Consider the following 119967-nt stretch of genomic DNA (forward strand, 5'->3'; position numbering starts at 1 on the left):
GTTTCGTATTTTTGTGAGGTAGCCAGAGCACCGATATTTGTCTGGACAAGATATATGTGGTCGCTCCGCGCTTTCACGCGTAAGATCTGTCCCGTACCATCTGCGCAGGCGCATAATCGCGCGGGAGCGAACTTCCGCGCGCCGGCAAGCGTGCGTGGAGATTGGCCTTAAGTTCAGCTGCGGTTGGCCGTCATCCAAGCAAGGCATTTTTGAGGTTTGCAGTATACGGAAGCAACAAATGCAACGGGGCAAAATGAATACGGAATCCGAACGCAAATGCGTCGCCGCGTGCCACATCTCGCACCCCCGCGCGACGGTAGCAAAAACGCGGTTCGCGCGGCCCGTCTCACCGGAGCGGCCACTGCTCGTTTGCTATCTGCCCTGCCGCAAAGAGAACAAGACAAGGGAACAAAAAGGAAAGGCGTAAGGACGAAATCGTATAAGAAATAAAAAAAAAAGGGCGCCCGACGTCGACGCGTTTCATTTCGCGCGAGAAAAAGAGACGCGCCCACTCCCGCGCGAGCGATGCCTCGGCGAGCTAGCGAAGCGCACACACGCACGACGCGGGAGCGCGCTCGGAGGAACGCGAGAGTGGGGGGGAGCGGGGCAAACAGGCGAGCGCCGTGTGCGTGCGTTGCGTGCCATCCGCCCGAAGCGGCAGCAGCCCCGCCGCCGCGCTCATTACCATCGCGGCGCCGCCGAAACGGGCGAGCCGCTCCGGCGAGTGCCGTCGAAAGCGCGCGCGGTCCGCTGAGCAGAAAAAGAAGGGAAAAGAGGAGGGCGGGTGGGAAAAACAAGAAAAGCGAGCGGGCGAAGAGCCGACGAGCGCCGCGGCGCACGCAGCACCCGGCGCGCCGCCGCGGCTCCCGCGAGCAGAGCCGAGCCGGCCTGCCACCCGAAATGAAAAGAAGCACAGCAAAACGAGCGAAGAGGCGCTGAGCGGAGCGAGAGCGGCGGCCGCACCGGGTGCCCGCGAAGCCCGACAACCCCGAGGAGCGCGCGTCGTCCGCCGGCGCGCGCGCCCCAGCCTACGAGCAGCCTAGCCTGCGACCCCCCACAACCTCCCCCCCCCCCTCGCGTCCTCCACCGCCACGGCTCCGTTCAGCGCACCACCCCTCGCTGCCGCCCGACCGACCGAGCCGCCGAAGGAGCGAGCGGCTCCGAGGCGACCAAAGATAAAAACGGTGCGCAACTCCCCCCACTCTGCCCCCCCTCCCTTACCGCGCCACAGCCACTCGCTCCTGCTCAATCCGCGAACGCGAAGTAAAAAAGGAAAAAGAGAAGGGAGCGACAGCAGAGCCGGAGGGGAGCGCAAAAACAAGTACTACGCGGCGCGACGCGCGAGCAGAGAAGCGCGCAGGCCGGCAAGCGAATGGTGGGATGTTGGGGGGTTCGGTAGAGGGGGGGGGGGGGGGGCAAAAAAGAGCGGCGCGCTCCGCGTTCTTGGCAAGCAAGAAACGCGAAGAAGCAAAAGCAAAAAGCGAGAAAGAACGGGAGGCCCCGAGCGAGCAGCAAGCAAGCAAGCGGGCGCGCACGGCGGCTCGTCGGCGGCTGAAAGAGCGGCGGCGGGGCGCGCGCGCGCGCGCGCGCGGACACTCCTCGCACAGCGCGAGCGGCACTTCTCTCTCCCTCTGCTCCCCACAGCGCTGCTCTCCGGGGCGGCAGCGTGCGTGCGTGCCCTCCTCCTCTCCAGGCTCGTATCACTTTTACCGCCGCCCGTTCCCAGCTCGCCCCGCGCCTCGGCGGCGCACACACAAACCACCAGCTCTGCTCCTCCGGTCATTCGACAGGGGAGACCCCGGCGTGTGCGGACGTCGCGACGAGAGCGCCTTCTCTCTCCTGTGCCGCGCCGTGCGCGCTTGCTCGCCGCTCTCACTACGCTCCGTTCGCGTTGGCCGCGTTGCGCGCGCGAGCTTGTGTTGTGCGCGACTTCGGCGACTGGCTTGTGCTTTGGTTTTACCTTCCCCTTGTCGTCGGTGTGTGATTTCGTTTTTTTTTTCCTATGTATATTTTTTCTTTGTACAACGCCCCATACCTGGATTAATGAGAGCAACGAGACCGGACGAAGCGGACCTCCGCCCTCTGCTGCTTCCGTGTCTTCTATGAGAGTCGCCTGGGACAACTGAAACCCTGTAAGTAATTCGCTGATTTCCTATTACTTTTTTATTCGCTCACACGGCCTTAATTCTAAACTTTAACCGGAACTACGGTGACGGAAGAGATGCTCAACTTCACTATGACACTGCCTCTACAGCGTGTTTTATTTTTCTCAGCAACTCTTCTCAGCACAGCGACGTAATAAAAAGTTTCTCAAGTAGTTCTCGATACTTGCTGAAGTTCAAACTTCTATAAGTAGCTACGCGCGTTCGTGAGAGTCGCACGCGTCGACACTTCCAGCTGTGAAAACTACTTAGCAGATCCAGTTATTCCCAGTGCCATAGCGTTCCTTTTGTTTCGCTATTCGAACTTTGGCGAAATCGGTGGGCAGAGTAAGTCACGGTGTTTGCGAGAAACTTTGTTCGAGCTCTCCCGTGTAGAGCGTGAATTATCGCGGCTCGGGAAGTTTCGCGCACTATGGAGAACCTGCTATGTGGCGAAGCTATACAACTAAAACGAACACAAAGCAAATTAGCGTTAATGAGAATTACTACTTCAGATGCGTTTGTCGACCGTGGAAGCCGCTGTCGCGCTTTTCTGACTCCGTGCGCTGCCGTTGTGATCGTGACGAAGTTCGTAAACGGCTGGAAAAGTTCTTGCTTCGTGCACCCGCGTGTGCGACAAATGGTATTCAAGGAACAACGCTGACATACCACTTGTTTTATTTGTCAAAGGGAATGTTTAGGCGCCTTCAAAGGATGCATTCACTGCTTTTTTTTTTTTCATTCCACGACGCGCTCAAGCTTCTGTCGCCGCGAGCGGCATCGCGCGCCTAGTTACATGTCGCGAAATGTAAATCTAGTGCGTATACAAAGGCCTGCCGCATCACAATTCCTTGCTGTTTGTAATTTACGGCATGACGTTAGCGCGTGGACATCTTCTTTCTTTTTGCTTCCCGCACACAGCATGCGAGTAATGGGTATCCCTGCTTCACACGTGACCGATGCTTCTTAGCACTCATTCATTTCTACTTCACTAAGTGGCCCTTACTCTCAAGTGTAAACCAAAGCGCGAAGAGTTCTCGGGAAGCACAGGCTTCTCTTCTGCGTTTCACACCGCACCGAGAGCCGCGCCCATGAAGCGCGGTGCGTAAGTGGCGCAGGTTGAGTGCGTAAAGTTGGTTCCCCGCGATTTCACTTCTCATCAGCAGTCATAAGTAAATGGTATTTTTATCTAAGGAGTCTGCCGTAGTCGATCGTAAATTTTCTTTGCTTAACTACTGCGCGTTTTGGATATTTTAGCGTTTTTACGGAACCTTCAAGTTCCCGGAAAGCCGGCTTTCCCGCGGCGCTTGCGTAGCTTGTTGCTTGGCGCTTCTCGGGTGGGATCCTCCCACCGAGAACTTTCATGTCAGTGTAGCTCAGGCGGTAAACGGTAGTTTTTAGCAGCAGTGGAAGTTATGCCTAAATGCTGGTGGTTTCTCTAAACTTCGCGGGGTGCACGTCCCTTAGATATAATCTCCGCTGTTGTAGGTTTCAGCTTAGGCTTAAGTATAGACCTTAGCTACGGTAAGCTTCTGTGGCTTTTCCAGTAAAAAATATCCCCCCCACTGAGTTTTCGGGAACTGAACCATAACCTCGCGGTTTGGACAGTGCCTCTATAAAAGAAGTTGTGTCCGCAGACTTGCTGCTAGTTCCGTCTTTTTGAGGTAATGGTCACTGACTTGGCAAAATACGTTTCATTGTTTTCGAGATCACCACTTCTAAGATATGACGAAGTGAGTTTTTCAACGTTGCGCAGGGCGGCGCGACGAGGACAAGTTGAGCGATATACCTGCGTGGCGAGGTGTTCGTCGCCTCTTCCCAAAATCCGTGTGCGATGCGTGATTTCTTAAAGCCATTTGTGCTGCGCCAGTCGCAAAAGGTTGCTCGTTATGAGCCGAGACAGTTCATAGCAGTTTCTCACTTTTATAGTGCTTCAAAGGGAGCGTGAGTTTCCATGCTGGAGAAGTGTCACCGGCTGCTTGGTATAGTGCGTGGCATTTTGAGGCGACCATGCTTATTGTTTGTGTTACGGATCGCCCTTATCTTCACACAACACTGAGTACAGCTGAGCGCCGGTTTCATTACACAACTCTCGAGTTCAACGCCGTCGTGTCGTCTGACCCAGTGCTATGTCACTCAATCGCACTGCGCGAGCGCTTCGTGCACATATGCTACATTTTTGTTTGAGCGAAAAATTAAAGCGCATCTGCAATGACTCCCGCTGTGAGAGTACATTTGCAAATAGTTAACGTACGTTTGGTCTGTAACAGCCGAGTATAGCGGTATCCAATTGTTGCAGTGTTCCTATAGACGACTAGTACAAATCACAGTGCTTCGGTAAGCGCAAGCATGGCGGTATAACACATTTCACCCGTAAGGGTAAAATCAAGTGTTCCACGAGCGAACGGTAAGAATAGGAACCTGCGCAAGATAAGCAACAGGCGAGCTGTAGAAGTCGCATCTAAATGTGACCTTCGTTCCGCATGATGCGTCACTGCCAGAACACGTCCGCAGATAGCTAATCATTTGTAACATAAAGCATGTTTGTAGCAGTATTTCAAGCTGTCTTCTGACGAGACCGCGTGGCCGCGATATGTCCGTTGTATAAGCGCAGCAACCGTGGCGTTTAGCTGTACGGACCGGACAGGTCTTAACAGCATCCAGCCGCCGTTGACCACCGGAAGACGAAATGTGTATCGGAGGGAGTTCCTGCCTACGCGAGGATAGGCATATTTGTTCGAACCCGGAGCTCCCTTGTCAATGGCGGCGCCGCGGCTTGTATTCGCAAAACTTGCAAAAGCCAGCGCAGCCCACCAAGCCTGAACGCTGGCATATAAGGAAAGTCTCTTATACGTACGTGAAGCGTTCAGACTTCGTCGTCGTATGTTCGTATGGGGACAATGTATATCACAGAATAATTGAGCGCATAAGTGAAGACGGGCGCTACGTGTACCTACCCATTCATCTTCTGTTGACTGAGCAGATAGATGAGTTTCTCGAAAGAAGCGCAGCCGTCGCAGCGCTGTAATCCGCCTACACAAAATCGAACAGTCACGCAATATATATATATATATATATATATATATATATATATATATATATATATATATATATATACACGATATTCAGGCGCCAGTAGACGCACAGCTTGGCCCGAGCAATCAGAAACAATGCACCGCCTACGTGGAAATGGTGCTGTTGGCGGTAGTCACTGCGCTTCCTTCGCTAGGAGCCTCAGTGAAATCGACTGTCGGAGACGAGTGTTGATTGCGGTGCCTATACGAAGTTCATATATATGCATTCCTAGAGGCAACGATAAAAAGGGCGTAAGGGGGCGCCGTCATTCTGTCGCTTTGTAACAGGGAGCTAGAGTCTATAGTTGAACGAATAGGCAGACGGCGAGTTCCCGTGGTGATCTCGACCCGGAAGATATCGCGACTAAATCGTTTTCACCCAGCGCATCCGCGATCTGTCAGCGATTGGAGCAGGCCAAAACGCGGAATTCTTCCTCCCGTTTCGTTTGCAAGAATGCAGGAGGAAAGGGCGGGTGGGGGGGGGGGGGTGCACGTGCGTTGTCTGTGCTAGATATTTCAGCGAGACCTTATCCTCTCCCTCGAAATCCCGTGCGAACCGATGGCGCTGTCCGAACGTGGCGACGTCGTCGTACGAGTCTGCGACGCGCAGAAGAAAGCGAGCCGCCGCCAGGCGGGAACAAAATAAAAACTGAAAGGAAGAGAAGCCACTGTCGCGGGGCCATCATCTGCGCCCGCGATAGTTGTGCCGCCGTCGTCGACAGTCCCCGGGATGGTGCGCTGATAAGGGGCGGTCGCCGCTTCGTTTTCCGGGGCGACCCGCATCGCTTCTCCCGGGGCTCGGCGTGTACGATCCCAGCCCGCGCACAGCCAGATTGTCCTTATCGCGCGCGGCCTGCCGCTTCTTTCTTCCTCGCGTGAGCTCCTCTGCCCGCCTCTCTCTCTCTCTATTTCGAAATTCCTGCGGCCGGGCGTCGACGGGCGCATCGCGCGGTTGTTTATCTTCGCGCCGGCATTCGAGGACGCGCCGCCCTATAATGTTCCCACAGGCGCTGTATAGTCGTGGCCCGGCCGTCCTCCTATACAGGGGGATGTTAGTATACGGTGCGTAGTACGTGTAATTGCGTATTATACTGTCCACGTAAAAGCAGAGAAACCTCGAATGCTTACGAATGAATGTGGACGAGTCTTGCGTTGGCGCCGTTAGCCCAAGAACTCGGCGCCCGAGTTTGCGTTGTGCCTGTGTCAAGCGCGCAGTGTTAGAACGTGGAAACTGCCGAAATAGCGCTCTCGCTTTGGTTCATTCGCTCGTGTTTCAACTTGCGCTTAAAGTGCGATCCAGTCATTCGCAGAGATCCACGGCAACGGCGAGGTTCACCGAAACTCAACTTTCGTGAGCACGTTTGTGGAACTCTGGCTAAAAGATTGTTTAACATAATAATTTCTTAACCTGGACTAAGAATTAGACTTTCTGTTGCGCAGACCACGTGTGAAGTTCTGCATCGGGACCGCAGATACCGAAGCTATACAGCTCGGTTATCCGGTGCCGGCGCTTCTGCTCTCTTGGGCCAACATACGAAAGCTATCAAAACACCCAACTTGACCGAACCGAAAGGCGTGTTTTGCGAAAACGCGAGAAATTAGTAAGATAAGTTGCTGTTGCATGGATGTGATCGAGCTTTAGTTCTTCAAAGTGGTCCTTAAGGTTTGTGAGACGCCGGCCGCTAGCGGGCGTGATTGGTGTGATGGCTCGTGCAGGGGCGGGGCATATTCAATCGTGTGGCGGTCAGAAAACCAAGGTATGCCGCCTGTTATCTCAACAACAACAACAAAGCCTTTCGAAGCGCAATTCTTTTTCACTGGTCATATGCGTCGTGGATGAAGCAATAACCTGGCACCGTTTATATCTGTGCAAGCTGGGAATGTTGTAAATTGTGAAGGCAAAACTATTTGAGCAGATCGTGCGCACGAGTTTACTATATGGCGCTACAGCAAGGTCCCGCGGCTTTTGTTCACGCCACGGCGTTTAATAGTTGTTTGTTATGAGGGCAGAACGAGAAAAGTAAATAAAGAAATACACGGGGGTTGGACTGCGTTCAGGAACATTGCCTCTCGAGTATTTGACCGCAAATGTCGGCCGCTACGGCCATCTACGAGAGCGAACCTTTTTTTGTTATCGGAGGTCACAAGCCGCGATCTCGGACTACGTGGTGAGAAGGGCGGTGTATCCGCGTGTTACGCTGTCCCCACTTCCCGCAGATGCAGACGTTGTACCAAGTGGTGAACCTTTGGATTTACTTCCTATAGCCTTAGCTTAAGGGCCGAGAAGTACGAGTGATCCTAATGTGGTTGGTTGTGGTACTGCTGCGTCACTATACGCACGCGATCGCCGCTGCGAGACACTAGAGGACGGAGGTCTTTCCGCAGATTTCACAGAATTTCCTCGACCTCTCTGCCATTTTGTACAAAAGAATAAAAATAAATAAACGCTCTTTAACCGCATCTCCTGCGATTGGCCTACACTAGCTGCCACTTAAGGCCTCCTGCTCCGTGCGGATACCGTCTAATATTTCGAGGAACATTCGAGTTGTCCACTAATGCGAAAGTATAGAAAAGATTCGGCTCGGTGCAACGGATAAGCAGAGAATAGGATCTAGTGGAAAGAGCCGTTAAAGAAACGTTAACAAAGAAGTGCGGCCCCTGCCTTTTGGAGAGAGCGTCACCGGTCGCGGACCGAGGACCACCGTGCGCTCCGATAAAAAGCGCCGCGGCCTCTCTCCGGCTCACGCGCCAGCGACGCGGCGCCACGGAGATAGCGAGCCCGCGATAAAGGCGGCTCCCCGAGGGCTGGCGGTGTCGTGCTAGCGCGTGCGTGCGTCGCGTTCTCTCTGTTTCGCCCGCCGTATCAGCAGCGTCGAGGGTGGAGGCTGCGGGGGTGTCCTCCCAACGCCCGCACCGCCGCGAGCGACTGTTTACCGAGCTTCCGGCCTCGCGGCCGCGTTGCTGTCGTCTCGCGCCGATGGAAGCCGGCTGTCCAAAGGTCGCAGCCGCCAGCGCGGAAATTGCACCTCCTCGCACCCTCCCCCCCTCTCTCCCCCCCCCCTCCCGCTCCGGGACTGTGTTCGTCTCGACAGAACCGTACAGCGTTGTTGTGCAAACCGATTGGTAACCGAGTTTGCGGGTGTGATCGGGAGACCGCAACCCTTGGTTATTTGGAAGACGACACGTTACCGCCCAATCGCGATGGCCGTTGACACGCCGACGAAGCACCAGCCGATCGTAAACGGTTCGCAGTCCTCCTTTGGATCAAGCAAGCTCGCGCTCCCGCTCCGCTGCACGCAACTGACGTAACGTCGAGTGTCGCTCGCGCGCAGTGCGCTAGCCCTCGTTCCCCGCAGCCTCTTCCCGGGACGGCGCCCGGGTTGACTGTGGCTCGGCTGCGCGAGTACAGCTTCGTGCCCTCTGTTGCTCGCTCCCCTGCTTGTCAGCGGTCTCTCTCTTTCTCTCTTTGGGTGTTTTGGCTCTGCTGTGCGGTCGCCGTTTGATTGTCCCCTCGCCGTGCCTGCGGTAACGCTGCGGCGTCACGCGGCCCCCCGCGCGAGCGCCGGTAATTACTCTGACGCTGCCCGTCCGGCTGGCTCCGTGGCCCGATATATCCCGCCTGCCGGTCACCCGAGTGCGCGCTTGCTTCGCTATAGCGTTTGTTCTGGATCCGTGGTGCTGTAGATAGCGAAGCAATGAACTGAAAACAGGGGAAATAATAGAAGTACGGACGCGGTGTGCATAGTTGTGTTGTGATGGTGTGTGCCGCGTGTCTTCCCACGGCCCGATTTAGTGCGCAGTGTGCGAGTGCCCTTGGTTGGTTGCTCAACTGTGTCGCCGTTGCCTTGGCGACCGAGCGCGAACGTTGCGATGCATCAGCATATGGAGACATTCGTCACAGTGGCTAACCACGCAGATTACGCGTGATTCTCAATTATTCCGCTGAAAGCAGCACGAAATATGGCGTACCTCGTCGGCCCGACCATTGCATAGCTTATTTCAAGGGGACACCGCGCGCGAACGTATTCTCGACAGCCAATCCTGCCAAGAACGCAATACAAAGAATAGAGTGAACGACACGCAAAGAGAGTTTTCTTGGTTGTGTGTGTTACAGGCCGTGTTTTCTTAAGCACGTTAGGAACAAAAAAGACGTTTACGTGTTTCTATTCATAGTTGCGAAAGTTGGCTCCGAAACGCGCGTGACGTTGTACAAAGATTTTTTTTTGTCCTAGTCAAGCGCGCTGAACTTCAGTAACTTCCAGAGGAAAGCTACGTTCGCGTCGGCGTGTCTTGCCGACCGAAGGCCGCGGTCCGTCGTCGGCGACGGGGGAAAGCGACGCGTCACGGAGCAGCGGAGCCAGCGACGCGTACACAAGCGAGCGAGCGACCGACCGACCCGCGCCGGGAAAAGCCTCCCGCGGCGCCTCCGTTCGGTCGGGGGGGACGGCGCGTGGCTCGCGTTGCTTTGCATCTTTTTTGCATGCGGCGGCAACGGGGCGCGCACGAGCAGCGCGGGCGTGCGTGCGCGTTGCCCTCCTCGCGGCGCAAAGCAGCAGACAGCGTGTGGGAATCGCTGGAGCGGTGCCAGTGACCTTTCGCGCCGCTGCTTGCGCGCGTGCAAACGAAGACGGCGCGGCACTGCGGCATCGAAAGACGAGAAAACGCGCAGCCGACCGACCCGCGGCGCCGCGCGTTTGCCAGGCCTCCTTGCGCGGGAGACGTAGGAAAGTCGAAAGCTCTGTAGCCTACGCTAGATGGTCGTGCAGAGCGACGGACGGCAAGCGAACCGTCCTGGCAGCGAAGGAAGGCGCGAACTGGAGATTGTCTTTCCACATGTTAGAATGGCAGCGCGCAGACGGAAGTGACGTACTTACTTAGCAAATTAACCCCTTCGGGCGGTGGACGCACGGAAAGTTTAATTTTTTGTCGTGTCATTCGTCTTCGGGGTCCGCATCGTGCCTTGCAGCGACAAATAAATTGCTGGTCGGAAAGGTTTCATTTCTGTTGGCTTTTGTACTAAAGCGAGGAATATCGGCCGTCGCATGTCATACGTGCAGCTGAGTACTGGTGCATGACAGGACGGGTGCCCTAATGCATTCTATTTTTCTCGTACACACTAGCCGAGTGACACGAAGTCGATGCGCCTTATTGATTTGGTTACCTCTACAGAAATGATTTCGCTCTGTAGACACTGGGAGGAGAAATCTAACCCTATCCGCCAGGAAATATCCAAAGGCAAGAAGAAGTACTTTAACGACTGGAAAATGTACAGAGGTCGGCCGGATAATGGAGCACCTGGCCTGCTACTCTACGTAAGGGAAGGAGAAAAGGTCAAGAAAAGGGTCACACTCTTCCACAGAGTCGACGCCGTGGAGCTAAGACACGGTTCAGCACTTTCACAGCTTTTGTACCTCGATCCAGAAAAGCCCTGCACGTCCCATCGATGCGCTGCGTTTTGTGCACGACACGCCGAATCTTCGAGCTCGAAACACGCTTGGGATTACGGCGCTCGCGGAAAACTGACGGTTTAGGTGTGGTTTAACTAGGTACGGAAAAGCGCGTAGGCGTACGGTAAACACGTCCTCCGATGAAACGGAGTGGCTGTAAGGCGGTGGATCGCACTACCTTTAATAAGGAAATGTGGAGCGCAGCTAGAACTTGCTACTGCCCCTTTCTCCGTATGCGGCTGTGCTAAACTGAGAGGTTACATCGATTCCCTGTCGAGAACGTGCAGTGTCACAGTGCAAGATGTATATCGAATATCTTTCGGGATGAAAGCCGCGCGCGCGCTCAGTGCCTCGTGTCCCTGTTTCTGTGGGCGCGCTGCCGTCGTCCTCTCGTTTCCGTTTGTCGTCTGCACCAAACATCGCGACGAGCAGCAGCACTTTGCCCCGCTGCTGCTGCGCGCTTCTTCGGCGACGACTCCTTTTCCCGGCGGCGGCGGAGAATGGGCTTTGTTTTTTCGGCCGGACGAGCTGCGCCGCGCCCGTACTTGGGCGCTCTGCGTCGACGGCGGGCCCCATTGTTTTATTGTTCGGCTCTAGCGACCGGAGAGACACGACGCCGCTCTCTGTGCGCGTGTGTGTGTGCACCGACGCACGACGCCGCTGGGAAGCGCGCAGGCGGCGGCTGGCTTCTTGGGCATCATCCCTCCCCTCCCCCCCCCCTCGCCGCCTGGCTTGGCGCGGCAAGCGGGCGAGCCTTGTGTGTCAGCGCAGGCGACCGGCGACTACCCGCCCCGCAGCTATCTCCGGCGCCGTGTAGCTGGGGCCGTAACGATTGCGTGCGCACCCTCCCCCTCGCCTGTCCCTTGGGTTCCCCCCCCCTCCCCTCATTCTGCGCCGCAGCTTGTGTGTGCTTTTTTTTTTTTTTCTTCCGTCAGAGCCGCTTCACGCACTCGTGCGAGCTTGAGCTTTGTGCGGTACACCCCGCGCCGGATGCGGAGGATAAGGTTCGCGGCAGCCCCGTTTGGTCGAAACAAAGGCGTCGTGAGAGTAGACGCTGCATATATCAAGCAGCTCCAGGGCTGGTCCTGCTCTTTCCCCGACCTCTTAGCGGGCGCGTTGGCTTTTCCTACGCAGGAAGGCCTTTCGCCTTGAATGGCCCCGGGCTTAAACAGAGGCAAGTACCGGTGGGCGCGCAAATCCGACAGTCTCTTGTTGTGTTATTATATTGGAGTAGTCCCGACGATCTATGGGGCACGATCTCACGTAGCGCCCGCAATCCGTTTCTGAGTAAAAACGCCTACTATTGCGTGAATGATTAAACGCGCTGCTTGCAGCTTTAATAAGGAAAGCCATGTGGGGGGGGGGGGGGGGGGGGGGGGGGGGCGATGCACCGTAAAGCCAAGCTGTAACGCGCGTGTGAACCGACCCTAAGCACTTCTGCCCAGACTTCGCGATTGCGGTCGGCGTCCAACTTCGTATTTCCTGGCAGCTCTATGTGGGCCGCGCGAAAGCTGGACGTCGACGCCAGGCAAAAGAAACGGCCCGCCTGTCCCGAAGCGTCACGGGAGCAATAAGGTTTCCGGCCGCGGTGCCGCCTGTCTGTCCACTTCAGCCCCCTCTTTCGCGGTGATGATTCAAAGCCGCCCGGCACTGAAGAAACCGCCGTGGCGCGTAGTAAAAAAAAAAAAAAATAGACCGCCGCTCGCCTCTCCTCCCCGCACAACAGGACGTTACGAGGCGCCGTCATTGAGAATGGCGAAGCGGCGAGTTCCGCGGCCCGAGGAGCCCCGACCGGTCGCTCGGTCGGTCGCCCCCCCCCCCCCCCCCCCCCCCCCCCCTTCCTAAGCGCCTTCTTTGCTTCCGGGCATTTTTCTTCGTTCTAGCGAAGGCCGGCGGAAAAAAAAAAAAAAAAAATTCTCTTCGCGTCTCGCGCACCGCCCCGCCACGGTGAGGCCTGTCTGGGTCCGCTGAGCGGAGCTACCCAAAAAAGAAGAGAGTAGAGGCGGCGGGTGGTTCTCGCGCGGTCCCCGTTTGAGGAAAAGCGCGCCTTGCTTCGACGCGAGAAAGGCCGCCGGCGATGACATGGGCGGCAGGCAGCGGTCCCGCGCTGTGTGCCGGACGGTCCCGCGAGGCTGTGCACTGCCGTCTGTAATAGCGTGCATGACACACTCTTGCCGTGTGAGCGCGCTCCAGTCGGAGAACGGGTTTTTTTACAACGCGTAAGAAAAGCATAGGGGATAAAAAAAAAAACAGACAACCAAGGGACAGGACGAAGTGCTCTCTGGACAGGACACTCCGTTGTGCGCGGACAGAGGACAGCGCGCGGTGCTTTCCGTCTTTGTTTTCCCCCTACGCTTTGTACGCGCTGTAAGAATGCAACGAAAAATGCGTCGCCAATTAACTAACATCCCCAGCAGGCATTATTGAACTAACATTATCGGCAAGTGCCAAACGGCAACTTTTTTTTTTTTGGCCGGCGCGTTGCTTGCGATGGTAAGCGGCGACTTGAGCACGCGAGGAGGAGTGCGGCGTGCGGATTGGCACACCATTCTGCGACTTTCTTTTAACGACGCTGCTGCGGGCGGCACTTGTGCAACTACGCGGTTCGGGAACGGCGTGACGCAGCGCGGCTCCTTCCCTTTCGAAAAGCCTGTGCGTCGTCGTCGCCGCTGTGGGCTGGCTGCACCGCGCGGCAGCTTCACGCGGACGAGGCCAACGGGGAAGACGCGGCCGGCCGCCCCCGTCTTCGTTGGTCTTTTTTTTCCTTCCTGGAGGCGAGGTAAACGAAGAATGAGGAACGGAAGACAAAGCACACGCACGCAACGCAAGCAACCTGCCGTAGCCGGCCAGCCGCAGCCGACGCTCGCTTCTCCGGCGTGGCCTTGAATCCTGGCAAAAGAAAAAAAAAAAAAGGAAGAAAAGAATGGTAAAGTAAAAAGAACACGCGAATCGCGGCGGTCCGGTCCCTTTCGCTTCAGTGTGAGAGTACGTGAAGGGAAAGACAGATGAGCTGACCGCCGCCCGAACGTCTCACCCGCGCCGGTGGCGGTTGTGGTGCTGTTCTTCGCCGTTGTTCCCAGTGGAGCCCCCCCCCCACCCCCACCCAACTGTTGCGAGCGCGAGCTGAATGCGAGGAAGGTTGCGATGACGGAGAAGCAAAGCTTATGATTGCAGCTGCGTGATTAGGCTCTCTCTTGGTAGCGCCGTCTAAGGAGCGGGAGGGCTTTCACGTTGGAAAACGGCGTCGTAATCTTTTTTGGCACAAATCTGGGTGCCGTGCCTTCCCCATCGCCGCGCTGTTGAGAAGAGTCATAGACACGGTCGCTGCCAAACGCGGCGTTTGTTGCACATTTCAAAATTGTGACTGCCAGTGCTTCCGCGAACGAGATATTCACTCGGTAGCACTGCGGAGAAGCCAGCTGTCGAACCTTGCCGCTTTTTGTATCTCGCGCGTCACGGGTGGCTTTGCGAATAATCGAAACAGAGAGGCCGAAAAGCACGCAACACTGGAGCGTCTATATATCGCTACACTTTCTGTATCTGACGTCATCCATCAGCTGACCCGTACGCGGCGTAATGGCAGACGCGCAGTTGCGGCCGCTTTCCCCGCGCCGACCCGCCCGCGCAGCCCACGCCGTGCATAAGCAGCGGCGCCCTCGGCATTCACGGACGGCAGGGAATGAATGAAATCGTTCCTCGGCTGCCGAAGAACAGAAGGCGTCCGTTGAAAGGGAAGCGGGCCGACGCGCAGTCAGCCTGCGCTTTCACAAATCCTTTAACACCTCCGCCGGATGTTTCGCGCCTCCGATTGCGCTGAATGCCGTTGAATGGAGCCGTCGAGTTCCTCTCGCTTCGACCGAACGCCTTCACTCCCTTTTCTCTCTTCTCTCTGGCGATTTTCTTTTCAGCGCAAGCGGCTTCCGCGCCGGCCGCTGGCTGTGGCGGCGGCGGCTGAATTTTCTTTAGCGTTTCGCAATCATCTGCCGCGTCGCCCGCGCGAAAGTGCCGTCTGGCACGCAACTCGCGGCGCCTGGCGAAATGTGCGCAAGAGAGAGAGAGAAAAAAAAAAAAAGGAAGTTTGTCGGCGGTTCCTCGAAGCTGCAGGAAAGGCGAAGCACGGCGGAGTCAGCAGTCGCGACGTGCAATCGCGCCTTGCCAGTCCCGAACCGACTCCCCCAACCTTGTTTTCTTTTTTTGTTAAGCCTGACATAGCGCGAGCAGGCTTCGCGTTCAGCGACCTTCGTCAGCACGGACCTACCTTTACAGCACGTCAAAACACTTGACTGTGCGCAGGGCTCGCCTGCGCCGGGGACGCGCCTTCGTCGCGCCAGCTGTCACGCGATCACAGAACCTTTGATCGGTCTCGATGCGCTCTCTGCGATCGCGAGAGGTCGGTGTCGTCGTGAGCGGTCGGTTGTGGCTTTGCCAGTGGCGATCGCGCACATGTGGGAAACCAGAGTATTTAGCATTTCGGCAAACACCAGCGCGCGAGCTACCCCTCCGATTAGAAAGGTGTCGTTCAGAAACCGTCGATGTAATTCGTGCTTTGGAAATGTAGATATACTTGCTCGTAGCGTAGTAAGTGCTGCGTGCTGCAGGCGGACCTTGCTATAGCCTCGCAAAATTAGCGCTCCTGGAATTTTGAAGAATCGCGAGGCCGAAGCCTACAGAATGAATGGTGTTCTATAGCCACATCACAAGGTCCGTTACCGATTAAGTTAGATGGAAATTTAGGAGGGGGCGGGGGTGGGGGGGCGATTCACAAAGTTTCTTCTTTGTAAGTGTTGTGTGTCATTGACGCCGCTTCGCTAATTGTATGGCCAGTGGCACGAACGGCTGGCATATATATTCTTACCAATAGTTCTAGCGCAAGACCATCTCAACAGTCTAGCCGTTGAAGGGGCACTAGAGAGAAAAAAAAGGTTTCTTCTGTATCAGTAAATTACCATTCTACAATATCAAAAACACCACTCTTACCATGGGAAACGGCTTGGCAAGCCAGAAAAAGCGATATGACAAAAGACGGGTGTCGACGCCTGCTTGAAGTTCGCGCACCATCTCGCTGTGGCGTCATGTATCTTGACAGGGCATCTTCTAGGGCATGTATTTTCTTTGGCATAGGTAATAAGTATAGATTATATTGTGTTCTAAAGGAGCCAATGAACGAACATGGCGAGCTTCCGGAAATTTTTGCTGAACCAAGGCGTCCTAAACGAGGACAAAAAAATATATATACACACTTTGAAATTCGTGACGTCACAGTGGCGTCCCGGCGTTGTGGTTTCGGCACGACATTTAAAAATTGAAGTCTCCACCTTCATCTTGTAATAATCAACCTACTATTGCGGAAGTAACGACAACGGGGTTCTCGGAAAAAAACACACACGCACACTTTATCCGTCTGAACTGATTTAGTGTTTTGCTTCAGCGTCCCTTTAAAGTCGTGTTCTGCCCAGTCGGCGTGATCTCAGTTACGTGTGGAAGACACGCGCTAAGGACAGCGGATGCGCTACCTGGAGGTGGACGAGCGAAAAGAGCGTCGAGGAAAAATTCGCGGAAGGCTCTCTTTGAGCGAACGGGAAAGTAAGCGCGCGCGCTTTCGGGCCCGCGTTTGGCGTTACGGCACTCGCTGGGCGCCTCGCTTCTTGTTTTTTTTTTTCTTTTTTCAGTTTGCTTTCGCGCTTGCGCACGTTTGTTTTTCATCGTTTTTCTGCTTCGCGCCCCGCACGTTTTCTTGCCTAGTCGTGCTCGCCCCCCAGTCCAGCTCGCGTCGGAGAGGAATGCTGCGGCGGTGCGAAGCGCGTTGATTTGGGCTCCGCTGTCATCTCCCGCTGCGATTTTCGTACTTGCTTGTTCTCACTCTTTCTCGCTCTCGCTTCCTTTGGCCGCTTGCTCATAGGTAACCTGGCCAAACGCAGGAGAAAGTTCCCGGCCTGCTCGCGCTTACAACGAGTATACGCGGCGACGGTAACCGCGATTATAATTTATAAATCCTGCATTGTATAAGGTAATTAGCGCTGTGCATTTAATAGCGAAGTCTTTGCATATCAATGGCTGGCTCAAACAGGAAATGTTCGCAAGAGCAAACGGAACACGGCCGCTCGTATACGGAGAGATCTTAAGCGCATGCAAGTTCGTCTCTGTGGTCGGTTTGGCTTCGCACGTAACCGCTACGCGTTGCTGTCTCCGCTCACTAACTTATCTCAATAGCCGAGAAAAAAAAAAAATGGTGTAATCATAAACGGCGGAAAGAAGCGCGCAACGGAACTCCGCAAATCAGCTACTTTCTGCCTTGCCGAAAGCGACAATGCCTATCGTCACTTCACGCTGCGCGTCCCTGCAGCTCCCCGCGTATAGGTCATCCGCAGTGTGCGAAGTTCCTCACCGGACACCGCTGAATCGCAGGGTCTCCTCTGCAGGTCCCCGCACCACCGATTTCGGGACAGTGAGACAGTGCGTGCTTTCACAACGGACTCCCGAGACGGAGCACGAATACGTGTACAATCGCCCCGATGGGGGGGGGGGGGGGGGGGTCGCCTCATTCCGCCGAGGGCGGTAGCTGGGCTCGGCCTTCGCATGGCGTACGGCTTTTCTGTTCAGAACTCTCGACTTGCGCCGTTTTCTTTCTCAACTCCGCGCTCCCGTTTTCGCCGGGGCTCGCGTAGGGTCGTAGATTCCGGGAGGGGCGCGCCCAGCCGGCTGGCCTGCGGCGGCGGCAGCTCAGCGCGTCGCTGTGACGAGGCGGCGGCCAAGATTAGAACCAGCACCGGGTGCCGGGTGGGGTAGTTCAACCGCGGCACGCTAATAGCGGCGCGACTGAGCCTTGCCCTCCCCCCACAGTGTCGGTGCCAGCAGCGCTGGGTGCGCGCCGAGCAGAGCAGTTGGCCGCAGTGGTCGTCGACTGGAACGAGGGGAGCCGCCGGCCGACCGCCCCCTGCACCCACCCCCTCGTTTCCGTTCCTGCCGACCGAGGCAGGCAGCGCGTTACACGCGCTGCTACCGCTGGTCCTCTTCATTCCCACCGCCACGAGTTGCAGGCGTGGACGAGCAGGCTCACTCGTAGCTACTTGGCGCGCGGTTGACCCTAATCTCGCACATGCTGCAGCCTCGCGCCCTCGGGCTACTCAAACAGCCAGGCCTTCGTCAGCAAGCTCTATCTCCATTTGCCGTCAAGGCTCTGGGGTCAGGCATATGCTTATATACATATCTTCTTTTTTCTCGCGGGCGGTTGTCGCGTTATATGGCGCCCTGCTGGCGCCTAAACTCCCCAGTAAACAGCAGCAACAGATGACGCTCCGCACAAAGCCGGGAAGACGAACAAGTGTTAACAAAGAAACGCCTACGCGGTGTGACGTCAGCGAGCGTATCGTCGCAGAGGCGTTGTTGTCTGACTGAAGGGGGAGGCGGGGAGTGGGGGCGCTTGCCTCCCTCCTCGCGAGCCGCCGCGCGAACGCTAACGAGCCGCCGGCGGCGCTCCCGTCCTCAGCGTGTGATCGTGCCGACTTTGTTCCCGCGCAGCTAGCCGTTCCATCGTTTGCCTCCGAACGGTGCACGCCTCCCCCTCCCCAACCTTCGGCGCGCCGCACCCGTCCATTTCTAGCAGAGCTCGTGGCGGCCCGCCGGAATGATCTGCTGCTGCTGATGCTGGTGCCCCGTTTCCGCCTCCCTTGGCGAGCCGGTTGAGAATCCCGCGGTGACGCCGGTGACTCGCCACCGCGCACGTCGTTAGGACGTCCTCCGCTGACGGCTTCTCGTCTGCCTAGCCCTTTTTTCTTTGCTTCCATTTCCTCTCCGAGCCTTCGTTTTCTCTTTCTCGTCTTCCTCGCCTCCAGCGGCACGGAAGCGAGCGCTAACGCGCGGAGGCGGGTAACCCGAGCGCACCTCGGCGTATCCTATTTCGCGGAGGAGATAGCGCAGTCCGGACGCTGCAGTCGGGGGTGCGCGCGCGTCGGCCGCGTAGGAAAGGAGCCAGCGCGGCCCTGGCTTCGAGCGGCAGGCGGGGAGCGGAACGTCGTTGCCAGCGGGGCCACTTTTCCTGCTGTCGCGATAGGAAGGAGGATTCCTCAGTTCGAAACGGCGCGTCCCGTACAGTGGCCGCAACGGCGCGTGGCTTCGTAAATAAATGAACCGCTCAAGCAGTGACTGCGTTCGACGTACATCGCGGCAGTCTTACAATCGCCAATTGCCCAGCTGCGCACTAAGTCACGCAGAGTTCTAATGCAGCCATTATGCTCGGGAAAAAACAAAGAAAAGGCGTGCCGAAAGTTTGTTGCAAGTTTCGTTCCATGTCGGTTATTTGTGAATGCGCTTAGAAGTTGATATTATCAGAAATAGAGCGCCTCCGAGTCCTGCAGCGCGCGTATACCAGTGCTTCTTCCGTTAGGCTGCTCTCGAGAGGAGATGGGCACGAGCCGTGCGGCGCCCGCGTTGGCTCTACGCCGTTCTTCGCTCTCTTGCTTGGCCGTGGCCAGCCGCAGCAACCGCGAGTACTGCACGCTTTTAGAGGGACTCGGTGCAGTCCGGGTTCGGCGCGAGCACGCCCTCACGTCCGCCTATTGATCCGAAGATTACTATGCCGGCGTCGCGCGCCCCGCTCGACGACTGTGCGTGCGTGCGTGCCGCCGGAAAAACAGCTGTGCGCGGCCCGCCAGCGAGGCGACGCCGAGCGCAAACGAAGCAGCGCTCTCCTCGGGAGCGAGGGGAGAGGAGGGGGGCCGAAACAGGCGCGGCGGGCTCACGCGCGCGCGACGGGCTTTGAAAAGCGAGGCAGGCGAGGCAAGCCGCGTTGGGCCGTGAGCGCTGTCCGCGCGGCGCGGCACGGTCGATTGGCTTTGCGAGCGCTGTGCCTGCGTGTACCGTGTTTGCGCGCGCCTAATCGAAAGCGCGCTCGCTGGCTCGCGCTTGTGGCAACGCCCTGCTTCTTCGGTCGCCTTGCGCTCGTTTGTTTTGTTGCTGCTGATGCTGCATTTGTGCGCAGTTGTCGGGTGTGATAGTGCCGCCCGGAAACAGGTGCAGCCCCCCTCCGCCCCCGAGTGTGGCTCATCGCTGCGGCGCTCCATGTCGTGCCATGTGTGGAGATCGCGCCACACTCATGCGCCCAGCGGTTTGACTGTTTGGGTCTCGGTTGACGTCATTCCATTTGTATTTAGTCTCATTTTTTCCCCCGATGTTTGGCGGTTGGCGCACTATTGCGCGATACCAGTTGATAGTTTCGAGTATGCGTCATTTCACGTTTCGTTGAAGCATGGCGTCAGAGGCGTGTATACGACAAGACGCTCGCACATGGACGAGTAAGTTGCAGTGTCGAGCAAATAACTTGGGCTTTAGCGAGAGAGAGAGCATATGATAAATGAAAGGTAGGGAGGTTAACCAGGACTGGGCCCGGTTGGCTACCCTACACTGGGGAAAGGGAAAAGGGGATAGAACGATTAAAAGAAGAGAAAATCCAGTGGGGATATCGTTCGGTCACTCATTCCGGATCACAGACGCTGACTCAATCCAGTATCTTTCCAATATCGCAGCAGCGCTTTTGTGGCCTTTTGTAGCTGCGATATGCGAGGCCATGGTACCCAAGATCTTGTTCAAGGTGAACGGTTTTCTATCTAACTGGTTGAGAGCTCTGCAGAGGTCATGTCTTTCATTTTCAAAAGGTGGGCTTTAGCGAAGTTTCGGATTTGCTGGGCGCGCAGCAATGCAGCGATTCGCCTAAGCGCTGCGTTTGTTCGGACTCGGTCCGCTGCTAGCCGCTCAAAATGGGAGGAAAGCTTCCCACGTGCACGCATGCACGCGCGTTAATGCTGCCGAGTTACTGTTTCGGCGACTGTGTCGCGCTTAGCCAAGTGGGACTTGGCTATAACTTACGTGATAATCAATCGTCTTCTTTGTGCTTTCCGCGGCAATTAGATCGCTTCTGCAAGACGTTGGTTGTAGCGCGCGACAGGCCTTCGCTTTGATGTTGCACGTTTATTTCATAGTTCCTCTGACGAGGACACACTTGGCTGAAGTAGCTATTCATTATTCATCATCGGCAGCGTAAAAAAAAAAAGTTTAGAAGATGCGGTGTGTGAACTCTTGTCTTCTCCGCATATGAATTTTGCCTTTCACAGGATTGCGCACTAAGCAACAAGTTGGCAGTAGATGGAAAGTTTTTTTGGAATGTTTAGCAACGAATGACTCTTAAGCTCTGTGCGCATAAGCACTAGCTTGATGGTTGTATATATATATATATATATATATATAGACGGCGTGCGCCTTTCGGTGATTCCCTGAATGCAGTCGCAATATTCGCGACGGGTGACGTGTCGTGAGCATGCGCCGGCCGGCTGTTTACTGGCACGGAAACGATTGGCAAGAGGCCTTAATTCATGTCTGCTTTGCTGCCAAGAGGTTGAGGCTCTGTTGAGACTCCTGATCAGTCTCGTAGCTTGGACTCTCGCGGCAATGTTACCGCTACTGGCTATTCGACCGCTGACAACATATACGCATGCATGCGCCATGTCGCGCGGCCCAATACGCATGCAACTGTACTTTCTTGCATCGCCCCTCGAATTTGTGACTAAGCTGGAGAACTCCAAAAGCACGTTAGAATCGTCAGTTGCTCCGTGCGAAATAGCACGTTTGGTGAGTGCTTTCTGTTCCCTTCGAGTGTGGATGCCATGCATACAGATCTCCATTGATTGCTTTGCTGCGTTCCTTCCCGCCGATTGCTGCGGTAAATATATCGCGGGACTTTGGGCCAGTCGAGTTGCCTGCGAGGAACGCGTTCGTAAAACGCCACCATAAATTCGTGCGAAGCTTTACGGCGAAAATAAAGTCATTCATTCAGAGATGCGGACGTCTAACCATCCGGTCCTCGTCACCTGTTGCGAGGCCGTTAAAGCGACCCGGGCTCAACCGGTTTCTCCTGAAGCACGCCTCGTTATGCGAGGGAAAACTATGCGGGTCGCTGCTTTGACGCCACACCGCGCAGAAGGCGTTTGGTGTGAAGGGAGTGGGTAGGGAGCGATGGCGCGGTATCGCCAGCGTTATTAACCGCTAGCGCCGCCGCGCGCGCGCTTAACGCTGCAGCATTCCCCGTTAATTGCGTTCGCTGCTGTTTTGCGCACCGCGTGTCTTCTGGCCTTCTTCGAGCGCGGGTACTGCTTTCCAGCGCCTCCCTCGTGACGGCTAAATTGTCGGCCGGGGACTGCGCGTTGTTGCAGCTTGAGCGCACCGGCGAGCGGGCGGCTCTAAAACCAATCAGCGCCCGCTCCGCGTTTTGCTCGCGCTTTCGGCGGGGCGCGCGCGAGCGAGCGAGCCGTGGCCCCCTTTACGCTGTGCCCGCCGCAATTACTGCTCTAAACGACGACGTGCGCCGCCGCCGGTGATGCCGCTGCCTTCGCTGCGAGTTGGGCGCAACGCCATTTGAGGCTGGGGCGCGCGCGCGCGTGGGGCGCAATTTGCATGCGAGATAAGAACGCACGTCCGGCCACGGCGCGTAATACGCTGCGCGGTCGCTCTTCGCACGCCTCCCTTGTTTCGCGGCTTCTGGTTTCGAGCCGGATGTGTTGCTTGTTTATGTGTAACTACAAGCGTTTCCTTATTTTTATTTTTTTCGCTTTATGCGAAATTCGATACGTTTGCTAGAAACGGGAAGACGGCGCCTTGGAGAGTCACGCACAAAGGTATAAAAAACGCTGTCCAGAAGCTACACCGTGTGCAGAATATTCGTAATCGCTGGCTGGGCTTATATGGAACGTGAGACCCGCCGTGTCATGTGTCTAACTGCAGTTCTACGTACCCTGCAAACGAGGATAAGGAATAAAGAAAGGCTTTACACTCGGGAATGAGAATCTCGTGCTAAGTATGTCCGCGACACCTCATTGGGCGCACTCACCGTTGTCCTGATCTCGCGTTTGTACGGTGTCGATTCCTGTGTGTGGATTCCTGTCATTCCGAGTGTTTGGTTCTGTTTTGCAGACTTGGGTGAGTCGCGCAATTAATTCTCACTAAGTTAGCGTACAAGTTCGACGAACCTCGACCCATAGTATCTCTCACCGCGCGACTGCTCGGTCGATGTTGCAAATCCACAAACTTCGGTCTTGCGCGGTGAGCCTCTGAGGATTGTAGGAGCACAGAGGAAATCATCGGTGCCATACTTATTTCGTGGCACATACGTTGGGACCCCGCGGTTCGCGCTGCGGAGTGCATCACGCGGACGAGGGGCCCTGCCTCGGGCCAAAGGGGGGGACACGCGGGTCAACCCTCGCTGGTGTGTATATATATATATATTGCCGCAGCGAATCCAGTCTCTGGCGCGGATGGGCTAGCGACGCACAGCTTCGCCCGAGGCGTCGTCTCTGCTCGCTGGCTTTCGACACTGGAGGCCGGGGTCCTTACTGGGAGCGGCGCGGCGGCTCAAAGGCCCCTCAGGAGAGAGTCGCGCGCAGTGCGGCGCATCGAACGTGTCGCAACGCGCTGTGCCCGCTCGAGCGGCGTCGGTCTTGCGCCCACGGCCCCCTTCGCGTGTGCACTGGGGTGGGGGTGGGCTCCTCTGTATCGTCTTTCGGGCGGCGGCCACTGACGTCTCCTCCCCCCCTGCTGTCTGGGCTGGCGGGCGAGACGATCGCCATCTGCGCCGTCCTATTACAAGACGCGCGCACTCGTTGGCGGTGCGCGGCTGTTGCGAAGGCTGTCGTGTAGCTGCAGCACTGGGCTGTGCACGGCCGCCCTCCTTTCTGAATCTCCTCACGTTTCTTCGCGTCCCTGCGCATCTCGATCGCAGTCTCTTCTTCGTCTAGGCGCCCGCCTATATCGCTGCCGCCGTCACGGCGCGAAGGGTTCCGCTGGAATGCGACGCTAGTGAGGATAATGAGAACGACTGATGGAAGAGCGTGTGCGTGGTGCAATGGGCTGGGCGTACTTGAACAGAGAAAAAAGAAATAAAAAAAGGAAAAGGTTTCAACGCGGTCCACAACAAGACGGAAAAAAAGGAAACCGTCGGAGAACGCGTATCGGTTGCGAAGAGAACGATCTCGACACAGCAGTATAAACGGGTCTTGGATTTATCTTTCTTTTTTATTTGGCGGCCTTCTCTGATATGGCGGGGCTTTCAGCGAAGCGCATTGCGCCAAGGCTCGGAAAACGCGCGAGATATTCGCCATTTTTTCTGGTCGCCTCCCGGGACTGCAGTACAAGCTCGAACGCACGGCCTGTCTCGCGAATAGTTGAAAGCGTGAGGGAAACGCGTGTATAGTAATGGTTCGGTGGGGACGTTGCTCTCAGCTTGGCGTTCTCACGGCTGAATGGAAAGCAGTCTGCCGCGACGATCCGTTGGTTTCGGGCCATTGTCCTTTCCGTCGTATAATGTGGTCTTGTTTGCGCAACAGGCGCGGGAAGAACGACGGCTGCGAAGTACCGCTTTGGGCGCGCTCCGGATATCGGCGCGAGGCGGTTTTGGTCGTGTGCAGCTCTCAACCTATCAAGTTATATATATATATATATATATATATATATATATATATATATATATATATATATATATATATATATATATATATATATATATGCTTGTGTGTGCGAAAAGTGGTGTTCACAGGACTTGTCTCAACTGTTGCAGCGTTTAGCCGTTTCGGGTTGATGTACACTGCGCTGGGCATTGATGGAAGTCACTGTGCTGCGCGTGAACACACTCGTGTACGTCGGTTAACGGCATGAGTTAGTGGTGGTCCATTCGAATGCAGGTGTTCGGCTATATTTGTCCATTCCTTGTTCGAAACAGGCGCGGAGAGCAGACAGCTACGTCACTGTGGTGTGCGGACCATACCCGTATGGCGTGTATTTGTCCACGAGTTTCCGACTGTCGTTTTTCCCGTCACCGTTCATCACTGTGCTGCGCGCCATCCGAAATATGAAACGAAACAATTACCGGATCGACGTCTTCAAGTTACTGTCGTACAAGCAGAGACTGTCTTTTAGGCATACATTTTCGCACTGGAATTATTAGAGGAAACTAATAAGGGGAGGTAATCTTTCTTTCTTAATTTTTTTTTTTCGCCGCACCCCGTCGATAAAGATCGCATTTTCATGGTGGTTTCGATCGCTTGGAGACATCTATACATCTTGAAGGTGCTTGCTTGGAAATAGACCACCTGTGCCGTAACATTTTGCAAAAGAAATCGGCGTGAGTTTGGACAGTGTCTTGGTTGGTTGCATTTGGCGATATTGTAGTACATATTACTCGGCGGACTGACGCTCTCTTCGTCGTGCGTTTTGTAATAGGTTTTCGAAAAATGACTCTTGCTCTGTATTTACTACAACTACTACTGCTGCTACGACTATGCTCCTACGTCGTCACTGCCGCGATGCAATTCTGTTGTGTTGATTTTGATGAACGCCGGCCATCGGCGCGAATGCGAAGCTGGTGTAGCCATGTGTGGAACAAGCTGCAGCGGCCTAACCGCGCACTACTCGGGCACCTGCAAAGTCGAAGGCTGCATTCAGTATTCTGCGTGAAACTGGCGTCATCCACGAATTGTTACCATTGGGGACCGTAAGAAATAAATAAAGTCGAACGAAACGAAAAATAAATGAACGATATGTGTGTGCCGTCAGAGACCAGTTGCACACGTTCCCATATAGCGAAGTTCGAACCAACTCCGTGTTCGATAAAGCGCCGCTTCCACACACATATATATCGTACCTTCTTCGTTCGTGGTGTCGCAGGACGGCGGCGACCGCGATGTACTACGCGAGCTTCTTCCCTCCGGCGGTCCGGCCGTTCGACGGCCGCGGCCCGCTGGACGGCGTGACCGCCGCCGCGGCAGCGGCTGCGCTCGCCGGCTCCGCGGGCGTCCGCGGGGAGCGCGGCGAGATTCCGCTGGACCTGTCGCTCAAGCACGTGCGGCCCGACGGGCCCGAGGCCGCGGCAGCCGAGGAGCTCCTGCTCCTCGAGCACCGCAAGCTGGCTGCTGCCTACGGCCGGCACCTGCTCGATCCGGCAGCATTCCTGCGGCTGCAGCACTACCAGCAGCGAGTCGCCGCCGACGCCTTCCTGCAGCAGGTGCGTGCGTCTTCCTTCCTCCGGGAGCTCTGTGGGTACGCGCGTGGTTTATTTCACAACCCGTCCGGGCGTCGCTCCGGGGGAACTTGTTTTGGCCAGAAGTGCTACTTACGGGTGATAAAATTCTGCACGCAGTCATGAAAGGGCAGAGAATCTTTAAGTGAGAAGTTAACTCCCCGCTCAGCTGTCATTGCTTTAAGTCAATCAGTGGATCTTTGTTTTCAAGTAAACAAGAGAAACAGTGTATTTTTATACAGGTGAACCCTCATAACTGAGAACGGGGAGCTTTATTTGCGAACGCCAAGCCGGCCTCCTTTGACTTCACTCTGCTACTTACATATCGAACCTCAGTACTAATTAAAGCAGCCGCTTACAGTTTGGTACTCTGCGTTGGAAGCTCGGTAAAGTGACCGCGACACCGCAATTGATCCCCCCGCTGCAGGCTTTCGGGAGCGCCGCAGCGGCGCAGCACCACGCCATGGCCGCCGCCCGGCTGGGCTGCCTGGACCAGCAGGTGGCCTTCCACTCGACCGCCCGGGCGGCGGCGCCTTCCACGGCCGCCTTCCTGGAGCCGGCCGCCGCGCTGGCGCTCAGCATGCGAGGCGCGGGCGCGCCAGCGCTGGCGCCGGGAGACCTGGCCCGGTCGCTGTACCCTCCGACGGCGGCCACCGCGCTTCCCGCCGGCTACTCCTCCGTCTTCGCCGACATGATGCCCAAGCCGGACCCGTGCCGCCTGGCCGACGACGCCAAGGCCGGCTCGTACCCTCGCGCGAACGGCGTGTCCGCCGCGGACAAGGCCTCCTCGTCGTCGTCCTCCTACATCGCGGACCCAGTGCGTTACGCGGCCGAGCACATGCAGAGGCTGCAGGAGAGCCAGACGTCGGCCAAGTTCGCCTCCACTTCGGGCTCGGCGCAGACCACGAGCACTTCCTCCACCTCGTCTTCGTCGTCATCTAGGGAGCATAAAAAGTCGTCCTCTAACCGCCACACGACGGACACGTCCACGTCGTCCAGCTCGTCGTCGTCGACGGCTGCGGCAAATGCGGCGGCGGCCGCGGCCGCAGCCGCGGCTCTAAACCTCCTGGGCCCGAGGCCCTCGCTGGGCGGTGGCCTCAGCTCGGCGTTCGGCGAGACCGTCAAGCGGGAAGACTACCTGAACGCCGCCGCCCACCTGCCCTACTACCCGGGTTGGGGCCTGCCTCCGATCATTCCCCCACCCACCACGACGCCGCTGCTGACTACGCCGAGCCCGCAGAAGAAGAAGGACTCGTCGTCGCGCTCCTCGGACCGATCGTCGTCCGAGTCGCGAAACAACAGCCGCAGCAGCAGCAGCCACCACGGCAAGTCGAGCAAGCGCTCGTCCTTTTCCTCCAACAACGTCGACCACCACCAGCACCACCAGCACATAAGCGACGTGGTAGTCATCGACGAAGAGCAGCGGTCCCGGCTCACCTCCTCTCTCAGGCTCGGCTCGTCCAGCGGCGGCCGGCCCCCGCCGCCCCCCGAGCCGGAGCGCGCCAAGATGCCGCGGCTCGAAGCGATGCAGCCGCCGGACGAGGCCAAGACCTCGCACGCCGGCAGCAGTGACGGCGGCAAGCGGCCAGCCACCAAGAGCCCACTGAGCCCGCCGCCGCTCATCGCGGCCGTGCCGCCGGCGACAAGTCCCAAGACGGCCGAGCCATCGGCCGCGCCCGGGGCCCTGCTCCTGGGCAAGCCGACTCTGCCCCTGGCTTCGACGGCGAGCGCGACGGCCTCGAGCCTGCACGCAAAGCACAGCAACCACCACCACAGCAAGCTGACCACGCCGCACGACGAGAAGCCGACGCTGAACTTCTTCTTCAGGGACCACAAGGCAGCGACAACGGCGGCGCCCTCGAGCGTCGCTTCGGTGCCACGCAACACGGCCGCGGAGGTCATCGCGCACGCGCACCAAGCGCACCTGCAGTACCTGCAGCAGCTGCACAGCAGCAACGGCGGTCACGTGCTGCCCCCGTCGTCGGCGCTGCCCGCCATGGAGGCCACCTCCGCGTTTGGCGTCACGTCGCCCATCAAGGAGGAAAGCCCCCGCCCGGCGCATCACCACCACCACCACCACCTCCCAGCGACGACATGCACGACAACTTCGACGCTGACGCCGGGCAAGGACGCCACGCCGGCGCACGCCAAGTCTTCGCCGTCGCCGTCTCAGGACCGGGTCAAGGAGCCGAGAACAGTCGAGGTCAGTTGGCCACAACCTTATTCTAGTTATCGCGAGCAGTCCCAGATGGCTTTCTGTGAGCGCTGAGATTTCTTTTTTATCATTTATCATCTCCTCCCTAACAAGGTGCGCGCACCGCCTAGCGCTGGCACGGACCACGCTAGATTCGACCGCAATTAATCGGGTCGGCAGGAGGTGATTTCGAAAGCGAACGTGCGCGCCGCGCGGACGTGGCGTGCGTGAGTGCGCACGCGTTTGACCCTGGTGGTCGGCGCCGCAAGGGCGCTCGCTAAACGGCCGCATTAGCGGAGCCTGGTGCCGCTGATGCGTCGCGGTGTTTCTCGGGGAGTCGTCGCTTTCCTCTTGGAGTTGTTGCGAAACGATCGTTATCGTCGCAGAGCATGCTGGGGTCGCAGGTACTGCGCCGTCAAAACTACACTATACGGCTTCAACATTATTCCTTATATTCAGCCTACTTATCCTTTCTCTTCGTTTTCGTGCCTTCACAGAGTTTTTACTGTTCCGCCGCGGTATTCACGCCGCCCTGTAGTTGCGTTTGATGCTTTCACCGCCATGCAGAACTGTTATTCGAAACGTCATGTCTTTAAAGACGCGGTGCCATCACGTTCGTGAAATGGAAATCATCCGTGTGAGCAAGTCTTTCTTTATGTGGCAGCAAGAGGGTTATCGCGGTGAAAACAAGACTTTCGCATCCGCGTTTGGGGAGTGTCATCGCTTTAAACTTCGTGTGTGCACCGTTTAATTGATATTTTCGAACTTAAACTTACTGGATGTCCTGCGATACCAGGCGCGCTCCAAAACTCATGCGTGTATTCTGGCCTCCTGAACGCTATACGTTTCAGTGGCTCCCGAGATCTCCATCGTTGCTGAGCAGAAACACACGACTCCTTTGGGTCAGAGTACGTCTGCTTCTCGCCGTCGTGACCGCATACGCTCCTCGTGTTGGCGACTGTATCTCACGGAAAGCACGGGCGGCGCACTGGATTGGCGCTGCCGAGTAGACCCGGATGCCGCAGAACGAAACAAAAACCGTAACGCCGGCGGATGCCCGTGGTCCCATCTACCCGTCCCAGATGCGCTGCGGTCTCCTTTAGGTTGCGGAGGATCTGCCGCCGCAGCCTGCCCGCTGAGCAGCAGTTGCCTGCCCGCCTTAGCGCTTCTCGGAACCGCGGCTTTCAAAACGGTCACCGCCGAGCGTAGCGGCATCTGCCCTGCCGCGGGGGGATTGCCAACGAGCGGCGGGAGAAGGTCTCTCTCCATGCGAAGCACCCTAATGACCGGGGGGCGTGTGCAGGGAAGGGCGCACGCAAGCGGTACCGGCTGCTTGTGATGGATACATTCCGAAAGCTCGCCGCGGTCTCTGCCGTCGTCGTATATAGTGAATGTGCCGGCCTTCCTATATTAGTAGCGCTAATATATCCATTTTGCGCGTGTAGCCGTATTAACGGTTGAGGAACGAAAAAAAAAAAAAACCAACTGCATCAAACACTTTATTTCGGCGCGTGACGTGAATACAGCACGGCCCTCAACTTTTAAGCTACGCAAGACCAGACAGCACGAGTGGATTGTGTGCGTATTTTGCATTTGTGTTCCCCACTACACAACGCAAAGAGCTAACCTGTAATTCGGCTTTCGATTCATCTGTAGGAATGCGGTGTTCGCGGGTATCAGGCATGGCGGTCTCTGGGGTATTTTTCGTTTGTAAGCGAAGAAAAGGTACGCATAGCTGTACGTCAACCGAAGTGTCGCTATTGGTTTCGCCACTTGCGTCGTCAAAAGACCTTCCCCCCCCAAAAAAGAAAAGAAAAGCGCGAAAGTTTACATGAAAGAGAAACACGATTCACATGAAAGAGTCTCCGGCCCAGAAAGCTGACGCTACGCGTCGACGGTGCGTGTGCGCGCGTGTCGGTCTCGCGCCACTCGAGAGAAGAACGCTTTTCTTTCGCCCGAGAGCGCGCGCACTTTCGCGTCGTCGTCGAAGAACTCGGAGGGGGGGGGGGGGGGGGAATAATAAAAAGAAAGCTAGGAAGAAACCCGTGCGGAGCCGCTTTTCCCCGAACGTCGGATTGAGGCAGTGGAGGGGAAGGGGGGGGTGCGACGTTGGAAATGAGACGCACGTCGTCGTCCGCACGAGGCTCCCGCCGACGGCCTCGACGCTCGCCTCCCTCATTTACTCTGCTTGTAGTTTGCGCGCTTCTTTTCATTCTTTATTCCCCCTTTTTTCTTTTCTGCCCACTCTTAGCGTGTGGCGCGCAAACGAGCGCTGCTCCTGCCGCGCCGCTGCAACGAGCCAACGCCGTTCCCGTCTCGCCTCGCCGTGAAAAGGAGCGGTGCGACGCGGCGCGCTCCCGATTTTTACGTCGCTTGCTCTTGCGGGACATGGGGGGCGGGGGGGGGGGGGGAGGCAGCGCCGCTTTTGTTTCGCCGTTGTCCCCGCGCGGGACGTGTCCTCCTTTTACTTTGCTCTCCACTCTGCCTCTCCCGCTCCTAGGAAGACCTCTCTTTCTTTTCTTTCTTCTCTGCCTCGCTCCATTCGTGGAGGGAGAGGTATAAGGACATCGTAGAGGGGCAAGCGAGAAAGGCGTGTGTGCGCGCGCAGTTGCCGCTGCCGGCGGTCCGTGCGTGTGTGACACGTCGCTGTGCGCACGCGGGCGCACGCTTTGCGCTGCCGCGTACAAGTGGTTGCGCACCGCGACCGCGCTCCGGATTTCTCTCGTTATTTTTTCCTTTTTATATAGCGCCGCTCTTTGCACTGTTTCTGTTCTTTTTTTTTTATCTCTCTCTCTCCTTTGTGTTCGCCGGGGACGCAGCGCGCGCTGGGACGGAACGGGCCCGCGGCGGCAGAAAAGCTCTCCGGCCGGCGTCTGATTAGGCCCGGCTCGCTCTGAGCGAGCCAAGCCGCCCCCGGGGGTGTGATAAAGGACAGGACGTGGCGGGGGGCACCCGGAAGCGGATTCGCCTCCGTGTGTTGGCGACGCTCCGTGAGCTGAGCCTGTCGCACAGCCTGACCGCTCGCTCGCTCTCCGGGGCGACCGGGATACCGCGCGCGCGCACTCCTTTTTCTTATGCTGCCGTGCCGGTGACGCAGTTAGCGGAAAGGTGGACGCGCGGGTCGGCGGCGTTTGACAGTCGTTTCCTTCTTTTCTCTCTCTTTCGTTTAGTTCGCAATTACGGGCGCGTGGACTTTAATTTGTCGCCAGCGGCGAAGTTTTGGAAGCAGCCAACCGACCGGGGAACGTACCCATTGTAACGCGCCTTGTTGCTGGGGCGGGCTCGAAGGGATATCGCGAGTCCGGATGCTGCTGACGGCTGGAGTTAAAAAGAAAAACATTTAAACTATGAGCATCATTTGGAATCCCGTACGCGGTCTCTGTATAGCTACTTTAGCATAAAAGACCACGGCGGCACGAGATGTTATCGCTTTCTTATCAGCATAGCGTAAATTTGGTTCTTAATAGCCTGACTGCTGTATTCAAGTCTACAGAAATCTAGAAGCGTGGACAGTGCACTCACCTGTGTGAAGAAGCGTGCACTGCTATGGTGACGACCATAAAAGGTCGCGCCCTCATGCACTATATATATACGTACGTGTGTGTGTGTGTGTGTGTGTGTGTGTGTAAGAGAATCAGTCAACGCGGCTGTGGGAGTTTCGTACTCTGAAGAAATGATGCGCCGTAATATTTGTTTGCCAAATCACGGCGCAGAACTGTTCATGAAGCTTACCGCGGTGAGAGAGTTGAAGCGGACGCTTTATGGATAGCTGCTTCGTCGTGTTCATTTACAGCGCGCACTGCCGTCTCCGCAACATTGGTGGCCGAACGCGCTCGGTGTCATTACAAGGAAGGGCGGAGACCGCGCGATCTCTTGAAGCGGTGGTCGACGCTGTTTACTGTTCCTCGCCCAGCGCGTCCAAGTTGCGTGCGGCCGCGCACCCGTGGGTTGTGGCTGCCTTCGCTCGCAGTTATTTCTCGCCAACAGCCCGCTGTTTTCTTTTTTCCCTCGCTTCTGCCGGCAGATGGCTTGCGGCGGGTTCTTGCGAAGCCGCGCAAAACGCGGAGGACGGCATGCACGCTGCATTGCTGGGGAAGCGACGCTGCGTTTTGGCGGAGGGCGCCTCTTTGAAAAAAAAAAAAAAAAAAGACATAGGATAGGAAAGAAAATGCGAAGTGCCCTAGGGGTCTCTGAGATCCAACCACTGTCTGCGCAGGCGACGGGTGCTCTTTGGTGTTCCGTTCCTTCCCTCTTCCTTTTCTTCTCTCTTTATACTACCTTTGTCGTTCCTGTCCACGCACGCGCTTGGCCGAACAGGGGCTCCCTTTATTTATTTTTCGTTTCTCCACTTTGGCTTTATCTGCCCGCCCTCGCGCCCTGACCTTGGTCGCACGGCTTCGCTGAACAAAGGGACTGTCTCGGGCGGTGGTGATTCCGCGTTGTGAACGGAGCTGCTGCTTCTCTCTAACCACCCCCCTTCTCCTCCCGACGCTCGGCCATCGCTCCCTCGTGGGTGTTCGTGAAGAGGGAGAGGCTCGCTCGCCGCGGTGTCGAGGACGGAGACCCTGTTATCATCAGCGGGGAGGCGACGGCCAGAGGCCGAGTGGTGGTGGGGTGTCCTATGCCCAGTTCGTGCTCGTTCTTCCAGTACCGCGCTCATTTTGCTTGGAGTTTCCAAAAAGACAGCCGTTCTCACTAGATTGTTTCGCCGGGCTCTTAGGAAAAAGCTGGCAAAAGACCGCTTGACCGAAAACCAAACCGCCGCTGGACATATGTTTTCTTTTTGGCGGCAAGTTGGGAAAGGGAAGCTTGTTTTCGAATGTTGAAGGAGGATGAATTTGGTGCCGTGGAGGCGTTAAAAGTTAATTGTATCTAGATAAATATTCGAATGTCATTATAGTCTAAGCTATTCTCCTAAAAAAAATTAAGTTATGGGGTTTTACGTGCCAAAACCACTTTCTGATTATGAGGCACGCCGTAGTGGAGGACTCCGGAAATTTCGACCACCTGGGGTTCTTCAACGTGCACCTAAATCTAAGTACACGGGTGTTTTCGCATTTCGCCCCCATCTAAATGCGGCCGCCGTGGCCGGGATTCGATCCCGCGACCTCCTGCTCAGCAGCCCAACACCATAGCCACTGAGCAACCACGGCGGGTAAGCTCTTCTCTTAAGTCACGCTTTCACGCGCGAAAATAAATTCTTTTTTCACGCCCGTTCCAGCTGAGAAACTGAAAGATCACGATGTACAAGCCGTTGTCCGAGCTGTCGGTCTAACGTGTAGTTCGACAACTCGGGCAACGGCTTGTACATCGTGATGTTTCTCTTGCTGAGCCGGAATTGGCGTGAAAATTGTTTTCACGCGTGAAGGCGTGCATTAAGAGAATGGGCGTGTCTGTCGAAAGCATCTCAGTTAATGCTGTGCAGCGAAGATGCGGTTCATACGCACCATGGAGGATAGGCCAGGAAATGGATCTATTGTTCAAGTTGCAGCGCTGCAACATCGCGCGCGTACGAAAGAACGTCGCTGCCGGCAACTTAGTTGTTGGGAAGCTCGTGGCATATTGCATCTTCTACGCGCGCCCGTGGTTCTTCCAATCCCCACTCCGAGTCCTTCCGCGTAGGATCGTATCTGTTTGTCTTCCGCCCAACTGTTGCCTCGACGTTTCTCTTTTGCTTTCTTCCCATCGTCTGGCTTTCGCGGTGACAAACCGCGATTGAGACGCCGTGTTTCCTTCGACTGTCGGTGTGCCCCGAGGGACGTTGCTGAGCCCCGGTGTAGCGACGGCGGCTCGATTCGCCGCGCGGCGTCGGGGCATAAATAAAGGCGGGTGGTGCGGCAGAATCGACGGCGTGCCGAAGGAAGAATCATGTCTCCATAGGACCGGGTACACGAACGAAACAGCGCCGGTGAATTCGCTGTACTCTGTGTGAGCTTCTCGAATCCAGGACATTGGGGGGGGGGGGATTTCGGTCCCGGCTTTGGCGCTTGTTCTGGCGTGTTTACTGCCGCCGCCGCTTCTCGGTCGAAGACCGCCCGGGAGGCTCTCGTAACGTCGACGAGGGGGCGACGGTTTTGCAGAGCCGGGGTGCGTGTTGTGCAGGAGCGCGTGCGGCGCTCCTTCTTTCCTGCTGGCCGGCGGAGCGCTGATCCCGCACAATCGGTCATGCCTGCCGCGCTTCCGACGGCCGCGTCGCTGCTATCGGGGCCGCGCACCGGCGGCGGGGAAATATTGCGCCGCGGGATGCGGGCGGCCATCTCGTCGCGCCTGGCGAGGAAGATGCGTGCAGTGCTGCGAGCGGGGAAACCGGAGTGCGCGTTAGCCAGTCGGGAGCCGCAGTTGCGACGAGGATGTACTCGGGCGGGAAAGCGCGTGAGGATTGCACGGTCAGTAAGGCTTGCAATGGGTGCGAGGAAATTGCGCTGCGCATGTTACCGATAAGCGGAAAGAAACTGAGGCGGTAGCGAGGCGGAAAACTACCAACTGAACGTTTGCCCTGAAGAGCGCTCGCTTCGATTATGCTGTACAAGAAGGGTCACGTGATCGCGGTGCTTAACAGGAATCTGTGCGGCGCAGCTTAGTCCGATTGAACGTAACAACAAGTATTCGTCTCAGCTGTAGTCATTGACTGACGCTTCACCGCCGCTGGTCATTCATTCTTTGGTGAAGCGTTCTTGCTTTTTGGGGAGCTCTCTCCTTCGCAGCCGCGCTGCAGCTTTTCGCAACGCTGCACTGTTCTGTGGGAAAACCGCGCGCGCGTGTCAGTCTCTCTCTCTCGAGTGTTCCACGAGGACGGCGTCCAGTCGCGCGCGTGAGTGGAGGGGTAGGCCGCGCGGCGTGTGGTGTTTCCTGCTTTGCTTTTTTCATTTCCCCCCTCCCTCCCGTTTTCTTTCGAACACGACCGCGTGTAGGCGTGCGTGATGATGGTCTGCTGGCTCGGTCACAGTGCGCGTGGTTAACACAAGGCGCTGGCATTTGTTTGTCCGGGGCTTGCTATACAACCTGCACAGAGACCACACAGCTCGAGACTGCGAGAAAAAAAAAAAAAAAAAAAATGAGAGGAAGAAAACTCCCTATATAAGAGTTTTGTTTTTCTTGCTTCTCCAAAACTTTACGCGATGTATTTCTAAATCAGATAATTAGCAAGCGCGAAGTTACCAGCATCGTGAGATACTTCCATATTTTATATATTTGGTTGAGCGCCCTCGCAAACACAGCACGTTATGATATGTGATTAAGCCCAATCTTTGTGTGCATATCGTACCTGTAGTTCATTTGTATCTCTCGTGAATCCTCTCAACCATGCCTCTTCCCCCTGCCTCTTTCCCTTTGCGCACCGGGACGAAATAAATTCGAATCAAATGAGGCGCTTCTAGAAGGGCGAGGGAGTAACATTGATTTAAAGTATCGCCGGCTGAGATCTTGATAAGGACGAGGCGAGATGTTCGGCGAGTGCCCCAAGGCTTACGTGCGCGCGCACCGTGACGTACCGGCGCGCAACCGTGCACCGCTCCGTGCTGGCGCGCACTTCCGCGGCGGCAACGAAACGGGAGCAAACGCGCGTTCACGTCGTCGTGGCCCGCGTCGTCTTGCCTTTCAATCTGGTCACGCGGCGCGGCGCCAAGAAACAAAGCTGCCGGAACGGCAGAGCGAACAGGAAACGGGCTCCGGGACGGTGGAGGGGGGAGTCGGCTCCGCCGTTCCTTGCTACGGAAGTAGAGATCGCGAAGAGAGGCAACTTCGCGCGGGAAAGAAGGAAGGCGAGAAGAGCGTGGAGAGGGCGGCGCGCGCGTGCGAACCGCAGGATGGGAGAGAGACGAGCGACCGCAATCGAAACCGAAAGAGAACGGAAAGAAGAAAAGAGAAAAAAAAAGTTCAGCGAGTGTTTTTTTTTTTTTTCTATTCCCTTGCTTGCGATCCGCTCGACCTACGAAGCGAGCGGCCCGCGCGCTGCCGTTCGGCGCGGCAGCGTCTAAAAGCGGTGGGCGCGGCCGGCTATTTTTTTCTCTTCTTTCTTTCATCATTTTGCATCTGAAAAGACAGAATCGTTGCAGATCGGCGCCGCTTATGGCGGTAGCCCTGCCAACGGGGATGGCACGAGCGGTTGCGAATCAGTTCCGAAGCGAGTGCAGCGCAGGTTCAAGCTTGAGAAGAAACGCACGTAGGAATTCACTCGCGAGAATACCATCGGTAATAACGACTACAATCGGTAACATTTCGGCAACAGACGGAAAAACGGGCAAGCGAATGACAACGCACAAAATCAAGGGGAGATGTGAAGGGACGTCTTTTGCGTAGAAAGCAGGAACAAACGGGTACTCGTCGACTGTACTGGCGGCACGCGAACCCCACGTGGCACGAGTGAGGAATTGAATTTGCGAGAGCTGTACACCGCGTTGTGCGTGCCAAGGTTTCACGGCCATTTCGTCATCTCTCTTCCCCGCGAACCTAGAGCAGTGACGCAAAGTTTAGACGACAAGCTTTGCGCTTCTCGGGCGGCGCTCACTCGGTTCCCTCCGTCCACTTGGCGCACCAAGCGCAAACGACCTCCACGTCCTTGGCGGCGCGTCGAAGTGGGGCCCGCCGCGCGGACACCACCGTCCTGTGGCGCGTGGCCCCACCTCTCCCTTGATTTCGGGCCCGATCCAGGAGCAATAGCGCGCAGTGGGGTTCTCACTGGCTGGCCCGCGCCCGCATCTCGCTGCGCGCAAGCCGGGGCGTTCCGGGGAACGCGGCGGGCTATCCTGATTTATCGGCCGCCCTTCGCGCCGGTGCCGCGGATTGAGCGCGCGCCCGCCGAGGTCGCCGCTCGCGGGACCCGATCCCGCGTGGTTTTTTTTTTTCGTGCCGAGCGATCGGCGACGACTTTGTAGCGGCGTCGTTCGGAGAGACGCGACGACGGCCTGGTTTGCGGGCGAGCTGCGAAGCGTCGGTCTGCGCGGGGGATCGTGTACGCTTGTTCGGTGGTGATGAACTCGCTGCCAGACTACGTTCAGGGTCGAGTGAAACGACCGATCACAAAAAAAATCTATAAGTATGACGAATCAAAGAACTGTGTGTTCGACGATTGGTGCCGTGTCTTTTTTTTTTTCGATTTCTGTTAATTTCGATTTAGCGGGATTTCCCTCGCAGTACTTGTTCCTTTTTCTGATCTCCAGGCTTGCAACGAATGGCTCTGTGGCGTAAATGGAGAGCACATGTCTGGTCCATGTAGTCGCCAGGTTTCAACACGGAACCGACGGCTGGGGACGTTCGCTCCTTCCGTAGTGTTTTAGTCTGTGTTGTGTGCAGAGGACGCTGGTAGATAGCTGTCCATGGGGTTTGTCGGGCACGACGCCCTACTTCGTCATATCAAAACAGCTGTTACACGTGCGAATGCAAGGAAAACGTTTCCTGGGCGATAGGCGCAGCCGTTGACTTTTCTCGTCAACCTTCAAACCATTTCACGGACGCCGGGACAAGTAATCTGAGACAGTAGCCGTATAGGCCCGTCGCTTCGTGTTAAAACATGCAACCCGTTTCCCGAGTCTGATGTTCAGTATACCGGCAGTCGCAGCCGAAGCGAGCCTAATTATTATTTAACGCCTGGCGAGTTTTAATTATACGCGATCGGAACCAGCACCCTGTTACCTACTGCTCGTCTGTCGAGCCTGTGGCCCCTATTGTACGCCCGTAAACAAGTTTCGATAGTCATTAATAACCTGCGCGTGAACACGCTGGCACGCCGGCAGACGGCCACGCGCTCTCGGGAATTCGGTGGCGCTCAAAGCCATGACAGGCCCGACCCCCTACGCAAGAGTGCATAGACGGAGGCGCGAGCGAAGCCCCTTCATTACAGGCCCGGTCCGCCAGCCAACTCCTCCGGTTGCTCGCACCAGCGCGCTCTCGCGGAAACTGAGGCGTGCTGTGGCCGCAACAGGCTTCGTTCGCGGCGAGAAGAAAAAAAAAAGAAAGAAAAAGAAATCGGCGGTGTCTGCGACGGGCCACGTCCGGCGCAAGTGCCGAACAGCGGGAGGCCCTGTGACGGGCACGTGCGGTCCTCCCGCGTTGCTCGCGTCTGTGTGCGGCACTCGCTGCAACGCCGCCGTGTATTGAGCGGGGCCGGCGGGTGGGCAGACAGCGGCGCGGCGACGGGCCAGACCAGATACGGCGGCCCTGATGGATGGTCCGTTTCACGCCCGGCCGCTGGCGGCGGCGCGCACAACACGCAATTTGGCCCGGCCGCGACCGCCCGCAGGGTTTTTCTTTTTCTTTCTCGGGACCGCCGGCTCTGCCACCCGATGGCCTATACAACTGCCTTCCCCGCGACTCTGTCCCCTCTTCTCTGTCTGTTCCTACAGCGCGTGCGTCGGCGAGCTCCGTCCGGCCCCTGCATGGAGGATTTTTAGCGCAAGGCTTAGCTCTGCGCCGACATCGGCGCCCATCTTCTTTCGGCTATTTTCTTTATTTGATCGAGATGTGCTCGGCGTCGGCTGCTTTTGCTGTTAGCAAAAATCAGCGATTCTATGTGCTATGCGCGAGGCCCCGCTCTGTGATGTCATTGCTAGACGTTTTACTCGCTTGTTTTGTCACCCATGTATTCCGACGTGATTGCATCGAAATAGTATGCGTTCCGTATTTACCCGCGACAAGCAAGCCCCTCCGCCCGTATACGTCGAAAGAAGATGTGCTCGGTTTAAGCGAGACCCGACTCCGAGGACTGCCTGGTAATTTGTTGGGGCTTGCGATTCGAGCATAGCGGCGGGCTCGATCGTGGAATCGGCGCAGTTTACGACGACGAATTTGCGCACGGATTTAGAAATTACAAATTTCCGCCTTATTTACAAATGATGCGAGCTGTCGAGGGGGAAACGAGGCTCATCTCACCAGCGTTACACTCGCGCTCTGGGTGGCGTAACGCCCGACACCCGGCGTTAGTTCCTCCCGCGAGGAGCTAACTCTTTCCGCTGTTTCTGCACGCGGTGCCGCCGCTTTCCTGCAGCTGCGAAATCGCAGCTAGCCCCACACTCGCGCTCTTATGCAAAGAGCGCCGAGCTTCGTTTCACCAGCTCGGCGCCGGCTCGCCGCGCCTACTCCGCACAGGCGCGCACATACCCTGCGCGCCGCGGCGGCAGATAGCAGCTCGCGTTAATTAAGCGCGGCGTGCGGCGACTAATGAGGCTTCGAAGCGGGGGCACCCGAACGGATGCGGCAGGGCTTCCCCGCGGATCGCGTCTTTGTTTTTGCCCGTGTCGCGCTCGGCTCTGCTTTGACGCGCGCGCGCGTGATGAGTACGCGCGGCGAGTGAATCCGCGGCGACTCGGTTGTCGCGAACCTGAGGGACCACGTGCCGTGCTCGCAGAGAATCGTGCTTCGAGTGGTCAGTCGAGACCGTCGGTTCGTTGTCCATGGCCCCGAGCACCGCTATGCAGTATGTATATGCTTCGTCCAGTGCAATTTCGGGGCCTCCTGGCGTGTGTTGCGTTGTCGCGCCACGTGGTACCGTGTCCGGCCTGTGCAAGCAGAGCCTGTCGGGTCGGGAAAGCCAGTGGCTTCGAAGCTGGAACTTGCGCTGTATATTCAGTTTTTCGAGTTACTTGGTCGTGTGGCTAATTCTGGCGCACAGAAGTGCATGGACGAGAAAACTAGTGGCATTAGAATGGTCTTTTAGATGGGTGCTTTTTTTATCTTTTTCTATCGGTTATTGAGTCAACAGTGAAGTTGGATGGCTCAAGAAGCAGGGTGGCAGCGGATACCGCCTATGCGAGAAAGATTGGACTGTTCCCTGACTTTCTATCCGTTTCGTCCCTATACGCACTTAAGCGTGTATTTGTGACATGTGCAACTGTACCTAAGCAGTTTCTGCGCTTGCGTTGGACGCCTGCAGGGGGGGGGGGGGGGGTGATATGTATTAGTAGGAGTGTCGGCGTCATCACCTGTTTCTTTTATCGGATCTATAACGTTATGCACCACATGCTGGTGAACGGCACCGACCGTCGCACCTCGTGTAGCTATAGTCTATAAACCACGACAAAGTTTTGTTGGGCACTTATGCCGTCGAGCTTGACTGTCCCTCATACCTGCTGCCTCAGAGATTCTCGATGTTGAACCGTGCCCCTTTATCTCTTCGTGCAAGCGTCGTGACCCCATTGTCTCTTTTCTCCCGCAGGCAACGACGGTGCGGATCCAGAAAGAAAACGGCGGTGAGTGTTTCCGAATATCATCATTGTTTCTTTTCTTTTTTTCGGCATGCGTGCTGTGACTGTTTGCTCGTTCTTGGAGTGACCGTATGTGCCGGTTCGTTCTGGGCAGCTCCACGAGTGAATTCGAGCGGAATTGAATGGATTAACGAGAAAACGGAAGCGGCGAAAGTGAAGTAGGGGCACCTCCATACTTGTTGGCCTTTCGGCGTCGTGCGCACGGTAGCAGCTGCGTGTTCTTCAGAGAGAGAGAGAGAGAGAGAGGAATAGATCGTGCAACAGCTTTGCACCTTAACATTTATGTGTTTGCATTACGTGTTGCGTTATAGTGCGACACTCTGGCTTGAGTAAATCTGTTTCAAGCAATTAAGTATGGCAATGGGGGCACTCGTCCGGGTCCCTGCAGCGCTGTATAGCATAGCTGGAAGCTCCAGGACGCTCCAGATTTTACGATAGTTTTGTCAGACCTATACCTCACAGCTTTGAGCCTCAAGTACATGAACGAAGAAACAAAACAGCTGTTATCCCGTACATTCATGGAATATCCCACAAACTTAAAAAAAATAGGACAAAGAGCATGTAGCGGCGTTGTTTTCTCTGCTCCAAAAAAACTTGCCCAGCTTTGTGTCAGAACCAATCCTGCTGTAAAGAAACGTAGTATTTGCAGCATTAATAATAGAAAAAGGTATACAGTTTGTTCGAAAGGTGTTGTGTATAAGATACCCCTCAAATGCGGTAGGTCTTATATAGGACAGACAGGTAGATAGATAGATGTCTTAACGCTAGGGTACAAGAACACAATAAAGTGCGCAAAGGGCGGGAAGGCTTTCTAGGTGTTCATTGCGCACAATGCGGCTGCGTCCCGATTTTTTGAAGGAACCACTATCTTAGCTAGGCATTCTAATGAATGTACCAGACTTATCATTGAAGCAGCAGCGATTGCCAATGGTGACTCAGTAAGCCATCAATTGCATTCACAGACAAAGAACTGGTTTTTCTGAGGTCGCACATGCGCTCTCGTTCATCTTAGGTCATGCATTGTGAATGCATACTCATGTCGGGTTGACGCTTTGTAGGTGACGCTTTTGTCTTGGTGTCTCAGGATATATACGTTTGTTTCTGAAAATAAAAATAAGTTGGAAGTCAGCGCTTGACTTCGTCGTCCTTTTTGTCCCTCGTCTATGTATGCGCTGTAAGTGACCGATTGATACTATACCTCGCACCGAACTATGGCATGACTGTCAACAACCGCACGCGGGAGTGGCTATGCTTTTGTAGATGGCCTGTTTATTTCGCGGTTCCACACGATTCGGATTCGGTCGCTTGTTCGCTCGGACTATAACATAACAAGCGCGTGGACAAGCGAGGCAAAGTCGTATTTCGAGCTCGCCTGGTTTCTCGCGACGACACGACGCCTCCTCTATCCTCGGCGTCGCCAACCTTCTTTCCTATCTATCTGGGGGTGCCGCGTTGCCCCCCCCCCCCTCATTGTTCGTCGCTGCGTCGGTAGAATGAGCCGTGCTGTCGCCCGGCGCGCTCCCAATATATTCCGGACGCGGCTGCCCCCTCCTCCCATTGTTGCGGTGCGTGCAGTCGCAGCGCCGAGCCTTTCTCCTCTCCACCGGCAACGCGCTGGCCCCGGACTCCTCCATACGCACGAGTGGTCTCGCCTCTGACGTCGACGGCTAGAGCGTTCACCGCGAGGCCTGCGCCGAAGCGAATATGTTACTCTTCCGAGAGCCACGACTGAAAGGCACATGCGCATCACACACACCCGACCGCGTTTGGCGCTCGCTGTGTTGCGGCATTGCCGGATGCAGCGCGCGGTGGGAAAAAGTAAACCACTTAAATTTCTTATTTTGTATCCGACTTGCAATTCCGCGTTCTGCTTATTCAAAAGGTTTACTAAGTCGGTGTCAAATCGGTTATCCGCCCTATGGAGTTATTGGTCGCTCCTGTACCCGTACCGCATGAAACTAAGTGACCGCGCTCTCGCGGTCCTGATAGTCGCCCGTCATAACGCGACCGCTTTCCGAGTCACGTGGTTCCCGCCGCGCGATCTTTATCCCGTCACGGCGCAGAGAGCAGCAAGGTAGAAAGAAATAACAAACGGGACTTAAGCACCGCTACGAGGGCGCCTTAGCACGAAGACAAAAGCGCGAAAAAAAAGCGCTCCCGCTCGGGGCTTCCTCGCGCGCAGGCCTTCGCCATTCGGCTGCCCGAGACGAACGTGGCCGGGGCACCGCCAATTAAGGATGCCGGCGGCGAGCGTCGTCTCTGGTGTTCCCAGAGCAACCCCCCCGCGTCCGCTGCTGCTGGCTCGCTCACGCGCGCTGCTCATTTGGTGCCCCTGCAACAACCGCCCTGCCCGCGAGCCGCCGTGCCTGAGTCACTGCCGCGCCTGCGTTCCCTTCCGCCGCGTCCCGCGGGTGATGAACGGCCCCGGCGGCCCCGCGCGACGAAATATAATTAGGGGACGGCGGCGGCGAGTGAGCGCGGCCCGCCGAGAGATCGCTCCTCTCGGAGCGTCCCCCCGCTGCCTCTCGCCGAAGGCCGCGGACGAGGCCTCATTAAATGCGACGGGGCCCGCTTTGGCGGCAACGCATCTCGCAGGGCCGCCGCCGGTGCGCACGGGCCGAAGGGCGGTCGGCGGTGCGTTTTTACGGCCAGGGGTGCCTTTTTCTTTCGCTCAGGGTGGGCATTAGTCGAATTGGAGGCGCTCCGGCGGCTCGCTCTGCGCGCACCCCCGAAAGGAGGCGGGAGGGCCGCTTCTGAGCAGCTGCGCGCGGGACGTATACGTCCGTCGGCCTCGGTTTACCCCAAGCCGCTGCTGCGGCGCACGAGAAATGTAGCGTGAACGCACCTGAATGTGCTGGCCCACTGTGACGAGGGCAACGCGAAGTGGAAAAAAGATCGAGGCAACTGTTGGTTTCTCCTTTCCCGAAAATTGCCTCGCTCCCGTCCCCTTACCCTGCGTGTGTTTACGATGGACCTGGCTGTATCCTTTTCTACGTTGCTGTGGTAGCCGCGTTATCTGTCCGACCGGCAGCCCTCGGTGCCTCCTTGGTTGCCGCGCTTACAGTGGCCTCGTGAGAGAGAACGCGCGCTTTGTCTGCCTTATTTCTGCCTAGCATTGAAATCCTGTCGTGAAATCTCTAGGCGTCGTTCGACCCCATTTCTGGTAAATCGGCGCTCTTAGGCTGCTGCCAGACCGACTCGCACCGAGTGGTCGCTCGTCTGCCCGTCGACGTATCTGTAGACGTGGGCGCAGTAATGTGCGCTGCGCGGCCTTTCTCTCTCGTTTCTTGTTCTGCCGGGCACTTAACAGGCTGCCAAGGCTCCGTGTTTCAGCCCACTGTCGCTCGATTGCGCGCGGATGAGACAGTCGACGAGTCTTTCCTGCTTTCGCAAGCCCCGTCTCCTCGTTTCCGCGTAAACGGCGCGGACTCTTCGCTCTCCCGCCGCACTCGACACAACGCCGGCAGCGCCCCGAGGGACACGAGGAGCGAGGCTGCTGCTGCTGTTCTTTTGCTTCCTCTTTTTCAAAACGCGCTCGCGCGTGGTCGCCCGCGTCTCTCGCACCGGCGGCACAGAGCCAGGAAACGATCGCGCGCTGGCTCGGCGCGGCTTCAAAGAACGCGCAGTGGCAGCGCGGCGGATGCGACGCTTCGTTGGCTTTGGCTCGGCGCGCCAGCGGGCACGCATCGCGCGAACGGCGGGGGCTAAGCACCAGCGGAGGAGACGGCGGCTCCGCGAGCGTGGCGGAGGAGAGGAAGGCGAGCGAGGTCGCTTTTTGTCGGCGCCCGCGATGCGTGTGTGCGGGCGCGCACGTTTTCTCTGAACCCGCGGCCGCCGCGGCCTGCTCGCGACGCGCTTTTTTCTTTTTTTTTTTCCAGCGCCGGCGTTCGCGGGACGCTCGTTTCGGGCCGTGCTTGCAGGCGAGCAGGAGGAAGAACGGTGGGGCAAGAGGGAGAGGGTGGGCAGCGAGATAACGCTCCTGCGGGAGTGGATGGATGCCTAGGTAGATGCGAAAAATAAAAGAAAGGCAAGCGCGTTATCAGTGCAGCTAACCGCGGCGTTTCCTTATCTCTTTCTTTTCTTTTTCGTTTTCTGCTCGCGGTTTGTCGCGACTTGCGATGCCCCGGGCTGACGCTCTCTCGCTCGGTTGCCGTAATGCGGGCGTCGCCGGGGCGTCGTGATCACCGAGCCGAGCGCGGCGGCGCCATTAAGTTCGGGGCTCGAGCCGCGTCGTTGCGTCGAAAGCGCGCGCTCGTACGTGCGAGCATTTCTTTCTCGCCTCTCCGGAACAGTGGCTCGTTTTTCTGACGCCTTGCTTTGCGTTTTTCGTGCATTTCTCGAGCTTGTTCGCGTGTATTCGGCCAGACGTCATTCGAGAATTCCCCCTTGGACAGGGCGCCAAAGAAAGCAACGCGTCGCGTCGTTGTCGTGCGAGTCAATACGTTCGAGCGACTGTTCATTCCGTTGGAGGCAGGCAGTCTCTGGAATCGAGACGGTTGGAGGCGTATTGCACTTTTAAGCGTGCCGTATGCGACAAACGAGTGTGAGAGAGTGTTGTCTGTCAGAAACCGGTACGCTTCGAGCTGCATTTGCATATAATCTACATACTATGAAAACAGTCTTGAACTTGAGGGAGAACACTTGTATGCGTCTAAAATGACAAATTGTGGCATTGAAGTTTAGTTGTTTGTTCATTGTCTCGTGCGGACAGAAAGGAACAAATGCCGGTCTTTCTAAATTATTCAGTGGATGTTTCCATGCACGCGTTGTGCAATACGAATGTGCCAGTCTTACAAAGCTGTTTTCCTCGTAACTGTCGCGCTTTCGTCAATGTTGTTGCACTTTCATTCGCCAGCCGTGGCTGCGGATGTTGTCACGTAAAATTGTCATCGGGGTCGTGAGAGGAATCTGCTTCCGGCAAAACACGGTACAAAAACTGACGTCACTGTTTTTTTCTTTTTTTGGGAGAGCCGTTTGGCTTCATTGAGCATGCAAGGAAGAATTATCGCAGGTGCTTTGATGAAAGATTGACTAACAGCGTCTTCGTTCTAACTTCTTTGATTGTGAAATGAGCAAAAGAACGACACACGAGTGACAGTATTTAGTGGATGATAGCCTCGCGTATTTTTGCCGATGTGCGCAGACTATACAGGGTGTTTCAGCAAACATTTGCAAAACTTTTTTTTTTTTTGATAATTGCTTGTGGCAGGTAGCACAATAATTCTAGGCCATGAGCTGGTCTACTCGAAGAGGCGGACATTACTCGCACAGAAATTTGAAATGCATAATTGACTAATTAGCAAAGTCTAAATAATTTTAACTGATTGCCTTATGGCACATATTGCAATGTAAAAATTCTAGCTGGTGAGACTGCAAGGCATATCCGCTTGAAAACAATTATGTTGATTGTCACCATTTACGAGATATGCGCCGTCATGTTTGCGGTAAAGATGCATTGTCGTTCCGCTTACTTTCTTAACAAAACGTCGCTTTATGCATTGCAGCACAGAAGTGACTGGAACGCCGATGCATATCTCCGCAAAGTTCGTGAATTAATATCTCGAAACTGGTGTCATCCTGAGGATTTGTTCCAAGTGGATCCGCCTTGCGAGCTCCCTGGCTGCAATTTCTAAATTGCAATATGCCTTACCGTATGGTAATGAGCTAAAAATTGATGCATTTTGTTAATTAGTCAATTTAGCATTTCAGTATTGTGTGCAATATCCGCATGCAATATCCGGCACAGGTAGTATCAGAGTGGTCGCATCGCCATCGCGGGCTATTCGCACGAGCGTTTACTAATTCGGACAGTAAATGCAATCCACTCGGTCAATTCGTATTCATAAAATTTGCCGTAGATACACTTTCGGTATTTTGCGACCGTGCTAACGTGACGCCAGTCTCAACAGAATTGAGAAATTATTGGTATAGCAGTCCGAGATGGCTTCGCACATGAGCTGAAAATAACGTCGTCTATGTGCGGTTTTGTATAGCGTTGATGTAGTTGCGACCTCTTCTGCATCGGAGAGATGATACGAACCCACAGGATATTTGTATACACGTTGGTGATTCGGTTTAATGGGCGTCAAGCTACACACGAGTAAGTACTTGTGCATTACCGAGTCGCTAACGTAAGAGCGGCACTTGCTGCGACGTTGCCACCTGGTGCGTCCTGTGCGAACTCCTTCGGTGAGACGCGGATGAGGTATATCTCGCCAGGTTGCAACCGCTGAGACCACCAGTCTTGTTGACCAGACTGCCAAGGCAGCTGTCAGGCTTTTCACGAACTATGGTGATTACTTATGGTTCGCAAGAAAGCGAGCGCGCAGCGAGAGAATCGCGACTGAAGCAGGAGACGGGTTTCGGAAGTTTTCAGAAAAAGAAAGAAAACAAAAACGAGTGCGCAAACCCCCGCCCAGATTCCCCTAACCCGCCTCTGCGCTCGCGCGATATAACACTTCTAGAAAAAGAACTACAGAGAGAGAGAGAGAGAGAGAGGATGGAACGCAGACAGATGCGCGACAGTATATGGTAAGCTTACACTCACTCCTATACCCGGCCCCTCTTCTTTTCTTCCCGTGCCCCTCTACAGGTGTCCGGTACTCGATTCACCCCAAGAAGCGCAAGCTCGACTCGGACGAGCAGTCACCCCCGGCTACCCCGTCGTCGGCGCTTGCGGCTTCCTCGGCGCCCGCGTCCTCTGAAGAGAACGACTCGTCCAGTCGTCGGCGCGCCTCGCGTAGCCCCGAGCGCAGCGTCGAGTCGGCCTCGCGGCGCCGACCCCAGAGTCACTCGGCCGACTCCGTGCTCTCGTCGCTGAGGCCCGAGCTGCGCCAGCGCAGGATGCAGTACCACGCGGTGCGCAGGCGCAAGCTGCGCTCGGGACTCGACATGATCCGGCGCCGCAAGAGGACGAGCACCACCGCCGCCAAGCTGGCGGGAAGGAGCGACCGCAAGGTGACTACACATACGTCCTTCCGGGTCTTGTGCGCGCGCTTTAGCTTTAGTTTGGCTTTAGTTCTAGCTTTGGGGGGTGTTTAGGCTTAACTTGTTGGCTGACGGGAGAGCTTGGAAGCAACGTTCCCCTGGCCACTTCCGCGCTAACCAATCGAAGTTATCTCCAACGTGGATATCGATATCAGCTCGGTGCGTTGGCAGTGTTGCAGAAGTTTACGTGGCTCCGCGCCTACTCGATCGGCATCATAGTCTGTAATATTCGCATGGCAAATGTTTCATTCAGGTAGATAAAAAAGAAAATGTCGCTTAATGCGGTCATTTCCAGACTTGAGCTTTAACCGACGGCGGAGATGTGAAATGCTTCGCTGGACTGATCGATAAAGCGGGTAGGTTTCAGCTTCTTGCAGCTCAATATTAATGCGCGCAACTCTACAAAGGACTCTACATTGTTCCGGTGTTCTAACTTGTCGCTCGACGCATTTGCTTCTCGTCGCGATACTTCATTCACGTGGTGTCTACAACTGCGCCTCCGTATCCACGCAGCCCTTCGGCGAGCTGAACTACAGCGCGCCCGCGGATCTCAGCAAAATTCCACTGAACAAGTCCACGGGCGAGACGGTTCTCCACCGGGCAGCCCGCCTTGGTCACGTGGTAAGTGCTGGAACACCGCATTGTTATTCTTTTTGTTACATTCAGTAGGAATAGTGCGTTGCCTGCTTCCGCAGTGGTTGCTCTGCCGCAACGCACTCTTGTTGTAAGGGCAAGCTTTCTGCTCGGAGGAACCGAATAATTTTGTTGCCGCCACTCTCCGCCTTTTAAACGCGTGATGTCCAAAACAAATTAAAGCTCAGTTAAAAAAAAAAAAACCCGGATCGATGATTGTGGCCATGTTCCAAAGTTTCGGCGATGTTCTGTTACATACAATTAGATGCAGCGCTGCGCCTAGGCTGTATCTTAGCGGCTCCCCACGGCGACCTCGCCAAAGGGGCAAGACAGGCAGAAAACGAGTCAGGGCGATCCCATAGGAAATGACGCCGGCGAATAGGTCATTCGGCTGACCCACGCAAAAAAGTAAATAAAGAGAAAACATGTGCGGACGCTGCAGACGCGCACCAAGTTAGGCGTAAAAACTCGGTGGGAGATGCGGCGCCATCGTCTCTGAGGAAACAGCGCCGGGAAGACGAGCGGCTGCTTGTTTTCGGTGGCGCGCAGGGCGGTGCCGCCCTCCCCCGAGCGTCCTCCTCGAGCGTCGTCGCCGACTGCAACAGCCGGCAGCCAAGCCAGCTAGCTCTCCAGGTCGCGCTTTGACGCACGGTCGCCTCCGCCGCCGCCGGCCGAAAATAGCTGGCGCGCCCGCCCTCCCCGGACGCGCCCTGTGGGGGCCAAAGATCGAAGCGTGCCGCCGCTCTGGCTTCGGCCTCGTTTCCCAGTGATACGGGGGCGCCTTCGCATGTGGCCCTCCGACGCCTGGAGCACATTTCGGGACATCGCGTGATGCAGGCGCCGGAAGGCTTGGAGCTACGGCTAGCTTCCGCATCGTCGCACGTCCTACCCCGTGCGCGCAAGATTGCGAGACGCGATCGCGGCGGTGTGCAGCCTAGGTCGACGTCGCTGAAACACAGCCAACGCGCCACGGCGGCTCTCTGAACGCGCAGAGCGCCGGCCGCTCGCTTGGAATGTCGCATCCAAGAAACGTCGCGTTCTCTCGATGGCGATTTTCGTTTGGTAAGATTGCTCGTAGGTACGTGACTTGACTACGTCTCAGGCTAACGCTAGCGAGCATCAACTAGTTTGCGCGTTACGACGTTTAGACGGACATGTCTGATCTACAGTTGGTCGCTGTCGGGCGTCCCCCACTTCCGCGACTCCGGCGAGCTGGACATTAGGCGGATATTGTTCTTCCCGTCGCTGACATTACCGCCCGCATTCGCTTCAGCCTGAGCGAGAGAGAGAGAGGAGATGGGAACAGTTCGGTGGTTAACGGTGACAAGGGCTTGCGCCATGTCCTGGCAGGACACGGCTCCTGCCCTCCAACTTCTGGAAGCGTGTTGTTCCTGCTGGACTCGTGTGCGCGGCGTCTGTGTTACTTCCTAGGCTACCGCGTGAAAGCTTCGTGCGGGCTTTTGTTGCGCTTTCTCCGATCACGCTCGCTGATTTCCACCTGGCGCGCGCTTTTCGTGTCCCCGCCCTGCTCGACCGCCTGTTCGATTGCTTCTTGGGCGGGCGGCGTGCGCAAGGGCGCGGCCTCGATCGGGTGCTGCAGCCCCGAGCGCCAGAGCGATCGAGGAATGCCGGCGCGCGAAGAGAACGCGGCAGCGCAGCAGTGGACGCCCCCGATCCCGAAGGCCGGCGCCACCGTAGCGTGCAAGAAACAAAGGACCCACGGGCAGACACAAAAGCTGTCGGCGAGGCGGGTTCTCGCTGGCGCTACAAAACAGGGGCCGCGCGCGGAAGGGAATTCTTGGCCCGCCGTTTCGTCCTAGCGGACGGAGAGCGCGGAGGCCGAACGACGCGCGGCTTTCTTCGGTGCTCGGTGGTTTTACTGCTTTGCCGTTGCTTCTGGTCGTAATATTCGCGGTGGCGCGATCGTTTAGATACGATGGCGAGCGACGGTCGTTTTTTTTTTTGTTATCGAGCACGCGTGTTTTCGCTGGATCGAAACGAGGCGCTCGCGTTTGCCGTTCGGGTGCTTATTAAAGCGGGCGAGAGCGAATGGGGGAACGTGTAATACAAGAGCGACGAAAAGGGTGCGTGGAAGCCGCCGTTGGCAACAGCGATTAGGCGCCAGTGTTGCAGAAATGCGTCACGTTTGGAAGAGTACAGTTCCGTGGTCCGCTTCGGGGCAGCCAGTGGTGCTGCGCTTGCTTCGGTTCAGGGAAACGCACGCGAAGGGACTTTCCAACAACGCCCTTCAGCAATCACTCGGTTTGGTGCGCGGCGAAGTCCCTGGCTCCCATCTTGGTGGCACGTCCTCGAGCGTGCACCGACTCTTCTTTTTGTGCACTCTGTGCGGCGCTGCGACTGCACAAAACAGGAAAGAGAACGAGGAGGACGAGACGCGAACTTCTGCCAACAGACGAACGGTTTTGCTCAAGTCTTTCTTTCTCGTCTTACGTGTTCGGCGGCTTGACAATGGCCGGCCGGGAAAGTGACCCGTCCCGAGCCACTGACCGCAGGCGAGCCTTTGGCGGGAGGATGTAGGCCCCTCGTGGTTGGACCTTGACGTCGCACGCGACAGGCGCACACTCACCGCTTGTCTGCCGTATGTATTCCGCCCGAATAAAAGCGTGCATCGCTCCGGAGGCTACAGAGCTTGCTTCAGCCGATCGCAGAGCCGAATGCACCAAAAAAGTGCGCCCGAGTCTGGCCAAAGTACTCGCTGTATACCTTTGAAAACGCTGTGCGGTTCTGCCTGTGAGGGACGGAAGAATGGGGCGAAGTGGGTGACCGGGAGCGTTTTGTCCCGGAGGCGGGGGTGGCGGTTTTGTTGAGAAGACGGACGAGGGGAGTCTAGTCGCGGGGGCCCGTCTACACGGGCTGCCACCCGCACAAGGTGAATCGGCACTGGGTTAAGCCAGCCCCTCGAGCGCTCCTTCTCAGCCGGGTGAACCGCAGGGTGCGCAGTGCCTCGCGCTCGCTCAGTAAACCGAAACCGGTCTTGGGGTTCCCTCCCGGTGCGTTGCGTCGCTAATTGGAGGAAATTGCCGCCGGTTGGTGCTTGCTTTTGCCGCGGCCACCGCTCGTGCTGGGCGCGCGCCCCAGCCAGCCAACCTCCCGTTCTCCTTGGCTTGGGGCGCGTAATGCCGCGGAAAGAAGAGCTCCTCTCGCCCCCGCCACTACGTGTCTTCCCGCTTGCTGTCCGCTGCAGCTTGCGAGCAGCAGAAAAAGAAGGCGGCGGGGGTGCAGGCAAGCCGGGTGCCCTAATAAGCAGAGCGATGCGGGCTCCGGTGTCGCGTTCGAAACCGGACACGGCGGCGGGCAAGCTGGAATAAATTGCGGAGCGGGGTCCGCGTTAAGGGAAGAGCCTGGCCGATCGCCCCTCGGTCGCGGAGTCTGCGAGATGGCCAATTAGCGCTCGCTGCCCGCGTTGGCCCGATGCTGTAGCGACCGGTTATATAGTATGCGTACGTCCCCCCTTGCCCCCGTCTCTTGTGGTAAGCTGTGCCGCGATATTCTCGTAACGGTTAACGCACTCTCCGCACTACGCTTTGCTGTTGGTTACTTTGTATCAAATTTATCGCGCTGACTCTGAAGGCCGTGAATATGCGATCTAGGTAGCTGCCGTTAGACGGTTTTTTCGATGCGACAGCACCGTAGATATCGCTTCACCCCTCAGACGATTTCGTTTTGCCACTGAGACCTCGCCTAGCTTGACACGCGTAGCATGCGTAACGTAATTTTGACGGTCACTCGTCAGATTCCTAGTTTTGCTTCGTTGAACTCGTAACACAATACCCCAATGTGCTGAACGCAGTGGAATTAGTTTGGCCGGGTCGAAGCACATTTTCAGGCATTTAGCTGCTGTTCGGCGCCCGTTACTGAGGCGAGCGTCGACGTTGTTCCTCGTAACCGAGCGCACGAGCTCAGCGAAAGATGAAAGCGAACGCGCAGCGCAGCGGGAGATGAAAGAGAGCGCGTGGAGCAAAGCCGAGGAGGAGGCTACAGTGAGAGCTTGAGGCGGAAAGCGAGGGAGGAGAGTATGGTGAAAGAGTGGGGAGGAACGCAGAGTTGCGCGCGAGGCTACGAGATGGCACCAAAGTATTTGTATTCTGATTGTGTGTGCGGCGCGGATTGTGTGTAGTACTTTCTGGAAGCCACGCGGGCACCAGCGATTACTCTGGAACTTTCGACGATTCATGTATTAAAACCTATGCGCTTGACCTGCAGATCAGATGTTTGGCTATCGGCGACTCTGGTCGCCGCTATCGTTGTGCTTGAGTATTACTTGTTTTTCAACGCTCCACTCAATTTCAAACGTGCCGCACGAGACAGATTGTCCGCGCGAGCTAATATCGCGCGAAATGAGATCACGTGCAGATCTGCGCTCAAATTTCGCAATAGCGAGTGTCGTAATTGTCGGTGCATTTTTTGCCACTCTTAACCCCACAATTTCCATGTGTAAAATCCATGTCGTGTGAATAAACGGAGGTTACCCCGTATCGTTAATAGCTTTTCTTTTTTTTTTCATTCACCGCTTTTGCATGTATCGTCGTGGTCGCTCCTGCTTCCATCTATCTAAGCGCTGTGGTTTTCATTATGGTGAAAGTGCCATTGGGTGAAGTAACGGGTGAGACACGGTAGGATAATCTATGTAAAGTGCTCGCGAACACGAGGTGCAAAAGAGAAAGCGGTGAATCCGGGATACAGCGAAGGGGAGCGGGCAGTTGCCGTCTCGTTTCCACGGCTCGCGTGAGGGTTGACTCAGCCCCCTTCGTCCGCGTTTTCCATAACAGCGTACCGCCACGTACTTTGCTCGCCGTTCGGAACGGGGCGCCTCGTGTTTCGCCCGTCCGTGACAACCGACCCCGCGCTCGCGATCTGCGCCGTTCTCCCCAGGTGACGTGGCTGAGCCGGCTCGACGCACAGCGTCCCCACCACCACCACTTGTCTAGTCACGTATACACAGTAGCGCTCACAATGGCGGCAGCGGACGAGCCTTCGGAGGGGGGAGTCTCTGCGGCAACGAGCTCGACAGGAAGGAGCGTCACACGCGGGAGACCGGCCATCTGCCGCCGAGGTGCGCGAGCTCGGGTGGCTTCCCGGCCCATGGCTCTACCACGGGTTGAGGGGGTGGGGCGAGACTCGCCGTTCGCTGCGAGGCATCGTTCTGTGAGCGCCCCCGTGTTCCGAATTCCGGTCGATTGCCGCTGACTGAAAGTGGAAAAGACGCCTGGTGGAGTTTGGCGCTCAAGGCGGCGTACACTTCAGTGTCTTGGAACTTGAATTGCGGCGACGTGGTTAATACCGCGGGGGGGGGGGGGGGGGGGTCGAAGGAAACGACAGCTACAGAGGCAAGGCAACCGCCAAGGAGTGTCGTTAGCAGGCGCTTTTGATCCAGTGCTTGGTTAATACGGGCGTGCTCCTTGCTGTGGAAAGCCCGTCCTCAGTATTCTTCAAATTCGCGTGGCGCACGAAGCAGCGTGTTTACAGGAGGTATTCAGAGACCTGGATTGGGAAGAATTGGGGATAAGAGTAAATGGAGAATACCTTAGTAACTTGCGCTTCGCTGATGATATTGCCTTGCTTAGTAACTCAGGGGACCAACTGCAATGCATGCTCACTGATCTGGAGAGGCAGAGCAGAAGGGTGGGACTAAAAATGAATCTGCAGAAAACTAAAGTAATGTTTAACAGTCTCGGAAGGGAACAGCAGTTTACGATAGGTAGCGAGGCACTGGAAGTGGTAAGAGAATACATCTACTTAGGACAGGTAGTGACTGCTGATCCAGATCATGAGAGTGAAATAATCAGAAGAATAAGAATGGGCTGGGGTGCGTTTGGCAGGCATTCGCAGATCATGAACAGCAGGTTGCCATTATCCCTCAAGAGAAAAGTGTATAACAGCTGTGTCTTACCAGTACTCACGTACGGGGCAGAAACCTGGAGGCTTACGAAAAGGGTTCTACTTAAATTGAGGACGACGCAACGAGCTATGGAAAGAAAAATGATAGGTGTAACGTTAAGGGATAAGAAAAGAGCAGATTGGGTGAGGGAACAAACGCGCGTTAATGACATCTTAGTTGAAATCAAGAAAAAGAAATGGGCATGGGCAGGACATGTAATGAGGAGGGAAGATAACCGATGGTCATTAAGGGTTACGGACTGGATTCCGAGGGAAGGGAAGCGTAGCAGGGGGCGACAGAAAGTTAGGTGGGCAGATGAGATTAGGAAGTTTGGAGGGTCAACATGGCCACAATTAGTACATGACCGGGGTAGTTGGAGAAGTATGGGAGAGGCCTTTGCCCTGCAGTGGGCGTAATCAGGCTGATGATGATGATGATGATGATGACGAAGCAGCGGACCGCGGGCTGCGCATCCGCGCAGTCGTCATTAGAGGTTACGTTCGTCCCGGCTTTACGTGCACCCCAAAAGGGAAAGGGACCACAGCCAGGCTGCTGACACAGACGACGCAATCGCCGTTAGCTCGGAGCTAAACATAGTTCTCGGAAGAGGCGCACGTAGATTGGTGCCCCTTGGTGTGCCAGCTATAGCACGTTTCGCGGCCATCGCAGGCAGTGACGGCGCTCTTCGTCCGAAACGCATTCACTGGTCCGGCGGCCACTTTATCACTGCTCTCTCCACAAACGGCACCGCCGCCTCGTTCCCCCCGCTCGACCGACTTGACATCGAGGCCGCCTTCGTCCGTCTCGGCATACAGGGCCTGACCGGGGGCGAGGCGCACACGCTGTCGGAAGTGATGTCCCGAACGCGGCAGGTACGAGCCCGCCGCGCTGCCGGCCGCTATGCTAATAGAAGCCGTGACGAACGACCCCCTAGCGCCTCTCCTCCAGCCTTGGCGGAGAGGCAGCGGACCGCGGGGACGACGGCGCTGAGAGCTGCTGCATCGGCGCGCAGCGGGCGGACGCGGAGAAACGAGAGGAGGACGAGGGCGAGGTGGCAGCAACACTCCGTGCCCCTTAAAACCGTGCAGTTCTCTAGGAACCGTTGAGCTCGCGTAGAACCGATCGGGAAGGGGATATCAAAAAGTCTGCCGTTCGGAGCTTAGGATAGATTGTGATTGGCCGTTGCGCAGGCGCACGGTCTTTTGCGAGGCGGTTACGATAACAAGTGACGGAGGTAATCGCGCGGCCTCGCGATATTAAGAAACGTTGCCTTCTGCACCAGTTTCACGAGTTCGCGGGCGGCCATTTGTCGACGCTTGTCGTTGCTTCTGCAGACTTGCACACTTATAGTGCAGACAGAAAAAATAAAATAAAGTGTAAGCGGGAGCAAGAAATACTGAGCCCTCCCGTCTTGTCTCGTCGTCGTATACTGTGCGCGGCACACGTATATATTCAGCCAGCGGGCGTGCATCCCATCGACAGGTGCGCGCCGCGTGAACACGTTCCTCTCTCTCTCTTTTTCTCCTCGAGCGCGTTGGGCGGACGACGAGCACGGCTGCGGCCTCTGTATTATTCAGCTGTCCGCCTCCTCGTCGCATCTCGGCCGCGGCGCCGCCTGAGCGACGGCGGTCTTCGCAGCGACTGCAGGCAGCCTTATTCAAGTGCGTGCTTGCGAGAATGGTGTTGGCTCGAGGAGAGCGCTCGCGCCGCGGCTATTTTCTGCGCGCGCGAGCGAGCGAGGTCTGTTTTTTGCTTCTTTTTCCTCTGACGCCACCGTGAGCCGAGCGAACGAGTTGGAGCCTGCCGCCACCGTTGATGGCTTTGGCGAGAACGTGTGCCGTGCGTGTGTTCGGTATATGAACTCGCCTTGGCTCGCGCGCGGTGGAGAGACAGCCGTGATTGCGGGCCGATCGAACGGCGGGGCTCTGCGCTCGCCATTATTTTCTTCTGCTTTGTTTTCCGCGCCGTTAGGAGCTCTGCAGCCTCGGCGCTCGTGTCTGTAGACGGGGAACTGTTTCCGCACAAGCCCCAGAGCACGTTTATTGTATTCCTTTCCTTTTTTTTTTGTTTCTGCTTTGCGGGTCACGCCAGACTTTATCCATTCTCTTTGCGTGGTTATGACGTGGCGGTTCAAATCAAACGCGCAAAGCGAGGGCAGGGCGGGTGTACCTCGAAACACAACGCACGAGTGAAGTAACGTAGCGCAACGAGGCTGCTCACTTGTGTCGGCAACCACTGGGAGCAGTGGTTGCGAGAATGACTGATCGGAGGTATCGCGCTCGACGCTTCAAAAATACGCCGCATCGATAAACCCTCGGCTGCGACTCGGATGCGTGCAAAAATGTGTTCCACAATAGGCACTCTTTCCTGAAGCGCCACAATTTTGCCCGTTTGCTTCTACAATTTGTATAATTAGCTCAAAACCACAATTGCTTATATAGAATCTGAGTGCGAGTGGATCGTAGAATAAGTTTTTAACGTAGGACCTTCGTAGGCCTTCGGCGCCGACCACTCGCTACCCGCTATTTCATCACGTGTGTCGAGCGTGTACTCTCGGCGGCGGCTCGTTTGACCGAGGGCCTCGCTTGGCACGCCAACGCAATCGATGCGCGGACGTGCGGCGGGTGTTGCAAAGCCTAGCGTCAGCCAAGCCTCGCGCTGTGCGCGAAAGCACGCAACGCGCTTCGGTGTGTGGGGGGCGGGGGGGGGGGGGAGGCGCCTTGCCCGCCGCGCCGGTCTCGTAGTCTGCGCGGACGCGGCAGCAGCTGGCGGCGGCCGCGGATGGGGCCGCGTGTGTCTTCTTGCAGGAAGCTTTTCCTCCACTCCCGAGCGGAGGCCAACCGAGCGGAGAAAAGCGGTGGGGGGAGCTCCCCTCAATCTCTCGTCGTCGTCGGCAGGGGCCCTTACGCACCCGCGAAGGGGAAAAAAAATAAAAATATATATACTTGAGAGACGCGCCCGAAATAAAGTCGACGCCACCCGGCCTCCGACGCTCACGCGTTCGCGCAACGCCTTGCGAAAGAGCCCCTCGACTGTGCAGAAGCGGCTGCAGTCGGCTTGGATGGTCCCGCAAGCGCGACGGACCGAAGAGAAAGACGAGCCGAGTGGCTGAAGGAGGGGAAAAAAAAAAGAATGAAAGGAAGCGGTTCTCGCTGGCGCCGAGCTCGCTCGTAGCGACGTCTCGCTCGCGCGTTTGCGCTTCGTGTCCTCGATGCACACCTCTGCACGAGCAGCAGGCTCTTGCCACGCTTTTCAGACCGGACCGTCGCCGGTCGCTCGTGAGTCGACGCTAGAGACGGCGGCAGTGGACAAAACTTTGCATTGGCTCTGCCTGCGTCGCCGGCGCGTGTGTTTACGCGCCGACATCCGTCGCGGAGGTCGCGTGTTCCGCCGACCGACCAAGGAGCGAGCCTTGACACGGAAACGCGAGGCGCTTTAGCGGCTCTTTAGTAGCCGCCGGCTTCTTCGACAACCGCCGCACCTTCTTGGAGGCCTTCCCCGAAACGAAAGGGAGGAGGAAGAAGAAATACTCCAGGCTCCTTCTTCTCCAGGTGCCGCGGGTGGAAAATAGCGAGGGTTTGATGCTGTCCCCGCTGCAGCCGACCACAGCTAGCAGGCGCAGTCTGAGCGGTCCTTCGAAGTGCGCGCGCGAGGGACATCATTTATCGCCCCCCACTCCCCCCTCTCTGTCACGCGCCCGCCGACTCTCCATGGCGAATCGCGCGCCTGGGCCGCCGCTATTTTATAGTTCGCCATTTCGTTTAGATTTAGGAATCGCTGCGCCCATCGCCTTTCCTCTCCTTCCATCTCGCGCGGCGCGCCAGACGTCGTCCTTCTTTCGCGTTCAGACGTTCCTGCTTTTTGCGTATTTTTATATGCTGTGACAAGCGCTTTCCGGGAAAATAAAGTTTCAACAAAGCAAAGAACTTCGCTCTTTTCACACTGACTATGCGAGAGCACCTCTTTGATAAATAGTCTATCGTTTCGATATTGTAAAGCATCCCGAACGGCCTCAGGAAACGAGACCAGACGAACAGTCCGAAGCGCAGTTGCCGCTGTCGTCGCTGTTCGCATCGAATTTCGCACGCGCGTTGCGAATGGTCGCTCCGCGCTGCTACGGATGATCCGTCCGCACTGGGCCGCGACGGCGCTAGTTTACCCTACTACTTAGTGCCATCAAATAGCGGGGCCGTTATATGCCGGCTACCGCTCGTCGTCTCTTCGGCGAGCGTTCGCTGAAGCTGGCGGCTGTGCGGTTAGCCGGCTCGCTGCGACGCTCACATCTCCAGCATTCTCTCGCTGGCGGCCGCGATCAGCGTGCTTGCGGCACCGCCTCAGCGCTCCCGCGGCTACGCCGATCGCCAAAATCGCGCGGAGCGGCGGCGGCGGTGGACCGCGCTCGCAGGGAAATTAGGTCGTTTGGAGGGGCGCTCGCTCCTCCGAACCCGATGGTTTTTTCTATCTTTCTTCTGGTCGTATTTTTGTGCCTCTTCTCGCCGGCTCACCCCTCCCGCGTTTGGCAGCTTGCTGCGTCCGGCCGATAGCCGCGGCTGGATGTTGCCTGCCGCTGATTGCGGCGGCCCGGGCGGCGGTTGATTGCTGCCGGCGACGCCGAAATCGCGCCTGTGCCCTTGCCGGTCGTCGGGGCGGGGCGAGGTTGCCGCTGCTCGCGCGCGGCTGTCTTCGCAGTCGCGCGCGGTTCTTGCTACGTTTGCTTTTGTTGTTCGCCGGGGCCACTCCTTTCCTCACGCCGCCCTCCTTCGTCGGCGCCCCGGGGCCCTCGGTGCCTGTTCTCTCATATATATTTTTTTTCGTTGTTGTCAAGATGGGGTAAACGCCTGTTGGTCCGAGCTTCAAACAGCTGTAGGGAGTGTTCATTTTGGGGCAGGTTGGTGCGCTGTAATTTAATAATGCGCTGCCACGATAAAATATTACAGTGCACGGGGATTTGACCTATCCGAGTCGGAACACCTGAGCGCAGGAAGCAGTTTCGCTTGTCAGCATTTTTCTACAATAAGAAAGTGCCAAGTGCAATCAGACACTCGCTCATTGATGTGTTTCCATACACACGTTAACCGGGGACGTGGTACACATCGCCGGTTTCCATCTGGAATTGCAGTTTCCCGAAATTTTTTTTCTCCACCTTTCGAGATCTTTTTGCAGGCCCCCATATGCTTCCGGCCCGGCGTCGACCGAAGAGCGCTACTCACGAAACTGTAAATTGCTGTGAACCACTGCGCTGGTACACCTGCCATCTGTCGCGCTGGGTTTCGTCTTGGGCGGGCGGGCGTGGCTGACCGATTTGCCGCGCTTATTGACCAGAATCCTTTAGAACAATGATTTGATTTCTCCCGTTCCTTTTCCGCTGCTTACTCTTGGCCACGTCGCTCTGCGCAGGATCTGGCCTGGTGCTGCCTCGAGTCCCGCGAGGGCGGCTCGGTCGAATCGTGCGACGTGAACGGACAAAGCCCTCTGCACGAGGCGGCCTCCCGCGGACACCTACGCGTCGGGCGAGCCCTGCTGCAGTGCGGAGCCGACCCCAACGCATGCGCACACAACGGAAGGCGGTGAGTATAGTGGTTGCTTCGTGCGTTAAGTTTTGCGGATCCGATCGACCGTTAATCATAGGAATTGACTGCAATTAATAGAAGCAACTCGGGCGCTAGCGTGAAGGGAAGCGGCAAGTTATGGCGGCTTAGACAGCGTGCTGAGAATTATGGCTACGCGGATTCGGGTAAACCGTTGTCCATCTGGCGTGAGACGACTCTGACTTTGCAAGTTCATTGCTTTAAACGAGCGCCTTTATGCGTTTACTAGTACCCGCGACATTCCTGGGCTACGACCGACGCGTGAAACGTAGACTTTGCAACTCCCCTGCGCGCGCATTTGAGACATTTCTAGACGCAAAGCACAGAATGCTGATCGGGAGGCTTCGAGCCAGTGTATATAGTCACAACCGCAGACCGGTCGTCTCTATCCTTCAGAAAGTCACACAGCGTACTCGGCTGAAGTTCCGAAGAGTTGGAGTACACACTGAGCCACCCTTGTGCAATATGATACACTCTAAGTTTACACCCTTTGAGCCGTATCTTGCCACACAACAATAAACGTGGTCTGTCTTGTCCGCATTTCCTTTCTTTAACGCTGCGAGCCCGGTACTGCCCAGTAACGAACGGCATGCGCGTTATCAGCATGACATAGCATTGCCGACGGGAAAGTGCGGGCGCAGAGTTTTGAACAAAAGAAACGCAAGCAAGGCAGATGACGATCATTGTTGTGTGGCAGATATACATCCCAAAGGTTGTAAAATTTTTTTAGAGTGTATTCTCAAGGGCCAATGCGTGCTGTACACCGGCGCTTTGGGTGTCGGGATGTTTTGGTGCCACAGTCGCCATGTTGCCTTGGAGGCCGCCATTTCTTAAATCGGCGGGTAAAAAATATTTTAAAGAAAGATGAAAAAAAAGAAAGAAAAACACTCGACAGCCGCCTCGCTGAGCTCAGAATCATGACAGCCGACGGCGCGCGCTTAGCGAGCGACGAACGGTCTGCTTTTGCGCTTCCTTTTTCTGTGCAGTGTCGTTATCGCGCCGCAGCCTTATTTCTGCTTCCCCCCCTCCGCCCCCCCCTCTCTGCGTGCGCGCGGCGGTTCTGCTTTCCCGTCGCAACCGGAGCTTCGCCGCCGCTACTCGGCCGGGCGCCTCCGTCACCGACACGTGTGTGTGTCCCCCGCGCTCTTCTCTCGGGGCGTGCGGCGCGGTTGCGTGTCGGGGAAAGCGGCGCGCTGGCAGGAAGTTTGCCGACGCCGCTGCCGCAGCCGGCGCGTAAACACCGGCCTTCGTGCGCGGGGCCAACCGTCCTCTCCCTCCTTTGCCGCGCTATCGCCGCCGCCGTAGACCGATGAGCGAAGCGGCTGGGGCCCTTTCGCCCCCCCCCCCCTCGCGGTAATCCCCCACCCGCGCGGCCGCGAAAGGAAACCCGTGTGCGCAGCCGGTGACGGGGCTTCGTTTGCCGTACTGCGACGGGAAAGGGAGAAAGAAATACGGGGAGAACAAACAACGGCTGACGCTCTTTGCGGACGCCCAACAGCGAGGCACCGCCATGTGTCGTTTTCCTTTTTCAATTTTTATCCTCCTAGCTAGGGTCACTGCGGGGCGGGAGAATTTAACCCTAGCACGGTGGTGCTATGCCCGACGGACAGCGCCGGCGTATCGGTGCAAGTCATTTCTCAGGCGTCTTCGACGTGCCTTGTGATGGTGGATTCGCCATCAGATGGACACGGTCCTCATGAATATTATTTCATATGGGGGTGTCGAGAATTGCACGCAATTAATTGCCCGTCGCGACAGTGTGGTGGCCTCGCATATATATATGCGCACGATGCACCTGCATTCGTGCTTAACGGCACCGGCGTAGCGCTGGTCTTGGCGTCCACGCGTGAGCTGGCGTACGGCTGCAATCCGCGTTATGACAACGAAGCTCGGTTATTTTGCACAGCGCGCTGTTTGCGTGCCCTTCGTAGTTGTTTCTTTTCGTCATCTGCGGCACTTAGCTCCGTTGCGATGCAGTGAACCGTTTGTTTGCTAGTCGATCGACGCCAACCGTGCCAAAGTGGAGCCCTAAAAGCGCAACGGTTCGACGATTCGAAGTGCGATCGAAGCCCGAGTGTCGCAATTCTAGAAAGAGCACTACACGCAGCTACAGCTCACCCGCGAAAGGTCGCAGCCGGCGCCGCGGCAGGCATGCTGCTCCCGTCCGTGTTGTTGGCATGCTCGCGAGCTTAGCGGGGGGCTTACTTCGATTCAGACACGACGCGCTGGATTGCCTGGCGCCACCGGCGTCAGTCCGGCGCTAGCCACTGCGCCATAATCCGGCCCAGATGGCCGCTTGGCTCGCGGCTGGAATGACCCTCAGTCCGGGGGAAGCTGTAAGAGACGGCGGCGGAAGATGCCCCGCCGATAGGCAGCCCTGCCTGGTCGGTCGACGCGGCCGGACGTGACTTTTATCGCGGCAGGCAGATAGTGTCCGCCGCCACTCCTCGGCCCGCAGTGGGGGGAGCGACTGAAATACGAGTTTCCCCGAATGGAGCCTGCCCGCGTGTTCAAACAACTGGCGTCCGGGGAAAAGAGCGAGCGCACCGCACCCCCTGGGAACCGTGCGAGCCGTCTGTGTTTGCTGTCGGGAAGGCGCCTTTCCTGACACTCTCCCAAAATCTAGCAAGTGCCTCACAGCTTGGGTCGTTGGCTAAAACCCACCAGAGCGACAACCCTCGCGGACCCCGCGTAGCGAATGAGAAGACTGCCCACCGCTGCTGTGCGCCCCCCCCCCCCCTCTTTGATTCTCTGAAATTCATTAACAAGGTTTTGAGGTAAGCAAATTTGGTGTGTACGCGCGCTTAGGTGTCGCGGCGTCAGACTTCCTAAGGGTAGTTATCTAACTGGCGAGTCTTGAAGCGCCCTATAAAACGGCTAAACCATTCAAGTTACAAAAAGTCAACAACCAATGGCTGATATATAGCGCCTTCATCTCCCGCTGCCTCCGAATGATATCGCCGTACACGTATTTCCCATTTATCTCACATTCCCTGACATATACAAAAATTCTAATATGCGTGTTTCGGCATACAACCCCCGCTCCCCTCCACCCGGCACGTGAGTGCGAGTATCGCACGGGAGAAGGCTCGGTACGGCAAGAACGAAAGCTTGCGCAGCGGGGCGAGTTGCGCCGAGCGAGGATCCCGCTCACGTCTCGCCGATAATTACGGCGCCCTTCGCACGGAGCAAACAACGCGAAAAGCTTCGCGCTGCTGCCGCACGAATACTCGCCCTCACCTCAACAGACCAACCGCTCTCACCGCAATCGGGGAGGCTGCTCACGCCGGCTTCTGGCAGCCGTGCCAAAGAGGCAGGCCACGCCAAATCGCGCAATGGAAGCGACAGGTCGCGCCATCTGTTATTGATTTCGCGAACCAATTTCCGTTGGGCCTCGCAAGCGCTTGCACTCCGCTCTATCCCTCGCGCCCGCTTTTGTGCGACTGCTTTTTCTTTTCGTTTTTTTTATATAATCTCTGGCAGTTCACGCACGGGAAGCAGGCAGCCTTCGGCTCCGGCCCTGCCCACCCTCCCCACCTCGTTTCTCGAGCCTGCGTGCGCGAGGCAGCGCTCGTACTTAGCAGCGCGGCCCGTCGGGGCTTCCTGCCTGTTCGCGCTCCCTGCCTGTTCGCGGGTCTCCGGATCGCGCTAGGCTGCGACGGGTGGACGAGGGGGGTTGGAGAGGCAAAGGCGTGTGCACCCGCTTTTATCTCTCCGCGCGACTCGGCCCAACGGGTACGCGCAGCCTCCGCTGCCTGACGCGCGCGATGGATCTTTTCTCCTCGCGCTCTCTCCGCCTCTCTCTTTCTGTTTTTTAATATTCTTCCGAGCGCCTCTCTCCCTCTCTTGACGGGCGCTTCTCCTCGCTCAACCTGGGGTGCTTTTTCTTCGTGGGAATTCGCCGCTTCGTTCGTTCCGCGGGGTGCCCGCCGCCGCCCCCGTTCCATCTTCGCTGGCCGCGCCGCGCTTTTTTTTTTTCCTTTTTGTTATCTATTCTCTCCCTTCATTTTTGCGCTGCGCGGCCGTTCGAGCTCCCTCCGGTCGTAAAAACCGAGCTTGGCTCGCGTCGCGGTGGGAGCCGCTGCGTGATCGCTGGGGCCGCGGAGGCTTTTTGCAGCCGCCGACGGGTGAGCGCGCGTTGCGGCCGGCCCCTGGGTGCCCATGATTCATCGGCGCGGCTTCTCGTTTGTCGCTCCTTGGTTCCCGATCGCCCGCCGCGCTTTTCTCGTCGCCCATCCGGCAATTTCTCCTTTCTTGCGTTAGTTCAGAGCGCACTTAGCGGTCGTGGGTTTGCCTTTATATTCGAAGCTCATGTGTTTGTTACTTAACCGAAACTGACCACTGTGTGTTTGCGAGTTTGTCATCTTGTGGACTTCCCAACCGCAGCGGTCATATTCCATTCAGATAAACAGTTCTTCGGCCTCTGTAGCCTGTTCTGGCGCATCTTACCGCTGATACGGCAATGAACTGACAGTCGAAGCTACGTATAAGAACCTAACATTGAGGATCTCTAGGCTGCGTGGGCCTTGTTGAAAACAGTTGTGGCTGCACTCGCTTAGTTTTCGTCGCTGCATTGATTCTAAGCATGTGTCGGTCAAGTAACCAAGGTATTTTTTCGCGTGCTGTCTTCTATCTAGAGCTCGCGGTCAAAGTCATGCGAATAGACCCCCACCCCGGCGGCACCCTGGAACAATGGCCAGTTTCCTTTATTGTCTCTCTAGCACGATGGATATATCGAGGGAGACATATATCCGCTTGTTTACGTCCAACGCAGCGGTGGGAAACAATGCCGCCGCCTCCTGGATGTACGGCGTGTGATGCGTGAAAGTCCAGAAGGTAGTAGACAGACGGTTTTGCGTCCCGCCGCCTTGCACATCAGCTCGTCGCGGAGCTTTTTGTTCATTGTGCTTTGTTTTCCTGGCTCCTTCGGGCGCTGCTGCTGTTGCTCTTTCGTCGTTTTGTTTCCGAGGAGACAGTGGAGATCGGTCGCCGCGCGCTATTTTCCTTTCGTTCGTTTAAACCTACGCGGCAGTAATGCTGAGTCGTTTAGGCGTAGTTTCAAGTGCAGTTTTCTCGGAGGGTGGCGTCGGCAGTTGCGCGGACGCGGCATATCGGGCCAGAGAGATAGTTAAGTCTCACTGGGGGCTTGTGCTATGTTAGGTACGAAAGCAAGGACTTTGTTCATTCGGTGTATTTGTAATGGCGTTGCGGTATGCATCTCGTGCAGATAGGTCAGGGGTAGAACACCGCATGTGACGATTGTTCTTTTGGAGCACAACTTTTGGAGGTGATCGTGCATCCGGTTAATGATTAAGACGCCGCCTGCGTGATGTGTTCGGCAAACGATGACTGTAGGAGGTTCCCGAGCGCGACAGAAGGATAAGGCTAAATAACACGTCGTACCTTCCTTTGTTTTCTGAACGTGGCGTTTATGAAACTCGCACCTGTCGGCGTATGCCGAAGCTCTTTGTCTTCTCCTCTTCTTTTTTCTGTGTCGCCATCAGTCGCGCGCGACGCCTCCCGCTGATTCTGCGAGCTTATTCTCTTCGCTGTCCCGGACAGCCTTCGGTCGATCGTCGTGCCATTCTGACGACCCTCCTGTTTGCCCGCTGCGCGGCGCAGCGAAACAAACGAAAGCGAATATAACGCGAGGCTCCCGGCGAGCGCCGCGCCGGCATTTTTTCTCTCGTTTTTTCCGCCACCCCGCGAGGCGCGAAGCTCGGCCGCGAGGGAAAGAGAGACGTACACGGAGCGCGCGCGCGGCCGGACACAAAAGAGCGTCGCGACGGCGGCGACGCGTCGCCGCAGAAACAAGAAAAGACGGTGGGCGCATGTGTGTGGCTGTATAGTACTACGGCGGCACCGTCCGCCGCGCCGTTGTCGAGGCTCTCGGTGCGCACCGCCTCTGCTGTAGCGCCGGGGTTCCCCTTTGTTTATTGTGCGCGTGTGGCGTGACCGAGCTCGCGCGGCGGCCATCCCCGCTGCTGCTTTTTTGCCGTGGCCGGCGCGCCGCTATGTGTGCGTCGGCGTCGCAGGCTTCGCTCCGTGATGAACCCGCGCTTGCGTTTCTTGTTCTTTTCGTCCCTTGCCCCCCCTCCCCTGTCTCTTTTTTTTTCCCATTTTTTTTTTGTGATCGTGCGGCAGTCTAGGCGAAAGGACGGCAAGAGGGAGGGAGTGGCGCGAGCTCTTTGCCGAGGCGTGGGGGCAGTGCCTGCCGGCTGACCGACCGATCGGCCGGCCATTCTCGGCCGCCCCTCGGCCTTTTTTGTCTGTTCCACCCGCTCTTCCACCCGCCCGTCAGGAATTGAGTAGAAGAAGCGTTGAAATTATGAAAAAAGAAAACAAAAAAGAAAACTTCATTAAACCGATCGATCACACCGGCGGTTGGGACCGTAGGCCCGCAAGCGCGCCAATTGTTTACACATCGCGCAAAAAAAAAAAAAAAAAAAAAAACGAAGCTTTCGCTGGAAGTGTGCAAGTATTTCAGCGTGCCATACGAGGAAACTGCAGTATCCGGTGTTGCTGGTTCTGGATGACTTCACAGTGTACATTTGTGGGACGACCCAGCAGCTTTGTCGATGTTGCAAGAGATAAAGCTGCGTCGGAGATAATGTCGACGTCACTGAGCTCTGTTTTTTTTTTTTTTTGTAGTACTTTCTTGTAAGCCTGTTCCTGTTTACAAATTTGTAATTACTCAGCGTGAGCCATACGAATTTTGCGTCGCGCCATTGATCTCTGTGTACTGTTGATGTTTTTGTTAAAAAAGCGCGTTGCTTCGAGGAAGCCCGATTTGCCCGCGACGCCTTGGCAGTTAGACAGCGTCTGATGATCGCCGTACTTTTTTCGTGTCTTTTGCAGGCCCCTGCATGACGCCGTTGAGAAAGGTCACGTAGAGATGGTGCGACTGTTGCTGTCTTATGGCGCCGACGCCATGCTCACGACGGGCTCCGGGCTGTCACCTCTCGAGCTGGCCAGGTCGCCCATCATGGTTGAACTGCTCAGAGGTGAGTCGCCGCGCTGTATTTCACAGCTCTGAAAAAAAAAAAAAAATGATTGGACGAGACAGGTTGCCCTACTTGTGTCTCGTCTTGTCGCTGTCTGCACGTGCACTAACGAAGTGTTCCCCCTTGGTGCTCGCAGGCTTCCTCTCTGACATGGCCGGCGAGAGTATCGACGGAAGCCCCGTGCTGCCGTGGCACTTTGCAGGCACAGCCTCTCTCATGGGTGAGCACGCCGTCTTGCTCGTAGTGTTGATTGGGGAGAGTTCAAAGCTGTGCCGTGTATTCGCACGAGCGGCGCGGTAACGTGCCTCGTACTTACTCGGTTTTCGCGGGGGAAGAGAAAGCGAGATCTAGCTAGCGGTGTTTTTCCGCATGGTAGCGAGGGCGAACGTTTCGCGAAGGCCGGCAGCCGCGTCCGCTTGTTCCTCGCCGCAAATGGCCCATTGTTCGGGACCGAAATTGCGGGCTCAACGGTGCGCTTTTATTTCACACGCGCACGTTAGCACCTCTCCCTGTAAGTGCCCGATTGCGATGCAAATGCAAGACATAAACGAGAAAGTAGCCGAGCAGTGTAAACGAAAGCTTGAGGGACAACGTAGCGGCAACTTTCGTTAAAGCTACATCGCTCCGCTATCTTAATTTCTAACTAGACACAACGAGCATTGCGGTCGCACACGTCTCACGGAAGTTACTTTGTTTACGTGCAGATCCGAAGGATACCGGCTTCGACGTCCTGGCCGGTGCGCCCGCCGAGGACTCTGGCGATGACATGCTCTTCCAAGTGAGCGAGTCGGCTCAGATAGCCACCTATCGGCTCAGCCCACACCTGGCCGGAACAGCGGAACGAAGGTGAGTCTGGCTAGGCGATTTGTTTGCCGAGGTTCGAGATGCAGGCAGTACCGTCGTCATGCAGCAGCCTTCAGCTGGTGACGGAAGAAGGCATGGGTTAAGTGACGGTGTGCCCCGCGTGAATAAACGACGCAGCTTGAAACACGAGCTCCGAGATCGTGCGGCGCGTTGTCTTGATACTTGAAACACAGCGTGCGCCGACCGATCTCGGAGGCCGTGCTTGAAGCCTGCGTGTAGCTTTTTAGTCAGCGTGTCGGAGGAACTTGCAGACAGTACCTACAGTTGCCTACTTTAAGGGTTCCTACATTCCGCATGGTTCAGTGCGGTCATCGCCGTGTACATGATTGCCTGCATTTAGCAACCTCTGGTTTGGTTTTGTGCTGGCTCGTGTATGCAGAGGAAATCGGACATCTTGCCCACCCGGTGCGACCTTCGTCGCAGTATACCAGAGCCATTAAGCAAAGCGGATGGCAGTCGCCTTTTGCTATTGCACTTCCGCGGATTCTGGCGCTCTGCGTAACGTCGCCTCCTATACTACTCCAACGACGCAAAACGTTGTCGCCGAGCTTTGGGGACAGTTCTTTGCACCATAGGAAAGGCACCACAAATGTGTGGTGTACGCGCACAACTCGCGCTCGCACTGCCGCTCACTGGCGCTCGTCTTCCTGGCGTAATCGACGTCTTCCGCGGCGCCCCTTTCTTTCTGCTCTTCCGACCGACTCTTGCTAATGTCGCGCCATGCCGCACCGCGCAGGAACGCGCTACATCGGGGTCGCCGTCATCGTGCGTACGAGGAGCCAACCAAAAAAGAGTGTGAAAGGAAGAGGTTTTCTCTCTCTCCCGAGCCGAGCCGTGAGGCGGAGATTGCTTCTCGCCGCCGCGCGGTCGACTACGACTTTTCCGCGTGTTGTAGGCCGCGTGCATCAAGCCGTCGGTGAGAGAGTGAGGAAGAAGGCGAGAGGGGCGCGCGTGGAGGCGACGCCGCCGCCACGTTTCTCCGCGGCCGGACGACCTTAATGACAGAATAATGACAGCCTTCGCGCCCGCCGCCGCACCGTCGACGCAATTCGTAGGAAGCGCTCGCCGGAAGCTCGGCTCCGGGCGAGTTCAGATAGGCCTTCTACGGGTGTCCCTCCTGGCTTCTTTTACTTGCCACGGCAAATGCGTGCAACGTTGTCGGTGGCTAGAGCCGGCTCGCCTCGGCCGACTAGGCAGCCAGTACAGAGGATCGTAGTGCCCGCTTAACTTGAGAGCAACGGTGGCTCGTACCGGATGCTCTAACCGCGCGTTGGTCAATCGCGGCCGGCAGAGGATGCGGCCGTTGGTGCGCCAGCCAGTCACGCAGTATTCCAAGCTGCCTAACGCCCGTTTAAATACGGCATCTTAATGGCTCATACGCACGTGACATTACAGAACACTGCACCGTTTTTTGTGAGACTTGGCGCAGGAAACTCGGCTATCATAGACACGCTTGAGCTGAGCTCACTTGACGCCCGCACAGACCAAAAATACGTCGCGGTCGCCAACCGAGGCAAATGTATAGAGTGACAAAAGTGAGTAGCTAGATGATACTGTGGCAGATAAAGTGCGTCAGGGAGAATGTGGCTGGTTAACGCTGTCACTACGGTGGCACTCGGAACAAAACTATAGCCGTGCACCAAGATTTCGGTGCACGTTGTGAATGATGTTGAGACTGTATTAGCCAAAACGTTATTCTCTCATGCAAGACGAAGTTAATCGAGCAACCATTTTTGTTGATCTTTTCCTGTGCAGCTGCAGCGAGTGCGTCCGGCTCGACGACGTCCTTCAGCGCCTGCGCATCTCGGCCGAAGAGTTCCGGCAGCGGTTCCCGGCCGTCGAGGTGCTCGTGCTACCCGCGCACGAGCTGCGCGCCAAGACCACGACCCCGTGGCTGGACGCCGAGGCGACCGCGAGCCCGCACGAGACCAGCGGCGGACCGGAGGCCTCGTGCTCCTCGCCGCCTTCGCCGTCGCAGCCGGTGGCCGCCGTGCCGGCGCTGCGGTTCGACGCCACCGTGCGCAGCATCCTCGGCCTCCACAACCCTATCCCGCGATGAGCGGCCGCCTACGGTGTTGTGCTGCGTCATCGCCCCTCCTCCGCCGCGTAGTCACTACCGCCACCAGAGTGTCGCCCTTTAGGACCACCGCTCTTCCTCCCGTCCACAGCTCGTCCGAAGCCGAGCGCACGGCGGTACGCCGGACCAGCGAGGCGCCGTGCGCGGCCGCCGCTCCCCCCCGAAGGGGGGATGCAGACACCCCCGCTTCCTCCAGACACCGCCACTGGCGCTGGCGCCAGATGAGACACTGCAAGGTCTCGCAACCGAGTGCGCGCGGCTCGCGAAACACGCTGTGCAGACACTGAACGAAACCGTGACGCGTTGTTGCCGCGCGCAGCGTGTGTGTGTGTGTGTGTCATCCAGGGGGCGCTGCGTGTCGTTTTCGCCGCTACGGACGACGCTGCTGCTCACCGGCACGACGACCGCGACGAACAGTCTGCCGGAGTTGGCTTGTGTGGGACGTTGCCAGACGTGCGCGGCGGAACTGCCACTGACTGTAGACGCCGCCGCCGCTCCGTTTGTCGGGACGTTGTGCAAACTGACGTGCAGCGGACGATTTCTCGCCGTGTCGTATAGCGTCCGGCGTGTTGTATTTCACCTGGCGTTGGGAGGCGCCTAAGGCAACGCTGTGCGCGCACCCATGCTTGGCCTCCGGCGTTTGTCGTAGTTTGTGCCGTATTCCACTTGCAGTCATTTCTTCCCTGTACCGGTCAAAACTGGCCATCCAGGTTTATTACAAGTGCATCGCTTTTTCCCACATCATTTTGTGTCCTTGATGGTGCGTGCTGTATACAACTCCACGCTGCGTCTATTATTATGCGTCCGAGGATGCTCCTGTAAAAAAAAAAAGACAGAGAGGGAAAGAAAACGAGAAGGGCATTTTAGGGACTGTTCAACGCTTTGCTTTCCCTTGGCCGTTATTTATATGTTGGCGTGCGTGCTTCCCGCTATAGTAGCGCGCGCATCCTGAAAAGCGCTATTAGCGCATCCCTTATTTCCCTGCTGTCAGCATCTATCTCTCTACACTCGCGCCTGTTGTTCCCGCACGATGTTGCGCTATCCCTTTTCAAGGTAAACGAGTGCCGTGAACGTTGTTGCGTATAACTCCAGCAAGATGTCCAAACAGCCTCTGCGCGTTTACACCACCTACAAGTGCCACTCACGTTAGCTCTTGTGGGCGAGGGGGGGTGAGGGTGTTTGCCGGCTTGCCTGTAAAAACAAAACGCCGCGTGTATTCCTTACATGTTTTCCCACGATCACCCGATACGTCGTTGAGAGACTCCAGGTCCAGCCGCGTACACTTTCCGTCACGATATCGTCTAGTTAGCTGTCTCGCATGGACAGCAGCCCAGTCACCAGCAATGTCAATACATGAGCCTTGTATATGAAATTCCGCAAAAGTTTCCTCTATTTCTGTTTTTTTTCCCTGTCGGTTGGCGAAGAGCTTTCAATGGCCGTAAGGTCCTTCAGCTGTATTCTTCCCTTCTTTTGTACCGTACATTCTTTCGCGGAAAAAGGGAATGCGCAAGCGCTGACGTGCAAATTCACAGCCAGCCCTGGTGAGCAAACACGCGCTGGTGGATCATGACCGTCGTTTTAAGCTGCAAGCGGCTTCCTGTGTTACTGCGAAGCCTAGTCGTCGCGATAGTTGCAGCGACGGCTTCTCTTCTAAGTCCATGTTGTAGCGTAGCGCTGTGTGTGCTGTATGTGCGTGTCAACCTATCTGAGAAAAAAAAATTGTTACCCGCAGCAATTGCAGAGCGATGATGTATCGAGAAACTTTTTATTTTCTTTTTTGGTCACCGCGAGAGAGCGAAGCATTTTTCGCCGTAGCGTCGTCGCATTGCCCGTTACTCACTCCGCCAAATAATCTTTGGTGTCGCCTCTGTTCTTGGCTTCTGCGTAAGCCTACTTTTCTTTTTTTTTTTTTGTCTTGTTTTCGTTCTTAAGCAGACTTCGCAGACTTCCTATGAGCCGCGTGTTGATGTTGCTTCGCTCCTGGCACAAGTTCGTGCGAAATGTGGCCATAATTTACGCGACCGTTTCTCTCTCCGTGCTCGAGCAAGACTTCCTTTTGTTGACAGTATTCTTTGCGCTTAGTCAAAATCTTGGACGCATTTGCCCTTCGTTTCTGAACCTTTCACCACGCGTCCTGTATTACTGGCACGTGTTCCTTGGCGTAGCCTTATCGTTAAGGCGCTGCGCTAAATCAAATGCCCATCGACACGCTTGTTTAGAAGGGCCGCATTCGAACGTTGTTTTAATTACCATTTCTTAATTTTATGGCTTGTACTCCAGGCTGCTTAGGAAGGGAGTAAGATATGAGAAAAAAGAAAGAACATGTGGCTTGTAACTTTGATAACAGACGAAGCATTGTCCAAACGTTTTGCTTACTTAGTTGCCCATTTCTCCAGTTTGGAGTATTTAGTGTCCGAAGGAGAAAAACCTTCCAATAGCAAACAGTCTGCATTTGTACCTGCCATTATGATTTTTAAAATTTCTTATTTTCATGCCCCCTTGCCTTAGGGCCTGCCTCGCGCGTTAATTGCGTGCCCTTGAATGCCGCGTGCATCTTGCCTGTTTGGCTTTTAAAGCCCGCGCTACACAGAGAAAAAAAAAAAATCTAAACGCCGTTGCGCATCTTCCAGCTTCGCCGCGAGCATTCAACGCCTTTCGCCCGCAGATGTTCCCGCGGCAGTTTTTTGCAGTCGACATGTAGCCTACGAAAAGAAAAGCTTCGCGATCGTCCGTTGTTTAAAGCGTACGGCTCTGGCCGGCGACCTTCGTGTCATTCCTTGCTTTGTTGTCTTCGCGAGCCCTTAGTATATGACCACTGCTAGGAGGAGTGAAAAAAAATATAAAGAACACCTGTACTGCTGTCAACTTTCGCAGAGTGTCTTAAATGTAAGAGGGAGATTTAAAGAGAGAGGAAAAAAAAAAAGATGTACTGGTTGCTGCAACTACCTGCAGTGTTCGTTGTTTCGGACCCTTTGTCCACGTGCCTAGAGGAAAGTTTCTCTCGACTATTTGGGATCTCGTTCTTTCTCGTAGCCGTGTTTCGCCGTGTGTTTGTGCGTGGGTGTGTTTTGGGTGTTGTCTCCGTGTACACCCGCGCCATGAGCAGCGGCACGGGAGGTGTCGGCCGTAATGACCTGCGTAGACGAATTGCCTGACGTTGTTGACCTCTCTGCTCCTCTCCGCCGTAGCGATGACGATTTCAGCACGTGTTTTAGAAGAGAAATGTGCGTGCGCACAACACGCTTTCCTTAGCGCCTCGACCCTTATTTCTTTTTTTTTGAAGTCACTTGAGCGTCGTCGGCAAATAAAACAGAATTCAAAACGTGTGTGCGCCGAGCTTTCCCTGCTTCTATAGAAAATTAAGTTGGGAAGGCCCGATAGGAAAACAACGCTAGAAGAAACATGTTTGGAATAGAAATCGAGTACCCGTCATTATGTGTCAAATTCTCTACGCTACGGGAAACGCCGAGCTTCAAGGCTACGTGGCGGTGCGTGCATCCGGCGTTATCTGCTAGCTGAACAGACGACTTTGTAACCGTGGGTTGCATTAGGAGAATGAACCGAGGAGAAAGTGCAGATTTATGTATAAACATGCCGACCGTCCTTCACTGCCCTGGTCTGTATGTCCTATACCGAAGAGCGCCAGTAAATGTCACATATTGAGTTGTTAACCAGTCCAAGGTTTCCATATGAAGAAACGTTCTATTGTTTCTTTTTTATTTTATTTTTTTAAATTTCGAAGTGGGATCCATTTGTATGCTGCTGCGACAGAACGAACCTCCTTCTCCTCTGTCCACACTAGTGCAGCATTGAAGGAATTGCCGGATTTCATAAATGGTCTATCTAGAACTTTGTTTTCTACTGTGTTGAAGTGCTTGTCGTTAGCGAAAGTCCACTGACAGCTCCAAATTTTCGGCTAACAGGTTGGCTTGAATACTTTCTTTTCCCTTGCTTTCATGATACCGACATAAGTTTGCGCGTTGGCGTTGGCACTCATTTTACTTTCCGATTGACAGCATTTCGAATTAACAATGTCGCAAGCATAAGGCTTGCTGGCATGACCGCTTTGTGTCTCCCGATTGTGCGACGTTGCGAACTAGTCTTAACAGTGTTCCGTTTGACTAAACCTGTTTTACTGTTTACCCTTTCCGTCTGTTTAAACAGGCGTAGCTTTAAATGTGTGTGGTCTGAATTTCCATTTGCCGCATTGTGATGAATGGAGCGATCGCCAGTGGACATTCGCAGGCGATGTGCATTGCATCGCGCCCTAAGTGTGTGTGTGTGTGTATGTGTACACGTGTACAACATGTATCGTCTTTCTATGTACGAATTTGTTCGTGTCGGCGTACGTCTTCAGCTTTCTCTGCGAACTTTTTTTCTTCCGGCGGGTGATCGACGCTCTGAACATCTCTCCTGCGGATGGGCTGTTTTCTTTTTTTCTTTTTTTTTGCCTAGTTTCCGGAGTCGCTTACTTTGCTCGCTGTATTTTTGGATGTACCATATATGAATGTATTTTGTAAATAATGCCGTGTAAATAGGAAACATCAGAAGGATTATAATATACTGTATTCACCTGGAAAAATGATAAAAAGGTGTCCAAATGAATCTGGCCGTGTCCGTGTGTCAATTTTGCCGCACCTGAAACCGTCGTAAGGCCCCGCACTGCGGGGCGACTGCGTGGTTCGGTGAGTGAGTGACCGGGAAAAAACAAAGATGTGGGAGTTTATTGTTTTAAGGAGTTTATTACTTTGCTAGCTCAACGTTGCAAGAAACCTGTAAGAAGCCATTGGCGCTCAAGAAAACGTACTTTTTAAAGTAAAGCTTTGCCTCATCTCCCGACTTTCCGGGCGCTGCTGCTACTGCTTGCTGCTGGTGTGGTCTGGCTGGGCGGCTAAAATGCACAAGTATCTGTACCTAAAAAGCGTAGGCACAGAACGGAGGAAGAGGTCAAGAAAGTTGGCAACCAAGTACCAGGTAATTGACAGCGTAGATAGACAAGCAGGAGTAATCAGACAGAGGGAGACAAAGACAGCGAATTAGATGCAAGGAATGGAAACTAAAAATACCATAGGGATTTGCAAGAATGCGCAAAACGAAATTAGAAGGGAAAATCTGTAAGTTAACACGAAGGGAAGTGCCTTGCTATTGGAGGCTCGAGCTGCTTGCCCAAGGACAAAAAATTTGTAGGACGCTTAAGCTTCGCCTTTAAAAGTGGAACGCGATAACATTCAGAGATCCCTGACTACTTCTCACACTTCCCGGCAACTGCAGCGTACGTAGCCGTAATGTTTACCGGGAAACGCTCGCGGCGAACGCTATGCGCGAAGCCTGGCTTTCTGGTAGAAATGCACGGCCGCGTGGGCCGTGATGCGGTGGAGGCGAGCGCCATCTGGAAAGCTTCGAAGGAAGCGGGCGCTCCGCTTCGTGGACTCCCGAGATGTTTACACGCCGGCGCGCACAAATGGTGGACGCCGTCTCCGGTCCATGAATTGTAGAAACGCCGGAAAGGGGTTTGAGTTTTCGCGTAACAGAATTATGTTTTCTCGTATATGCAAATTACAGTCCGAGACTATCATGTCTGTAGGTTGTGCGCAAGTCATAGTTTACGATTTTTACACGTATTTTAGCTTCAGAAATTCAGTTAGTTCACTCAGTTCTCTGCGTCACATGGAAGGCATGGGAATGGGTGGTTCGAAAATCTTTAGGCCGAAGCTACGTGCGACGCCGGACTTGCGACGTCGACACCGGATTTTCTGGGACATGGGCTCAACGCTAGCGCGTTCAAATATACCGGAGCAATTAGATGTAGCATGCGTATGCTGCAGCAAACATCCGGAGACCACTTGGCACATCCTAATTGCACGCGAAGGGATTCTATCAGCGAGAGCAGTACGTAAAGTACAACTCGCATAAACGCTTGGATTAAAAGTAGACGGAAGTATCAACCGGTCAGCACTCGAGATAAGCAAGATGTATTTGGAGCTACAACTAGTTAGAACACCGTCCGACAAGTTGAATCACAACGCTAACCAATCTGCTATCGCAGTCAATTATATGTTACTTTGCCTTTTGGGTGAAACTGCCAGTTTTTTTATCAGATTCCGCAAGAGTAGAACGATGTTTCCACACGTTGACGACTGAAGTATAAAAAATAAATCACCCTTAGTTCATGCAATGTCCGGTGAAGACTTAATGCGAGGCGCAGCAGCAAAGGGTCAGAGAAAAGAAGAAAGACAGGGAGCTTAACCAGACAGACGCATGTCCGGTCCGGTTTGCTACCCTGCACCGGGTGGCGTTGGGATATATAGATGAAAAGAGACAAAGAAGCAGAGAGTGCTTGTTGCGCCTACACGTGAAGATGCGCAGCGAGTCGATCAACGACACGCATGGCCGTCGTCCAAGGATGTTGGATTCGGAAGAGCCGTGGTGTCTGCTGAAATCATGCATGTACATGGATGGAAGGCGTCCAGTACTTGCGAGGCGCAGCCCGCAACTTAGTAAAAAGCACGTGAAGAGCATCCTAGTGACTCTAGTATTACGGGGACTTGCCGGTCTTGTTGCGGCAATTTACCGGCAGCTGATGGGGAGTTCCATGTTATCGCGGTGCCTTGCTAATCGGAGGTAGGTTGGCGCGTCGTGGGAGTTAGGCTAACAATCAACAGCCGCGCTTTCTGCAGCTTTCTTGTTCTTGGTGTACTTGCCTTCGGCATCCTTACCCCCGGAGTCAAGTCTGCTTGGCCTGAGTAGCAAAGGAGGCGATGTTGACGGACATGACATGCGCGTAATAGAAGCTGTGGAGGTGCTTTATGAACGTCGGCGTCAGGAGCGTCGTCGGCGTTGTTTTCTAACAATAGACAGTTTTAGTTTGGCGTACGCTGTAAATAGCGGTTTGTCACTGCGCATGCGCAGAACGCTAAACGGCCCATAGCGTATAGCGCACGCACGCTATTTTTCAGATTAACGTTACTATCTTAGCGTGGTCTAAGTAGTTTACGTAAAACATGCTGGCGGTCCCGGCTGCCAGCTTCGAATTGAATCTGACGTTGTTGCTTTTGTAAAATTCACTTAGTTCGTAGCAAATGACTGTGTAAACAGCTTTCGCTTCGTGTCAGGCCGCTTCGACGACAGATTATTACGGATAACCTTGTGGAGATTTCGAGATCGCTTCTTGTTTCGAACGAGCCGAAGCCTAACGAGAGAAACGGATGGATGGATGGATGGATGGATGGACGGATATAAGTTATGGGCGTCCCCTTGGGAATGGGGCAGTGGGTTGCGCCACCAAGCAGGAAACATTCGAGATGTCAGCGCCACCTATCGTTGAAGGGGGGAGATAGCCGCGATGAAGGCATATGGCCTCTGATACCGGAAGATCTCGCAAGGCACTAACAGGTGCGCAGCTTAGCGTACGCTATACTATAGCGTATAGCGTACGTACGCTATAGTTGCGTACGCTATGTTATAACTGTTGAATGTTGGCAGCCCCTCGGTAAGACGAGTGATCCCCCACTATCTGGTTCATTAAGTCTATTTCTTTCTGAAAGCGGGGACACTCTTTGGAAGAGGCATCATCGGTCCCAGACAGGACAGTTCGCTGTCAATTGAGAGTTTTAACTTGTCCGGTATTCGGGTAAACGCGGGCGGACGAGGGCGTTGGGGCATTGGGGCGGAGGCGTAAACGGGAGCGGCCTGCATGGTGCAGTCACCTGGTGGCGCAGAGCTCAAAGAAACAAAAACAGCTAGTATTGCCTTAACCAAGTGCGTTCTACTTCGCTGCTGGTGTAAATTTTCGGCACCGGCGTAATTGTGTCGCTGCCGAAAATTGGCTGTTCTGATAATCAAATGCTGTAAGGCGCGGAGCAGCGGGAGCTCGTCAATGCGTTAGGGAACAAACACGCTGCTGACGTGTCGAAGCTTCACGCGTTTCGTGCATGGTGTGGTCTTGGCACGAAGGAACGAACTATACGCTGAAATTGCCCACGTTGGGAATGGTCGCTAGTAGTATACATAGTGATGGCTTGCGGCATGGGTTGGAGTGCAAAGATGGACGAACGATGGTGACGGAGCACGTATATTGCATTATGATCAGCCTCATGCGAACGCCAGGTACAGTCATCAGGAACACTTGAAGGGGCAGTGCAAGATGACAAAGACAGAAAGCAGAAAAGACACAGGACAGCGCCAGTACAAACTTGCCCAAAAGTCGATTCTTCATAAAGAACGCTAGTCCAAGGGAAGACAAGCAGCGAGGGGGACATGGCGCTTGACTTCGCTCGGGTAGAGTTGCGAAGCTCGGGCGTGGAGCCCATCTTCCTCCTGCAGATGATGCAGCGGCGGCGTCTTTCCTTCCGTGTGGCTTGTCTCGCATTGCAGCTGAGCTGACTGCACTTTTTCATACTCCATAGATCCCCGAGGAGATAATCTACTGTGCACACCTCCGAACTTTCTTCCTCTGGGCTGTATGGATTAGGACACGGTTGTAGCCGGTAGTGCTTCCGCTTCAGCGCACAAGGTTATCGCGAACGTTTCCGCGCCTGAAAACCCGGGTTTGATGAAACGACTGCGCAGTGTATACGCTGAGGCCCGCGGAGGCTATTTGGACAGTGCATACAGCTTTCAAACGCACCTCAAGCGATGGAAAGTCTGGCCGATGTGGTCGTACACGGACCAGCTTTTAACTTCAGGCCATAAAAGTCTAGTGACTATATTGTGCGACTGTCAAACATTAATTGCTGCGACCAAAGCGGCGGATGATTCAGTGCGCGCTGTATAAAAGAAAAAAAAAAATCCACGTGACGGAGGAATCGCGATATGTGGTACGGGTAATTAACGCACTATGGATGTACATGGAATTAGAGAAACGGCGTTTTCGTGCACTACATGCCCAGACTCTCTTGACAAATGTCCAGGCACAACGTTTCGCGTATAGATCAACGACAAGGCTGTAAGGCTTGCCGACTGCTGGGCCCAGTACTCACGCACGTTGCCCGCGCCCCTTTCCCCTACTTCGCCGCGCTACCGGAATACCGGCCCAGTGCCTCTTTTTGCCAGGAGATATCGGCGTACAGTGACCGCCTCCCTAGAGATTATACGCCCGCCGAGAGGCTGCGTGCGCCTCCTTGGTGTTTTTTTTTTTTTTTTGCTCGCCCACAAGTACGGCTCTCAGTACAGGGAATTCGAACGAAAGCAGAACTTTCCTCGCCAGCTCTCAGCCAGCTATCTCTACCCATACTGCACGAGACAAAGACCATCTCCAGATTCACACTGACGGCTCGACAACTATGGACGGATCTACAGGAGCTGTGATCTTTCCCGAAAAAGCCGTGACCATTCAGTTTAAGACATCCCACCGGACAACGTCGAGGAGCTTGCTGCACTTCTCAGCGCACATCACATGATCCATGAAGACCTACCACGAAGATGGAGCATATTCACCGACTTGAAGGCAGCCTTGCACTGTTTGCTGTCCGCTCTACGTCCTGGACCACGAGAACAACTTGTGCTAGAAATAAGGCAGTTATATCACCAGCTAGCAGAGAAAGTACATGAAATCACTTTTCAGTGGCTCTATAGCCACTGCGCCATCAAAGGCAACGAAAACGCCGATGAAGCTGCTAGGAGGGCTCGCGAAAATGCCGTAAAGGAACCCATCCCCCTATCAACAACTGATGCAGCAGCAAAGCTTCGCATACTAGCGCGTGATGCCACACGATCCTTGTCGAACGCGCCAGCTTTACGACATACTCGACTGCACTGCCAGCTGGACCCATCCCTCCGACTACGCATTCTATCTGGACTATCCTGAATCGAGACTACTGTTCTCTGCCGACTATGCCTATGAGTGTCTTCAGGAATGCATTTGCTTGACGCATCGGAATGACTGACAGTGCTATCGGTGATCGTTGCGGCAGCGAGGAAGCAATCGAACACATCCTCTGTCATTGTCATCGCTGCAGCTCCAAGAGGCAGTCGCTCATTACGGCGTTGGCCCGCCCCGATGACCGGCCGTTTTCTGAGCAGACGATCTTGGAGTGCGGGCTTATGCGACCTTCACACCAGGAGGCGGTGAAGGCGCTACTGAGGTTTCTCCGGTCAAGCGACCTGCTTGAATGATTGTGACACTCCTGTGTTTCTTTGTGCTTGTGTGTTCCTATGTTTTTCTTTCCTCTCTCCTACTCTTTTCATGTCTGTGCATGTTTTTAAAGATCATTCTGTCTCGCCTTACCCCCTTCCCCAGTGCAGGGTAGCAAACTGAATATCTATCGGTTAACCTCCCTGCCCTTCTAATATTTCTTTATCTTTCTCTCTCTTACTCTCTCTCTCTCACTCTCTCTGGGTATCACCAAAGTGCGAATAAAAATTCAAATCAAACACAAATGACAGGAGGCGCGAGCATTTAGTATCCTGCATGATTCGCACAAAATAAACACTAAGCTTTGGATGTGGGAAAGCGGCTCGTGTATTCACCAGAGTGTCGAAGCAGAACCAAGCTAGACACTGGTGGAAAAAAAGGAAAAAAAACAATTGCTCATATCTGCGCGAACAGCGAGGGAACCGGTACGTTTTGCAGGGATCGCTTTCTGACTCTCATTTTATAGGGGTGTGTTTTATTTCTTCCAATGAATCTTAATTGTCAGAGTAGAGGTTAACCTGTGGGCTACCTCAGGCTTGCGTCATGTCTGTTGTGCTGCAGTATATAACGCTCAGTTCGTACCATTAGCCTAATTTCCTGTTCTGATAAGCAAATATTAGAATTTTTCAATTCGATCCGAATTATATTTGCTATTCCATTCGTACTACATTCGAGAGTCCACTATTCAACCAATCATGTTATTACCGATTTCAGCGACTGTCCACCATGGACGACAGAACCCACCGGTTGTGGGATGTTGCGCTCTCCAGGGTGGCATACCCCACCGCTGCCGACCAGTTGTTGCGAGGCCTGGTTCTCGTAGCTCGACCGACGTTAGTATTGGGTAGCGTGGCATTGTCGGCGGGCTGCAGGCGTCCGGTAGACCATCTCGTCTCGTCCGGTAGTGACGAGACGACTTCTAGTGCGAAACTTGCACTGTTTATTCCAATGTTGGTGAAAGATGTAATAGAAGATAGTAAATGAAGGGAAAAGGTACATTGCGGGGCCCCTTAAATAGGCCCACTAAAATCGTAGGCGGGATCTTGCTCACGTCAACGTCACGTGACATGCATTGCTGCATTGCCCCATCTGCTTTGCGGCTGCGCCTTTGTTCCTGGGCGATGTTGCATGTCCCCGTCGGTGCTTTGCGGCTGTTCCTTCTCTCCTGGGTGAGGTTTCACTTCCCCGTTGGTGCTCTGCTGCTGCTCCCACATTCTCAGGTGAGCCTGGACGGGTCCGCCTCCGCAGTTGGCAACCCGCAGGCCCGGGATCGTCGGCACTTATCCTTTCTTCGAGGCGACGTTGGTTCGCTCAAAGGGCGTCTGGTTGTGGATGGCCGGCTGACCCCTTCTCCCAGGTGACTTCTCAAAAGCTTGCCCCCGCTGGTGGCAACCTGGGGATCGTAGGCGCTCATCCTTTCTTTTACGCGACGTTGGTTGGCAGAAAGCGTTCTCACCTAGAGTTGGACAGTTCGTGGAAAGGGTTCTTCTAAAGTCGCACACACACAAAGGAGCCTGTAAGCACTGCGAGGCGCCAGCCACACGGGCAACCCAACGAGACAAGCATAACTAATTAGAAATCGACCATCCCTTTCGATGAGGCATGGTGGTTGAGCATCCTTATTGCCCGTGGTGTTACACGCCAACCGTAACAGCATCTCCGGCGGGGGAGGAAGATTCCGACGCGTAGGGGCCAGCAGCCACTGTGCGAGTAATCGGCGTATTAGTAGCAGAATTTCCCTGAGGGGTGACGAACCCTTCGTTCGTGGCTGGTAGATTCCTGGGAGTCGTTCATCAGTGCTCGTGGCGCTCTTGTGTCTTTTCTCCATGGTCCAGTCCGGTGAAACTGGACTGGAAACAGGTCTCGCAACTTTTCGTCTCCTGTTTGGGCAAGCAATCACTTCAGAACAGTGCCGGACCCACTACCACAAAGCAGCGAGCACAAGGCCACTCTCCTCCAAGATACACCAGGCTTAAAAAAAAGAAAACCCGCTGCTGATTTCCCAATCCTTTCGCGCGTGCTCCCCCCTGAGCACTAAAAACAGCCATTTCTTGAAAGCGCTAAGACGTGGTTAAAATCAGCTAACAATCGACTACAACTTCGCGATAATAAAAAAAAAAACGTATGAAAGGATACAAACGTAAAAATGCCACGGAAACCAGAGTGAGCATGAGGCTGTCGTTACTTTAGGGGCAACGACTCAGACCGTCGGCATTGCCGTTAAGCTTACCCTTCTTGTAGCGAATATCGAAAGTGTACAGTTGAAGGGGCAAGCTCCAGCGCAAAAGACGACCGTTTTTCGTAGACATGGACTGCAGCCATGTGAGGGGACAGTGGTCAGTCCCTATGGTGAATCTTGAACCAGCGATATAGCAAGCTAGCTTCTGCACCACCCATACTATGCTGGCGCATTCCTTTTCTGATGCTTCCTCACGAATTGAAAGCTTTCTGCTGGCGTACAGTACAGGGTGCTCGCTCTCGTCATCTCTCTTTTGACAAAGCAGCACCCCCATACCCCTGTCGCTGGCATTACACTGAAGAATGTATGGCTTATAGTAGGGCACGTTCAACACTGGCTGACTCGTTAGGGATCAGTAGGTGCTTATTTGAACATGTGTAATTATCGATGCAATTGCATCTTATATTAGCGTCTGAAGGAAATGGGCAGTTCAGAGGTGAACACAGTTTTGGCCAGTTGACCTGCAGGATACTTCAACTATAGAGAAACGTGCAAAATTAGTTCAGATTCATGCAAGAGGTTAGTTAACATTAATTAACTCAAGTACAGATTTTTATCTTTCATTAGTTTACGTGTGCAGCGGCCATATGCAATGGTACGAAAAGAACTGGAAGTGATCAGTCACGATGAGGGCATGCACCACAAGCCAAACTTGCACATGATTTGCAAATGTGCTTTTTATTGCAAGGAGATCCTTCGGGTTCTGTTTCTTCGTTTTCGTTCTCTAAGAGCGAAATAATGAGGCAACCTACTGCAATAACTACGGCGAAGCCAAGCCGCCGTGGTTGCTCAGTGGCTATGGTGTTCGGCTGCTGAGCACGAGGTCGTACGATCGAATCCCGGCCACGGCGGCCGCATTTCGATGTGGGCGAAATGTGAAAACACCCGTGTACTTGGAATTAGGGTCACCCATTTCGACAGCACTTCGGGCCACGACACCGCAGCTGTGATGCCACGCTCACTTTTCATGCTTGTGCAGGTGTTGATGGCGATGCGCGGTTCACCGTCGGCCGTCGCACTGCAGCGCCTGGGTTATCCATCGGAAAATACCGGACCTAATGAAGACACCGAGCTGAAAGGTTTACGTTGGATGCGCAGACAATAGTCGAGTCCGTCATCGGATCAACCACCAGTTCTGGATACGACTGCATTACTCGACTGGCAACACGGAACCTTATCTACGACAAGCACAATACTAAAGCACACCCATTTCGACAGCACTTCGGGCCACGACACCGCAGCTGTGATGTCACGCTCACTTTTCATGCTTGTGCAGGTGAGCCTAAATGGCAATTTTTGTTTTCGTAACAACGATGTGTTCTAATTAGCGGTGTCATGACCACCCGATTCAATGAAGTGTTTTCGTGATTGTGTCTTGCATCTATGGCGCCTTTTGCTGCTTGGGGGCGACGTAGAGGCAAACCCGGGTCCCATGACTAAACCACAAGAAGAAAAACTTGATTTTGTATTCAGCACTGTTCAGAGACTAGATTCTAATAGTATAGGTATTTTAGAATCTGTTAATAAAGTACTACAAATCCATATCGGTATAAAAAGTGACCTAGACCAACTAAGTCAACGTGTTTCTGAACTTGAAACTAAACTTCTGTCTAATGTTTGTGAGAAAGTAGCACTTGACTGCGAAGAACGCTTTTCTAAAATGCAGAATCAACTCGATGATTTCGAGCGAAAGATAACTTCAGGGCTTTTGTGAGGGGAGGCTAATGCGCACTCCTTTCCAACCCAAGAAGTGAGCATCTCCAAAATAGAAGATAAGGTCTACGATTTAGAAAACCGCTCCCGCAGGTGCAACTTACTATTCTGCGGGCTTTCTGGCTCTGAACAGAATGAAAGATGGTAAACTTCTGAGCGCCTGGTTCAGGAATTTTGCGACAATCATCTTGGTATGAAAGTGTCCTCAATAGCAAGAGCGCATAGATTAGGTCGTTTCTCTAACGATAAAAAGCGACCGATTATTGCAAAGTTTTCCAGTGATAAAGAAATTGATGCACTACTTGGCTATGGTTATAAACTGAAAGATAAACCTTTTAGCATTTCCCGTGACTACTCTGAAACAGTGCGAAATAAACGCCGCAACCTTCGGCTATTTTCCAAAACAATACGAGAGGAAAGCGATCGTGTGCGACTCGTGTTCAACAAGTTGTTTATTAATAATGACGTTCATATGTGGGATAGCGATCAGAAACGCGCGAAGCGAGTGTCTGAACAAGCTACAGAATGACGAGTGCCATGTGATCACACTAACCATCAATCCACTGGACCGATATCGAGGAAGAACGACGCCCAAGACCGCATTCCGTTTCTTTACACGAACATAAGAAGTGTCATTTCTAAAACAGTACAGCTATCATCCATCATTCACTAACACTAACACTGACACTAACTGAAAGATGGCTTACCGGTACTGTCCCAGATATCTGCATTCTGGAAAGCTGGACTTCATTTAACCACTTTCGTTATGATAGGAAAAATCGAATAGGTGGTGGTGTTTTGGTGGCAGTGCAAAAAAATCTTTTCGCCACACGTATTCACCTTGACACTTGTTTAGAGAGTGTGTGTGGGTTTCAATAAAACATAAAGCAAGCCTTATAATCATTGGTGCTTTTTATCGACCTCCTGGTATGGACAATACGTTTTCTCGTAAATTCCAACGGCTCCTTGAAATAATTACTGTTCGTTTTCCTAAATCTCTAGTACTAATTTTCGGTGATTTTAATTTCCCCGAAGTTGATTGGGTCAACCTTTCAACAGCAACCTACCTATCTGAGGCCCACAGTTTCCTGCAGTCACGTCTCGACTTTTCTTTAACACAGCTTATCACCCGTCCTACGCGATCTTCGGCTACATCCGCTAATATTTTAGAGAGAGAGGGAACAAGGATAGGAAAGGCAGGGAGGTCAACCAGAATAGCATCCGGTTTGCTACCCTACACTGGGGGTGAGGGAAAGGGGAATAGAAAGAGGAAGAAAGGGAGAGAGTAAGCACTGAGTACGGTGTAAGAGGGACACTATACACAAGGACACTTTAAACGGTCTCTTAAACCGGTGCACTTCAAGTACTGCACTAGTGCACGAATCGCTTTTCGAGCCAGTGACGGGTGTGGCCACGGTCCGATTATCTTTGACTCGGTGAACGGTCTCGAGTCTAGTCGGTGTAAAGTTGCCCGCAGAGAGAGGCGTTGGACATCGTAGCGAGGGCAGGTATACAATAGGTGCTCGATGGTTTCCTCGCACCCACAGGATTCGCACATCGGGCTCTCGGCCATTCCCATACGGTAGGAGTATGCGTTCGTGAAAGCCACTCCCAGCCACAAGCGACACAACAAGGTTGCTTCGCCGCGGGGAAGGCTAGATGGCAGTTGTAGCCGTAGCGTGGGGTCCAGTTTACGTAATCTGCAATTGAAGCCACTTGAAATCCAGAGTTCTTGGGACTTCTTACGCGCAAGTTGGCGAAGTTCTCTGGCAGCGTCCGACCTCGCCAAAGGTGTTGGACGCGTCTTGGTATCTTCGTGGGCACACCGGGCAGCCTTGTCAGCTAGGTTGTTGCCGACGATGCCACAGTGTGCAGGAATCCACTGAAATATAATGTGGTGTCCACTTTCCAGAGCATGGTGGTGCAGTTCCCTGATGTCAGATGTCATTTGCTCGTAAGTTCTGTGACGTAATGCGGACTTGATGCTGTGAAGGGCTGCCTTTGAGTCACAAAATACGACCCATTTCTCTGTAGGCTCTTCGGTGATGTACATCATAGCGGCATGGAGAGCTGCAAGTTCTGCCGATGTAGATGCAGTCGTGTGCGACAACTTGAATCTAACTGTAACCTGCCTAGCTGGAACGACGAAAGCGGCAGTTGAGCTGGTAGGTGAGGTCGAACCATCGGTATATATTTGAATGTAGTCATGATACGTCTGGTGCAGTAATAGGAGCGTAAGTTGTTTCAGAGCCGGCGCTGGATGATTGGACTATTTTGTAATTCCAGGAATAGAAAAATTCACTTGAGGCTGTCGCAGGCACCATAGGGAATAGGAAGGCTTCACCGCCGGTGTAAAAGATGTCGGTATGCACTCCTGATGAGCGCTAATCACTCGTGAAAAGGTCGCTTGAGGTCTCTCGGCTGGTAGGGACCCGGCCCAATGATGGTCGGAGATCCTTGACAGATGGCGAATATGTGCTCTGAGAGAGTCGACAGCTACATGTGTCTGGATTATATGGTCTTCCGCAATGGCAATTGTTGCTGCTATTGAGGTGCACCGAGGCATCCCTAAACACGTGCGTAGGGCTTGACCTTGTATGCTCTCCAAGGTGTGAAAGTTCGTCTTGCACGCATTTGACAACACTGGTAGACTGTAACGTAGGAGTCCGAGAAACAATACCCTGTACAACTGCATCATAGAATGGACTGGTGTAACCCAGTTTTTCCCGCAGAGAAATTTGAAGATCTAGCAATGGCGACCAACTTCTTCAGATAGACGCAGTGAGGGCTCCACGAGAGGTTGCGGTCAATGATGACGCCCAGAAAGCGATGCGTCTTAACATAGAATACCGCTTGACCATTGATGGAAACAGGGTACAATGACATTTGTTTCCGCGTAAAACCAAGTAATGCGCATTTTTCAGTAGACACACTGAGGCCTTGTTCTCGGAGATAAGAAGCCGTCATGGTTGCCGCCCGCTGAAGCCTGGCTCTTAGCTGAGGGCGAGTCACCGCAGAGGCCCAGATACAAATGTCGTCGGCGTATATTGAGACATGAACTGTCTGTGGTAGGTACTCCGATAGTCTTACCAGGACGAGGTTGAACAAAATAGGGCTCAACACTCCACCCTGCGGCACACCACGGCAGGTGTAATGGTCTGAAGTTGGGCCGTCGTCAGTCTGTAAGAAAAAGCGCCTCTCAGTTAAATAGTCCCGAATCCATTGATACATCCGGCCACCAACTCCAACAGCCTCAAGTGAGTTCAGTATGGCCTCATGGGAGACGTTGTCATATGCTCCCTTTATATCAAGAAAAAGTGCTGCAGATAGGCGCTTGAGGCCTTTTTGATTTTGTACCTAGGTTACGATGTCAATGACATTGTCAATGGACGAGCGACCGCGACAAAAGCCTGTCATGGCGTCCGGATAGATGTTGAATCGTTCTAGGTACCATTCCAACTGAACAAGAATCATTCTTTCCATCACTTTGCCGACGCAGCTCGAAAGCGCAATCGGACGATATGCTGAGATCTCAAGCGGAGACTTTCCAAGTTTCAGAATGGGGATCAAGCAGCTCGATTTCTATTGTTTAGGAACGGCGCCGTTCTGCCAAGACTGCTTGTACTAGCTGAGCAGCTCATCACGTGCGTCATGTCCAAGGTGGCATAGGGCTGCATAAGTGATGCCATCAGGTCCTGGTGACGAAGAACGCCTGCAGGTCGCCAACGCAGCATCGAGCTCTTCGAGTGAAAAGAGCACGTTCATTTCTGGTACACGTGCCTCAGGGATGTCATTTAATGCTACGTCAGGATCAGTGATTAATCCTAGATCTAATAATTTAGATCTAGTATTAACCACTGACCCTGACGTGTGCTTCGACTTAACTCATGAAGATGGGCTATCTGATCATGATATCATAACAGGTAGTCTTGCAGTTTCCCTTCCAAGACGTCCGTGCTCTGATAAGTACATCCGATGTTACAATAGAGCGGATTTTGACAGCATAAACTCCGCGCTATCTGACTTTTCTTTACATTTCCTCAATAGATGCCAATTTCAAACCATCGAACATAGCTGGGCTGAATTAAAAACCTTTCTTACTGAACTAATTAATCGATTCGTCCCTCTAACAAAAATAGCCAGCACCCCGACAGTCCCGTGGTTTACCGTAAAGCTTCGGAGCTTTAATAATAAGAAAAAGTGTTTGTGTCGTAAAACCGATAAAGCCCGCGACTCAGATTCCTGGCACCCTTGTAAGACCTGCGATAAGCAATATCAGTCACTGCTAAAATCATCTAAACGACATTTCTTTGCCCTTGACCTATATTCTATGCTCACTAACAATCCTCAACGTTTTTGGCGCGTAATCAACCCGAAAAGCTATCCCGATTTAACACTAGTTGATGAGCACGGTGATATGGTCCACCACTCGGAATGTGCCGATTTATTAAATGGCGCATTTTCATCTGTATCTACACAGGAAGACATCACATCATCACCAACCCTTGACAATCTCATTAACATATCAATGCCAGAAATAATTGTTAGCGAATCAGGTATTTCTTCTTTACTAAATAAACTTAAAGTTTCTTCCGCATCTGATCACACTGGCATTAATGATAAAGTGTTAAAACGTTTGTCACCTAGTTTATCACCTATATTGTGTGCACTCTTCTCGCAGTCTTTATCAACTAACACTATTCCGCATGACTGGAAGGTGGCAACAGTAATACCCATTTTTAAGTCTGGAAACCGAACTCACCCATTAAATTACCGCCCCATCTCCTTAACTAGTACCATTCGTAAATTACTTGAACACATCTTACCATCCGAACCAGCGACAGCCTTCTTTCCACGCATAGACCATATCTTCAAGATAAAACGCATCAGTTGTCCCTCAGCTAACTAGGCTAACTCCTTCGTTCCCCGAACAATTGTTGCATGGAATAACCTACCATCACACATTGCTACTCAAACCGATTTCGCAACCTTTCAGGAACTTTTACGCAATAGTTACGTGTAAATATCCATCATGTACTGTTTCTTCATACGTTGTTCAGTGTATATATTGTTTTGATCATTTGTCTTACCGTTCCGCGTGCACATTGCACAAGTGTATTCATGTCTCATCAATTTGTTAAGGTGACAACTGAGTTTCGAGCAACACCTCGTTTTACTTCTTTTACATTGTGCCTATTTACTTCCCTTACTTTGTTTTCTCAGACAGTTTTGTATTTTCTATCTGAGTTTCACTTGACTGATATATTTTGTATATTGTTTTACTTGTGTATTTTGCTAGACATCATACTTTTGTATAACTTTTGTGTTTTTTTTTTCTAAAAAAGTTTGTATAACTTTTGTCTACTTTAGTTTTTTCCGTTACGCGCAAAGCTCGCATTTTTTCATGTATCAGTTCCCCCTATGTAATATCCCTTCGGGGGCCTTTAGGGGCATTATGAAATAAAAAATAAATAAATAAATAAACCCGTGTACTTAATTTAGGTGCACGTTAAAGAACCCCAGGGGGTCAAAATTTCAGGAGTCCTCCACTACGGCGTGCCTCATAATCAGAAAGTGGTTTTGGCACGTAAAGCCCCATAATTTAATTTAGCTTTTTTTACGGCTAAGCCATGCAGCAGTCACCTTGTGCATACATGAATGTAGAATAGATAACAGGAACGCAAAAGGAGCGGGAAAACTTCGTCGCAGCCTCGTCGCGCATGCCGAGCTAGGCCTCGCGATAAAGGACAAAGCTCGATTATAGGTTCAGCGTGTCTTCAGACCGAAAATGTTGTGCAGAGCTGGCGCCTTCGTCGAGCGAAAAAAGTGTTGAGGCAACAATAACACCAGAGCGGTCGCTCGCCGCGCACTTACGCGCATACACAGCGGCAACAGCTGATCGAGCTAGTTAGTCGCTGTGCTTCTGTGGGCCACATTCAACGTGCCGAACTGTCAACGGGTCGCACATTTTCGGCAATCCTGGCGCCGCCGCCGTGAGGTATCCGACAGTGGATCAAAACAGCAGAAACGCGCTTACAATTTTCCAACAATGCACCAGTGCACGAATAAGATTCCACGACCAATGGATGCCGGAAAACATCGGAATTTTCGTAAATATCTCGCGCGGGTCCAGTGTCACACCGGAGGTCTGCGCACACAGCGCGACCACTTCCGCCTCGTTACACACCGCACCTCTTTCTTCTCTTGTACACCGACTGAAATGATGTGCTCGGCGTCAACCACACGCTTTCCTTCCCCAAAACAGCGCAAACCGGCATCACGCAAATCACCAGACAGCGGCTACGGGGAGACGAAGACCTCGATGCATCCGCCATGTTGCTCAGTGTAGCAAGATTTCGCAGCGCCCCCTGGCATTCATATTAGTTGCGAGTAGAGAGAGAGAGAGAGAGCGAGAGAGAAAGAAATGAGATCCGAAATGTGGAGAGGTTAACCATAAGATATACATATCCGTTTGCTACCCTGCAGTGGAGATGGCAAGAAAAAAAAACGAGAACACCGCTAGTACTTCGTTATCCATATGAAATGAAACTTAAAACCAATCTTATCACTTATTTTTCTTTTTTGCAAACACGACGGAGAGCAAGTATTGAATTGAATTGAATATATCTTTATTCCCAACGGACTGGGGGAGACAGGGAAGAAAAGCTGGTTGCCTTGGCATCTGCCGTGTTCTTTGTGTATAGTCATACGCAAGTATCCCGCTGCGCTAAACACTCCAAGATCGCGTGCATACGTAAGCTCCACAGCTCGCCAATGTGTTTTGTACATGCGTGCTTTCAATCATAGATTTACACAAGGGCTTTGCGCACGCTCTACTGAACCGGTTCTACATATCGATAGAAGATGAATTTCAACTGCCAGCGCTGATGGCACTATATGAGTAAAATGCGCTAAGCGTCTCTATTTCAGGTAAAGGTTTCTCCTATACCAGGTTCCTCTGGGGCTAGAGAGAGACAGATAGAGAAAGCAAGGAAAGCAAAGGCAGGGAGGCCAACCAGACGGGCGTCCGGTTTGCTACCCTACACTGGGAGTAAGGGAAAGGGAATAGAAAGAGGAAGAGAGTGAGCCCTGAGTGCACGTGGGAGGATGTACAGGAACACTATAAGCGCTCTCTCAAGCCGATGCCCTTCAAGTACTGTACTAGTGCACAAATCGCTTGTTGTGCCAGTGGCGGACGTGGCCACAGTCCGAGTACCTTTGATTTGGAGAACGGTCGCTAGTCGAGTCGGTTTCGGGCCATGAAAAGAACGCCTTTGACAGAAAAAAAAAGAATGTAAACCCATGTGAAGCAGCGATAGCTGCCCCGGCGAAGACGCCAAATATAACCGCAGTGGCACGATGATGACAACATCGACAGTAACGACGGTGGTAGCGCGATGACGTCACGATGACACAAAAACCGTGGAAGCATGCTCGAGTTGTGGCCAAGGCCAAACATTTAGGGTGTAAGAACAGCACAACGAAGACGTGGACCATAAAGTCAGGGCAGCTGTCACACGGGGCAGGATTACCGCCTGTATACTGGCCTTCTAGTCCACGTTTGTCTTGCGATACTCTTACGAGCAACCTTTAGCTCGAACTCAACTCCGATGCCGCCTATCCAAATGCATGTAAAACGGATAAATACTTTTGTGAGACAACCCATGATCCGATTTGAATGACGTTTGATGATTTTGAAAGAAAGGGTTAAATTCTACTGACTGTAGGAAGCAGGATTTTAACGCGATAGCATATGGCGATAGCGTTAAGGGCCCCGGGCCGCAACAAATACGATGTTGGCGTCGGCCATCGCTGGGCAAAAAGTCACTCCGAACCCCAACCACGGAGCTCCTCCGCATGGCGCAGCGGCATTACTCAACTAATTGAATTCCTCAAAGTAAAATATGTCAGAAAAATTGCAATGTACCACCTAGACACAGCCTACAGGCATAATAGCGTCGGAGTTTAATTTGAATATACCAGAAAACGTATATGGGTTACGCGGAAACTGCAACACAAAGCCCTTTTCCGAGAGGCGCCGGCAGCTCGGTTCCTTGCAAGAACACCGTCGGCTTCGCGCATCCGGAAGAAAGCTGCGGTTGCCGGGAAACGTAACAAGCAGTCAGTGATCTTTGAAATTTATCGCGTTCCACTCTGAAAGGCGAAATGTAAGCGTCCTCCAAGATTTTGACTCGGGCCCAAGAATTACGAAAATTTTCCATGAAATTGAAGCCCGACGTTTGCAAGTCTTTACCTCGGCACTAAAGACAGGCATCGCAGTTCTGCAAATTGCGTTCGTTAGAGCTCTAAAGTGGAGAACTCTGATGTATGAATTCAAAGCTTACGTAAAGTCGTTACATTGGTTGTGATGGTTATGCAAATGTTCTACTCACGAATTGGTGGCATATTTCAGGTGTGTATAATATATCAATATTTTCTACTTTATATGTATTATTAGGGGAAGTTTAAATAACCGTGATATCCTTTTCATAGCCGAATTACAGAGTTGCAACCTTGACAGCTGCGTTTCTCTTTAACTATTGTAATTTTCAACATTTGTTCTAGTAAATTACCAGCCTAAACAAAAGATATCCTTGCTACCGTCACTATAGAGTTTAACATTTTCTTTTGAACGCGAAAGCCTCATCAACATCGGGGCAATGGCTGCTGAGAAAACCGATTTCTCTATTCTCGTGTATCAGGATCATAACAGCTCCCCAGCCTTAAGCACGAATTGATTAGCCTAGCAGCACGTATTAGCGATGACAAATGATTTCGTTTTTTTTTTTGTTAGCTTCTTTACAAGGCAACACAACAATGACGCAAAAAAAAGGATGATGACAGTTGCGAGAAACACCAGGAAATGTGCATGAAATGTCTCTCCCTAGGAGATCGCCGTGGACGAGGACGTTTGACTGCACGGCGCCAGCGCAGAAAGCGCGCGTCCGATTGCTCGAGTCTTCCGAAGTTCCGTGCACGACGTCGGTCAATCGACGCTGAGCATCGGTGCGGCAACGTCGCCCGCATTCCCATCAGCGCCTCGCCGCGCGCCGAATCGACCTTGCGTCTCCGTCGTTGTTTGCCGCACCTGGACGAGTGTGCGCGCTCGGCGTCTCCGTGGCTGCCGCCTACGCTGGGCCATTTGGCGAGGGAGCGTCGCGCACTCACGCCAAGGCGGCCGAACGAGGTCAAGCCGGCCGACGCGGCAGGCATGCCGTGGCGACAGGTGGCCGTTCCGCGCCGACCGGTAATGATGATGGCATCGCGTGCGACGGCTGCCGAACACGCGAGGTTGTACGGCACGTGTCCCCGTCGCAGCCGCCGAAAGCGACGGTTGTTCCGGGGAGGAAAGGAAGGCGCGAGGTGCGGGGGAGGGAGTGAGCGATGCCGTTCGGCGCAGGGCTTCCGCCATAAATAAGCGGCGACACGCAGCCTGACGCATTGCGCAATGGTCGACACAACTCCGTGATGTTTATATACAGAAAGCTTGCAGTTATACTAGAGCTTCTCGATGTACTAAGAGATGTGTCTCTTCAAATTATTTGTCTTTGATTGAATATTTCTCCGTGTTCTAGGGGATTTTTTTTTAAACCTTTTTGTAGATTCTGCGCGTGCAATTACCTGCAAGATAACTTTGTCGGCCAAGAACGGCTCGTGGAGGCGCTCTAGGTTCTTGGCGGCGGTGAACAGTGTTAGAGGGCCCTTCAGCAAGCGACGTGCATAGGTCAAGCTGTGGCAACTTGTGTCTGAAAAGCGTAACATTCCACGAGAACAGCTGAAAATCGAAACCACAGCTCGCGCTCGCTCTTTGGAAGCGACTCACCCCTCTAAACTGAGTAGCCTCTGCTTCAGAAGCGCAGCAACTGCAGTGAAGGCACAGCCTGCACCAAGAAAACTTCATTTTCTAGTTGGCTCACTCCGAAAGTATAGAGACGGCTGCGCGCGTAAGCACGTACAAAGTGAACTGGGTCCCGTCCTCGTCGTACCTGTTCAATCTTTCGCATTTTCACGCGCAGCCACTAGCAGCGTGAACTCGGGAATTCCGCACAAGAAAACCACGCTTGGTAAGCATGAAGGGATACATAACAAATATTGGAGCTCCCTACGTATGGTCAAACGAATGTCACACTGCTTTTCAGGCCCTCAAGCGTGCCCTCACCTGTGCTTTGTCATTTCGACAACACCGCACCCACTCTTCTACACATTGACGCCAGCGGCCACGGTATCGGCGCTGTTCTTCTGCAACGTAAAAACTCGGAGGAACGTATGGTAGCCTACGCAAGTCGCATGCTAACAGCTGCAGAGAAAAATTATACGATTACCGAGCAAGAGTGTCTCGCCGTTGTTTGGTCCGTCCAAAAATTTCGGCCTTATCTGCACGGCCAGTATCCGGAGCCTAGATCAAGGCCGGAAAAATACTCAGCGCCTTTTAATGAATCTTACGCATCATGGATTCGGGGCAGTGGATATACATCTTTGCGGGTTATTTTGTTCGAGGCACGGTAGTCTACGCAAAATCGTACTGAGCAGTCTTTTTTACGCACCAAAACGACAGGTGATGACCAAGCGCTTAAGGAAGCGCGGATTATGCTATGTTTCTGCATATCGGCAACGTGGGTATCGATGATCTGGCGTTCGGAGGAAGAAACGCGATATGGCCGCCGGCGCACGATGGAAGTGCCATCTGTGTGTATGCGATGAGCCGTCGCAGAAGTCTGTCCAACTTTCTGAAGAAAGCAACAGGTCTCTCTCATAAACATCGCAGCCACGGCGTTTGTCCTGTTGTCGTCTTCGGCAAAACGCGATATGTGCCCGCGAATACAACAATAATAACAAATGGGGCCGGGCGTATAGGCTGGGTAGTGTAAAATGCTGTAGCAGGCGGACGGGGTGCTAGAGTCGCCAGATGGTTGGGAGCAGTAGCAGGAGCAGGAGGCGCTGTCCGAACGAACGCTGGTTGCATAGCCGCAACCTGAGCATATGACGTGGATGGCGAAGGAGGGCCACAGCTCGCAGCGCAGTTCATGGAGGACAGCTCCTCTCTGATGGTGTCGCGCAGGCCAGGAACCGAAGCCTGAGGCTGGAGAACGGGAGGACTGAGCAGGCCACACGCTTGGAGCTCTTCGCGTATGAGAGTCCGAATCAGCATACGCAGGTCAGTATCCGACGAAGGAGGCGCGTCACCGGCGACAGGTTGTAAACGGATGGCCTGCTGCGCGTCCAGGTGTTGGCAAGTCGCGATCACATCGTTAACGGTAGTTGGATTCTTGATCGCCAGTGCGTTGAACGCGACGTGGGCAATGCCCTTTAGGATATGACGAACACGATCAGATTCCGTCATGGTGGCGTCAACACGGCGACAAAGGGCGAGGACGTCCTCGATATAAGAGTTGTATGTTTCTCCGGGAAGTTGCATGCGTCCTTCAACCTTTTTTTTTTTGGCGACCTCAGAGCAGACGTTGGGGGCGCCGAAAATATACCGAAGCTGGTGTTTAAATGCCGCCATTCAGGCAATGCGCTCTCGCGGTTAAGGAACCAAGTCCTGGCAACGTCAGTGAGGTAGAATGCGACGTTGTGAAGCTTGTGCATATCATCCCACCGGTTAGACTCACTCACGCGGTCATAATTGTCCAGCCAGTCGTCAACGTCGTCACTACGAAGGCTAGCGAACATGGTGGGATGGCGCTGCCGCGTGATGACGGTCCATGAAGGAACGGCCGGTGGAGCAGAGACGGTGACGCCGGAGGTTCCTGGTGGATCTTCTTGGGGCATGGTGGCGGAAAGGTGGAGCAAGCGGCGACCTGAACGAAGCTCCAGGGAAACTCGAAGTCGTAGAGGACCAAGGCATCGAGAGCAGCCTCCACCACTTGCGAGACAGCTGTGAAACCTCGACGGTTTATTTTGCAGGTCGCGCGCTAAAGACGATGACGCTGGCCATGATGATGAATACATACAGATGAAGAAGATGAAGGAGTAATATAATGCTCACAATATATGCGTGGTCGTCTCGTGTGCGTGTGAGTGCAGGGGCCCACAGGCGCGTGTGGGATCGTTCAACGAAGTAGAAGAGATGAAAGTTGACGTTGCTTTCCGCGTTTCCTTGTAACAGTTGAAGTTCGGCCAGCACTACGCTCCCGCAATGACCTACGATCAGAGCTGCAAACGGCGCCGGGTAAGATACAGAGCATCGTGCACCACATGCCGCCATTTCATGGCGCAAGGCAGCGGTCACGAGAACTCTACAGAATGCTGAGAGCACGCAACTGACACGAAAAAAAAAAAGAAAAACATACACCCGACTGTCGGGCGGGCCTTTGGCGATGGGAGCGCAAGGCGGGCGCATAACGTCGTGCAAACCGTAAAGCCCCTAAATAATTTAGCAAACCAACCTGCATGCACACTGTGCGCCGCCATGCACGCGCGTCAAATACGTTTTAGTGGGCTCCGCCACGCAGGCAGCTTCGCCCTCCGAGAGGACGGCGCGCGCCAAGCCGGCCGCAGCGACCTCGAGTAAAGAAGGAACGAACACGCACGCAAGTACACGGCGCGGCGGAGGCGAGCGGCGCTGCGCAAACACGAAATGCAGGAAGTGGGCGCAGCTTGCTGTGCCCGTGCTGTGCCCCGACGGCAGCCGACGCTAAGCAAGGCGGCGCGCCGCGAGTGTTGGCGTTTTTTTGGGGCCCCGGTCGTCACGCGTCTTCACAGCCGCACGCTCTCTCACACCACTGCTGATGCAGCGACGGTTTCTTTTACGCGCGCAAGCGTCGCACCGGGCAGCTTCTTCCGAGTGCACCGAAATTCGGCCGGCAAACGACTCGCAACGAATCGGCAGAGGCACGCGCGCTCTCCCGCTACGGCGGAGTCTCTCGTCGGTCAGCGCTCGCCTGGCAGGCCTGCTTCCTGATTTCTGACACGGGCGAGCGAGAGTGAGGGAGCGAAAGCTGGCCGCCGCCAGATGTGGCGGAGCAATCATTACCGAGGCGGCTGACGGGCCTTTAGTGAGCGGCGCGAGCTGCTCTCCTCCTCTCGAATTACCCTTTAGGACCCGTACGCCGCTGCTAGTCCCCGCAGAGTCTGTGCCCTCTTGCCACTCTTGCTGCTGATCGCGCCGGTATTCCTACAGGACGCGGAAGAAACAAAAAGGGGCGAAAAGGGCCTGAAAATTGCCCAGCACGCGGATCTCATTCTCCGTTCCGCGCTAGCCTCTCTCTCCTTTCGTGGCGCGTCCGCCTCGCTTTGCACCAGCTCTACCACCTCGCGCGACATTTCGGAGCGAGGACAACCCGGGGAGAGCGTACTTTGCTGCTTTCGCCGAAAACGAGCCGATGACGGGAGGTCGCCCCGCTAATAGTTATACCCTCCGCCTATAATGGCGACTCGTTAAGCGCTGAAAAGACGAGAGATACATAGTATACGGCTGCGCGCTCTCTCTTTCTGTGTTGTTTCTGCGGTTCGCGCTTTGCTTAGGTCGGTTCAGCGGTTCAACATAGTTTTCTTTCGTTTTAATGTTTCAATGAATGCTCGTGACTGAGTTAACAACGAATTTAGCGTGGCGTCGCTATAGCGGAGCTCAATCGTTTTGTCAAGCGCCTCTTTCCTTTGCTGCCTTAACAGAGAAAGCTGAGTTAAAAAAAGGGCGAGGGGGGCAATTTAGGCACATGAACCGCGGAGGAATTAAAAAGAAAGCAAATAAGTTGAAATAAGCCATTTGCGCAGCTCTTAGCGTAAACCAATCGCAGCGTCAGCTGTGAATGCCGCACAACATGCCTGCACCACGGCCGGGTGGCATTGATACCGCCGGCACAAGGCTCGCGTTTTTATTATTACGAGATCAATTATGTGGACACCCCAGGCGCACTTCCACCGTCGTCGTGACGTTCGCTATAAAGTCCAAGTGCGATAACATGGTGGTCGCCCGCCGTACGCTGCCTGTGCGAGTGAACGCTTGCGAGGGTGAGCCGAGGACGGTGGCTCGATCTCGCGCTGCGCAGTGGAGGATAGCTTGGAGGAAGTGCACCGTCTTCCATCGCACTCAAGGCACCGGGGGTGGCGCGGCTAAGCGCGGCCGCACGGGCCATTTCTTTAAAAGCGATATGCGATGGTGACGGACTCTAGGTGCGCCGAGGGCTGATAGCTTCGTGTTGGCGCTGTTCTCGCCGCTTAGCTCGCACTGAAGCGAGAGGCAACAGGAAGGACAATTCGCTCACTGCTGCTACCCAGTTTCCTCACGCCAGCGTACTCATGACAGCTCGTGTCCGTGGTAATCGAGTATGTGTTCATGTTTGCCTGGCACGCGTGACACTACCCACTTGAAAAACACAACAGGAAATTTCAATCTGTCGTATTTTGGGACATTGTTTCTGTCGTTCTGTTGTCTGACGTTCTGTTGTCTGTAGTGTGACGTCCTGTAGTCGAAAGTTCTGTAGTTCTTGATCAATATTGTGTTTTTCAATTCTAAGAATGCTGATTCCGTTGATCGTCCCCTACGAAAACCATGTTGCCATACTGAAAAAAAGCTGCATCCCCTGAAAAAAGTTGTTAAGCCGATAATGCAATATTTTTTCAATGACTTTAGCAAAGATGGGTGTAATCGTATAATCGGTAAGGAACACCAAGTGGTCAAAATTAATTGGAAGCCTCCACTACAGCGTTTATGGTCCCATCGACCCCCTCCCCTAACTCCCTTCTTTTTTTAGCTGTGGGTTATTCGTTTGTCTTCTGCTTCGCGCCGTCATGGTAACTGTAATGACTGTAACTGTATCATGACTGTAGGAACTGTAAACATAAATCCTCATTACAATCGTCTTCAGCTTACCATAGACATGACCGAAAGGCCGGTAATGGCTCTTCTATTCGTGCGAATTATTCATCGCCGATTGCCGAGGGTGGCATGTATTTAGTTAGAATGAGCAGTTCACGCGAGCGCAGGTTACTGTGCACGCCTGTCGGATGAAATACAGACGGCGCATCTGAGTTGATACGTCTGGGTCGGCATCATGAAGCTGATCATTTTTATTCAAAAGCCAAAGTGTTCCATTTGAATATCACTTAGCAGCAACTCGTATGACAAACAACAGGGTATTTATGAGGTGTTCGGAAATGGGATCTAGATACCGGATGGTTTACGACATTGAAATAAAAAAGAAATGCCGGATAACTTTATTAGTGCAGGAACAGAAGGCCCACGAAGAATTGCCATTTATTAAACAGATGACTGCGTTGATGTAGTGACTACCATCGTCGAGCCTTGTTCTTGTTATATGCCTGATGGCGCTAGTCCAGTCTCTTCTTCCACCGCGGGGCTCTATGATTACTGTCACGTTGTTTAATCGTCACTTTGTTTAAGGCGCGGTAATCGCCAAACGATCGCCAATCATCCGTCTTGTTGGGCAACATGTGCAAAGCAGATGATAAAGGGCTAGCGGAAGGAAGAACGAAGCCCAACTCGAGCATGTGTTCGAATTCTTGCTTTGCAATTCTCAGACGGTCTGGTGCTAAGCGGCGAGGTTCGGCGTATACTGGTGGTCCTTTAGTCACAATGTGGTGCGTGACGTTGTGCACTATTGAACGATTTGGCGAGTGTGGTCCAAACAGCTCTGGAAATTCCAGCAAGATGGTGGACTACGGTTTCGGTACCTGGGTGTATGCTCGTACGAGACGCACAGGTGGTGCTGACGTGGTGATACCTTGCACGGACAAGTTTGTTGAGGAGTGTAAGGATTAGGAGGTCAATCCCACCGTTCGTAACCAGTTGTCAAGATTGGAGTCGGGCATGAATTAGATGGTAGCTGGCCCATGCCGTCGTCCAACTTATCCACGCTGAGGACGTTGTTGAAGGGAACGGCTGCTTCTCATCGAGAACGAGGAATATGGGTTGATTTACAGTATCTACATAAGGACGTTGCAGTTCATCAGTCTAGCATGACTGCGAGAGGAAGTACACTGAACAGCCGCACAACAGCGGTTTATAAACACTCGGTCCTCCCTCGATCCCTAGGTGAGGGAAACGTTCGACCAGTCATCGTAGACGAGCCGACTCTCTGCGGGAGGGCTTACGCACACACACTTCCGCAAAGGTTCACGGTCCCCACCGAGGTCAGACGGTCTTCACAGAACTCGGGGCTTACGTAAGGAAAGGCGCATCTTATTCCCCGAGCTGACCCCCCGCAGCGTGGCCGCCGGTTCTCCATTGTCTTGCGTCTTGAAAGGCGCGTGGGACGTTGCCGCCAAATACGTTCCTTCGGGAATTCCCCCGCTCGCGGCAGACCAGGTCGGCGGTGGCGTGTTCAGTCACATAGCCTGGTTCGTCGAACTCATCTCGGCAATCCCGCGACGCAGAGTGGCGGACGCGGCGCATTGTCCGGCGCACACAGTAGACTTTCCCCCGAATGCAGAGATCTAACTTGGATCGGGCTTGGACTTGACTTGACGAAGACGGCCCGAAGCAAGAGGCGGGCTTCAAAACGCCCAAGTCGACTTTCGCGTTTCATAGACGCTCAAGCTGACTTGCTTCGTCAAGTCAAGACTGCGCCTTAATGCAAAAGGAGGTTGCTCGTCTGTGTTCAAGGTTAACAATAAATTTATTAGCGTAAGGCACGTTCTACAGCAAAGAAGTATGTATTTTTCCAAATTTCTATCAGGGCATCAGTTCCAGACTATAGTTTGCGTAAATTTATTCCATCTGGCTACGCCTGCCGCTGCGATGGGCAGTGTTGCTTGCGGAAAGCTCGCGTTCCCGGCGGGTTTAAGTGGTCTTCAATTTTCGGTGTTTGGCACGCTTTTTGAGTTGCAGGTCTCACTATTTTTTCAAGTCGCTGCTACACTTTTTAGGCGACAGTGTATTTGAGTGGAAATCAATTTTATAGCCCCCGTTATTTTAGTTTTAGCTTATTTTTTAACTAAGAGGTCTTGTTGCGTGTTTGTATAACTGGCCGTAGAGAAGCGAACGAAATGGTTGGTTCGTATGGTGGTCTTTCAACGGCTTTTGTGCTCGATTGCCGCAAGGCGTTCATGCGCCGTCTGGGTCGGCACACGGATACAAGAGACCGAGACGAGGCATACGGTCGGTTTCTGATGGAGCTCGCGCGTCCCTTTTCGCCTATAGGCATTCCAGCAGGAAGCGACGGCCCTTGTTCTGGTCGGGGTACGTGACCCTTTGAAGAAAAGGCCAACCTATTCGAACGCACTAGGCCGGAGTCATAAACAGGAAAAAAGCTGCAACATGTGCTGCGAACGAGGAGTACCGAGTGCCGTAAAGTCCATTGTCCGGACCCATATGGGTGACAACACCCGATAAGAAACAAAATAAATAAATAAAATGACACGTGCAAACGATTTGTCTACTTCACATGGAGGGTTTGTCGAGCACAACGAGCGGGAGAGTGTGGCACAGTCATAGTCATCGCAAATTGGCAGCGCGTGTCGTCTGCTAGGAAAGTGTCGTCTGTTAGGAAAACAAGTTTTGGGGCTCGCGCGACGGCGGCGCGCCGCATTTGGTACGAAATTGCTGTCCTGTCAACAGGCTTTGACGCTGAAATGTGGCACTCACGTACGCTCTCCTCCCAAGAGAATACACCGCAACGCAAGACGGCAGCCCGTTTTACAGAAGACGAAAAGAGCCTGCTGACGACACTCGTAAACGACTACAAGCATATTGTGGAATGCAAGAAAACTGATGTCGCGTCGTTGACCAAGAAGAATCAGACATGGAAAGAAATAGCAAACCATGCTAATGCCAACCACGGGATTACGCGGCGCGATCACCTGCAACTGAAAAAATGCTGGACCAACCTGAAGCAAAAGCGGAAGGAGGAAGCTGCGAAAGAAAAGCGAGAGCGCCACAAAACTTGTAAGCGCACATGTTCTGCATGACTGGCTCATTTGGGCTACTTTTTTATTATGCTCATGCGCATGTTTCCTATTCGGTGGATGAGTGCGTGACAGTTCGGCATGCTTAGCGTAAATATGGTCGGGAACGCTAATAACTGGTGATGGCATGTGTAGTCATTGGAGATGAGAAAATACACTCGCAATCAATCTCTCCGCGACTGCGGGAAACTGGAGGAAAGACAGGATAGGTTGGAAGCTCGGGTCGACAGGATCGAAGCCAGACTAGACAAGATTGAGGAGCGTCTTGACGCCTTCACCAATGACATGCGGGCTTTCCAAACACAGGTTATGGGCATGTTTCAACAGCTCAATGCTACGCTGGAGGCTAGATTGCCTCCCGTAGTCGGCCAAGCGCCGATGTTAGTGAACCTAGTGCCTAATCATGGCCCCTCGCCAGCAAATTGAGGTTTGGCAGTGGAACTGCAGGGGCTTCCGTCGCAAGCGGGGGAACCTGCAATTGCACATACAAAATCTGGACAGTAAGCCTGACATTATAGCTTTGCAAGAGGCTAGTGGCTGGGTGAAATTACCGGGATTTAAGGCATTTACACCGCCAGAGATTGATCGGGGGGGTGTATCGAGCGTCTTCACGGCCGTGCTAGTCCATCGCAACGCCACGGCGATTCAGCATACCATAGATAGCAGCAGAGAGGACTACGTCCTGCTAGAGGTTCTGCCCAAAAGAAAGGACGATAAGAGTCTCTTTGTACTTAATGTATATTCTTCTCCTAAAGATAAAGGGCTGGGCTTGCCAGACCTTTTGATAAAGACGCAACGGCTAGCGGCTAGGGCTCAACTCATCGTGGTTGGAGATTTCAACGCGCCTCATCCGGAGTGGGGCTGCATCCGAGCCACTCCAAAGGGAAATAGGCTTTGGCGCGTAGCTCAGGACCTACAATGGACAATCTTGAACAACCCGCTAGATCATACGAGGATAGGCAACAGCGTTAGCACAGACACCTCTCCGGACCTCACATTTGTTAAAGGTATTAGGGATGCAAAGTGGGTAAATACGGGACAGCCACTGGGCAGTGATCACTATATCCTTTCCACGGTATTTAGTGCTGCTAAGCACAAAGACAGGGTAAAAGGAACTAGAGTGACGGATTGGGACAGATTTCGGAAAGTCAGGAAAAACACAGTGAGCGGGGAAATCGAGGACTTGGGAGCCTGGGTTGAGGCGCTCAAGCAGGACGTGAAGGGTACCACAGAAGAGGTTCCGACGGTGGAGGAAGGTTTTACGGCGGACTCTAGACTGTTACACATGTGGGAAGCGCATGCGAGTCTCCTTCGGAGATGGAAGAAACAAAAGCATAATGGGGTCCTCCGTAGGAAGGTGGCCAAGCTAGAACGAGAAATCGAAGCCTACACGTTGGACTTGCAAAGCAAACAATGGGGGCAGATTTGTGACAGGATGAATGGGCAATTCGGATGCAAAAAAAACATGGCAGTTGTTGAGGCACCTTTTAGATCCGGCGGCAACCAAATCGGCGCAGAAGGGTCAAATGGCTAGGTTAGTTCATCAGTATCAAGGCACGACTGGGGAGTTCATTCAAGAACTCCGAAGTCGTTACATAAACGGCGAGGCGGGCGGTTTCTTGCCGGATTACTCGGGAGAGGAAAACTTCGAATTAGATGCGGACTTTACGGTGGCGGAGGTGGAGTTTGCAATGGGGCAGCTTCGTACTACGTCGGCAGCGGGTCCGGACGGGGTTACTAATAAGATGCTGAGGAACCTGGATTTCAAGTCAGTGGGGGCGCTCACGGACTTGATGAACAAATATTGGGCGGCCGGGGAGATCCCGGCAGAGTGGAAGCATGCTAGGATTACATTTATTCCTAAACCAGGGAAGAAGATCTGTATTGAGAATCTTCGACCCATCTCGCTGACGTCCTGCTTGGCCAAATTGATGGAGCATGTGGTCCTCAACAGGCTTCAGGGCTATGTGGAGGACAAGGAATTGATACCTAAAACGATGATTGGCTTCAGGGCTAATTTATCAACGCAGGACGTCATGATACAGCTCAAAAAGGACGTGGTTGATCCTGGGTACGGCACGGGCACCAAGGCTATCTTGGGGCTCGACCTCACAAAGGCCTTTGACAATGTCACCCATGAGGCAATATTAAGGAACCTATCGGACATAGGACCGGGGGGTAGAACCTTCCGATACATCAGATCATTTCTGGAGGATAGGACTGCGGAGATTGTAGTCGGAGAATATAAATCGGATCCTTTCCCTTTGGGGGGCAGGGGGACACCACAAGGGTCGGTTTTATCGCCGTTCTTGTTTAATCTCGCCTTGATCAAGATACCACCCAGGCTGGCAATGATATCGGGACTTAAACATACATTTTATGCGGATGACATTACTCTATGGGTAACAAGGGGAAGCGACGCACAATTGGAGGAAACTTTACAACAGGCAGTGGATATTGTGGAGGAGCTAGCGGGGGAGGCAGGACTCTCGTGCTCTCAGCCCAATTCCGAGCTTTTTGTGCTTAGGCATAAACCAAGAGGGATACATGCGAGGCACTATGTGCCGCCACCACCGCTGAAGGTGAAAGTGGGGGGTGCACCGGTCGCTGAGGTCCAAACGATCAGGATCCTGGGGCTGTATCTTCAGACTAACAGGAAGAATAGGGAGGCCTTGGAAAGGCTCAAAAATACTGTCAATGCTACCGTGAGACTTATCAGGAGAATCGCCAATCGTAAACAAGGCGTCAAGGAAAAAGACTTGTGTAAGCTGGTACAGGCGTTTGTGCTCAGTAGAATAGTGTATGCGACGCCTTATATGAAGATGGACGCGACGGAGAAAGGCAAGGTGGAGGCTATGATTAGACAGGCGTATAAGGCGGCCCTTGGGTTGCCTAACAATACTTCTACCGAAAGGCTGCTGGGATTAGGGGTGCACAACACCTTGGAAGAACTGCGGGAGGCACACTTGGCGATGCAACTCAGTAGACTTTCCAAAACGAAAGTAGGGAGGGATATATTAGAAGGGATTGGCATTGGAGTTGATCCTCCTGCTGGGGACATGAAAATTCAGGTGAAGCGAGAAATGCACAAGGGCTTGTACATAAAACCTTTACCTAAAAATATGCATCCGATACATCACGAGAACCGTAGGAAGGCAAGAGCCAGAGCTTTACATGCTAAGTACGGGAAGTACAACGGGGCAGTCTACGTAGATGTCGCCGAGTATAAGAACAAGGACGCATTTGCAGTTGCGGTGGTGGACGGGCGGGGACGCTTAGTCACCTCTGGATCAGTCAAAACCCGCTCCTCAGAAACTGCAGAGGAGGCGGCGATAGCGCTAGCTATAGGTAATACTGAAGCTGACCTGATTTTCAGCGACTCTAAAACAGCCATCCGAAATTTGGCGAGGGGCAGAATCTCTGTCACAGCGGCAGGATTACTAAATCGGGCCACGGGGCGAGGGACTACGGAGGTGGAAATTGTCTGGGTACCGGCCCACTCTGGGAACCCTGGGAACGAGGCGGCTCACATGAATGCTCGAGGTTTCGTCAGCCGACCAGGTGAGCCGGACGTTCCAGGGAGGTCCACGAGAGATGGGCTGGTGTCCTTTCACGACATTACTAACCATTACAAACTTGAGCGGAGAATTTACCCTCCACCGGACAAGCAATTGGTGAAGGCGCAGGAAAGCGTCTGGCGAAGATTGCAGACGAGATCTTTCAATAACCCATACGTGTTAAACAAAATCTACGCGGACGTTCAGCCGGAATGCAAATGGTGCCAGGAACTGGCCACCTATGACCACATATTATGGAGCTGTAGCATAGCGCCGCCACCGGCGGATATTATGCGTGATCCTTCTCTCGAGCAGTGGGAGGCCGTGTTGGCCAGCTCAGACCCGGTCGTCCAGACCAGGGCCGTGGAGTGGGCCACCCAGGTCGCCGTCAGCCATGAGCTGATGGCCCTCTAGCACGGAATCGTCCGCACATGCGTTCTGACGAAAATAATGTTTTTCCATCCATCCACCATCACCAGCATCGGGCGCAGGTGCTTCGCGATGAGTCACCTTTCCAACTGCGCGGCACACTGTTGACTGAGGAATACCGACCGAACTCCCGGTGACTGTTTGAAACTTGCCAGCACCGTAAAACATCACAAGCATCAGCAACTGCAGCATCGGAGGCACACAGGCTGTCCTCTGTTGTCCCCGCTTACCCGGATAGGCAACATAGCGAGAAGTCATCAGTCACTGGCCCGGCCGTTTTCTGGAAAGTTGAACGGCGGGAGGCACTGCCGGGCGCGAGTGCCATATCTGGCGTGTTACCAACAAATAAAGTCAGACGGAGGGCGTAACATGTTTTGGTCATGCGAGCGATGCCGTTGCTGATGGTTATTCCAAGGTCGATTCAAATAGGTCGCGAAGCTTCGGGCGAAAAGCGGTTCAGTACAAATTGTCACCGACATCAGCATGGGGGGTTACGGGAGCAGCGAGTGAAGTGCGACTCTGTTTGGAGGGAACAAACATTGTGAAAGAAAAACGCGTTTATTAATTCAAACGAGACACAGTTAGATTCATTCAAGGAAAATAAAATTCCTAGTCAATTTTATATACTCGTGACGAGTTAAGAACATACAAGTTTATTTAATTTTATTATTATTAATAAATGCATTTCTTTTCAGCGCCCATCGCTACAGGGGGCGTTGACGCCGCTATCACTCGCAATGCAATGCACGCCTTGAAATGTGCAGAAAGGCGCGCTCGTAAAATTCACCTGTTGAAATACGCCCCCCCCCCTCACACGTTGTGCTTTATTGCTTGTAGAAGTTTGTCTGAATTTGGTGACGCGGGTAGCTTCATCGCTTCTAGTAGTGTGTTACGACCGCCAGATAATTGTGTAGTTGTTTTCGTGCGACTGCGCTGGCCAGCGGGCTTGGCTTCCGACAATAGGATCAGCACTGTACACCTAAAGCTTTCGTCGGCCTCCAAAGAAAGTATGTTCTGCGCAGGGATGCGATTTCGACAACCGTACGGCTGGCCTTTTCCTGCATCGCTTTCCATGCTGAAAGCTCGAAACGCCCATCAAGTCGAATGGCGGGGTATTTGAATATATAGCTCCAAAGGCAGGACAACACAACAAATTTCGCGCCTTCGAAAACAAAATGACGTCACTTCTGCTTTTAACGGGCATGGCGTCACATTATTTTTTCTTCCGCCGGAAGTGTTCCCACCGCATACAGATGGCGCTAAGCCCCATGAACCGCCGATGGACCGCCATGTTTTGAACGTATGGGCTCCTATGGAAGCTTCGCTACCAGGTATATTTATTTACCTTGGTTATTCGGCCAAAAGCTTAAAGGCAGCGAACTGGTTAGTTAGCCCCTCTACTTGCGCAGCAAGGTGCGTGCTTGAACTGTCGGATTCGTCAAAGTGCTGCTGTAACTGGGGTGGTGTCGCAACGGGTGCATTACAACGGTCAACAGTGGATATCACCGGGGGGAAAGAATCCATAATCTGGTCTGCCACCATCGCTAAGGCCTTGACAGACGTCGTAGTAGGTGAGTCACATAAAATCATGCGTACCTCGTTCGGTAGACGCTGCGAGAAGAGCTCCCGAAGGATTTTCGAGTCTGCTAGTGATGGACTGGTTACCAGGAGTTGCGTCATGCGGCGAAGCAGCTCAGTCGGTTTTCTGTCACCAAGTTCCTCCAATAAGATCAGCTGTTGAATCCGTCGCGAGTCGGTGGCGCGCCATAGTAACTACCGCTTACGGGTATCGTACTGATCATCGGGCGGAGGAGAGAGCAAAATATCGCGTATCAAAGCTGCAGTAATCGGGTTACGCGCACTCACCACGTTGTCGTACGTGACCGCATGAGATGTGACTCGGTGACGGCGAAACTGCGTTTCGATTTGGACGAACCAACGTTCACTATCTGAGGACCAGAAATCGGGAAGTTTCGGTGCGGCGACGGAAGACGTTCCGTTTTCTTCAAGGCGTCGTTGTTCGGCGGCCGGTTCCACGGCGTCGAGAAGAAACTTGGTAGACGTATACAGTTGTGATGTGGTATCACGTCCGGGTCACAAACTTGTAGGAACAGAAGGCCCACAAAGAATTGCGATTTATTATAAACAGATGACTGCGTTGATGTAGCAGCTACCATCGTCGAGCCTATATACCTGATGGCGCTAGTTCAGTCTCTTCTTCTCCCGCCGGGCTCTATGAGTACTCTCCACTACATTAGTATATGTACAGCGGTAATGAAAAAAAAAATGCGAAACAGGCTATTTGTATCAAGTGTTAAGGCGTGCCTGGCGATCCCATACATACAGTCTGTCCTTAAAGTCATGGTGCTCATTTGACCGGCCACGGGAAAGCAACAAAACAAGATAGAAATGTGAAATCTGCACGAAATCAAAGCAAAAACCGCCAAGTTTTCGTAGTATGATGCCGAAGGGTGTGCGCAGACAGGTGATGGCGCAGCACCATGAACTGCGCAGCAGTGGATAAGGCCACACCCACGCCAGTCGAGATGTGGACGGTACAAAGGAAATTTCAGTGTCTTCTGTGGCCTGCTAAATTCGTATCCGTGACCAAAGTGCAGCATGAATATTGTCGCCTGCACTACAAAGCGCCACCATTTAATCATTTAAAAAAGAGTATCACAGACGTTATTCACTCTCTTACACCGGACGTCCTTAACCGTGTGTGGGAAGAACGTGAATATCGTTTACATGTGTGTAGGGTAACAAATGCCACATCGAACTGCATTGAACGGGTATGAAACTTGGATAATTTTCCTTTTATTTGTTGAAGATTTCACATTTCTCTCTTGTTTCGCCGATTTCTTATGACGGGTAAAATGTGCGTCATGACTTTACAGACACATTGTATAGTCATGCACATGTATATCATGCACATTGTATAGTCAGACACATAGTATGTATATTTGGGAGCACAGTCATGGCTTACCTTTATGACAGTACAACCTACTGAAACGACTGTACTGTTACCCAAATCTCCTGCATTAACCGCAATTCAAGTCTGCTGTAAACGTATGCATTGTGCATCCATCGAAATGACCAGTAAATAAAGCGGAGTTGGTCATGCCTTTCTGCAGACAGACATTGCATAAACTGGCTGAGGCGCCTATGCTTTGGAACTCGAATGAGTTCACGAAGTCTCGTCCGGCCAACGTGGACATATCCACCAGGACCAGGACGTATTAGTCCTGACATTCGTCAGGACTAATAAGACACGAATCAGCGTAGAAGTGGCAATATACGTCAGTATTTAACCTATATAGCTGATTTCGTAAAAACATAACTGCAAATATAATGTGCGACTGCTGTTGATTTCATGTAAAGGGACAAACGCTCGTTACCGCTCTCAGAAAGTCGGACAAATTTCCACAGAATACGACTTCAAGATTCTGGCCTTCCTCTGGCCATACGAATTATCCGCACTCGAAAGGGCTTTAGGGACCAGCTGGGCTGAGTAAGTACAACGCGAATGCACAATGAGCAATGACCGTGGCACGCTTATTCCTTCATTTATACTTTTAATCATTTCAATTCTTTACCGTGAGCAGGGCAATGGACCGGAAAGCCTCCAATTATTAACATTTTCGTTGTTGTGGCACCACCGCTATTTTAGTCTACCAACTTTTCGCGCTATTCGGATCTGCTTGCATTCTATTTGGCTCAGCCTCTGATGAGCACAATCTTTCCAGCAGACTGAAATGCTTTATGCAGGACTACAGGAAGTATGCACTCACCGACGACGCTTTGCGTTATATGCACATTGAACGTTCCTCGGGTGTGATGCCTGCGCGTCTGTTCCGCGCCGTGCGAAGTCCAAGTTGCACGAAAGACCCGCATTGGATAAATGCTGTCCCTTCAGCAAACGTGTGACATTTGCATTTCAGTGGCTGCTTTTTTACAGCGATACTGTTACCCTCTGGCTGGTCGGCATTATTGGTGTATTCACCCGTGGCCAAAAATGAGGGCCGATCGCCGAGGTGGTGCAATAGCGGGCCCACCCGCGGCGGAGGTGAAGCAGGCTTCGAGCACTCAGCAAAGCGAAAAGAAAAGTGCAGAAAAGTGTTTTGAATCATACATGCAACATACAAAACTGCATTCGTTTCAATAAAGAACAACCACAAAACAAGCATCCGAGCGACATAATTGATGATAAGGCGCTCCTTATAACAATGCGAAACACGTAGCGCTCCCCGCATACGTTTCCCGGTTGTAAGGGTTGGGGTCGCGCATGAAATAAGTGGTAGCTGTACCATGCCATCGTCCGAATCACTTACGATAGGGACGTTGATGAAGGGAGGGACTTGTTTTCATCGAGAACGAAGAATATGGGATATATTTACAAAATCTACATGAAGGGTGGAGAACGTTACATTACATCAGTCTAGCATGACAGAAAAAGAAAACACACCGAACAGCCGGAAACGGCTGATCAAAAACCCTCTGTCCTCCCTAGATCCCTAGGTGAGGGAAAACTGCCGTTCAACCTTCGTCCAATGGGAGCATCCAAAGTAATCGTCATCGTCTTTGAGGGGTAGGGTTCACACACTCACTTCCGCACTTTGGTTTCACTGAACGCGCCGAGGTGAGAAGGTTCTCGTAGACAGGGATGGATACGCTTGACCCAAGCAGGCGCCTCTTGATTTCAGAGCTTACCCTGCAGTTAGACGCCGCGTCTGTACATTGACTGTGACAATGTCTGGGGCCCGTGAGAAAGCCCCGTAAAACACCCTTTTCCAGGAGTTCCCTTGTTCTAAGTAGACCGTGAAGGCGACAGCGAACCAACTAACAATACTCGGTCCGCCGAACGTGGCTAGACTTGCCGGTGCCGCTGGGCTTTCCGAGGAGCCGCATTGTTGGCTTTACAAAGCGAGTCGTCGCAGCGGGCCGGAAAGGGTTTGAAGGTCGCTTTTTCGGAGATCACTACCCTCACAGCGCGATCGAAACAACTGCAGCGGGCTGTGAAAGGTTTGCAGTTCAGTACCCCTGCAGGTCGATCGTAACACGGCACAGTAAAGCATTCCATGCTTTAAGAAGTTGCTCTAATACCGCTCGCAGCAAAAATAACACTAGGGAAAAAGTAATCACAATCAAATCTTCATGGGTTTCTCGCAGACAATTTTCTATTCTAGTGTACCTGTCCATTCTTGCAACTCTCGTATGACGCTGTTCCTCCGTTGGGGTCCACTCAGCATGACCGATAAGAAAGTAATAACAGAAAATATGATTAACTCTTATGAAATAAATAGAGGTGGCCGAACATGAACGTTTCCGAATGCGAATAGAATACGTATAGTAAGTATCGAAAATGAGATCGAATATCGAATAGCCAAATGCAGACGCATACATTTTCAGCAGAAATATTTATTTCGATACAATCAGGTACCCCACTTGAATTGGCTAGTGAAAAGATGAGAGCCGATTGCAATCGTGGACAATTAGGATCAGTTTTAAGCATAAGACCAGTAATTGTCAATAAGAGAACCGCATGAATAGCCCCTCATCATTTTTAGAGCCTGGTCGCAAACAAGCTTTCCCAGAATGAATGGCTGCTGTATGACTAGCTAGCTTTCCAAAAACGTGAAATAATAGTTGCTGAAAAAGAAGATAAGAAATTGTAGAAAGAGAAAGCTACTGAACGAGTTATGTTTTTTTTTTTTTTTTGTAAAAGGGCCCATTGAAAGGAAAACATCACTGGTAGTAGCGAAAAAAAATACCGGTTGTCTTTAGCTATCGCCGAAGAAACGTGAAGATGAAAGCCGTGTAAAGCCTAAAGTAATTCACCGAAATTCACCTTAATCCTCCTGAATCAATCTTAATCCAACCTAATCACCTTATTACACGATAATGCACCCTAATTCACATGAATCCCCCATAATCAACCTTAATTCACCTAACCCACCCTGATCCTCCTTCATCCACCTTAATCCTCCTTAATACACCTTACTCCACCCTAATCCACCATAAACAAATCACTAATCAATCAATCATTCGCTCTGATAACAGTTAATCATCTCTTACACACGGCTGGACAAGCTTTGGTTGGCTTCTGGCCTTACTTCGGTCGCGATGTATGTTTTGTATTTCACAAAGCGACCTTGAAACATATGTATCCAGAGTTTTCGCTTTAAAAAAAAAGCAGCTATACGACTAGACTGCAAACAACACTAAAAAAATTGGAAGACGCTTAAGCTTCGCCTTCAAGAGTTGAACGCGATAGCGTTATCGCACCCCGTTCGCACCGCATACTCATTCGCTCGGCACGCTCTTGAGTCACACAAAGACATAGTTTTCATATATAACACTTCTAAGTTCACAGCACAACTTTTTCCTAATTATTTGTTCCAGGAGCACCACGCAGACGCATGACTGCGGCACACAGACGCCAGCAGCACGGCACACATCGCAGGGGACGCTTTCCCACCAGACGCGCTACGGCGCAGCGATCACGTCAGAGGCGTCCAGCATCGGACGCTGCACCTAGGAATCGCGTTGTGAGCGGAAAGAGGAGCCGCGTCGCCTGAACACGAGGGTTCGAGTGACGCACGCTGGAAGTTGGAATGGAAGAGAGCGAGAAAACTTATTAAACGCAAGGCTATTGGGGCATCCTCCCACCGGTCCCCGCACGGCCCCAATGCGCTCAAACGAGACGAGGGGGAGAAGCGGGCGAGTGGCGCGCCATCTGTCCGGGCAGCGCCGTACATGTGCGAGGAGGGGGTCTTCTGTGTTTGCCGCAAGATAGCTCTGCGGGTGCGCCAAGCGCAGAAGAAATGTAGTGGAAACGTACTTCGCTACTCGTTTAACTGCGACTTCTGTAAATTACATGCTTATAATTACCGATATACACCGCAGTATAACTTTCTACGGCACGTTTCTAAAGCAACACCGCATTCACTAGAGGCGCTTTTGTCCCGCTTTGACCTATCGAACTCATGGCTGAGTGGTAGCATCTCCGTCTCACACATCGGAGGCCCTGGTTCGAGACCCTGGTGCGACACGAGCTCCTTAGCGCTTTCCCATTATTACAGACCACAAGCAAAAGCCTCAAGCTGTCACATATATATGCTTCCGCCGCGGAACCAAAAAGAAAGTTTGGATTACCTATGTTGTTTCTGCATTTAATGAACTTTTTTGTCGTTGTTTTATTTCTGATAATTTGCTGTATTTTTTGCCAAATGTAGAACTGTAAGACGAATTTACCAGTCACTTGCGAAACACGGTTAGTCATGACGTTCCAAAATACAGTATGGATTATTTTCGAATACGAATACCAATTACAAAATTGGAATAGCTCCTGCCCCCTTTAGATTTAAAATCCAGGTGCGAATCCTGCATTGGCGTACACTGTCTGCGTGACAACAGAAAATAGCAAATACGTTATTCAGGTTCAAAGTGCAGAAAGAGAAAGAGAGAGAGAGAGAGAGAATAAGATGCGAAAGGCAGGGAGGCTAACCGGAAGATGTCCAGTTTGCTATCCTGCACTGGGGAAGGGGTAAGGGGAGACAGAAAGACAAAGAAGACAAAAGGCACTCATTGAAAGAGATGCAGATGAAAAAGAAAAACAAAAGAGCGCATAAACCGTCATAAGCTGCTTCGGGTGCTTTTTACGGACGCGTGGTTTTTGTTTCGGCGGACCGTTAGCCTTGATCGCCGGTGCAACAGCCTACGTTGTCCGTCCGGCAGTGGTTAAGACAGCCGAGAGCGCGATGCTTGGATCGCTCAGGGAGGCGCACAGCTTTTGCCAATAGGGGGCGCTCGTTTCCAGGCGTCTGTCCGCTGTTGCGCGGGTTCTTTCCTCACTTTGTCTTTTGTATCCGCCGACGCTGCCCGGCCGGCAGGCTAAATCGGCAGTACAGAGCTGCGAGCGCTGTGAGCCATCCAGGAGCTAAGCCACATTTAATAATGCCGCATTTGCATAATGGTAGCTTAGCCCCGCCAAAGTTTCGCGCCCGACAAACTAGCACCGAACGACGACACGAGCCACCGAGGAGGGTAACGGAATCCAAAAAGAAAGAAAGACCAAGAAGGAGCAACGAATGTGTACTTGATGACGCAAGATTGAACATTGGAGGAAGGCTAGCCAAGCCAGCGTGGTGACTCCTGGGCCAGTGCCCTAAGCTTTCCGACGGCCAATGCCGCATACGCGTAACTTTAGGGAGGCGGCTTACGGTCGGAATCATGATCGCGCAACAGCCGTGCTCTAATCCTCGTTTTCCCCCTCTCTCCTTGGCGTTTGCGATGAGTGACTTTGAGCAAATTTGTAGTACGAATCATCGTGCAGAGCGCACGATATTATTTTTGTACTTCAAGTTTTTCCACGCTTTGCTGGCGTCACTTCAGATGCATGGAGGGCCGATTTCGGACCTCCGCAATACAACGTCGAATACGCGGGTCTCGTTTGGGAAGTACGAATCGACTGTGCATAAGCTACCATGCCTCTGTTGTGCAATCTTTTAGGCAGGCTCGTGAAGACGGTGTTTCATACAATTACTGGAGGAAGCTGTGGAGTTCGCTCTTACGGGAGCTATAAGCAGCACTGCTCATCCAACACGGCAGTGATGGTTAGTACATACATGGATTTGCCTAAACTTCGTCCTTCTGGCTTTTAAAGGCTTTGTGACTTTGCAACCTGATCATTTTCAAGAAAGCACTGTGCTATAGGTAATTAAATAAACATTATTAAGATTCTCCGATGGCAAGATTCGAACGCAGGACCTCTAGCCGACGAGCCGGACATTGAAACTATTTGGCCACGGACACGCAGACGTAAAGAACCACTGCAATTAGCAGTAGTTACGTGTTTTCGCAGAGTATTATTGCCTTATGCAGTATTGAAAAGCAGATTGCCTTGAAATTCAGGCCAATGAAGGCAGATAAAGCGTAATAAACGAAGCCGCAGGAACGTCTGAAGCCACGAGCACGAAGATCAGACAAATCCATGCATAAATTGTCCTTCCGGATACAAAATAGGAATTCTCAGGTCGCATAGCGATGGCAATCAGTTCTCCGGCCGCAAAAACCAAGGCAGCACACAACATAGAACGCAAAGCAAGGGCGAAACCGTAATTACGGACCGTTTACGGAACAATTACGGACCGCGGACCACACATGACAATGTTCAATTTTCGCGTGGCGCGGTCTACGTTTGTATATGCGGCGTACTTGTACATAATGAATCACATGGAATTAATTACTTGCAATCCATTACAATTCTTTGGAATTGATCGATTGCTTTTCTTACTCTCTAAAGCTCTCTGCAATTCAATTACATTTTTTTTTCAGTAACCGATTGCACGTAACCAATTGCTTTATTCACGAGACAAGCTGCAACATGCGACGCAGCTTTGAGCGCTTGAAATTGGCGCGAACTGCAGCAGGGCGCCCGCACTTGTGCCACGCACCAGCCTCGCGGATTCGTGCGTGTTCACACAAATATATATTCTTATGGTGGGGCTTGAAAAAAAAATTTAATCTGGGAGCCCTGGCATTGAGTGATGCAGCGAATAGCTTTCTTTGGCTTTGTTTTCCGTTGTCGTGGTCAGCGGCTGGGCTTTCTCGAGCGCCGATGGAAAAAGGCGCAGACGCTAAGGGCGCGTGCTCCTCGTGCAGAACGCGAAGTTTCCGGGCGTGCTCGTCGCAGAACGCCCACTGGGGCCGCGAATTTCGCCGCCATGACGTTTTCTATGCTACTGCATTTATGGCGCTTTGGGCACTCACGAGTGGTGAGAACGACGACCGAGGCGGACGCCGTTCCTCCGCCACCTCGGCTGACGGTTAAGTGCGAGGTGCGTTGATCACCAAAATCTGCATCGTGTCTCTTGTCGAGGTGCAGCTGTTTCGTCTTGCTGCCGCAGCACAGCTTTGCCCAGACCGAGTCCCACTCGGTCGGATGCGATCGGCACGATTTTAAAAGGAGTGGTCGGAGGAGTATCTGGCCTCCGCGGAGTAAAGGAGCGGATAAGAAAGCCTAGATGAGCAGCTGCTTTCATGTCACCACCGTCCTTGTCACGCTGTAGAGATTCCTCTGTCCTTCGTGCCGTATAGGTCTTGCTGCGGTAGTCGTCGTCTCCATCGTCGCCACACCGTCGTCATCACGCTGTCATGCCGTCTGCCGAAACATGTCGACGATAACATTAATGGCCGTTATCGACGTCAGCGCTATATGAATACTTCGCGAGGATATGGCTAGCGTGTACATTTGATTTCTGTGGTCAGTATAACATATTCGCTTACTTTGACAATTATCTTCGATGGTTATTTCTGCAACAAAATCTTGTTTCGTCATCTCAACGGCACGTCGCTCAGCCTATATACCGCCGGCATCATGTTCTGCAGTTCGCGATGGTTTCGATTCTCCGAGCTGCACGAGCGACACGACGTTAGAATGTTGTTCGCTTAAATTAAGACTTGGCCCTTTTCCATTGTGACAGGATAGTTGCTGACATTTCTTCGCTAATTTACCCGTCCGTATCTCGACGTTTGTGATGCTACAAAACTCTTCTCCGGTTCTTTGTGGTCGTTATCATTTCGCATCTGCGTTGCGCCATGGAAGTATGTAAGTATGTGTCTATGCTCATGTCCACAGGGTGTCTTAGCAAACTTTAGTCAGAGATTAAAAATATGCCGATGCGCTCTGAGACGACGCAACCAAATGCATGTTGCTGACTATCGCAAATAGTAAGTCACGCTATTTTTTTGTATTCTGCTTAATCGCATAATTAGTCAAGATTAATTAACCAACTTCTGAAGCAACAAAGTTGGGCTAAAAATTCAAATTCGAAAGTTGTGCAGCGCTTTGCGAAACGTCCGATTACACAGTTTCTAACTTCCTATCGATTAGGTATTAGTGTTCTTCCGCTTATTGCAGATGCCCGCAAAATACACAAAAAAGAACATGTGACATTACCGCTTGCGCGTCCTGATTGCAGCGCTCCCAAATGTTTCTCGTACAAACGAACATAGCATCTAGCAGGGTGTGCTGCCGCTTAAAAGGCGACAGTGCAGTGACGTAGGCGTTGGCTGGGCGATTTACGCCCCCGATGTGCTTCCTTCGCCGTGGTTGTTGTTGTTATTATTATTATTATTATTATTATTATTATTATTATTATTAGATACGGAAACATACAAGCTCACGAAGGAAACGGGGAGGGAGCAAGCTGACAACTACCATCAAGGGGGGCACAACGCCTGCCGGTACATGATAGCGATAAGCAGGCGCAGCTGCTGCGTCAGCACGCCCGGCTGGATGCTATGGTCGTTTATATGCGGTGCGTTTGGTAGCGCTGCAATCACGGCGCAGAAGCGGACGTGTCACGTGGTACTCCTTTAGTGTATTTCGCGGGCACCTGCAGTAAGCGGAAAAACACTAATGCCTAATAGATAGAAAGTTAGAAACTGTTTAATCGGAGGTTTTGCAAAGCGCACTACATACAACTTTCTAACTGGAATTTTTCGCCTCAGAAGTTGCTTCAGAAGTTGGTTAATTAATCTTGACTAATTATGCAATTAAGCAGAATAAAAAGAGATAGTGCGGCTTAGTCCATACAATAGTCAGCAACATGCATTCGGTCGTCTCAGAGTGCACCGGCATATTTTTGATCTCTGGCTAGAGTTAGCTGGAACACACTGCATATGTTCCTGCTTGCGGACACGAAAGATAAAAGAAAAAAAAAACAACGCGTGTAATTCGGATGTTTGGTGTGCCGGCCGCAGCAGTTATAAGTTCACTTCGTGTTGAAGGGTGACGAACGGCAAACTGCAGCGCACGTAAAGATAACATGAGTTATCCTTACGTGCGTTAACCACTGCAGGGAGGCGCGTATAAGCCCCGGACCTGCTCGCCAGCCCTCTCTCGCGGTTCGGGCGGTGAGATAAAATGATATCGCTACCTTCAGTACAGTGTGCTTTTAGGCTTCCTGCTTTATTCAGGGGCGTTAATCGGGCGCGGCTGTACGCGCCCACTGGGGGCCAAAATATGAAAGTCACACTTACACGCACTCTCAGACCAACGACACAACGCCCTGCACCACGCCGGTGATCTTTCGCTGACGCCTGTCAACGACGAAGCTGCCGATCTGGCACAGCGTGGCGCAATTTCGGTCACTTTTCTGCTTTCGGCGCAATTTGGCGCAGCAATGTGCTTTAGTATAAAAATGGCGCAATTGGTGCAGAATTCTCGCCTCAGTTAAAGGAAAAAATAATTACGAAGCGAACTACTGGGCTTGGCAGCATGACAGTGATGGCTTGACCTAACTGACCTCTCGTCGCTGCAACGCAGCTTTCCAGCATGGCGAGCTCATCGTTGCTGTGTACCTGCCGACATGCTGCCTCCGGTGGCATGTATAGTGCTTGAGGACGGTCGTGTCAGAATTGCCCACTCTCCGGGCCGCTGTTCGTAGCAGTACAGTCGTAACGACGGACCCTACAGTGAGGCCTGCTTTGATCCAGCGTGCTGAAAACTACTCTATATATTTTCCATGCGTGGCGTTTCTGCATGATGGTTGGTCTACGACGCACGATGTCTACCCGCGCCCGCATCAGGTCCCGTATTTGCTCTTCGCAGCGTCATCAGACAAGAATTGTGACGTCATCTCTGATGTGACCAAACCAGGAAACCAGTATAAGATGCCCCTACGTCGAGGCATACCGTCTCATGTCCTTGGCCACCGCAACCTATAGATCAGGGGCTGTATTCTGTAAGTGTCGGCCTACTGGACATGTCCATTTCGTCTGCTGCTCAAGTGCTGATTGGCTGGGGGCGCCTGTCTCCTTCGGACGCCTGTCTCAGATCAGCCAATCAGAACTTCAGCAGCAAACTAAATGGACATATCCACCAGGTGGACACTTCAAGAATACGCCCCCTGGGCACTCTGTGTTACGACTTCATGCTACTTGGACCGAAATTTCCATAGCCAGGCCCGGTTTGACGAAAGTGATGACGTCAAAATCACTACTGCTTGCTCGGGAGCATCCCCATTAGATTCTATGGCAGTCGGGCAATATAGCATGACGTCATGGATAAAAGTGCACCGGACTTCTGTTATCTAGGAGGTGTTGGCTTGGCGGCCCGACAGCGATGGCTCGACCTAACTGGCTTCTCTTCTATGCAAGACGAATCATCATGCGCATGTTGTTCTGCCGGGCCGACATTGTGTGCGCGAAGTATTCTACGACTGTGGCTGAATAACGTTGAACTTATTACTGTTAGCCAGTGATATTGAGGTCAATCCTAGCCCTCCTTCTTATGCTGCTTTTCGCGAACTCGTCAGTGCAATGAAACATTTACAATCTGAGCAGACGGCGACAACTCAAGAAACAAAATCAATGCGACTAACGCTTTCTGATCATGAAAAAAATATGTGGAGTTGTTTAGAACAAGGCTACACTGCGTTCCATACATAGCGGTCAACACTGTGGAGGTTAGAGAGACTTCTTGCAGTGGCTTCGTTCGCACTTGGATACAGTTCGATGTTTTTTCGTCAGTGCAACTGTTGTTTATATAGGCTCAATACCGAATGACACAATCTTTAATCTTTAAAAACACACACACTGTGGTATACGGCTGGCAATACGTTGTTTAAAATCATGTTTATTTTTGTTGTTCTTTTCGGCTTTTTTATTTGCAACCCGACGTCAGGAGCCCGCGCTCACGCAAGCGAACGCTGTTGGCACGCAGCAAAGCATAGACGGAACGCACGGAGTGATAACTTTTCTTGACCGAACTTCTTGAGTAGCTTCCACAGCGTTGACTGCTATGTATGGAACGGAGTACAGAGAAATTGAATCAAGGGGCCTGTCTTTCAGTACAGTATGAGGTGCAAAACCTTCCGTTGGCCTTTAAGTATTGTAGAAGTGAAGTTTCGTCGCTGTCTTGTTGGTTTGTTGAGACCAAAAAATTGGCTGCGGCTTAGCTCAGCTAACACTGGATATGCAAAGCGAAAGCTTGGTTTAGCCTGGTTAAGTCTTGGTTTCATTTGGTTAACCTTTGCTTTAGCTGTAGTTATTATACTTAGGTATACAATCATTGTGAAGCCAGGTATGATGGCTGTACCTAGGTCGGTGGCTAGTCATGGCTGTGATTAGCTTCAGTAGACACGCATCGTTCGACGGTGCGTCGCCTGTTGTGCCATAGAGAAAGCGCAAGTGCCAGACATGCAAAGAGACGCCGCGAACATGCGCAGCATGGAAGCACAAACGGACAGTGCGCGAACGCGGTCGCTACATTGATCTCGACGGTGTGACGCCTGTTGCATTCCGGACCCTCTCCAATGAAGCAGCTCGCCGGGCGACATCCGCGGGGCGGTCAGAGGCCACTTTGCGGCGATGGCTCAAAGCCTCCCGCACTCGCGCAACGCTCAGAGAAGACGGCCAGGCCTCGCTCTCATGCATGGCCAAGCTCGCACTGACTAGGCGAGGGCGGCGCTCCTCTTAGCTAGGCGCGCGGTGAGTCACGTGGTCAGGCGGCGACCCTGCTGCGGAGAGCGCATGCGCCAAGCCGGCGCATGCGCTCTCCGTATGTTCCTATGGGTGGGCAGCGCAATCCGGACGAAAGACGAGAGGAAGTACACAATACGAGCACAATCGGCGGAGCTCGGCGCGGCGAGTCACGTGATGCGTTGCCAACGCTACGGCGCAGCTGCGGTCAAATGAAGGTAAAATTGCTGGTGACGGCGAAATTCAGCTCAACGCGGTTAGTAAAGTTGTCGCTTTAATACTGCTTGCATCGCAATAATCCTGTATTCGTTTGGCGTAAATGGCGCTCAGAAGAAACTTCGGCAGGCTAGGGAAAAGCTAAGAATTTACTGCGGGCGATGCG

At 53.5% G+C, this 119967-nt stretch overlaps 1 protein-coding gene across 2 annotated transcripts; it reads left to right on the forward strand.

Moving 5' to 3' along the window:
• The first annotated feature begins 1699 nt into the window (after positions 1 to 1699).
• Positions 1700 to 73765, forward strand: LOC126540329 (uncharacterized). 2 transcript variants are annotated; one of them, XM_050187123.3, is made up of 11 exons: positions 1702 to 2132; positions 25366 to 25702; positions 26145 to 27920; positions 40060 to 40093; positions 46701 to 47065; positions 47609 to 47716; positions 59025 to 59194; positions 66074 to 66219; positions 66356 to 66439; positions 66924 to 67065; positions 68839 to 73765. In XM_050187123.3, the coding sequence occupies exons 2-11, from the start codon at positions 25382 to 25384 to the stop codon at positions 69140 to 69142; spliced, it is 3450 nt and encodes a 1149-aa protein (XP_050043080.1). In that variant the 5' UTR covers positions 1702 to 2132; positions 25366 to 25381; the 3' UTR covers positions 69143 to 73765. The 2 variants fall into 2 exon arrangements, with proteins under 2 accessions (XP_054931940.1, XP_050043080.1); XM_055075965.2 differs by lacking the exon at positions 47609 to 47716 and having other exon boundaries at positions 1700 to 2132.
• Positions 73766 to 119967: the final 46202 nt, after the last annotated feature.

This window comes from Dermacentor andersoni, chromosome 2, assembly GCF_023375885.2.
Source record: "Dermacentor andersoni chromosome 2, qqDerAnde1_hic_scaffold, whole genome shotgun sequence".
NCBI classification, from domain to species: domain Eukaryota; kingdom Metazoa; phylum Arthropoda; class Arachnida; order Ixodida; family Ixodidae; genus Dermacentor; species Dermacentor andersoni.

What these genes read in the sequence shown, in the direction of transcription:
- LOC126540329 (XM_050187123.3), top strand. Translation starts at nt 25,382, where the DNA reads ATGTACTACGCGAGCTTCTTCCCTCCGGCGGTCCGGCCGTTCGACGGC. An exon ending in TGCGCACACAACGGAAGGCG is followed by an intron (nt 59,195 to 66,073) that starts GTGAGTATAGTG and finishes TGTCTTTTGCAG; the next exon opens with GCCCCTGCATGACGCCGTTG. An exon ending in CATGGTTGAACTGCTCAGAG is followed by an intron (nt 66,220 to 66,355) that starts GTGAGTCGCCGC and finishes TGGTGCTCGCAG; the next exon opens with GCTTCCTCTCTGACATGGCC.